Raw genomic sequence first — 144,179 nt, forward strand, 5'->3', positions numbered from 1 at the left:
ATCTTCCAAACTGCACATGGTTCACGAAGAAGCACTGAAAAGTCCTCATTACCGTGTAAGTGTTGGGTGGTGAAGGCCAAACAGCAGGTGCCATTAATTGAGGTCGTCCGACCTTGAAAGATTGGGGCCCTACTACATTTCTGAGTCAGGGGCAGACAACCCCTCTATACCTCAGATAACCAGTCGCTCCCAAAATGGCGTCCATCCAACCCTGGAGCCCGCCCTGCGGAAGAACGTCACGTCACCAGGACCTCGACGCTCTTGCGTGGGGGCGCGGCCCGGGTTAAAGTTCAGAGGTTGACCTCCAGCCCTCAAATCCCTAACGCAGACGTCCGGGTCCGGAGAGGGACCAGAGTACCAACGCCTCCCACGAGTCCGAACCTGGCATACTGGGGCCCAGGCCCGGACCGAAGGAATCGCGTCTCTTCCCTTCGGTACCTCGCTCAGCCCGCCTCGGAAGCGAGCTCAGGCTGAGGCGAGCCGGCCCCGCCCGTGAGCGCGCGAGTGCGCGCACGCGAACTGCTCCGCTCGGGTGGCGCCCGCCAGAGTTGATGTTAGCCATGGAAACCGGGAGCGGCTGCGGAGGCCTCTCTGGGATCTTGTTGTGGGACCGCTGCAGCTTCTCTGCCTCCGCCTTCCGGCCGCAGCCAGCTTCCAGGTGGGAGTGCTCACTCGGGTTTACCAGCAGAAATGCAGACTCCAGGCTGCCTTCGCGCCGCCTCTTCCCTCGAGTGATTCGAGGTACGTTTGATCCCTGATCCACCTGGCGACTTCGCTGCCTTAGTTTCCAAGCCTGTGCACGACCACTTTGTCTTCCAGATTTTATTACACAAGAAACAAGTTTTTGTCCTTTGTCATAAAAGCTTCAAGTACGATTACTGAACCTTTTAACGACATTATTTAACTGTTTGGGACATTTATTGTCTAGTTCTGAGTTTCGTAAATAGCTGCCTGTTAGTTATAACTGCTGTAAAAAATACAAAGTAGGGAACTATTTTTCCTTTGTAAGGACTTGAAATATAATTCACATCCCATACAATTCACCCTCTTAAATTGTACATTCTTTAATATACTTACAGAATTGTGCAACCATTACTACAGTCAATTTTAGAACATTTTCCTCAACCCGGAAAGAAGCCTCACATCTTTTATCAATCACCTACCTCCATTATCCTTACCCACATGAGCCCAAGGGAACCACGAATCTATTTTTCTGTCTCCAGATTTGCTTATTCTGAACATTTCACATAAATGGAATTTTACAGTATGTGGTCTTTTGTGACTGTCTTCTTTCAGTTAGCATGATGCTTTCAAAGTTCACCCATGTTGTAGCATGTATGAATACTTAATTCCTGTTTATAATCTAATAATATTTCATTGTGTAGCAGTACTTTGTTTTTTTATCCATTCACCTTTTGATGGACAGTTTTGTTTCCATTTTGGGGCTATTAAAAAATTTCTATTATGACTGTTCCCATGTAAATTTTTGTGTAGACATATGTTTTAATGTTTTCTTAAGTGTAATACCTGGAAGTGGAACAACTCACTTGCACTCACTGTTTCTCAATAGTCTTTCTGTAAAATTTATCTCTAGTAATTCATGTAGGTGGCCAATTTCACTTACAGGACTTTGAGAGAATAACTTGATTTTGAGAGAATGGCTTGTCAACTCAATTGAATTTATAGTGGGCAAGTTGTGTGAAGTGCAGGAAGGTTGTTTGGGATAGGAATAGTAGTGTTGCCTGGCCCTATTGTACATTTATAATGTTTTGATGTGGTTTTCAGCTATTTCCTATTTTAGATTTCCATGAGTAATGGAATTCTGTGAATTCATATCTTGGTATCCAACAGGAAAGGGAAAGCATAGAACCAACTAAAACTTTGTTCCACTTGTGAGGCATTTTTAATACCTGCAATCAACTATTGAACTATGTAGTCATCCTTCCTTTATAGTCATAGACCAATTCCTATGGACTAATAGAAAACTCTTAAATTCAAAGACCCTCCAAAGTTGTGAATTTTAACAAACCTCATAATCTACATCCCAAAAGACCTAATAAACTTATTCTTTCTTAAGACTTTCTTTTCAGGTGTTGTGGTATATTTTCCTTTCATTAATGGGTGAAGGAGAGTACTTACCACACAATTTGCAAACCAGAGCATAAAATATATTTTTCAGTTTTGAGCATCAAATGTTTTTAAAAGACTCTTCAAAAAATCTGTAAACTGGACATGGTAGTACATACCTATAATCCCAGCTACTTGGGAGGCTGAGGCAGGAGGATCACATGTTGAGGCCAGCCTAGTGAGTCAACTTAGTGAGATCCTGTCTCAAAAATAAAATTAAATTAAATTAAAAGGGCTGGGATGCAGCTCAGTGGTAGAAATTTTTTTAAAAAAAGAAAAAAAAATTTCATGACATGGCATTCAGTTAAGATCACATAGATTATTTTCAGAATTATAATGGTAGCTATCTTTCTATCTCTGTATTCTTCATAATATCCTCAACAGTTAGTACTTGACTATTAAAAAAACAAAAAACCTACATCTGCATACTTTTTAGAACTGCCCTGGTAACAAGTGATTTTTATTCAGAGCAACTGAGAATTAAGTTATTTCAAATGCTTTTTAGTACTGAGGTGTGGGTCATTTCATTTCTTCACACATGAAGTTTTCTGTTTTCAAAATTTTAGTAAATACAGTGATGCTTAGAACAGTAAAACTTCAGTAAATTTCCTTTCAATTTTTGTAAAATAAATTTTAGAAGCATGGATGCCTTCATTCTCTTCATAGAATAATGATAGATTTTTTTAAGTTAACTTTGCTAAAATCAGATAATTGTTGATACCATTTTTATCTCTTAAGCTTCTTTTTTACAGTTTTTATTTTCCATGTCTTGAGCCATTTTCACTTGAACACACTGGAAGTAGAAGCCATATAAGTGCATCAGTTCATCTAGGATTCATCAGTCTATCCAAATTCATCTTCCTATCTCATAGATCTTCCATAGGAAAATGATATCAAAATATTGACCCCCATCCACATAAGTGTGACCTCACTTACCCTATGACTTGAACAAGACAGTGTTATCAGAATAAAGTATAAGGAGCCTGGCATCACTGCAAGAGATAAGCTTATACAGTGGAAAGGGAGGCAGTCTTTTCATTTTCTGTGCTTGAACCTGGGACAGTGAAGGTTATATGTGGTCCTGTGGTTCTGTTATTTTGTGAATCGTTACAGGGCTGTCCTATGAGTGAAGGGTGTCATTTGTTCTGGACAGAACCAAAAAAACAGTGACTGGAAGTTGTAAGATAGATGCTTACAGTTTTAAAAAACTTTCTAATCGTATAATAAAGATGTGGTTTTAAGGTATTAATTCTTAAAGCTGACCCAAAGCCTTTAATGGTATCCTAAAGCTCTTTTCAGTCCCAATATTAGTTTGGTAGAACTAGTGGAAAGACTGTTTTAAACTGACTGAAAGAAAGCTAGTTTAAGATGACTTTATTTTTTTCTTTCTAGCTCTACATATGATTACTGAGGTAATACTTTTCTAGTTGATCTTGTGTCAAACAGCTGTTTTGTTTGTTTGTTTGTTTGTTTCTAGAATAAGCAGCTGAGGGCTAGGGTTGTGGCTCAGTGGTAGAGCGCTCACCTAGCACATGTGAGGCACTGGGTTCGATCCTCAGCACCACATAAAAATGAAATAAAGATATTGGGTGTCCACCTACAACTAACTAACTAAATAAATAAATAAAATAGAATAAGCAACTGAGTAAGTTAAATTGAAGAGAACCTGTGTTACTTAAAATTAGATTGTTCTGGCCCTTAATGAAAATAACCTACACTAAAGAATGTATGGGTCCTATTGTTATTCCATGCTTTCCAGTTCTGATAGATTCTGGAAACTGACAACAGAACAACTAAAAAAGGAAGCTCAGCTAATAAAAATAAGCATCCACTCTGATACTTAAAGCCTTTTAATTTCCAGTTAATTGTTCTTCCTACTACATATTGAACTGCCAATGACCATATGGAGTTTTATTGAAATACTAATAATTACTTCAACAGGATTTAATTTTTTATATTGTTGGATAGCGCTAACTTTACCATAATTGTTAGGTGATATGATTAACAGGTTTTCTATTTTCAACTTCTATTTCCATTTCAATTCAAAGGAATTGTGGAGAATCTGTATTTTACTCAGTAAGGGCTAGAAAACTGTGACCTTCAGGCTAACTCTGGCCCATACCTTATTTGGATAAATATGGTAAAGCTTTATTGCAACAATCAGTCTTTTTCATTTATATATAGTGTTGTATACAGCTACTTTTTTTGCTAGTGCAACAAAATAGAGTCATTGTAACAGAGATCTAATGGTCCTCAAAGCTTAAAATATTTACCATGTGACCATTGAGAGAAAAAAATTGAACTACCCTTGTAATAAAAGAAAAAATTAGAAACAACAAAAAACTCACAGTGAAGTGACCAAACTGCTGGCAGACTTTTTTAACTTTTCTTTGATCTCAGAATCTTAAAAATATGAGTTCAAATCTGATTTACATATTAAGTTCTTTATAAATTACTATAGAATATTGTTTTAAAAAGTTAAAAAATAACTTATTTATTTTGTTTTTTAAAAATCCAACAACTTTGTGCCAAGGATCAGGTAATAATAAGGAGCCTGAGAACTGAAGGTATAAATCCTGCTCTTAAAGGAATGAAGAATGTGAAATAGAAATATGGAGTGATTCCCACTGTAGGTTTTGAGTATGGCACTTTCAAATAGTGATTTTTTTCTTTTTTATAGAGACTTCTGGTTACAGAAAAGGATGTGATTTTCAGAATAATCCTGCATGAGAAGGATGAGTCCAGATGTGCCTCTGCTGAATGATTACAAACAGGACTTCTTTCTGAAGCGCTTTCCACAGACTGTTCTAGGAGGCCCTCGATTCAAATTAGGCTTTTGTGCACCTCCTTACGTATATGTTAATCAAATTATCCTTTTTCTGATGCCATGGGTTTTGGGTGGAATAGGAACACTTTTGTACCAGCTGGGCATCCTGAAAGACTATTATACGGCATCACTTTCAGGTGGACTAATGCTTTTCACTGCATTTATCATCCAGTTCACAAGTTTATATGCCCAAAACAAATCAGCAACAGTACAAAGAATGCTAACCACAGATATCTTAGCAGAGGAAGATGAGCATGAATTTACAAGCTGTGCTGGTGCTGAGACTGTCAAATTTCTAATTCCTGGAAAGAAATACATAGCCAATATAGTTTTTCATTCTGTTCTTGCTGGGATAGTATGTGCTCTTGGAACATGGTATCTGCTTCCAAATAGAATAACCTTGCTGTATGGCAGTATAGGAGGCACTGCTCCTCTATTTGTCTTTGGATGGATAACACTCTGTATAGGAGAATACTCATTAATTGTGAACACAGCTACCGAGACTGCAACTTTCCAACCTCAGGATACTTATGAAATCACTCCTCTTATGAGACCCATTTATATTTTTTTCTTTGTTTCTGTGGATCTTGCACACAGGTAAAAAACCTACCAAATATTTTATAACTTGCTTTGTTTTTATGCTTTTGCTAGTATTTAAAAAAAAATGAATCTGGATTAAAAATCATTGGGTGATGGGTTGTTTTTATGATTAAACTTAGAAGTAATCAATGTGAAACATTTATGCTAAAAGGTAATAATTAAATCATACTGAAAGGGGAAAATTCCTTTTTCAAGAAAAGTAAACTATTTTTCAATCATGTATTTCACTTTAAAGAAAGACCATTGAGAATCTATAAGGTAACTGGGCCAAAACCTATAAAAACAATGGAACTTTCTTGTGGAGAATGAGGAAAGAATAATTTAAAAGTTATATGTGTAAATATTACATACAGGTTGAGTGAATTCAAGATGACTAGAAAATTCTAATTTTGTCATATAGGAGGAATATTGATTTATAAATTAATTTGTTATAGAAGAAAAATAAAAACATTTAAAATATAATTATTTACAAAATGGTTTGATAATAACTTTTGCTTGCTTTCCTTTGCTAAACCTGACTTCTTTCTGTTTCTGTAGATTACAGATTTCTCTTTCCCAGGTTAGTGTACAGGCATAGTATGGACTTAATGTTTATATTCACTTAGAATTCACAAATTGAATCCTAAACCCCAGTATGATATTATTTGGTGATACAGCCTTTAAGAGATAATTAGGTCATGAAAGTGAGGCCCTGGCCTGATGGATGGGATTAGTACTCTTTTTAAGAGACATAGAAGAGTTTTATCTCTTTGTGTGAGAACAGCAAGAAGGGGGCTGACTATAAGCCAGAAAGCTCTCACCAGAATGCTCCATAAAACTCTAATCATGGACTTCCAGTATCCAGAACTATGAGAAAATAAGTTTCTTATGTTTAAACTACTCAAGTCTGGCAATTCATTGTGGCAGCCCACCCTAAGATTTGGGTACTAACAAGTGGCATACTATTATAATAAATACCTGAAAAATGTAGAAGTGGCTTTGTCATTGGGTAATGGGTAGAGGCTGTAAGAGTTTGGCATGCATGCTAGAAATAGACATGTTAGAAGTAACTCTGATAAGATTTCATATGGAAATAAGTAATATGTTATTTTAACTGGAAAAAAATGGTAATCCTTGCTTTTAAAGTGTCATAGAACTTGATTGCACAGTGTTGTAGCATTTGCAAGTGATGAAATGGGCTATTTAGGTAAGGAGATTTCCAAGCAAAGTATTGAAGGAGCAGCTTGATTGCCTCTGACTGCTTATAGTAAAATGCAAAAGAAGACAGAAGAATTGAAGAGGGAATTGTTAGGCAAAACAAGGAAACAGAACCTGAAAATTTGGGAAATTCTTAACCTGTTCATATATTGGAAAACATGAGAAAGCATAATCTGTGGTTAGATTATTACTTAATAAAGAGTTTTTGAGCTTGAGTTGTAGCTCAGTAGTAGAGCGCCCACCTGGCACGTATAAGGCACTGGTTTCAATCCTCAGCACCTCACAAATACATAAATACGTGCATAAATAAATGTATTTTTTTTTAAGATTTTTATGGGGGTTGGGGCTATAGCTTAGTGGCAGAGCACTTGCCTACTATATGTAAGGCACTGGGTTTGAACCTTAGCACCATAAATAAAATAAAGACATTCTGTCCATGTAAAACTACAAAATTTTTTTTTTTTTTTAAGAAGAGAGTTTATGGGATTATATGAGTAGAAACACTGCCAGTTTGAACTAAAGGAAATCAAGAAAGAATGAAATGAAGGAAGCCTGTTAAACTTCTTGGATCTTACAAGACAGTGATAGAACTATTCAACTGCAGTCTGGGAGCAGTGATACATGCCTGTAATTCCCAGAAGCAGAAGCAGAAAAATCATAAGTTTTAAGGCCAGCTTCAGCAATTTGCTGAAGTCCTCAGCAATGTAGTGAGAACCTGTCTAAAAATCAAAAAATATAAAGGGCTGGAGATATAGCTCAGTGGTAAAGCACCCTGAGTTTGATCTCCAGTATCAAAAAAAAAAAAAAATGTGCATTATTCTATAAGAAAAGGGAAAAATTATACCCAAAGTGATTCAGAGATCATTAAGGCCATACCTCAGTTCAACAGGCCATACTACCTCTGCCTAAAACCTTGGAGGGCAGAATCACCCTTCAGAGTCAGAGGAGAAGGACCCTTGTGTAGAGCTATGGGAGTGACACTTCAACTCCAAGGGCCTAGAGGACAGAGTATGGAACTAAAGAAAATCATTCTTAAGCCTTAAGGTCTAATGGAATTTCCTTTGTTAGGTTTTGGACTTTCTTGGAATCTATCACACTTTCCTTTTTTCTTATTTCTCCCTTTTGGAATGTAAGGAATGTTTTTCCTATTTCTGTCTTACCACTGAATTTTGGAAGTACAGTACTTGTGTAGATTTACAGGTGATTTAGATGATGTTTAGATGAGACTTTAGAGTTAATGCTGGGATAAGTTAAGACTTTGGGGGCCACTGGAACAGTATGAATGTATTTTGCATGTGAGGAGGTTATGAATTTGGGAGTGAGTACAAGGGACAGGGATAGAAAGATTTGGACCAAATTGTCTTCTCAAAATTCTTATGGTGAAGCTATCACCTTCAATGTAATGTTAATTGGACATGGGGCCTTTGGGAATTAATTAGATCATGAAGGTGGAGTCCTAGTCTCATGGTATTAATTCCCTTTATAAGCAAAGACTCAAGAGAACTTGATCGCTCAGGCACCAGGAAACGCACCCTCACCAGAATCTGACCCTGCTAACACTCTGATCTTAGACTTCCAGCCTCCAAAACTAAGAAAATTTATTTTCGTGATGTTTAAACCACCCTCTCTATGGTACTTGTTAATGCAACCTAAGCGAAGACAAGACTTAAAAATATTTCTTTTTTATACTAAAACTGACCTCCTGTAGAGTCCATTTGCTATTTCATAATTCTGAATGTCTTCTAATTGTGCTGTGTTTATGGATCACAGGACAATAGTAATTCTTCATCTAACCAAATATATAAGAGAAGAGTTAACCAATAGTAAATTTATCATTTACTCAATATGAGATAATTACAATTAAATGCTTAATTCTGAAGAGTTAGTAATATTGTTTTGTGTGTATGTGTGTGTATTTTTGTTTTATGTGTTTTTGTTTTTTGTTTTTGGTACTAAGGATTTAACCCAGGGGTACTTTACACTAAGCTATATCCTCATCCTTTTTATGTTTTATTTTAAGAGGATCTTGTTAAGTTGTTGAGGGTCACCTCAAACTTGTGATCCTCCTGCCTTAGCCTCCAGAATCACTGGGACTACAGACATTTGCCACTATACCCAGTTTAGCAAAAATATTGAGTATGTATATACATAGGACCTTCTGAGCAAGGGTACAGAATTTTTAAGTTTATAAGATTATGATGATGATCTTCAGAGTACAGATTATTGAGTTACTATCTCACTAAGCTATTTCTGAAATCATTAATTACACATTATTATAGTTAATCTAATTTTCTGTAAGAAATTACAGGCTGAATTTTTAATTAGGTTACCTTGACTTTCTGTGCTAATTTCTAAATCAAAGTGCATAAAAGGTTTTTATATACTGTTTTAATGTTTAAAGTTAGATAATTGAAAGGGGTTTTTGTTTTTTGGTTTTGTTTTGGTTTTTGTTTTTTGGGTTTTTTTTATTGTTTTTTTTACTATGACTTAAAGAAAAACAAAAACCAAGGGGAATCTCCATTACTATTTTTAAAGAAGGAAGTGGCTTATGCAAGGAAATTAACTCTCATTTCATTTTTAGAAAAATTTAACTTGTGATAACAAAATAATAAAAATTGATGATCTTTATACAGTATACAGTATGATGATAGAACTGGGGCATGAAATGCATGCACTCTTAAAATCTGGACAGTTGTCAGAAATCTTAATTCTTAGTTCTGTTTTAGAAGATGTGAAAGAAAGCTGAAGAGTTGCACTTCTGTAGTGTAATTTTTTTCTTTTCCCATTCTTTACCTAATACAGTTGTGTGATAATAATTTTAAATTACTGTGCATTTTTGTTTTATCAAATACAAACATTTAGGGCTGGAGTTGTGGCTCAGTGGTAGAGCGCTTATCTAGCATGCGTGGGGCTCTGGATTCAATCCTCAGCACCACATAAAAATAAGATAAGGATATCATGTCCTCCTAAAACTAAAAAATTGATATTTTTTAAAAAACCAAACATTTAATTTATACTGCTTTAGCTCAGACTCTCAGGAATTATTTGAAAGAATGACACACAATTTGCATCCTCCTAGCCACTATTACAGAACACGTTTGCATGGCATGTGGATCCTAGTGAATATTCAGAATTCAAAGTATTTTCATAGTTGTTAAGTTCAAAATAACAACTTTTTCTTAAGGGCTGAGTTTTTTTTTTTAACTCCAGAAAATTAATGTTAGTTAACATCATCAAAAGCATTAGATTCAAACATTTTTTTCTTGTAAAAGAACTAACTACGATTACCATTTTGAAGCTGAGTCTTATATAAAATAATATTTGGTTACTTCAATTATGTATCCTTGTTCATAATATTCTTGTATACAAGACTGTGTCATTGCACATTATTTAAGAATAAAAGATTTAAAGGTAGAATTTAATTTTGGTAAAAATATTTCCTGAGTGTACATTATTTATATATAAGTTATCCTTGAGTGTGTTTGCAAGAATATTATTATCTTGGGAAAAATGTGCTGTACAGATCTGCATTTTTTCTTGACTTTCCTGTGGCTTATCTGTGGTTTGTTTTTTGTTGGTTGATTGTTCTCAGAATGAAATGAATTTTATTTTAAAATTATACTACAGGAAGTATTGTCACATTGTTAACATAGTGTTCATTCTCTGCTTATAATAATTTGAAGGACATACATTGTGAGACAGTATATCAGATGGTGTAGGTCCTGGTATCTCTGTGAGCAAATATGTTATACTGTTATTATGTCCATAGTTGCTCTACATTTGTTTCTTGGCTGTTAACATATACTTAAATAGTTACCTTTTCTATATATTTTCTCTCTCCTTAACTAGCAGCTGAGATATTCAAGTACAATTATAAGTTTTGAACTATAGTTTTCTGTTTCTAAAGTCTTTAGTATTCCATAAATACCCTGACTTTGTTAGTATCCAGACACAGTGTTTAGTTAGCCTTATACCAGAAAATTAGCAATATATTGATATTGTTTATTTTTCTATGCTTTAAATTTTTATTAAATTATTTGAAACAATTTAATAATATTTTATTTTCACTGGAAGTGCTATACCAAGTATCAGTTTCTACTCTTAAGGTAGAGGCAGCCCATACTTTGTGACAAGCTTATGTTGTATGATTTTATGTTCCCAAAGCCATTTTTTGAAAATAGAACAGTATCATAAATGCTAGTTACATTCTCAGGTTAACTCACAGAGATAAAGTTGTGACCATGTTGCTGACTGTTGATGTTAACTATACTGCAAGCTAGTAATATATGAATGTTAGTAAGGTTTTCACTTTCCCAAAGTTACCTGCAATTTTATATTATAAAATATTAAACTCTGAAGAAATACTGATAAAATTTCAGCCAGAGTATGTTTAGATTTAGGAGAGGCAATTGTTTCTTCTGACCTCAGTTTTAACATATCCCTACATCAATTTTATTACTATTCAGTGATGACTTTTAATTTCTTCTTCCTTCCTTTGCTCATTTGAATCCGTATGTGTATTTCATTATATTTTTTAGCACTTCCTACATATGGTTTGTAACCAAAGGTTAATAGATTTTTGTCTTCCTACCAAGTGTTAGCAAGTCAATTTCTCTAACCTGCTGGAATAGCTGTAATATCATATTATATTCCCAGCACATACACAATTGAGTAGGGTAGTTGCTGGTTTAGAGAAGGAGCAGTGTGTTACAGGATGTATGGGTCATATGTTAATTTGAGACTGGGACCTCTCTCTAAGTGTTCTTTAAGTGCGCAAGGGTATGCGGTATTGTGTTTCTAGAAAGATCCTCTGCTCTATCTTATTTTGTATGATTTAAATGTTTTCTTTTTCTTGTAGATTTGTGGTAAATATGCCAGTTCTAGAACAAATGAATCAGATTTTACATATCTTGTTTATATTTTTACCCTTTCTGTGGGCACTTGGGACTCTGCCCCCACCTGATGCACTTTTCTTATGGGCAATGGAGCAGATTTTAGAGTTTGGCCTTGGAGGTTCATGCATGTCAACTCACCTACGGTAACTTTTTTTTTATATTGATGTTAAATGTAGCTTCATTAAGAACATTTTTCTTTTCAAGTAAATCTGTTCTCGTTTTTCCCTCTGCAGGTTATTAGTAATGTTCATCATTTCTGCTGGAACGGCTATAATACCATATTATATTCCCAGCACTATTGGTGTTCTTCTTTTCATGACTGGATTTGGGTTATTACTGAGTCTTAACCTAAGTGACATGAGTTTTGTTTTCAAACACAGTATGATGAAACACAAAGTAGGAAACAAATCTGAAGCTTTACCCAGTGGTTCAGAAAAACTGTTTATGTGGAAGGAATGTGTTTTGTACATCATTGTACTAGTCTTGGCTCTCCTGGAAACTAGTTTGCTACATCAATTTGCTGGTTTCTCACAGATTTCCAAAAGCAGTTCCCAGGATATTGTTGGCTGTATCTTGATGATGTTACTTATAATAGTGTGGATACTTAAAGAAATTCAAAGCATCTATATCTTTGGAATTTTCCGAAATCCTTTTTATCCAAAGGATGTGCAGACTGTGACTGTATTCTTAGAGAAGCAAACAAAGCTCCTGAAGATTGGTGTTGTCAGACGGATATTGCTAACTCTAGGTAAGAGAATTTATCTACTAACCTTGTGTTACAAACTATCTGTAGGAATTGTTCAAAAATATGATGGAATACCCATATTTGTGTATTACACTGTATGTGTTCTTTATGTTTTGTTTTTCGTTTGTTAGGGTTTTTAATTAATTTGCCAAAACAAAATTTGCCTTAATTATAAACTTCTCTTTTTCTTTGTTTTGTTTAAGTGTCACCTTTTGCTATGATAGCATTTCTTTCACTGGATAGTTCCTTACAAGAGCTCCACTCTTTCTCTGTCTCCATTGGATTCACAAGAGCTTTTAGAATGGTAATCCTAATATGCACTAAGTATTTTCCTTTTGCTAAATTCATGATTTTAGTTTAACAGTTTGCTTAAATTATCAGATTCTACCCAATAAAAGTAGATAATTTGTATACTACAGGTATGGCAGAATACAGAAAATGCTTTATTGGAGACAGCCATTGTGTCAGCAGTGCACTTGCTGATCTCTAGTTCAGATTTATGGTGGAATAGAAGCCTGAATACAGGAATCAGACTTTTATTGGTAAGTATATTTTTAACAGTTTTATTGAGATATATTTCACATATCATAAAATGTATCCATTTAAAGTTTACTGTTCAGTGGCATATATATATTTTTTTATTTTTAGTTGTTGATGGACCTTTGTTTTATTTATTTATGTGGTACTGAGAATTAAACCCAGAGCCTCACACATGCTAGGCAATCACTTTATCACTGAGCTACAACCCTAAATATTCAATTTTATACTCATTACCACAATCTAAATTTTAGAACATTTCAACATCTCAAAAAGAAACTTCATATACATTAATGATCATTATTCTCCATTACCATTCTCCATCCCACCACCTACACCCATTCCAGCCCCAGTGACCACTTACCTACCTTATGGTGCTAGAGAACAAACACAGGGCCTTTTACATGGTAGTTAAGTGCTCTACCACTGCAGTACATCTCCAGTTCTACTTATCTCTTTTTGTCTCTGTAGATTTGGCCCTTTGGGAATATTTCACCTGAATGAAATTTTGGAATATGTAGTCATTTGCATCTGTTTCCTTTCATTTATATGTTCTCAAGGTACATTGATGCTATAGCATATATCACTATATAATTCTTTTTTATTGCCAATTAATACTACATTATATAGAAAGACTATGCTGGTTCGATTCATTGATAGAGTGGTGGATATTTAGGTTTCCACTCTTGACTATTAATATTGCTACAAACATTTCTGTACATGTTTTAGTATGAACATATATTTTTATTTACTTGGTTATGTATATCTGAGACTAGAATTTCTGATGACATAGTAATTCCAAATTTAACACTTCAAGGTACTACAAAATGATTTCCAAAGTGGTTATACCATGTTATATTCCCTTTAGCAATGTATGAGGATTCTAGTTTCTCTATAGCCTTACTAGCACTTGTTATTATCTAACTTTTTCATTATAGCCACACTCATATGTGCAAACTACCATATTGTAATTTTGATTTGCATTTGTCTGATCACTAAAAATGCATCTTTTCAGGTATTCACTGGCCATTTGTACATGGTTTTTGGAGAATTATCTAAATCCTTTGTCAATTTTTATTTGGATTATCTTTTTATTGTTGAATTATAAGAGTTTTTCATGTATTCTAGATACAAGTCCCTTGAAAGGTATATAATATGCAAACATTTTCTCCTGTAGCTTTTGTTATTTTCTTGATAATTTCCTTTGAAGCACAAGTTTTTAATTTTAAAGGAAGTTTATTTATTTTTTCTTAAAGTTTTTAATTTTAATGAAGTTTATTTTCCCATGTACTCCAAGGTTATGAAGATTTACTGTTTTCTTCTAAGTGTTTATAGTTTTTAACTCTTACATGAGGATCTGTGATCTAGTTTTAAGTTACTTTTTGCATATGATGTGAAGTAGAGCTCCATATTTATTCTTTGGCATATGGATGTACATTTGTGCTAGCACCATTTATTGAAAAGACTGTTCTGCCACACTGACTTTTCTTGGCAGTATTGTCAAAAGTCAAATTAGGATGTATTTCTAGAATATTCTGATTTCCTATCCATTCATCTAGATGTCTAGCCTTATGCCAGTACCACACTGTCTTTGTTATAGTAGCTTTGGTAGTACATTAGGTTTTTAAATTGGGAAGTACGAGTCTACCAATTTTGTCTTTCTTTTTCAGGATTGTCTTTATTATTCTGAGACTGTTACATTGCCATATAAATATCAATTTCATTTTGTCAGTTTATGCAAAAAAAACTTTTCTGGAACTTTGATAAGAAATGCCTTAAATCTCCAGATCAATTTGAGGAGTACTCCCATCTTAGAAATATTAATTCTTCAACCCGTGAACATGAGATATTCATATTTTATGAGATGAAGATACATTTATTTAGAACTTAAATTTATTTTAATAATGTTTTATGATTTTCAGTATATGAATGGTAATACTTCTTTTATTCAGTTTATTCCTAAATGTTTTATTCTTTTTGATGACATTAGAAATGGAATTGTCTTAATTTCATTTTTTACTTATTTACTGTTAGACTATAGAATACAAAATTGATTTTTTTATGTTAATCTTCTATCCTAAAATTTCACTTAACTCCTTTATTCTAATAAAATTTTAGTGAATTCTTAGAATGTTCCACATATAAGATGAGGTCATCTGCAAATAAAGATAGTGTTACTTCTTTCTTTCTGACCTGGATGCCTTTTATTTCTTCATACTTGCAATAACTAGGACTCCAGTTTAAAGAGTGAGAGTGGACATTTCATTTCTTTCTCCATTAAATATGATATCATCATTTACCATTAAATGATAACTAAAGATTTTTACAGTTGTTCTTTATCTGGTTGAAGAAGTTCCTTTCAATTGCTAAGTATTTTTTTTGTCATGAAGGATATATTAGATTTTATCAGATGTTTTCTCTGTGTCTCATGTGGTTTGGTCATTTAATATATAAACATGGTATAGTATATTGATTGATTTTTGGTTGTTAAACCAGTCTTAAATTCCTGAGATAAATGCTTCTTGGTCATGCTGTATAATCCATTCCATATGTTGGAGAATTCAACTTGCTAGTATTTTGTCTGTCATTTCTATTCCTACAACATGGGTGTGTGTGATCTCTTTCCTTGTAATGATGTTGTCTAGTTTAGATATCAATTAAATAAGTTAGGAAGATTCCATACTCTTCTAATACTTTCTGGAAAAGTTGATGAAGTATTGATACTGATTATTCCTATATATTTTGTAGTATTCTTTATAGATCTTAAGTAAATTATAGTATGTAATATTTTATACTATTGAAGCCCTCTGAGCTTCAGCTTTTTTTTGTGGATTTTTTTTTTTTAAGAGAGAGAGAGAGAGAGATTTTTTAGTTTTCTGTGGACACAACATTTTTATTTTATTTTATTTTATTTTGTTTTAATGTGGTGCTAAGGATCGAACCCAGCTCCCCGCGCATGCCAGGCAAGCGTGCTTCCTCTTGAGCCACATCCCCAACCTGGATGGTTTTTAAATCACTACTTTAATCCTTTTTTTTTTTTACTTGTTTTCAATCTATTCCAATTTTTTAAAATTTCTTATTGAACCAATTTCATCTTAGTTATCTAATATGTTGGCATATAGTTGTTCAACTTTATAAAAGTATGGATAGTATCATGTCAATTTTCTTTAGTCTTTTTTTTTTTTTTTTAGTATTGGAGATTGAACTCAGGGATACTTTACCACTGGGCTACACTCCCAGCCCTTTTTACTTTTTAGTTTTGAGACAGGGTCTCACTAAGTTGCTTAGGATCTCGCTAATTTGCTGAAGCTGGACTCATACTTGAAATCTTCCAGCCTCAGCGTCCCAAGTTTTGGGGATTAAAGGTGTGCACCACTGCACCTGGCTTTTTTTTAAAGAAAGCTCAAACTTAAAAATGTAACCTCATTTGTTCATTTTTATTTTATAAAAAATTATAACAAAGAGGGGCTGGGGTTGTGGCTCAGCCCTAGAGTGCTCACCTAACACAGTCGAGGCCCTGGGTTCAATCCTCAGCACCACATAAAAATAAATTAATTAATTAAAGATATTATATCCAACTACAACTAAAAAAATAAATATTTTTTTTTTAAAAAAGAAAATTTTAACAAAGAATTACATATAAGGACTACTTCCTCAAAAATACTGGGACAATAATAAAATTATTATGTTGTTTTCCTTATGTGATTCTAAAAATTCATGAAAAGTCTTTACGAATAAATAAAAATCTTTTTTATGTCCCTATAGGTTGGTGTCATACGTGATCGTCTGATTCAGTTCGTCTCTAAATTGCAGTTCGCTACAACTGTACTTGTGACATCATGGACAGAAAAGAAGCAACGTCGAAAAACAACTACTATTTTATGTGTGCTCAATATTCTCTTCTCTCCATTCGTGATGGTCATCATAGTTATTTCTACACTACTCTCTTCTCCCTTGCTCCCCCTCTTTACCCTGCCTGTGTTCCTGGTGGGGTTCCCTCGACCTATTCAGGTTTGGCCAGGAGCAGTAGGCACCACAGCCTGTGTTTGTGCAGATACAGTGTACTACTACCAAATGGTCCCCAGCTTGACTGCTGCATTGCAGACTGCAATGGCATCTGGAAATTTAGGTAGGTAAATGGGTTGTGCTTAAGAAAACCTCGGTAATTTATTTAAAGTACAAATAAAAAAAGAAGAAGAGAAAGCCCAGGCAGACATACTAAATATGAAATAAGAAATATATATCTTGCTCCTTATTTGAAGGCATATAAGGTTATAAGACAAAATTTCTTAGGTAAATTTTCACTAAGGTAATTTTATAATTTTTTAAAAAAACTTTTCTTAAATAAATTCAGATTACAGGCCCAATATTGTAATGTGGAAACACATTTCCCCTCAGTATTTACATGAATTTATAATGAGTATATGTCAAATAAATACTCTAGCTTAGATCCATTAAGAGTGAATACTAGCTGGTTGTTTAGTCCCTCTCTGCCTAGTATGTTCTGATATCAATACTCTTGAAAACAAAAGTTTCTTGTTGCATAATTAGGCACAACAAGAAACTCTTATCAGATAGAATGGTTCCCAGATGCCAGCCAAGGCCCAACCTTCAAAGAATAGCAGTCAGTCCTGTACAGTATGTTGTACAAGTACTTGCACAAAGTTTATTTCCATGGCATTACTTGTGAAAAATTATAAATACCTGAAATGTTAATCAACAAGCAAAAGATTACTCAAATTCAATTATATTCATATGCTGAGTTTTGTTTTGTTTTTTTTTTTTTTTGGTACCAGGACCCAACCAATAAACCACATCCCCAGTCCTATTTTGTATTTTATTTAGAGACAGAGTCTCACTGAGTTGCTTAGTACCTGACTTTTGCTGAGGCTGGCTCTGAACTTGTGTTCTTTCTGCCTCAGCCTCCCAAGCTGCTGGGATTACAGGTGTGTGCCACCATGCCCAGCTCATATGCTGAACTATTAATAGCAGTTATAGTGAATTAATTTGGGAGCTGTTTGCATTTAACCTGAGAAAATCTCAGAGATACGATATTGAAAGAAAAATTAAGTTTTAAAAATATTTTTAGGCTGGGTATGTAGCTCATTGGTAGAACACTTGCCTAGCATGTGTGAGACCCTGGGTTCAATTCCCAGTATGGCAGACAAAACAAAAATAAAAATATCTGTATGTTGTAAATTGACTTTTATATAAATAAAATCATAAACATTGTTACATATTTTATGCATATAAACAAAATTGTTCAAAATCTTTTAAAGCAACGTGAAATTGACTTTTATATATTTGTACAATAGTTTCTAATCTGTTGTTTTTCTGAAAAATATATCCTTTAATTTTTATATATTACCATGTATACATTGTCTCTTCCAACTATTTGCAAAGAGCTCAGCTCAGTGACTCCTGATAAACAGTGAATAGTTATTTCTATTCTTGACCTAATGAGAAGGTAGAATTTTGAATCAATTCTAGGTGTGTTATTAATTTTGAAGATTCATATGGCAAAACGAAACAAACTTGAAAAATTCTTTTTTTTTTCTTTTTTCTTTCTAATTTGTTTTAGGTCTCCTCTTACCTGGGTCTCATTATTTGGGCCGTTTCCAGGATCGTTTAATATGGATAATGATTCTAGAACGTGGCTATACTTACTGCTGTATTAACATTAAGGTCAATGTGCATTGTTGAAACTTCTCTAATAGTTTTTATAGTACATGTGTAAAATTTTACCTGTTGTTCACACATCAAACAGTAACTCAAATTGAAAGAAGAATGTCCTTTTAATTACCAGTGAAAACACCTAGTGATTTTTTTAGACATCTTTTAATAAGCACATAATGATAGCTACCTGGTGTTGATTTTAGAATAGAACATGAAAGCAAAATATACTTGCTTCATGACCTTTTTTATCCATATCTAACTGATCATCTCAAAAATGTGATTCAGTAATAATTTTAAGTCATATATGATGTAAACATTCTCAGGTTAATAAAAACCATCTCCTGACCTGTGTCTACCTGCTATAGCCTTCTTCACTCTTTCCTTTAAGAACAAAATACTATATTAGATTTGCTTATTATCATATCTCCAATTTCATTTTTTTCATTCTAACTCTTATTTCATAAGTTAGTCCCAGTTAATCTCCTCTAATGGTTCTTTCTTTTTTTCCTTGACATCTTCACATCAGAGTGTCCCAGAGCCTAGCAGTCATTTGTAACAACTTTACCCTTCTAGTTACTCAAGCCAAAAGTAATGGAATCATGTTTTCCACTTCCATACCCCACATTCACTCTAACAAGTTCTGTTTGCTCCACCTTTAAACTTTTCACAACACTCTGGCTGCCTTCATCCCTTCCCAGATGATTACAATAGCCTCTTAATTGCTCTCCTTGCTTCTGTGTATGCCCCCTACAGTTTAGTCAGCCAAAAGGATCTTTAAACCTAAGTCAGATTATGTCATTTCTCCACTCAAAGCCCTCAGTAGATCTCTTCTTCCATTCAAAATAGAAGCCATGGCCCCAAATAGAGTCCCTAGTCCCTGTTTGTCATTATCTACTACTTTAATTCTCTCACTTTACTCCAGTACACTGGCTCTTCCTCCTGCCTAGAAGTCTCTTCCTCCAAATAATCCCTCACTACCTCCATGTCTGTCCTCAAATGTCATCTTAATCTCTTTCAGCCTTTTTTTTTTTTTTTTTTTTTTTGAGTACTGGGGTTTGAACTCAGGGGCACTTAACCACTGAGCCACATCCCCAGCCATATTTTGTATTTTATTTAGAGACAGGGTCTCACTCGCTTACCACCTCACTTTTGCTGAGGCTGGCTTTGAACTTGGGATCCTCCTGCCTCAGCCTCCCAAGCTGCTGGGATTACAGGCATGTGCCACAGCACCCAGCAACCTTCATATTTAAATTATATTCCCACTCCCATGCCAGCAACCTCAACCCTTGGCTTGCTTTACTTTTTCTTTATTTTTATAGTACTTATATTCTCTCAAAAGCTGATGCATTTACTTATTAGTTTTATTGTTGATTGCGCTTACTCTCAAATGTGAATGTTGCAGGTCAAGGATCTCTTACTCAGGAATATATCCTAAGCCCCTGGAACAGTGCCTGGCACAGAACAGGCTTTAATAAATATTTGTTAAATGAAGAGAGAATGAGTAAATTTTTAAAAACATATTTTTTCTTTTAGTTGTAGATGGACACAATACCTTTATTTTATTTATATGTTTTTATGTGGTGCTGAGGATCCAACACAGTTGCTTCACACGTGCGAGGCAAGTGCTCTTCCACTAAACCACAATCCCAGCCCAAAAATCAGTGAACTTTTTTGTCTTAGCACAGATTAGGTAAAATTTCTGGTGAGCAAAAAGCTGTCCCTTCAGACCCATGTTCTCAATTGTAGTCCCCAAACTAGTAGCATTAGAAATGGAAATTCTTGAACCCCACTCTGAACCTACGAAATCTGAAACTCAGGGTTGAGTCCAACAGTCCTTTTTTGTTGTTGTTGTTGTTGATGAACCTTTATTTTACTATTTATTCATATGCAGTGCTGAGAATCAAACCCAGTGCCTCACACATTCTAGGCAAGAGCTCTACCACTGAACCACAAACGTAGCCCCCACAGTCTTTTAAGAGTGCTCCATATGATTGACTCACCTAACATTTGAGAACCTGTGTTCTAATGTACATGTCCAACTTTAATAAGGAAATTACAAAACATATAAATTATCAAGGACATTTTGATTGTTTTATTTTTAAAATGTTATGATTTAATATTACCTGATATAATGGATCATTTCTTTTGGTCTTTGTGCTTTAAAAATATACTTTTTAGTGACAGTTGTTTTTTTTTTGTTTGTTTTTTAAACCAGTCTGACTTAGACTATGCCATCTTCTAACACTTATATTATACTTTCACATTTACAAAACTTAATTAATCTTCAAAAACCTATGTACTAGGATTCTTTTTCTTTGAAAAAAAAGGAAAAGAAACATGGTAGGTACTGGTTGTGTGCCAGCACCTGGTAGAGCCATGATTTGAAAATGGGTTCTGAAGGCACTGGTAGTTTTGAAAATATAAATTAACACTAATACTAATGATAATAGTAAACAGCAACCTGGTATGTCCTCTTTAAGTCATTCCTTCTAAGGAAGTAATCAAAATGTGTTTAAAATTTGTGTAAGAACATATTCTTTTTTTTTTTTTTAGTTATTGATGGACCTTTATTTATTTATTTGTTTATATGTGGTGCTGAGAATCGAACCCAGTGCCTCATACATGCTAAGCAAGTGCTCTACCACTGAGCCACAGCCACAGCCCAAGAAAATATTCTTAGTTTTCATTCATCAAGTCTTTATTTGTTGCATACTCACTGTGAATGGGTTTAGGCACTGGGGATATAGTTGTAACCAAAACAAAGCTATGAGTTCATCTTGTATTTGGAGGGGATAGACAATAATCAAATAAATCTGTTGTTACTATCCTATTGTCATTTTAAAAACTGGAACAAGAGTACAATTACATAAGTTGTGGCATATTAGTATAATAATTTTCTTACTCTCATAAAGTTTGGTGGAAAACATATTAAAACTACTATATATACTTTATAATTCTAGTTTTACTTTTTTCACCACAAAACATTCTAAGTTAAGTTTTTAATGTGTAACTTGCCTTTTACAGTGTATATAGGCTTTTAAAATTATGTTTGTATTCAATAAAGTTATTTAATTTCTAGTGGAGTTCTATAATTTATAATGGTGTAATTGTTTTTACTATCTCTATCCAGTTTGTATTAAGGTATAGGTCTTGAGTTAAATAACTTTTTTGTCTTTTTTCCATATTTTTATGATGAGAATATACAGGCATTTACAAAACTAGTTGCTATTCTCTATGTAATAAATGATCATAAACTCAAGTATTTTATATTTCCTCTTTAGGGGTTAGAATTGCAAGAAACATCCTGTCATACTGCTGAAGCCCAGAGAGTTGATGAAGTTTTTGATAGTGCTTTTGAGCAAGAAGAATACACAAAAATATGTTCCCTTAATGAACACTTTGGGAATGTCTTGACCCCCTGTACTGTTTTGCCTGTGAGACTATATTCTGATGCCAGGATTGTCCTATCTGGCATAATTGATTCCCATGAAAACTTAAAAGAATTTAAAGGTGACCTTGTTAAAGTGCTTGTGTGGATACTTATTCAGTACTGTGCCAAAAGGCCCACCTTGCAAGAGGATATTCATAAAAGTGAAAGTAAAAGGGAAACACCTCTAGTGATCCTGCCAGCTTCGAATACTTCCCCACGTTCAAAGTCCCCAGAAGACACAGATAGTTTAGATTCCAAAACTTTTGATGACTGGTCTGATGATAATATTTTTGATGATGAGCCAACTATCAAAAAAGGAAAAGAGGGAAAAAAGCAGTTGAAAGATTTTCCAGGAACAAATTTGCCTATTCCAGGATCAGTAGACTCACAGAGGGTTGGTGATCATTCTACAGGTACAGTTCCTGAAAACAGTCTTTACAAAGCCGTTATGTTGGGATACCCTGCTGTTGACAAAGGAAAACAAGAAGACAAGGCATATGTCCCTCTTATGGACTTTAGTTGTTCCCATTCTCATTTACTGAGCTTACCTGAAGAATGGAGGTCTAACTGTATGCCTAAAGCCATAATGAAAGAGCTGAGTTCATTATTTCCAGAAGACTGGTACCAATTTGTTTTAAGGCAGTTGGAATGTTTCTATTCAGAAGAAAAGGCCTCAACTCTACTGGAAGAAATTGCAAAGGATAAAGTTTTAAAAGACTTTTATGTTCATACAGTAATGACTTGTTATTTTGGTTTAATTGGAATAGACAATGTGACTCCTAGTCCTGGTCATATATTAAGAGTTTTCAATGGTGTTTTACCCTGGTCTGGTGCCTTGGATTGGCTCACAGAAAAACCAGAACTGTTACAACTTACTTTGAAAGCATTCAGGTAACTCATTTTGATTATAATGTGTGACATTGTCTGAAAAATGGTATTTTGTTTGTAATCACCTAGAAGACTACTTGATTTTTAATGTTTCTTAAAGCCAATTTCTTAAAAATGAAAAAAAATGCTTAGTATGCATTGTGATCATATTGACAATACACTTTAATTTCTACTTCCTTTGCTTTTTTTAATGTGAAGGACCTAGTTTTCAAATGACTTATTGGATTTCTTCACCTTAACTGCATCATTTCTCCTTTAATTTTTTGTCTGAAATATAGATAATTTCAGTTCAGAGTCTTAAAAATATTGATTGAACAAATCCATTTTCTCTATGGTTCATTTTAAAATATTCTAAAACTGTTTGATTCTCCCTTCTTTTTAGGTATACTCTGAAACTAATGGTTGATAAAGCAAGTTTAGGCTCAATAGAAGACTTTAAAGAGCTGGCCAGCTGCCTTCATGAATATGAAAGTGACTGGTACATTGGTTTAATATCAGATGAAAAATGGAAGGAATCAATTTTACAAGAAAAGCCATGCTTGTTTGCTCTGGGATATGATCCTAATATGGTAAGGTTAAAAATGTTCTTAAATCAGTTATGAAATATTCACACTAATAATTGTATTCTAGCCTTTTGATGTATACATGCACACAAAAATCATAGTTTCAAGACATTTTTAATTGTGACTTAATGATCACAATAGTCCAACCTTAGAATAGCTGTTTCAGAGACAAATAAAAATGTGTAGTGAACATATGAGATAGCAAGTATAAGTAAGTATAGCATATTTGACAAAATAGATCAGATTCCTATACCCAGTTCAAGAGTAAGAATTATCATTTTGGTTTTGACTCCTAGAAGAGAAATTAATTTATAAATGGAAAATTATTTCTTTTGCTGATATATATACTTTATTTGAAGCAAATCTAACCTATGAGAATTTAGAAATACTCGAAATAGGGATTTTTTTTAAAGATTTAATATCTGTACTGCATTTAAAATGTCATTGATTGTGCACAATACGAAAGATTCAGTATTGGGCTGGGGATGTGGCTCAAGTGGTAACGTGCTCGTCTGGCATGTGCGGGGCGCTGGGTTCGATTCTCAGCACCACATAAAAATAAATAAAGATGTTGTGTCCACCAAAAACTGAAAAATAAATATTTTAAAAAAAAAGAAAGATTCATTATTATGAACCTATTGTAGGTTCCAAGCCTGCCTTAGCATGTGAGGAACTCTCTAAGTTCTCTTCCCAGTAAAACTGATGAATAATAAGCTTTATTTAAAAAATTCATTTGAAGCCTGAGAAATAATTCTAAGGGCATAAAGCAAATAAAAGAACACCAATTCAGAAAACAATACTAAAACTCAGTAAGAACTGTGAGATACCAGTATTTGAACAGCGACTGCCTTCCCTCTTAGCAATACAGAAACTGTATTTAAACTGGTACAACCAAGAACACAGGGCCCTCTCTCCCCTCTGCTCCCACTTGGAGGATTGTTTTCTCAGGAAAATCAGGAGTTTAATATTTCTCATCCTGTTTCCTCCAGCCATCTGTTGCTGAGGTCAGACTCTATGTATTTATAGTTGAGGTAAGAATTACTTTCTGGCCAACTCCAGTTGTGGAAAGGAAGCTTTGTCATGTTATCACTGATAATGTTGGATCCCTGATGATCATTGCCTCCTCATAAGATAGAGGTTCTTCACTAAAAAAAAAAAAAACTGGAAAGACTGGGGCTTCTGTTTCCCCTCCACCAAGTGTCTATCTCCTTAAGCAGAAGTGTCACTCTGAACCATGTTACTGTTCCACTTCTTGTCCAGAACTCTGCTTCCCCCACAGATTTTTTTTTCCCCTCGGGGAGAAACAAATCATTAAAGCCTAGAACTCTGAAATTCATCCTGAAAGAACTGATTCGTTTGCAAGTGTGAACACATTAAAACCTAATATGTACTCCAAAGCAATGGAGGTTGTAACAATTACAAGGTATATTCATTAGAGATAAAAGCTAAACTGTAAACTGGCTAGATTATTAGATTAACTAGGGAAAGAAGTAAAGAAGAGCACTCCTGGGATCAGAACAAATGTCAGACACTGATATCAAAAACTTTTCCTTTGTAGGAACCCAAATTTAATGGATCAGAGCAAGTTATGTCCCAGGTTGTTGTTGCAAACAGAGTAACTACCTGGCAATCAGTGGAGTTTAACAGCTATGTATAACTATTTAATGAAGATAGCTCTCCCCAAACCATTGCCATTCCAGAGGAGCAATATCTGAGATGTTAAATGGTAGGGTTAGTAAGGGATGGGAAGGAATTTACTCACAAAAGTAATATAGCCATTCATTAAACAAAATAGTACATAAAAATAGCAAGTTCTGGGGTAGGGAGTAAGGAGTATCAGTTACTCAAGTCAGCTTTTCGCCATTGTGACTTAAAGACCTGACAAGAACAGTCATAGGAAAAACGTTTATTTCAGGCCTCACAATTTCATGGGTCTCAGTCCACAGATGGCTGACTCCATTCCTCAGTGCCTGAGGTAAGGCAGAATATCATGGTGGAAGGGTGCAATGGAGGAAAGCAGCTGGGGACATGGCTCTAGGAAGCAGAGAGAGAACTCTGCTCAATAAGGACAAAATATAAATCCCAAAGACATGCTCCTGGGGACCCACCTTCTCCAGCTACGCCCTCCCTGACTAGTTACCATGCAGTTAATTCCTGTTGTGGAGGATGTTAACATACTCCCATAACCCCATCATTTCACCTCTAAATTTTCTTACATTATCTCACACACGAGTTTTGGGGAGACATCTCATATTTGAACCATACAGAGTTTCCACAGTGTTATCTAAGCCATTCAGTTTTCAACAAAAAATTATAAATTAAATGCAGCATGTCAGTAGATACAGAAAATTTTAAAAAAGGAAAAGAAAAATTTACTAGAGAGGGCTCACTGGTAGATACGAACAGGCAGAAGAAAGAATTAATGAACTTAAAGATTTTAGGTTGATAGTTGTACTATCCAAAGAATGTTAAAAAGGAAGATAACTTCAGAGAAATGTGGAACATCATAAGTTGCACCAAAATGCACATAACGTACCAAAAGAAGGAAAAGAAATTATCCAAAGAAATAATGGCTGAACACTTGCCAAATTTATTAAAAACATTATGCCAGAAAGATAACAATTATGAACATATATGCAGCTAACAACAGAGCAGTATAATACATGAAGAAAATCTGACAGAAATGGAGAAATAGGCATCAACAATAATATTTAGAGATTTTAATACCCAACTTTTAACCATGAATAGAATTAGATAAAGAAATAGAAGATTTGAACAACACTGTAAGTCAGTGATACCTAACAGACCTATAGAGCACTCCACCCAACAACAGAATATGTATTCTTTTCAAGTGCACGTAGAACATTGTCCAGGATAAATCATACACTAGGATGTAAAACTGCTCAATAAATTTAAAAGGATTGTTATAATCCAAAGATGTCTTCTGAGCACAATAAAATGAAATTAGAAATCAGTAAAAGAAATTTAGAAAGTGCACAGATATTTAGAAATTAACACACTCCTAAGTCACCTCTGCATCAAAGAAGAAATCCAAAGAGCAATTAGAAAATATATTGAGATGAATGAAAATGAAGTCACACATGCCAGAACTTCAGGAAAAAAAGAAGCAGCATCTCAAATTAACCCAACCTCCTATAACATACTGGAGGGAAAAAAGAGCAAATTAAAAGCAAACAGAAGAAAAAAATAAAGATTAGAGGACTAGGTATGAAATAGAGAAGAGAAAAACATATAAACATTTCAGTGCAACCAACAACCGATTCTTAAAAGAGATCAGCAAAACTGAAAAATCTTTAGCTACTTTGGCCAAAAAAACAAAAGAGATAGACATTCCTAGAATAAGAAATAAAAGAGGGGACATTAGTACTAACCTAGTAGATATAAAAATGACTGACTTATTATTGCCATTAAATTATATATCTTAGATGAAGTGAAAAAAATTCACACAAACTACTAAAAATTAAGAGGAAATAAATAAGAGATTGAATTAATCAAAACTAATCACAGAAAGAAGCTAAGGCCCAAAAAGACTTCATTGTCTAATTCTACCAAGCATTTAAATGATTATTAATACCCAGTTCTTCACAGTTGCCTCCAAAACAAGGGAGGGGAGCATTTTTCCCACTCATTCTATGAAGCTACTATTACCCTGATTAAAAAAACTAGACAAAGATATTATAAGGAAAAAAGACTACACATCTCTAATCTCTCATCACTATGGGTGCAGAAATTACCAACAAAATACTAGCAAACTGAATCCAGTATCCTATAAAAGAATTATATACCATGATCAACTAGGTTACAAGATTGATTTAATATTAAGAAAAAACTATTAACATAATATACTACACAGAATAAAAAACAAAAACCACATAATCATAATTTCTGTGTAGACACAGAAAAATCATTTTAGCAAAATCCAATAATCTTTCATAATAAAATCACTTGAGTTAGGAATATAACTTGAGTATTCAACATACGAATTTGGAGGATGGGGACGTAAAGATTGTCTATAACATCTGGCTAGAACCCTTAATACAAGGTTTAACAAAAAACTGCAAGAGTGGACATCCTTGTTTCCTGATCTTAGAAGGGAAGCATCTTTTTTTTTTTTTTTTTTTTAACCATTAAGTATAATGTTAGAAGTGAGTTTTTCAATGTTAAATTTGCATGCATATCACAATATATCATATGAATGATTCATTCATGCATCCCAGTGTATACAAAATATATATTTATAGAACTAACAATTTATTAGTCTCTGTCATATCATGTATATTTATATGTTTTCATGCATATTTTCAAATGTATATTCTTATGAACACTGGTAAACCCTAATCTTGATCTTAATTTTCTAATTTTAACCCTAGATCCATACCAAATTTGATAATAAACTTTCCTTTTTTTAATTTGTTATATATGACAGCGGAATTTATTACAATTAATATTAGACATGTAGAGCACAATTTTTTATATCTCTGGTTGTACACCTTAGAAAGAAATTTAATGGGTAAGATTTATACCCTGAAAATTATAAAACATTGTTGGAAAAGGAAATTAAAAATCTAAATAAATAAAAAAATTGTCATGTTCCATTCAATGGAAAAGGGGGGTCATCTTGGTGCTGGGATAATTAGCCACATTAAAAAGAGTGGCATTGGGTTGTTAATACTAGTTTCTCAGGACTGCTAGAACAAATTATTACTGGAGACTGACTGAAAAACAAACTTAGTCTCTCACAGTTCTGAACTAGAAGTCTGAAACCAAGGTGTCAGTAGCCATGCTTCCTCTGAAGGCTCTAGAGGAGATCCTTCCTTACCTCTTCCTTCTGGTGGTTCCTAGCTTTGTTTGGCTTGTGTTAGTATAACATCCATCTGTCTCCATCTTTGCATGGCCTCCTTCCCTACATCTTGTGGCAATTCTTCTACTTCTTTAATAAGGACATCAGTCATTGACTGACTTAAGGTCCCACCTAAATGCAGGATGCTCTCATCCCAAGATCCTTAAATTATATCTGCAAAGTACCCATTGCAAATAAATTCACATTCATGGGTACTGTGGGCTAGGACTGGAATATATTTTCTTTGAAGGTGCTGTTCAACCCACTCCAGATCTTAATTTATACACCATATAAAAAAAATACATCAAAGAACTAAGTGGTAGAGCTAAAACCATATATATCTTAGGAGAAAACAGGAGTAAATTTTCACGACCTCAAACTTGACAGTGAATTCTTAGATGTGACATTGAAAGCATGAGAAATAAAAATAGATAAGGCTTCAATGGACATCGTCAAGTAAGTGAAAAGATAACCCAGAATGGGAAAAATAATTACACATATCTGAAAAAGGACTTGTTACTATGCAACGTTTCTTTAAAGAAATGGCCATAGCCAATAAACACATGAAAAAATGGTCTACCGCATTTACATCATTAGTCATCAGGGAAATGCAAATTAAAACTACAATAAAACCTCACTTCACATATACTAGGATGGCTGAAACAAAAAGATAATAACAACTACTGACAAGGAACTGTGAAGAAATCGGAAACTTCATACATTGCTGTTGGAATATAAAATGGTACAGTTGCTTTGAAAAATACACTGGCAGTTTCTCAAATGGTTATGCAGAGTTACTGTATGAACTAGCAATCCTAAATTTATACCTAAGAAAAACAAAAACAGATCAACCTAAGAACTTGTACACAGATGTACAGCAGCATTATTTATAGTTGCTAAAAGGTACAATCATATAATTAAATAGTACTCAGCATGTAAAGGAATTAAGTCCTAATTTATGCTACAACATACATGAATCTCAAAAATATGCTAAGTGTGAAAAGCAAGTTATGAAAAGTCACATATTTCAGTGACTCATTACATTATGATTGCTTAAGGCAAAGGGGTATGAAGAGACAAGAAAGTAAGAGCTAAACAATATGAGATTCCATTTTGTTCTAAAGTTAACTGGTGATTGTTGCACATATATGTGAACATACTAAAAACCATTGAATTATAGTTGTTAAATGAGTAAATCATATAGAATATAAATTATATCTCAATGAAGCTGTTTTTAATGTGGAGCCTATTGCATTATTGCCCACTGATGAGTATATGTGATGTATGTATTATTGAAGTTATGTGGCCTGAAACCAGAAAAGAAAAGAAAAGAAAAGTAGCTGAAATTTTGCTGTTCTGGAGATTAAATGAAATAGCTATCAGGAAAATTTTCTTCTCATACTTACTTAAAGAGCTAAGAAAGAAAATACAAGTGATTCTTAACTCTAAATATAAACAAATTGTGTGTGTACATTTTAAAACACCCGTTTGTTTTTAATCTTGGGAGAAAGTTTGCCTAACTGCAACAAGATTTTCTCTAATTTTGTAAGTAAAATATAAAAGTCCTGAATGTAATCTCTGTTTCTTTTCTTTTTCACTTTTCCCTCCCCTTTTATATTTTAAAGGGAGTTTATACTGGGAGAGTACTTACTCTTCAAGAATTGTTGATACAAGTTGGGAAGTTAAATGCAGAAGCTGTTAGAGGTCAGTGGGCCAATCTTTCATGGGAATTGCTTTATGCCACAAACGATGATGAGGAGCGTTATAGTATACAAGCACATCCTCTACTCCTAAGAAACCTTACAGTTCAAGCGGCTGATCCTCCTCTAGGATATCCAATTTATTCTTCAAAACCTGTCTGTATACGTTTGTTTTAGAGCCCATTTGACTTATAAATGTGATATCATCAATGGATGTGTTACTAGAAAAGTAACAATGTAAACTTCTTGTAACTTTAGTGGACTTTTTCCTGCCCCAAGGATGCCTTTAAAAAGTTAAGCTTCATAGAATGAATTCCTTTAATCATCTAATTGTTTAGAAAAACATCAACAACAGCATCTTTATGTCTAACATAAAGTTAGAAATTGGCCAATATTTGTGCCCTATGGATTTTGGTAGGCTTTGATAAATACAATAAAACATTTTTATATAATTAGAAATTAAATTTGTATTGCTTTCTTAAGTGTTTGATAGGTGACTGGCCTTAAAAAAAGTCAACAGTTATGTAATTTTTACATACATAAAAAATATACATACCAGTGTTTTTAAATCCATTTAAGGGTTAACTTAATGTATACCTATATTTATTTAAAATATAATTTTTATAGTATTTTTAAATGTTGTACTGTTTCAACATTTCATGATTTCATAATGATGTATTTTTGTCATGTACCTCAACTCAGAAATCTTAACAACTTTTAATAAAATCTTTCCAATAAAATCTTTTCCCTCTTTTCCAAATACCTTTTTTTAACATATGTGAAAGAAATAGTGCTCATCCCATGCATTGTGTGAATGTACAGGAAGAGCAATTTGAGGGTAATCTGAGTGTACCTGCTCATTGATCTGATTCCTTATGCATTTATTTTCAAATGAATTTCTTGATTCAAAAAAAAAAGACCTCCCCAAAAGGACTAACAATTATTAATGTCTTAAGGTATATTAACTAAAGTTAGAAGATGGAGAAAATTTTTTCATAATGTGATCAGAATTTTATTTTTATCCTCTTGCTACTTAGGAACATTTTACAAATACTTATAAAAGGGATGAACAATGAAATCTGCATCAGTTGAGACAATGAATTTCCTCTACTTCTTATTTAATTTCCAACTAGATCTATAGGAACCTGCTAGATTGGTAATGTAGTGATGTATTCTTTTTAGAAATAATTAAAATTATTTTAAATGTACCTGTTGGAGTTTCATTATTGTTATTATCAGTCCATTTATTTACTGTGTAGACCAGTTTACTCTTAAGATTAAAGGATAACTTTTGAACTAACTTTCAGTTAGATTTGTGGTTTTGTATTACACCCGAGTTCAAGTTTGGGTTTATGATTTACATGATTGAGATTTACTGGCTGTACAATTTATATATTATTTTTTAAGGAAAATTTCTTGTCATTAAAAATTAATTATGATGATCAGTTTTAATGCTGCATGACATTCTGTTGATTTATTTGACCACCTCCCATAATAGGAACTTTAATTTGTTTAAAGATTTTTATTATTATAGTGATGCCAAGCCATGTCTTCCCTTGACTTTGCTTCTCCTCATTCATGACTGAAGGTTCCTCATTCATTTTTCTATCTGCTCCAAACTGGAGACTATCTCTACTACTCACTCAAAGTTTAAAAAGTTATTATTGAGGTCATTATTGACCTACATATTTTCAAATCAGCAGGCCTCTTTGTCTTATCTTATATCCTCTGAGTAGCATTTGGTATATTTGAACACTCATTCCTGAATCACCTTTTGTGTTTTCTTCTGGGCTTTTGTGAAACATTTGTTTTCCTCCCGGCTTCCTGACTATTCCTCTCAATTACCTCTTCTACCAGAACTCTAAATTTTGGAATTTTTCAACAATTGGTTCTAGATTTTCTGTTGTTCTGTATTCACCAATTTCATTTACTCCCAAGACTTAAAATATTACCAACAAAATGATGATATTCAAATATATATATATCTCAACCTTTCTTCTTACACTGGACCTATATATCTAATATTTGATATTTCCACCTGATATATTAAAACTGCTCTTACTGAATTTTCTCTAGAACCCACTTTCATACTTGTAAGTAGTAATAGTGCCTAGATTAAATCATACCAGTCACTTCATGGAGAACTAGAAAAGCTAGGGGGGAAAAAAAGCAGTTGAAGTCATTAGAGAACCAAGAGACAGTGAATTGCATCCAAGAGCCAAGGCAGAATGATATTTAGAGGCCTGGCTCAACATTTGGGTTGTTTTCCTTCCTGAACACCCTATCAGTTGCTAGTAGAGTCTTCTTGAGCTGAGTTTAATCCTGAACTTAGCCCTTACTACCTTAATAACATTGGAAAGTTCTACCTATTTGATTTGTGCAGCTCTATCATCTATAAAAGTAGATAATATCTCCTACCTTATGACCACTAGGAGGACACTAAGCACCTCAGTATAGCAAGAGGCATATTACAGATGTTGAATAAATCATAGCTGTGAATCCTACTTACTGCTTCAAACCAGTTATTTGTATCTCTTCATGCTTCTGAAGAGTATAAGCATCTTGGAGGTAGGATCATTCAAAATACTTCTTTATATCTGCTCATTACCCAGCACTCTCTTTTGTTTGAAATATTCCATACAGTTATGTTACTATGCTTTGGATATTTTTGTTCTACTCAACTTTCATGTTGAAAGTTAATCCCCAAAGCAAGTAGTAAGAGCAGGACTTTAGATAAGGGAATCATGAAAGTGAATAGGCATCCAAATAAAAAGCCTTGATGAAAGGACCTGTTCCTCTTGCCTTTCTACCCTTCACCACATAAGGAAATGGTGTCCCTCCCCTCTGCAGGACACAGCAACTAGGTACCATCTTGGATGTAGATATCAGTCCTTTCTAGATAGAGAATAGTTCTATTGGTAATGATCTCAGATTTCCCAGCCTCCAGAACTGTGAGAAACAAATTTTTGTCATGTTTATAAATTATGTAGAATATAGTATGTTATAGAAGCACAAATGGACAAAGACATTCTGTTAAATAGGTGTTTATTCTTTGGTTAGATTTCTGTGATCCTAGATTTTAAGCTTATATGGCTGTTTTACTCAGCTCTTTGACTGCTATGACTAAAAGACCTGAAAAGAACAATTAGTGAAGGAAAAATTTATTTGGGGTCTCACAGTTTCAGAGGTCTCAGTTTATAGATGGCTGGCTCCATTCCTCAAAGCTCAAGGTGAGGCAGAGCATCATGGCAGAAGAGTATGGCAGAGGGATGTAGTTCACATGAGGATCAGGAAGCAGACTCCAAAAAGATACACCCCAAAGCCACGCCCCAAATAACCCACCTCCTTCAGCCACACCCTACCTGCCTTCAGTTACCACTCAGTTATTCCCTGTTGGGGGATTAATTCACTGATTGGGTTAACGCTCTCACAACCCAATCATTACTCGCCTAAATCTTACATTCTTATGCATGAGCCTTTTGGGGACACCTCACATCCAAACCATAACAATGCCTAAGTATTTTTAAAATATTCTTTTATTCAAGAATGTAGTATGTTAACACTGTTTTGCAAGATTTATGACAGTCTTATTTTTTATTTATTGTACACTAAAAGGAAAATTGTATCAAGAAGTAAAAAAATCACAAATTAGCCTTCAGTTATTCTTCTGGGCATAAGATTGCTGTTATGTTTTCCACTTCTCCCTTCAATGGCCAGAAAATTACAAGTGCTCCTTTCACTCATGTTTTGTCTTCCAAATTTTAAAATAAGAGGAATCTGCATCCTGTAAAAGAGTAACAGTAATATGTATCAGTCCTTCCTACTATTTACCCAAGTTTTTACAATTAAGTTGCTTTGAGGGATCTGTTCATTATCATTCATTGCTAAGAATCCTTACAAGCCTCAGACAAATGTTTAGACTGGACTGAAAAAAAAAAAAATCACAGCCAAATTTTAGATCTGTCCACAAATCTCTCTAAGTAGCTTCACATCATTATCTCCTTTATCTGGCATGAATAACATTGGTTATTATCTGTTCATATCATTTCCTAAATGCTGAATTCTCATTAATACTCAGATTAGCATATCATACCCACACTGATTTGTCCTAATAAATAAAAAGAACAGATCCAATTATTAAAATGGAAATATTTGAAATATAATTCAAATTATTTATGAGCTTTTAATATATTATTTAAAGGATGATTTTTTAAAAAGCAACTTGATAATCCCTCATATGTGATTTTCATTTGGGAAGTATGCATTTACCTCTTGAAAGAATTTGTACTAAAAAAGAATAATAATGATGATATTGATAACACAAAATTCAGTGTGGCTCTTGTTCTGAGGTTTTGTGTAGAGAATGAGGTATCATGCCTCAGAAATGGTAATGGGAAATTAGAGAATACCTAATTTATAATTTAAAAAGAGTGATAAGGCATTAAGACCATGAAATACACAATATATTAAAGGGGGTCATGGGGGGGGCTGCCATCTTTTAATAAAGGCTAATGTAATAAAATGTTATATTTTCTGAGTGATGTTTATATTTTACATTTAGATAGTATGTAAACAAAATGAAATAAGCTTCACAAGACATTTCTGAGAGAAGAATAACTTTCATATGACTAAAACTCTTCTAATCCCTGGTCCCTCTTTCCTCTCTGAAAAAAAACCACTTCTATAATATATGTCTACTTTGTTACTGAGATCTTTGAGAATATAAATTGGTATAGGGGTTATGAAAAACAATATGGATATTTCTCAAAAAATTAAAAAAGTTTGGGGGGATTTTTTTGTTCATTTGTTTGCTTTCCTAAGTTCACATTCTGGAAATTGTAAAAAGTCAAAGACTGGGTGACCTCATCTGTTCAGCCTCTGCTGAAAGTCCCCTTATCTGGGTCATTTTCTCATAAAGAAATGAAATCAGTTCTATGTAGAAGGAGCCTAGTACATGACAACTCATTCTCCTAAGAATTAACTCAAGTTCTGTGAGAAATATCTATTAATCCCTTCAGTGGTAACTGAAGGCAGGTAGGGTGTAGTGTTAATCCCTCATGGCCTAATTTCCTTGCGTAGGCCCATCGGTTAAGGTTCCACCATTTTCAACATTACCATACTGGGACCAAGCTTTGAGGAGGAACCATATCTAAACCATACCAGGGCATATATCCACAGAAAATGAAACCAGCATCTAGAAGAACATCTGTACTCCCATGCTCATTTTTCTATGAGCCAAGATATGGACACAACCTAAGTACCTTGTCAAAGAATGAATGCGTTAAAACAAAGGTGGTGTATATCTATGCAATGGAATACTGTTTGGCCATTAAAAAAGGGAAATCCTGTGTGGTACATTCTGAATAATGGTACATTCCTATAATTCCAGCTATTTGAGAAGTGAAATGAGAGAATTTTAAGTTCAAGCCCAGCCTGAGCAACTAGTGGGACTATGTCTCAAAACAAAATTAAAAGGGCTATGTAAGGGGCTCAATAGTAGAGTGCTTTCTTGGATGTGAGACCCTAGATTCAATACCCAATACCACAAAAATGAAGCTGAAGAGTGTTAAGTGAAATACGTAAGATACAAAAAGATACTATATGATCTCACTTGTATGTGCCATCTAAAAACTCACTTATAGAGGCACAGAATTGAATAATGGTTGCCAGGGGCTGGAAGGTGGGAGAAATGGGCAGATGTTGGTCAAAGGGCACAACCTTTCTGTTAAAAGATGAGTAACTTAGGTTATTATTAAGTCACAAATTCAAATTAATGTATAGCATGGTGATTGGTTAACACTATATCATATACCTCACATTGGATAGGAGAGTAGATCTTAAATGTTCTCATGACTCAGCAAAGGTAACTGTGGGAGATGTGTTAATCAGATTTACTGTAGTAATCATTTTACAATGTATGTATAATATCAAATCATCACATACACCTTCCAAATATACAGATTTGATTTTTTAGTTTTTGTATAAAAACACAAATCATTGACCTTTACTTTATGCTGAATATCCTGCTACTTATGAAAGTCAGGATGAGAAAGAAAATAAAAGCATAACAGCAAACATTTATAACACTACAGACTGTTTTAAAGCTTTTCATGTACTAACTCATTCAATCTCCATAACAATCCTGTGACTAGATACTATTCACTAATCTCCATTGCCCAGGTGGAGAGATTGAGCTATAGAGAAGTAACTTGCTAAAAGTCAAGGGGCAGAGATCGGGTAGAGCTGGGATTTGAACCCAGAAAGCCCAGCACTAGGCTTCGTGCTCTCAGCCAGGATGCTGTGGTTCCTTTCTAGATAGGTGGCCTTCCCCTCCCAACTCTTATCTATGGCTGGGCTCAATGCCATTAGATCGACTATGCTCCAAATTTAAATTTCAGATGTAATCTTTGATCAAGCTCATCTTTGGAACCATCCCATACTACCAGAGTCTCAGCACTGCCAAAACAATTGTAAATGATTTGGCTCAAAGTAAACTGCTCCACATTACAGATTAGTACAGGGAAAGACTCATTAATAATTTTGCAAGCTCTGGATGTTTTAGTGTATTATTAATCCATTTTATAATCTCTAAGCATTTTGTTATGTTCTGGTGTTTCGATCTTTTTCCCTAGTAATTCATTTGCACTTCCCTACAAAAAGTTGGAACAAATTAAATGTGTAACAAGTGGATTAGATGTTTCAGTGGGTTGTTTAAAATAGTGGTAGATTATATAGTGGACATGTAGAGTATGATCCTCTTTTATAATTCTTTTTTATGTCAATCTGCATTTTCTTAATTTCTTAATTCAAAATATGATAGTAACAGAGTATGAAAGAAATAACTCTTTAAATAAATAACTCAATAAAATTCTTCCATAGCACTAACCTTTTTTGTACAATCAATCTATAATTTTGAGATTAACTCATTACATTTGCTGTGTTATTTATGCATTAAACTCTACTGATGGTCACAATTTTATCAATCAGTTAATGATATACCCCACTAATTGCGATAACAATGAGGGCCAAAGGCAGTAATAATCTTTTTCCGTAAATGTGGCCACAGGCACATGTCAGATGTGCAGGATGGAGGCAACAGTAGTGTATCCTGCACAGTGTGCATACACCTGTCTTAGCAATACAGTCAGTGCTTTGACAGAAGAGGAGGGTATAGGGCCTGAGGTGCACCTAGTCCTGGGGAGGGGTGGGAGAGGAAGCCAGGGATCACTTCAGAGAGGTAACCCCTGCCCTGAGAGACTGGTAGGATGGGTAGATCTTGCTGGGGAAAGAGCACTTTGATACAGATCCTAGTCAAATGGTTAAGTGTAGGAAAAAAAAAAAAATGGCAACCTTTGGTTTGATTTTACCTTGTAGAAAACTCATTTCTCCCAGGACTAGTCAAAATTTACAGTAAGCCACCAGATATATATGGGGGTGGAATACTTGTTATAATTTCTGTATTTGACATGAAATTGTTGGAGGGTTAGCAAGAAAGCTTTTAAGCACTAAGATTTTTTTATTTTCCTACAAAATTGAAACATTATTAAGAAATGTATAAACTGCTCTTACCTTACCACTCTGAAAGTTATTAATCCTTTTCTTCCCTAATTTGTTTGTCATCCAAATGGCCAGGGTTGGCATATATTGCCACAAATATCCCACCAACAAGAAAGGATGCTCTGCAATCCAAACTTCTTTCAAATCATTAGCCATGGCAATTAACATCAGCCGCACACAACGGCTAGTTGCCATCTTGTACGACTGATCTCCAGCATGGACCACAGTCTAAGAAAAGTTTAGAATTAAGTGAATGCTGAGTAATTTTTCAAGCTATTTCACAGAACATTTAAGCGAAAAAAACTTAAAGGCCAACTAATTGTGTTATTCCTTCAGGAATCCCCACAAACCCTATAGGGGGTTATAAACTTCTATAGTATTTCAAATTTAATTTTTTGTTTTTCAGCACTAGGGATCACACACAGGGCCTTGCTCATGCTCCCAAGCATTCTACACCTGAACTATATTCCCAGTGCAATTTTTGTAATTCTTCAATTAGCCTAATAGGAATGATAAATATACAAGAGAATACTGTATGGGCTAACTAAAAGATGAAAGTTTGCTTCTAGCTAGAATTGCTAGAAGCAATTATCACCTTAGAGTGATAATTTAGTTATCACTTTAGTACTGAGACTCAAATTATTATGATATGCATTTAGCAAATGAAATCTCATCAAACAAGAGGATGAAATGGAAGAAGATAAAATGGGCTTCTAAATAAGAAAAAAAACTATCACATAATAGCACACCCGTAATGGCAGACATCTTATAAATATTATCTTAGCAACTTCTTTAGCCTTTATTTAAACATAAGGCCAATGCACTATCAGCAGCCAATGCACTATCAGCTGACTAAAAAATTTTCATAAGCTTTCTAACAAAAGTATGACATAATAACCCTGAAATACAGTTAAAAAAAAAAAAACACTACAATATAACAAGGAAAGCATTCAAATTATATGACAATTAGAAATTTTTACCTTTGTGACTTCTTCAGCTAGTGCATTCTTCACAATATTTGAGTAGACAGGTCCTGGGTAAATGTTAGAAATGATTATACCTGGATATTTGGTAAGTTCAGATCGAAGGCAATTAAAAAAACCCTAACAGACACAAAAGGAAAAAAAAAAAGGCAAATAAAGTTAAATGGAGACTCATGGCTCATGATTTATCAAAATATGCTCTGAAAAGCCTGAATAAAGATCAAGTAGTGTAGTCGGGCAAACAATGTTACGCATTTTTCACTGTGAGACCAGAGGCGATCCAGGAAAGACATCCTCACCTCTTGCCAGGTATAGGCAGTTTGCCACCTTAGTAATAATGGCTCTTGCTATCAGTGGTCTTTATGGTTGGCAAACCCTGAACCAACAAGAACTCCCAGAAGGTTCTGATACACCCTCCTCATAGCAATCCTCATCTCCCTGCTCTAAAACAAGTGCATGTTCTCCAGAAATCACTGGGATAGGCTTTCTCTTTATTCTCCAGAGTCATCTAAGTGCCAGTGTTTGGGGCAATAGGGAGTACAGAGGGATCAATGCTGCACAGAAATTCACCACAGAGAAAGAATCCAACCTTTTCAATTGATATTACTATGCAATATGTTACTAAACAGGATGATTTAGTTTGAGCAGATGAGTCTTGTGGGGGTGATAACTAGTACCTGGCCAGTTAAAATTATAATATGATCACATATTGAATGACATTTATAAAAACAAACTATAGACCTAGACTTAAACATACAGGCCATTTCCAAACCAACAAGGAATAAACAGAAATCTGCTTCCCTTCATCTCTGATCCTAAATTAGGAATTTTCCAAGATTACATTGTTATAAAGCTAGGTTAACTACTGAAACTAAACACCTAACCCCTGGTACATTCATATTTAATCCAACATCATTAATTAGTAACCAGCCCTTAAATAACTGACCCTTAACACACTACAAGGTGCTATTTCCTCATGATTAGTCCTGGGTCTCATGAGGGTGGTGAGAGTTTATGCTGCAAGTGAAGAGTGCTGTCAGAAATGGACCGAAAAATAATTGGTAAATGAATTGAGAACCCCTGACCTTTTTAACCTTCTGTCCCTCTGCCACAAAAGCAGAAAGAAAACATAAAGTAAGACATTTGTCAGACAATACTACCTCTCAAGATGGTTCAGACCTCTTGTTAGAAATCCCATCTACTAGCTGGGCATAGTCGTGCATGCTTATTATCCCAGTAGCTTGGGAGACTGAAGTAGAAGGATCATGAGTTCAAAGCCAGCCTCAGCAACTTAGCAAGGCCCTAAGCAACTCAGTCTCTAATAAAATATAAAAAAGAGATGGGGATGTGGCTCAGTGGTTAAGCACCCGTAGGTTCAATCACTGGTAGCCAAAGAAATGTTAACATGTAAGCTTTTCAACTAAACAAGTTCACTCCACAACTTGCTGGAGATCCTAGAAAAAACTGCATTCTTCACAAAAGCCTCCTGCTTAATGTTCTACTAACTAGAGTCTCAACCTACCACATCCTATCAGAAAATCAAATCCAATAATTAACAGAGAAGCTTGGAGGGAGGCCAGACAGCTCATCTGTGTTTTACTGAGAACATTCTGTCAGTCTTATGAAACTCTTGGGGCCAAAAGACAGGTGGTTGTCCTCCCACATCTGCCCGCCTGTGGTTTGTCCAGATGCTCTACAGTAAGACTGACAGCCCATTGTTGAAGAGGAAGAAATCAGTGCTGCATTCTATAGCCTCATCACTTCAAACTGTCCCCTGTTCAGAGAAGAAAGAAGATGTCCTAAAGAACCAAAGCTTCACATTCTCTGAAAAGTAAGACAACCACGCATCTATTGCATCTCATTTTCCCAAGAGTAAAATGCTGACTCAAACTAACCTTCAACAATATTAATTTTACACTTTGGATCTCCTTCCATCATTCTCCTTCTATTTGCCTTATATGTTCTTCCTATCCACACTTAAGCAAATATTAAAATTTCCTTCAGTAAGAGTATTTACACTTCATAAATTATAAAATTCAAAATCAAATTATTCTCCTGGCCTTTGCTCTGGCTGAGATTTCTTCTTCCAAAACCACTGAAATGTCACATGAGGCCCAATACTAATACTTCAGTTGTCAGTACCTCTTTTCACATTCATGAGACATGGCAAAATGTACAGTGAGTACAAAGGGGAAGGAAAAAAAAGTCACAGTAATGGGAGGAAGAAAATACATCCCAAAGTTTGTGTAGAGGGAGGGGAAGACTCACAGTTTACCATGAGGACGTGGTGGAAATAGGGATAAGGTGAACAAGACATGCTGACCAGACTATATATACTTCTTCTTCTTCTTTTTTTTTTTTTTTTTAGTTGTAGATGGACACAATTTTATTCTATTTATTGTTATGTGGTTCCAAGGATCGAACCCAATACCTCACGCATGCTAGGCAAGCACTTTACCACTGAGCCACAACCCTGGCCCCTACATACACTTCTAAAGAGCAAAATCATATTTTTATATTCCAGGATCTGCTGCAGTGTATGGCACAGGATAGATGCTCAATACATATATTTTGGACAAGTTTGAAGCATGTGTGGCTCAAATTGTTTTTATCATATACTGGGGGATATCTTCTATCAAAGTTCTATTTCTGTTTTCCCACACAATTGCCCAGTTCCAAGGATAATCATATTTCCCATTTGGGTCAGTTCTGTCAGAGTAGAGTTTCAGCAGCCTTACCCGAAGAGCATGCTTACTGGCACAATATCCACCGGATAGAGGTACAGATATAATGCCTGCAAGGCTATTCACAATAACTATCTTTCCTTGTTTCCTCTCGATCATGTGAGGTAGGACACACTTTGTCAAAGAGACTGTCCCTAAATAGTTAAGCTCAATTAGCTCCTTGAAGACATCGAAGTTGGTATCCATAATCAAAGAACGCTGGGATCTTCCACCATTATTGACCAGAATGTCAATCTAGTTAAATAAAATCAGAAAAGAGATGCTTAGAGGTTGTAAAGGAAATTCTAGGCACAACTGTTTATATTGTTAACTTGAAGATTCAATAGAACAATGATATATTTCTAGAATTTAGTAATAAAAAATCATGGTAAAGTAACCAGAATGTACCTATGGTACTCCCATTTTATAAAACTTTTTATGGAAAATGTCAGACTCAGTGATTAACAGGCCTAATACATAGGCCTGATTACACTGCACGGACGCCATGTACATACAAGTGTTAAAATGAGAGCACCATGGATGGGAATATCCTTTGTGACACTTCAAAGATGGACAAAGCAATGCAATAAATGCTATAGGAATATAAATTGCTACTTACTTTACCAAACTCCTGGAGAACAGCTTTAGTTGCCCCCTCATGGGAACTTCTGTCAGTCAGGTCAAGGGGCAAAATGAGTATATCTTTTCCTTTTAAATTGCCATTCTCTAAATAAAAATACTTTAAAATTAGTGAGAACATCATGACAAAGATCATTCATTCTCCTTGCTACTCTTCTTAAGTTTAACACACATCCTGCAATAGGAGTTGCCCACAGATTCACTTCTGGGTGGCCCTTTGAAAGTTTCTCTCAGTCACCAGGAGAACTAGAGGTAATATGGAAACATCTTAGACAAAAAAAGGTGGCCAGCTTCACCAGACATAGAATAGCATGCTTTATTCTGAATAAAGACAGCAGAACTTGAGAAAAGACTGGCGGAAATCAAGACTAACCTACAAGCTATACGAAACAAAAACTGTAGAGCAATTTCTTTAGAAGTACAGTTTTGTTCACTTTGCAGTAGGCTCACAAAGGTTAGTTGCTGCCTTGCAAACATTTTAAAAAAGAAAAAGAAAATGAAAGTTATGTTTTAATTCAGTAAGAAGCTCAAAGCCCACAGTCAAATGACATGTAGAAGCCACAGGCCAATGACATATAAGAAAACAACATGGTCCTTTCTACAAATCCCACCAAGAATCAACATGTGCTACAACTGCCATTTTCTATTTCTGTTCATTAAAGCAAATTTGCCTGAACTCTAACCTTGAAACAGAATAAATAATGCCAATAAGAAAAACAAAACAGAAAATACAGTAAGTACAAATTATTTATGGGCAAAAGAGACATAATGAAGCATCATCTGCGAACTAATAAATGTAAGGGCTTGCACTAATGATCTGAAAGATAAAAAAAAAAAGCATTCACGCTCACACAAATGAAGAAAGGCTGACAGGGTTCAGCTTCTCTGCTTGTGCAGGACTTGCAGGTCCCAGAAGTAGAGGGGTAACTACCATAAGAAATGACCTAGTGCTATAAGAGGCCTTTGGAAGCAATATCATCAAAGATGACCTGTGGCCTTGCAGACTGTTAATCAGGCAATGAACTCTTATTACAGAGTGTTTAGCTCAAAATCAGCAAAGTTAAAGAAAGACTGAAAAAAGGAATAACAGAGAGATGACCAAAAAACAATGAGCTGGAAAATTCAACATTCTCTCAGTTTAGATACCAAGTACCCTATGAGAAAAAACAGCTCTTCTACTTGAGGCTGCTTTCAATGTGAACATAACACCAAAACCCAAACCAACAAATAATTAACATAATCACCCTTTATAGGTTGCATTTTTTATACCTAATTTCACTCTGTTTCTTTTATTCTCTATAACAAAAATGTTATACCATTCCATTGACTACAATATCTCACATTTTAGCAAAATGAGTAAGGATCCATCCTACTTCAGTTTCAGTGGTTACATATATGAATGTTATAGATAAAAAAACAAACTGAACGGGGCTGAGGCTATAGCTCAGTGGTAAAGCACTCGCCTCTCACTAATGAGGCACTGGGTTCAATCCCCAGGACCACATAAAAATAAACAAAGATACTATGTGTTCATCTACAACTAAATAAATATTAAAAAAAGAAAACTATTCTTTCTCTAAGACAAAAATATAAGTCACCTGGTCACTAAAAAGTCAAAAAGGATTGGACAATCAGCAGTCTCTCCCTAATGCCAAGAATCAGTGCAAAAAAGAATAGAAAGCTGACAAAATGAGGCAGGAAAGGTGAAGGGAAGCCAACTAAGAGGCGACAAGAGAAAAGGGCCAGGGGCCAGGCACTTGGAGGGTTTGGAGCCAGGGTGCACTGGCAGGAGAAGCCCATCTCCCCTCTGCAATTCCAGGCTGCACTTGAGTTTGCAGTGTGCCTCATGTCTAGGAAGCACAGCTGCTGTTTTAGGTTCACTCACCTAGGCATTTTCTTTTCACCCTCTCCAGCTCATGCACTCTTCTGGCTGACAGCACAAGAGAAACTCCCAGTTTTGACAGCTGGTAAGCCAGCTCCTCGCCAATCCCACTGGATGCTCCAGTCACCCACACCACCATGTCCGTCAACTCCCATTCTATTGAGGAAAGAAATAGAGGTAGAAGGGAATGAATAAGTGAGAGATCACACCTGCACATCAAAGATTGGCAACAAACAAACATCAAAAACTTTAAACAATACCACTAAATATGAATACTAATGTGTGGAGCTTAAATTTTTTAAACTTTCTAAGAAAACTCCTCATACCTAATCTCTTAAAGCATGAATACAAACCATATTAGTAATAGTTATCTAAACAGTATTTTATGCATTGCAGAATTTTCCAGACTTTACTTCAAGGTTAGCCTTATCACTCCATGGTTCACTACGTGGCTCTATATATCTACTCGTGTGATAAGAAAAGTAAAGCTAAGGGACTGCTCAGTTGTTAGAGTGCTTGCCTCAGATGTACAAGGCCTTGGGTTCAATCCTCAGGGCCATCAATCAATCAATCAATCAATCAATCAATCAATCAATCTAAGTGAACAGAAAGTCATTACCCAGACTCACTTTTCTTCTCCGTATAATGATGAATTCAGACTACTTTTTTCAGTCAGTCCTTCCAACTTTTTGAAATCAAGCTTTCAATGAAGAGTGCCAATATTACAAGTGCTGCTCTATGATAAGATGTAATCATCTTGTATTTTAAAGGTAATATTTTCTCCATCTGGCAATCAAATTGGATGACTTAATGTCATTTTGTAATAGTGCCCCTGAAATGCCTGAGCTCTCATTTGAGGAGAATCTTAGTAGTTTACCCAAGATGAAATATATAATGACAGGAAGAAGACATGTTGTGTTCTTGCACAGTCATTTTCCTGTTGAAGACTCTGAAAATGCTGCAATACTAAAGCAATGGCAAGTGGTTTATTTGTGCTGCAGGAGATGATAGTCACTGGAGTCACTATTCTATCTGAACCTGTGATTCACCTCCTGTGTTTCTTCTTCATTAAGATATGTGTTATGGGGCTGGGGATGTGGCTCAAGCGGTAGTGCGCTCGTCTGGCATGCGCGGGGTGCTGGGTTCGATCCTCAGCACCTCATAAAGATAAAATAAAGATGTTGTGTCCACCGAAAACTAAAAAAATAAATAAATATTAAAAAATTCTCTCTCTCTCTCTCTCTCTCTCTCTCTCTTTAAAAAAAAGATATGTGTTATGGATTAAAACTAGCTAGCAAGTTACTACTTAACTTTGCATTTATGATTTTATATCAGGACACTTGAAATCAAGAACCTTGTGTACTATTTAAGTTAAGCATTTTAAATCCAATCTTTTTAACAATAGCATCTTTAGAGACTGCCAGGGTTCAAATTTCAGCTCCACCACACACAGCAATGAGCATGTCCCATATGCTCAGTGCCTTAATTTTCCAGATCAAGAAAAGTGATTAATATCAAATCCCTCACAGGATTGTTAAGAGTAATGAGTTAAAACATGGGAAACTCGGGCTGAGGCTGTAGCTCAGTGGTAGAGTGCTTGCTGAGCATGTGTGAGGCACTGAGTTCAATCCTCAGCACCACATAAAAATAAAGATACTGTGTGTTCATCTACAATAAAAAATAATAATAATAATCACACAAAAATATTTTAACAGGTGAACTTTACAGCAGCAAAACATAGAATATTAATAACTTTGTTCTGATTCTCCCACCAGGGCCAATAGGGTTAACAGTCCTAATGATTTCACTTTTCTTTATTACTTATATGCTTTGCTTTACTTAATAAAACCCTCACAAGAATCCTGTTATGATCTCACTTTTTTAGAAAAGAAAACTGAGGTTAATAAAGATTAATTTACCCAGAGTAGACTGTAAATACCATCAAGATTGAGACCCTGACTTCCTTGTTCCTGGATAGCCTCAGTGCCTGGGAGAGATTGAAACATAGAAAGGAATCCAAAACTAAATAACTATGAAACAACACCTAAAAACCCTGGCAAAGCTGGGATATGAACCTAGGTATAGCTAGCTCCAAACTCCACACAGTTGACTATCATATAGTGCACATATTTAAATAAGATCAGTTGTCTTTGCAGTGATGGGACTGGAACCCAAGGTCACTTTCCATGGGTGTTGCTGACTTTCCCACTGAGCTATATCCCCAGTCCTTTATAATTTTAATTTTGAGACAGGGTTTCTCTAAGTTGCTTAGGCCTCACTACGTTGCTAAAGATGGCCTCAAACTAGTAATCCTCTTGCCTCAGCCTCCAGAGTCACACCTCCAGAGTGCCTGATTTTACTCAATATTTTAAAACCCAACTGTTTCTTAGATATTCTAAACAATACAACTGCCCTTAGGAAAACAGTCTTCTATAAATATTTAAACTAAAAATGGAAATGTCCCTAAAATATGCCTGGGCTACAAAGCTTTCCTGCAAGGTAATTATACATTTTTGGAAAAGCACAATTGGACCAGAATGTTACAGGATTAAGAAATATGTATTCAGGTAATCCTTTATTTTCTCAATGTTATTCGCTTGACTTGGAATTGACTACTCATTAATCCAAATTTAAGTAAAGTGAATTCAGTTTGTTTTGGAATTCTTTACTCAGACACATAAAGTGAATCTACTTTGCTCTGAAACTGTTGACTAACTTGGCCTAGAGCTAATAAAGGTTTCTTCATTTTGTATCTGTAAGCAAGCAGCTATTACATAAAGCCAATAGTGAAAGTGTCCAGGCTCAAGTTCACCTTAGCACATTCAGTTCTGACACCCAACCTCCCATCCTGAAGAACGCTTTTTTGTTTAGCAGCCAGCCTTTGTTTAACATTCCACAGAATCTGACATATATAAATACTCCCTGAAAGAGCACCTGAAAGCAGACTCTTAGAGTTAGACAGAAACTTACAATCAATGCTAAACCCAGTTTGAAAATTCTCTCCTCAAACCATTGACTCGTCTCCACTTCCTTCCCTCCCAGGCTGTGGAAGCTCGTCATCTGGGACTTTCACACAAGTCTAATCATTCAAGGGCTCTTTCTTCCACTGACGGGATACAGCTTTAACTTCTACCCACTGGCAGCAGTGGGCAGCAGGCCTGCCTTCTGGCACCAGAAAGAGTAAATCAAGCCTCTTCCACATGGCCATCCTCATGTGCTTGAAGACAGCTGTTCTCTCCTCCCTGAGGGCTCCCATCTCTGGCTTCTCTAAGGCTAAATAAACATATTCAACTTCTGCTGCTTTCCTCATGTGTCCTCAGCACCAGGTCCTGAGTTCTGCTCAAACCCCCTGCACAAGCTCCCATTGCTTGTCCAATGCTCCTGCTGAAAGGAGCTGGCCACAGAAGGATGCAGGATTCCAGTGGGGTCGGGGCAATGCAGAGCAGGATGAGCTGACTCCATTACTTCCCTTGTCCTGCAGAAGGTTCATCTATGACCTGATTATGTCAGGTTCCTGCTGCATCCCCAGTGCCCAGCACAGAGGCATCATTGGCGGTTGTTTCTTTAGACACTAAATGTCTGCAGATGTAGCCCAGACCCGCCTCAGCTTTGCTGGAAGGCAATTCACAGCTGACTCACACTGAGGTTTCTGTCAACTAAAACCTGAGTTGTCCATACATGTTGTCCCTTTTCATACTTAGGAACTGTGCCATAGGATTTTCTAGATCAATGTCCAATATCCAAATTTAGTTTCCTTGGAAATTCATCTTGTGAGATAAATGCAAAGAATATGTCTCTCTAGAAGGACACAAAAGAGGCAGAAAATAGTGATTGCCTGAATACTGGGATTCTGGGGGACAAGGATGGGGTAAGCTTTGCTTTTTACCATATATGTTTTTATATTTGTAATTTTTTATTACATGAATGTGTTTTCTACTTTTTTAATTGATTTATTTATTTGTTCTAATTTGACAGCAGAATGCATTTCAGTTCATAGCACACAAATAGAGCACAGCTTTTCATTTCTCTGGTTGTACAGAGTCACATCATTCATGTTTTTATACATGTACCTAGGGTAATGATGTCCATCTCATTCCATTATCTTTCCTACCCTCATGCCCTATCCCTTCCCCTCTCTCCCCTTTGCCCTATCCAAAGTTCCTCCATGTGTTGTCTACTTTTTAAAGTAACAAAAAATAATAAATCTACAAAGTAATAAAAGAGCATAATTTTTTTCTTCATAGGGCCTGCCCATCTTTATGACTAAGTTGTTTAGGAAATCTCAGTGGATTTCCATGATCCTTTAATTTTTTTTCTTTATCCCTCTACACCAATGTCTTTTTAGACGTTTTTCCTTAACGTGCCCCCAAATGAAGTTACATTCAACAAATATGTTTCTATACACTGTACATATTTCTGTGTATGCTTTATAAATAGAGTTCTATAAAGCTTACTTTTTGTCAATGCAGATTAAGAATGACAAAATTTTAAAATTAAAAACTATTAAACTGTTAACTGAATTTGTTAAAGAAATTTTAATGTAACTTATTAAATAAGTGATAATATATGAAATTTAAAAAAATATTTATCCTTAAGCTTTAGTTGGACACAATATCTTTATTTTACATTTATGTGGTGCTGAGGATTGAACCTGGTGCCTTGTAAATGCTAGGTTGTGGCTACCACGGAGCCACAACCCCAGCCCTGATATATAAAATTAACATGCAAATTTTAAACTTATACAACCACATTATTGACTATCATCAAATTTAAAATCCTTCAAAATTCATTTTTCCAACAAAAGTAACACAACTGAAAAAAATCATTGAATTTCTTAAACACTATTATTAGTGACCTTATCTTTTAACTTTTATTTGATAATCAAGTAAAAGCTAAACTTACTTAGCAGTTAAGCTGCTAGATTTTTCCTTTTCCTCAACATAATTTGATGGATTGAATAACTTTTGTAGAATTTTGTGATAAAAGTAGAAAGTCCAACTTAACACAAAAGCACTTAGAATCAAACACAAACATCCACAAGGCAGCCAATGGCAGTGAATAGGCACATGCCTTTCACCTACAATCAGGAGAAAGTTCTGCAGTTAGTAAAATTGCAGTGTATATGGAATTCCTGATTAAAAAACAACAACCAAAAAAAAAAACAAAGTCCACCAATCACAGCCAACTATTTGCCATAGTTTTGTAGCCCTGACCTTGCATACATGCTGTGTATTAATTCAGCAACAGTACTGCTGCACATGTTTTACCCAAGAAAGCCCAACCAGAGAAATGAAATAAAATGAAATTTTATTTCATCAGGAAGGTTGAGCTTTGGAGAGACACAAAACACTGTGCCATCAGATTTTTTTCAGTCCCCAAGAACCAATTTTATCTCTACCCATCAGCCATTTAGAAAATATAGACTATCTTCTGAGCTAGTAACTATTTCACTTCCAAGCCAACTTCACATATTTCAGGTATTTTCATACAGGAAACTTATTCTAGGGAAACCTCACCTTTGGACAGGTCATTTCATTTCTCTGAACATCAATTTCCTTATGTAGAAAACAAGAGTAATGCCCAATTTGTACCAGTTTTGTAAGATCAAACGTTATGCTTGTAAAGTGCTGAGCACATTGCCTACCTAGTACACACTGTGTTCATGAATACACATACACCCCCCCACCACACACACACACACACACACACACACACACACTCATTATAGGACCATAAAATAGGAAGGCAGAGACAAAAGAAGGGTAGGCAGAATGCCCCCTTAGTGTGCCAAGAATTATCTCACCTCAGCACAATACCAATTCAGCTCTTTGTGGTGTTACACTTATATCCTAGTGAGAAGGCAGATGGAAGACACCATTACCTCAGATTTGATTCCAAAACTACAGAACAGCGAGAAGTCGAGGACAAACAACTTCAGGAAGACACACTGAGCCTCTGTACAAGGAGACTGTCTTACAATGCAGGGGGATGCTCCTTGTTTCTCAGAGTGTCTTCCCCTGACACTACACCAGAACTCCTGGGATCCTGGCTGAGAAGTCAAACCCCTGAGGGCGTCCCTCCAATTCTCGCGCTCTCGGGTAGTTTACAGGGATTGCCTGAGCTGGAAAGTGAGTCTGTGCCATTTTCCCATAAGGATAAAAAACAGGGTCTGGGGTTGTGGCTCAGCGGTAGAGCGCTCGCCTCGCACAGGTGGGACCTTGGGTTCGATCCTCAGCACCACATTAAAATAAATAAGTGAAATAAAGGTTTAAAAAAAATGATCTCTATTAAAAATAAATAAATAAATAAATAGGGGCAGAACTGCCTCCTTAAGCCCGGCCTCTTCCTTCCCCAGTGGCAGCCCTGGAAGGGCGCGGCCCCGCGACCCATAAACTCCACGCAAACGCGAGGGACCCGGACCACCGGGACCACCGGGAAGCTAGTGATCTAGACCCGCCTTGGCCGCTCTAAGCCCGATCTCCCACTTGTGTCTGGGAGTCACGGAGTCACGGAGGGCCCTCACCTGGGCGTCGCCCCTGCCACTCAGCCCACAACAGAGCGAGGTCGCCGTCGGCACGGAGGAAGCGCAGCAGCTGCACCAGGAGCAGGAGCAGCGCGCCCAGCGCCAGCAACCAGAGCACCAGCTCCCAGGTCATGGTGGCCTCAGGCCGGGCTCTAGCGGAAGACGACCAGCTCAAGCCCTCAATATCACACCGACACAGCCTCCCGGCTCCTCCCAACCCACAGGAAGGAGGAGTGGCCCGGCGGGTCCAGGTCCCGGGCTGCGGCCGAGAGTTGATTTGAGAAGTTGGAGCCCTGGTGGCCGAAGCTGCTCGTTTCGCTTGGATGTGCGCCCAATGAAGTGCTGAGAGAGGAACAAAAGGCACAGATGACTTCATTACTTGGCTATACCATTGTTGGGACAGTAAACAGGATTTGTATTAACAAGAACTATTATTCTCAACAATTGTCTTGCGGACTAGTATTTTTTAGGGCTCCAGTGTTTGGGGGAGAAACAAACATGCCCCCTTCCTTCCTTTCTTCCTTTTCCTTCTTCAGTTCTAGGCAAGCGCTTTTCCACTGAGCTACAGCCCTAGCCGCATCCCCCATCTGTTTTTTTGTCTGTTTGTTTTGTTTTGTTTCCTTCTTTCTTTCCTTTTTTTAACTTGGTGAAGCCAACAAAGCATAAACTGATACCACCACCGAATTAACCCAGCCGCTGAGTTGGGTTTGCCCCACATCAACTGACATTTGCAAATCACATTGCAAATGACCCTTGCTCCTAGCGGAGCTGGAAAGTGAGTTCTGAGGAGCTTGTTGGTTGGTGAGTTTTAGGCCTCCGGAGCCCAAGCTGGGGCGTGGCCTGCATAGTGTTTAAGTCCAATGGCTGTGTCCTCTGCGACCCCGTGTAAATGATTTCGTTATCTGAACCCCCAAAGTATACACGAGGAATTTGAAGTGAAAAAAATGCCTATGAAGGGCACAGCACCTTGTATACAATAATGTCATTCATTGTTTTGTAATTAATGATAAATTATCTTTATGAGTTATTTATTCTTTCATTTGTAATTATCATTTATTGGGCTCCAACCTGAAAGACCCGGAATCCTTTATTGTTAACGTCTGTATTCTGCACCTATAAAATTCCCCTTACCAGAGAAAGCAGTAAAAAAATGTTTAAACTGTGATGAATCAGAAATTACTGTGATCTAGTTCAGGGTGACCCTAGGAATGTATGAGCCCTCTAAATTCTTTTTTTTTTTTTAAGTTTTTTTTGTTTGTTTGTTTTAGTTGAACACAATACCTTTATTTTTATTTGTTTTATTTTTATGTGGTGCTAAGGATTGAACCCAACGCCTCACACAGGCGAGAGCTCTACCACTGAGCCACAGCCTCAGCCCTGAGCCTCCTAAATTCTTACCTTGCTTTATTGCTTAATTGCAACTGGCAATAATATTGGTCAAGAGTTGCTCTCATTGACCTGTTGCTTTCACAAGTGTGGTTTCTTCCTCCCCACCCCTCAGGAGTTTTATTTTCTATATGATACAGTACTTTTATGATAAGATGTTTTAAAATACCAAATGGAGTCTATTCAAAAGTTTCCTCTGAGCCTGTTTTCTCTGCTTTAAAATAAAAGGATTAATTAGATTTAGCATCCTAGGCCACATCATACCCTGAATGGAGAAACTAGATTCTCCATCACAAACTCCAGTTGTGGAGAAGAGGGAGTGGAGGACGGGGAAAGTGGGCTCAGGATTGGAAAAAGTGACAGGAACAATATAATCTCTACCCTCTCAAGCCCTAGAAATTAGAGGTCCCTGTGAGCTTTGTAAAAGTTCAAAAACGTGTCTTTTACTCTGAAGATTTTATCCAGTATGAATGTCTCATTCATACCACTGTGTTTTTGTAAACTTAAGTACACAGTGAAGTATCCCATTTATTGATTTGCAAACTGTGATGGTTAATTTTATGTATCCACTGACACAATTTTTAATGAGACAGTCTAGATATTGCTGTGAAGGTATTTTTAAGATGTGATTAAAACTTAAATCAGTAGATTTTCAGTAAGGCAGGTTATCTATCTATCTTGCATATTGGAAGCAGGCCACGTACAATCAGTTGAAGCTTTTAAGAGAAGGAGGCAGGCCCCTGGAAAAAGAGGAAATTCTGCCTTCAGACTGCCTTTAGGCTTCAGCTGCAACATTCTCTCTCCCTTGGGACACTATAGTCTTTCTTTCTGGACTTCACAATCACATGAGCCACTTCTTAAAAATAAATATCTCTCTCTCTGTCTCTCTCTCTGTCTCATATTTTTTTTTTTTTTAATGCTTCTGTTTCTCTGGAAAACCCTGACTAATTCACAAACTGCAATAAAACTACACAGTAGTTTTTATATTGGAAAAGAAAAGCAGAGTAAATTACAAATTTCTACTTCAAAATTTTCTTTCTACTTGAATAGAAGCATAATTCATTTTGGAGTTTAGTTATATACAAAGAATCAGTTACTATTATCAGAAACACAATAAGTACAACTAATCTATTTGTGCTGCAATTTGCCCTTCTTTGTTCTACTTAACAGTACGAAGAAAAAAAAAAAAAAACCCAGCCTTGGACTCTCATGCCTCTGGTAAAGACACTCAAAGTTCTTTTCACAAATAGCACCCACCAGGATTGCCGCTTCCCATTTGCACAGAATTTATCTCAGAACTTGGAAGCACAGATAAAGGACAGATGAAAAAATGAAGGGACTCTCGGGAGAACAGAGTAGGAACAATAGGCCCAGCAAAGGAATGCTGACTCTCCTGAATTAGCCATTCATAAGCTGACAGATCTTTAAACATTTAAATATAAAATGCCAAAAAATAACTTGGCTACTGGTGAATGCCTGTAGTCCCAGCTACTCAGGAAGCTGAGGTAGGAGGATTGCAAGTTCAAGGCCAACCTCAGCAACTTAGGGAGACCCAGACTCAAAATTTTAAAAAATAGAAAAGGGTTGGGGTGTTGCTCAACAGTTGAACACCCCAGGTTCAATACCCAGTACTGAAAAAAAATTCCAATAATTAAGTTAGATTTGATATTATAATTTTAGTGTTAATAATAATTGTAACTTTACTCTTATTATTTTCTTTCTCTCCTCCTTGATACATCACTTGTTTCTCTAACTAAAAAAGGCAAACAGTAGGACACTAATTTGATCTTAATTACAAGTGCAATTTTACTCTCATTATTTCCTGTCTCTATCATAAATATTTTATTTTCTCTGCATTTAAATCAGCGTGAAACTTTTATAATATGCTCCATCTTAAAAAAGAAATACTTCTTTGATCATAAAATCACTTCCAGCTCTTGGCCCATTTTTCACTGCTCTCTTTTAAATCAAAATTCAAGAGATGGGTGCATGCTGTGTCTCCACTCATCAATTTCAGTTTCTTTTCAATTTATGTCAGTCAGCATTTTACATCCACTGTTCCACATGTATAATATGCTCCATCTTTTTTTTTCCCCCAGTACTAAAGATTGAACCCAGGAGTGTTCTACCTCTCAGTTACATCTCCAGCCCTTTTCTAAAGATGTTATTTTGAGACAGGGACTATTGCCAGTATGGCCCTGAACTTGCACTCCTCCTTCCTCAGTCTCCTGAGGAGCTGGGATTACAGCATGTGCCACCATGTCTGAGCAAAATGCTCATCTAAAAAAAGAAACGACACTGCTTTGATACCCAATTCCTCTCCAGCTACCATTTCATTTGTCACTCCCTCCTTAAGAAAAATTCAAATGATGGCTGCATGCACTGTCTCTATCCATCACCTTCATTCTTCAGCCTATGTCAGCCAGGCTTTCCCCTCACTATTCCATTGAACACACGCACTCTTGTTGTTGTCACCAGTGATCCCCATCTTGATACACTGAAAGGTAATGATTAATCTATTTGCCTCAAGACAAAGTATTTCCTGGTTTCATTTTCCTTCTTAGGTGTTGACTCCATCTCCATCTCCATTACTGGCTCCTCCTCCTCTTCCTAAATTTTGAATGTTGAAGAACTCTCAGGACAGCCCTTGTCCCACTTTACTAGCCCTTCTATTTGTTCATATGTCCTAGTGAGTTCTTTGTATCATGAATCTGTATCCTAATGAGTCCCATGGATATGTTTCTGGCACTGACCTCCCCCTGGACTTCCAAACTCATAACTAGTACTAGTTGTCTAGTACTCATCTCAAACTTAAAATGTTCCAAACAGATCCTGTGGTTCCTACTTCTGAAACTTTTCTGCCTAGAATGTTCTCCCATCTCAGTAAATGACACCCCACTGTGAAGGGCCCAAACCTGAGAATCATCCCTTAAGGGATGTTGAATGGAAATTTTCCCCTGGCCTCAGAATTGGCATCTAGAATCCAGTTCTGAGGGAAAAATTATTACATAATCCATGTTCTAAAAAGGGCCAGACACTTTGTTAGGTTTATTTATAACCAAAGAACCTGTTTTGTCACTCTCAAATATGATCCTACAAAGCCCTTTTTATTTTCCTAATCTGTCCACAAAGAAATTGCGAGAGTGACTTTTTGTGTCCTCTGTGAAACAGAAGTGAGTGCCCCCTCCTCCAGACAAGTGAGGGAAACTCGTAGAGATGTGATGGTTGTAGGAAAAGAACATGTCCGTTCATCTGCTGTCGATTCCTTGCTTAGAGACTTGAGCAGGAAAAAGATAAAATGGGGTGAGACAGCAGAGTGGACAGAGGGACAACCCTGGAGCTGCAGAAAGGACCAGCACTAGGTATGATGACTCTAGAATTCCTGAAAGGGCCAAATGATGGGGGTATCAAGACTAAAATCACCAGAGAGGGTTGGTAGCAGAACCAAAGGGATCCCACAGTAAAAATGAGGGCTTAGAGCTGAGTGGTTAGAAGAAATCAGATTGGAATTATATGTCCCATGGCAAAGAACAAGGCAGAAAGGAGGGTCTCCAAATCCTTATGAGAGAAGGCACTGAGAGGGAGTGAGCGTTATGGGCAGATGAACATGAAGTTGAACTTGATATGAAGGGTTAAGTTGGGATACGATAAAGCTGGCACTAAAATGCCTGCACATGGTCAGGAAATTGTGCCAAAGCTCAGAAATATAGTAAAGGAACAGGAAAAAAATTCAACTGCATTGGAGGAAAATAAGTATGTCAACACCCACCCCATGGGGTGAATAATCCTGTTATTATAACTATCTCTAAATTTGCTTTTCCCCTATTTGATTATACTCCAAAGCTGCCACTTCTTACCCCATCCATTCTTGCTACCCTGGTCTGAGCTGACATCACCTCTCCAGTGAATCTCCACTGTGACCTCCTCCCTGGGCTCCCTGCTCCCACTCTCCTTCTCCATAGCCCATGTCTGCTTTTTACTTGACAACCAGAGTTACCTTTTAAAAGCCTAAGTCAGTTCCCTACTCAAAAGTCTTAGGATAAAACCTGAACTTTGCCAAAGGGAGCAAATAATATGTCATATTTTTGTAAATTAGATTCCTAATCAAGAGTAATGAATAATTAAGGAGAAATCTAATTAAAATTTTAAAAAATTCATTACCATTTGTTGGATGGATACAGAAAATTTTAGTACCATGTTGTAGAAAATATTCTCCTTTCTTCATCCCAGTTGACAAGACGAAAGATCATTATAACCCCTGTCTGCCATCTCACAGTCACACAAACAACTGGAGAGTTTCCATCTTCTTCCTCACCATCTACTGCCATATTTATTTATTTATTTATTTATTCATTCATTCATTCAAAAACTATTGATTCACTGAGTGACTACTAATTGGCAGGTGTTGCCTTAGGTACTGGAAATACATCAATGAATAAAACAAAATCCCTGGTCCTATGGAGCTTCCATTGTAGTGGTCAGAGGTTTTATATTAATGATTGGATTAAAAGAATGTAGTAAAGTAAGTTAGGAGAGGGCATTAAGATGTGGCTAGTTACACACTCATTTAACTAGTTATCCATTATATAATAAATTAAGAAAATGAAAATTTACATTCTGAAACTTTTTTTGAGAAATCATTTGCCAGTTCAATAAAACACTTGGTTTGCACTGATGAAATGAAAATAATATCTCAAACAATAAATAAACTATTCTCATTTTCATAAATTTATCATAATAATTTCCTAAAATTTATAAAAATAGAAAAAGGTCTTTGTAACAAACAAATCAATGATGCAAGAAACATAAGGGAGGCTGGGGTGGTGGCTCAGCAGTAGAGCACTCACTAGCACATGCGAGGCCCTGGGTTCAATCCCCAGCACCATAAATAAATAAATAAATAAAGTTATTGTGTAAAAAAAGAAAGAAAAGAAAAAAGAAACATAAGGAAAAGTAGCTGATATCCCCTGCATGAACTCTGATCCTACCCCAGCCTGGCAACCCTAGGCAGAGGCTGCAGTATGCCTCTACAACATTCCCTTCCTTGTATAAACATTCATAAATCTTGGGATGAAATATATGAACCTATGTTTTAAAATGGCCAAATATCAGCAAACCCTCCCCCCTTTTTTGTGGTTGAATTCATGAGGATAGGAATGTATTATATACATCATATAGAAACTTGTCTTTTAATTTACCAATATTATGGTCCTCCCTCAAAATAGATTCAGTAGATTTGACATCTTTTGGGACAGGAGACTACTAGGGATTGGATCCAGTGTGCTTTATTATGGAGCTACAATCCCATCCCTAATATTTATTAGAGACAGGGTCTAGTTCAGTTATTGAGGACCTCGATAAGTTGCTGAGGCCAGGTTTGAACTTGTGATTGCTGAAATTACAGGTAGGCACCACCTTGCCCACCTTGACATCTTCTTTAAAATAGATTTCCATTGAATACATATACCAAATTTATATTTTAATCATATCCTTGACACATGGGCATTAAAACTCCTTCCTGTTCCATTGAATAAATAAAGCAGTGCTTTACATTCATGTATATGTATTCCTCATATGCCACTACTATTATTCTGGAGATAGATTTCCAAGTGTAAAATTGGTTGATGTAAAAACATGTATCCTTTCAATTTTAACAGATATTGTTCAACATGAGATATACCTAGAAAAATTCAGGTGACCACACAGAAATGTTCAGAAGTGAAATAATTAGAGTATGTCAGTTGTAAACTCATCTGTGAATCAATCTACTCGGTGGATTTATAATTTAAATAGATTCTAGGTGGTAACTGTTAGCAGGTATGGCATGGCTGGAGAAAGTAGACCACTGGGGCCATGCCCTTGGGGAATACATTTTGTCATTTGCCTTCTCTGCTTCTCAGCTGTATGAGATGAGCAGCTTTCCTTCACCACACACTTCTACCATAATATTCTGCCTCATCTTAGTTCCAGGTAATGGAGTTGACTGACTATAATCACATAATTAAGCTTTTTTTATCCAAGTTATTCTTTTCAGGTATTTTGGTCACAGCAATGAAAAGCTGACTAAACAACATTCAAAAATTAGGAAAGTAACCCTCTCCTGACATCTTCTGCAGCACTGGGTATTATGAATCTGGTATGTAAGAAATAATTTTTCATTGTATTCTTAATTTCCATTTTATTGATCACTGATAAAGCTGAGCATTTGTCTGTGTATTTTTGACTACCCACAGATTTTTTTCTTCTATTAAATGCATATCATTTTCTTTCCTGACACCAATTTTTTAGTTTTTACTTTCTTTTCATTTTGATTCTCATTCAGGTTCACAGAGCTGGATTGGTTTTGGAGTCAGTTTTAAAATATGTCCATGGCCTCCCACTTTTTATTAGATTTATTCTTATGCACCTGAGAGTCTTTAAAGTTATTTCAAATTTGGTGTTTTCTTAAATAATTTAATAACTTGTTGCTGGTGTATAAATACATAATGGATTTTTATAAATTGTTCCTATCAAAAATCACTGAGCAGCCAGGTGAAATGGCACACACCTGTAATCCCAGAGACTCTGGAGGCTGAGACAGGAGGATCACAAGTTCGAAGCCAGCCTCAGCAACTTAGTGAGGCCCTATGCAACTTAGTGAGACCCTGTCTAAAAATAAAACATAAAAGGGGCTGGGGATGTATCTCAGTGGTAAAGTGCTCCTGGGTTAAATCCCCAGATGACAGGGTCTCAATAAGTTGCATAGGGCCTCACTAGAATTTGGTATAAATATACCATATATATATGCCTCTCTATATATGCTTTCCATATGTAAATAATTTTCTGTGATATAATGATAGTCTAATTTTTTCCACAAAACCATTTTTTTTTTTTTTGCTACTGAGGATTGAACTCAGGGGCACTCAAACACTGACCCACTGAGCCACATCCCCAGCCCTATTTTGTATTTTATTTAAGAGACACGATCTCATTGGTTTGCTTAGAGCCTTGCTTTATCTGAGGCTGGCTTTGAATTCACGATCCTCCTATCTCAGCCTCCCAAGCCCCTGAGATTACAGGCATGCACCACCTTGCCCAGAACAAAATCTTATCTTTATTTCTTGTTTCTTTTCCTTTTGCTGTGCTCAGAACTTCTCAAACAGTGTTGAATTGAAGTGGAAATAGTGGGAATCAGTTCATGTGTGTTGCTAAAAACAAAACAAGAACACAAAAAATAACCTACAACTGCATAATTTATAAAAAAAAAAAAAAACAGAAATGTATTTCTCACAGTTCTGGAGATTGGGATGGTCAAGGTCACATCTCTGCCATTTGATGAGGGCCCTTCTTGCTGTATTCTCACCTGGAAGGACAGAAGGGGAAAAGGCTTTTCCCATCCACTCTTGTCTGTTTGGACAGACAAGAGTGGATGGGAAAGGCCAGAGGAGGAGGTTCCTCCATAAAGGCTTTTTATTTGGGCACCTATTCACTTTTATGACTGTCACCTAAAGGCCATATTCTTACTACTGTCTCATGGGGGATTAACTTTCAGCATGAATGTTGAATAGAGCAAAAACTTCCACCGAATAGCAACATAACCGAATAGCAACATGGAATGTTTCACACAGAGCAGAGTGTGCTGGGTAATGAGCAGATACATTTCTCCCTCTACGTTATGATGGTCAGAAATTACATCCTTCTACATTCTGTGTCCATTAATATAGATTTATATTTTTATGCATTATAAAGTCATACAGAAATAAACAGAAAACTACCTAGCAAAAATACAATAATATTGGGTGTCTTGGTTCATTAACAATAACAACAAAATAAACCAAAACAAAAACCCCTAAGGCTTGGATTTAATAAAGAAAAGTGCTAAAAGTTCACCATTTTAGAGGCAGAAAGTTCAGAATCAAGTGGCCCTATGGATTGGGCCTCTAGTGAAGGACACCTTGACTGTGTCATATGATCCAGGTGCTATTATGGTAGGAGCACCTGCTATTATGTAAGAGGAAGACATCACATGGAGAGACAGGAGGCTAGTTAATGGGGAAGGACCAGTCATGCTCTTTTATAACAGCCAAATTTATGGGAATTAACTGGGGTTCCAGGAGAACTCTGTTAACTCCTTCTCAGAGCATGTCCCAATAACCTAATCACTTTTCCCTAGAACCCACTTCTTAAAGGTCCCTCTACCTCCAAACATTGCCACACTGAGCAAAAAGCTTCCAACACTACAGCTTTGGGGACACATTCAAACCAAAATCCCACCATACCAGCAGGTCTTCTATATACCTTTATATTGACAGGAATTCTTTTCTTCTTCATATGACTTTGAGTTGCTCCCCCACATACTTTCCTCTCTGCCTGAAAGACTTCCTTTGGCATTTCTCTCAGAGCATGTCACTAGGCACAAATTCCTTCATCTCTTGTTCATCTGGCAGATATAGAATTCTTGGTTTATAGTCTCTTTGTTTCATCATTTTAAAAATATATTAGTCTCCCCTTATCTGTAAGAGATAGATTCCAAGACTCCCAGCGAATGCCTGAAACCTCAGATAGTACTGAACTTTATATACACTATGTGTTTTTCTAACCATTCATACCCATGATAAACCTTCACCTTTTCACTGAAAGGAAGAATTTTGTGAGTGTTCTTTAACATATCCTAATTATCAGTATCAATACTCTTGCAGTTTGGGAACATTATTAAGTAAAATATGGGTTACTTGGATATAAACACCTCAATTCAGCAACATTCAATCTAACAGCTAGTAAGACAGCTAGTAAGTGCCTAATGGACAGGCAGCATATACAACATACATGCACTGGACAGAGGGGTGATTTACATCCCAGGTCAGAAAAAGCAGTATTGTGAATTTTCTTCACTTAAAGTGGCATGCAATCTGAAATGTATGAACTGTTTACTATTATTAATATTTAATATTCTTAGACCTCTGTTGACTGTGGGTAACTGAAGCCATCAAAGTAAAACCACAGGGTCAAAGGAGAATTATAACATCCCTGTCCCTCTGGATTCCATGATTTCTTTTATAAATATAGTTGTCAATGGTCATTTATTTTATTTACTTATATGCAGTGCTGAGACTTGAACCCAGTGCCACACACATGCTAGACAAGTGCTCTACCATTGAGTCACTACCCTAGCCCTCTTTAAAAAAAAAAAAAAAAAAATATATATATATATATATATATATATATATATATATATATATATATATTAGTTGTAGACAGACACAATACCTTTTCTTTTCTTTTCTTTTCTTTCTTTCTTTTTTTTTTAATGTAGAGCTGAAGATTGAACCTGATGCCTCACACATGCTAGGCGAGCACTCTACCAATGAGCCACAACTCCAGCGCTGGATTCCATGATTTCTAATGAAGATTTTGCTCTTAATCTCTTATTCATGAAGATTAGTCTCTCTTGCTTCTTCGAGATTTTCTCTTGTCTTTTGACAATTTGATTGTAACACGTCTTGACATGATTATTATTGCATTTATCTTTTTTTGAGTTCATTGAATTTCTTGAAAATTTTGGTTCATGGAGCTTTTTAATTTTTTTAATGAAATTCAAACCATTATTTCTTCCAATTTTTTTCTGACCCTTTTTCTCTCTCCTGTCTTCTTGAATTCCAATTTTGTATGTGTTGGGGTGCTTTATTACAAAATAAATTTGTGTTCAGTACAAGCACACCTTTATTTTATTTTTTTTTATTTTATTTATTTTATTTTTTTATTGTTGGTTGTTCAAAACATTACATAGTTCTTGACATATCATATTTCACACTTTGATTCAAGTGGGTTATGAACTCCCATTTTTACCCCGTATACAGATTGCAGAATCACATCGGTTACACTTCCATTGATTTACATATTGCCATATAGTGTCTGTTGTATTCTGCTGCCTTTCCTATCCTCTACTATCCCCCTCCCCTCCCCTCCCACACCTTTATTTTTTAAATATGTTTTTGATCCACTGCTGATTGAATCCACAGATAAAGAACCCACTGATATAGAAGGCTTATTGTGTTTACTATCTGGCTCCGTACAGAAAAAGTTCTCTGTGAGAATGAAAGCAAGGGGTATTCAGACATCCTCTTCCATGACCCAGGCAGAGCCAGCAACATAATCCTCACTAATGTCTATCACACTGGAAAGTAAACGTCATTGACATCTGAAGTACTGATGTACATCAAATCCATCTTAAACTCTGACTGATTCGTAATATAACTTCTTTTTTAGTGAATAAAGGTGGAAGTTGCAGGAGAGCCAGTGGTAGGTATGTTTTCCCTCTCCACTTACAGCCTGGCCCATTTTATTTCCAGGTAAACCCTGCAAGGGCTTTGGAGTGAGGTTAACTCAGTGATTCTGACCATCCGCGAGGCTTGGGAATTTCCACTTTAATTTATTCAGGAAATCTCTCAACAAAACAATTTATTTAACATATTCTTTCATAGAATAAATCTTCCTTAAAGCAAAAGAGAAGTTGGCCTTTTCAGGGGAGGAGGGATGTGTTATATTCTAGCGAAGAACAACGAGGCTGAGAAACTTCAAATGATTTTCTGGGGTTCCCGCTCCCGGGGGGGGCGACAATCGCCAAGGTGGCGGCCACTGCATCTTGTCCCACCTCCGCAGTCCTAGGTGCCATGGTGTCGAAGGGTCCCGAACCTACGACCTGCCAGGGGCCTTGGTTGCCGCGTGGCCGGCGTGGAGCACGGTACTGAGCCACATTCTGTATGAGAACTGGTGGCTGGTGTGAGTGGCGGGGTCTTTCGACCTCCTGAAGAGCCGCTTCTCGGAGACTGATGGATTGAACTGAGACCAAAGTATAAAAGAATTTTACGTTGATGGACTAGCATTTGGAAACTTGATGGACTGCGGGAAGTTTATCAAGGAGTAACTCCAAACGTATGGGGTGCTGGCTTATCCTGGGGACTCTACTTTTTCTTTTACAATGCCATTACATCACATAAAACAGAAGGAAGAGCTGGACGGTGAGAGGCAACAGAATACCTCATCTCAGCTGCTGAAGCCGAAGCCGTGACCTCTGCACTACAAACCCATCATGGGTTACAAAAACTCGCCTTATGTTACAGTATGAAGGTGTTGTTAACTCCTCACAGCGACAATATAAAGGAACATTTCATGCACTTGTGAAAATACACAAGTAAGAAGGTGTGCGTAGGTTGTATAAGGGATTTATTTGGAATATCACATGGTGCCCTTCAGTTTATGGCATATGAATTGCTAAAGCTGAAGTACAATCAGCACAATAATCAATAGATGACTGCAAGCCCAGTTGAGCACACTAGGATCCATATCTGTGGCAGCACTACCCAAAATATTTGATGTAGTAGCAACATACCCATATCAAGTTGTGAGAGCCCTTTTTCAGGATCAACACGTTTTGAAGTGGTGTAATGGATGTGATTTGGGAAGTCATGGAGGAAAGAAGGCAGTGGGGGATTTTACAAAGAAATTGCCCCCAGTTTCATTAGAGTCACTCCAGCCTGCTGTATTACCTTTGTGGTGTATGAAAATGTCTCATATTTTTTACTTGGCCTTAGAGACAAGAAAGTAAGTTAAAAAAAAATAAATGAATAAAAAGGGGGATAATTCTGGAATATTTGTCCAAGACAGCAACAAGCTCCTTTATGTTTGAGACATAAAACTTAGAAGAATGCTACACAGCAAAATGACTCATAAACATAATTTGTTTTTAATCTTTAGAAGTCCAAGACCTGCTAACTCTTCACAGTGTTTTCTGCTTTGGTCTTTTCCATATGTTTGAGACCTGGCTACCTCTGCCTGTCATGGCTGGCATCAACATGTTAAAACTGACCCCAAGTGTAGAGTTTCAGACATTTCTCCAGTTCATTGTTCAAGTAGAAACTAATTTGCAACATTTGCTAAATGGATTAGAGAAATGTGCTGTTTTTTTCTGAACTTGTTTGACTTAAAAATCCACCTTGTGCAATAGCAAGAAAACGGCTTTTAAAATATTGTTGTTTGTTAAGGGCAAGTTAAACTTTAAGAATTTACTGAATAAGTTACTAGCCAAATCCAGATCATTTTGAATGGGGATTTTACCAGGTTCTCATACCAGATATTTTAGTGAGAAAAGTCTCCCGCAATGCATTTTAGTTTTAATTCATTTGGAACACACTAACTGTAGAAATTTGAAGAACTGTGTAATTTTCTGAGAAATAGCTAACGTCTTTCATCACTTCTTTGCTCAATTTTCCCCCCAGTGGCACTTTCATAATTTAAAACATAATCTTGGACTCGGTTCTTGGTTTTGGGCATAAATACTTAATGTAGTTTAAACTTGTAAAATCTGAACTTCTAGGATCTGGCTATGACCGTCATTATTTAATACGTATATTTATGAATCACTTATGAGAGATGCTCAGTAAACTGCCTATTACAGATGCTGGAGTGTTTGGGATATATTTTTTAACAAACTCAATAGAAAAGAGAAATTTTAACTTTCTATTTTAATTTACAGATTTATAGATCCAGTTCACAAATAAATGATTATTCTACATTAGTTGCTCAAATTCACATTGAAATACAAATTACATTAATGGCTATTATTGATTTTACTTTTTAAAGTCATTGTAAGTATCTGTAAGTAAAAAGACCTGCCACAAAAGGTTGAAAGAATAATATAATATTTTATTTATCATAAACATCAATGTGTGCCATTGCACTACCATCTACTTGTTGTAAATAAAACATTATGTTTTTTTTAAAAAAATGATTTTCAGAAGACCACAAAGTCAAGAGGAAAGAAAAAAGATGAATGTTGACTTTCTTACTCTCAATTCAGGGTTTTTGTTTGTTTGGTTTTGGTTTGCTTATTTGATGTTTTTCCTGTTGTTTCATGAGTCCCTAGAAAATTATCACAAACTGTGATTCAATTAAATGTGAGTTAACATGTTTTTACTGCATTAAGAATTATCTGGTCATCATGTGTGTTGAACAATTTACATCAAGAATAAACCTTCTGTACCTTTGGTCCACCCGCCTGTTTTGGTACCAGTACCATGCTGTTTTTGTTACTATTGCTCTGTAGTACAGTTTGAAATCTGGTATCGCTATACCTCCTGATTCACACTTCCTGCTTAGAATTGCTTTTGCTATTCTGGGTTTTTTATTTTTCCATATAAATTTCATGATTGCTTTATCTATTTCTACAAGAAATGCCGTTAGGATTTTGATTGGCATTGCATTGAACCTATACAGAACTTTTGGTAATATCGCCATTTTGATGATGTTAGTTCTGCCTATCCATGAATAGGGTATATTTTTCCATCTTCTAAGATCTTCTTCTATTTCTCTCTTTAGGGTTCTGTAGTTTTCATTGTATAAATCTTTCACCTCTTTTGTTAGGTTGATTCCCAAGTATTTTATTAGAGACCAATCCACAAAATTATAATTATCTTATATTTGATAAAGGGGTTAAAAGCATGCAATGGAGGAAGGATAGCATCTTCAACAAATGGTGCTGGGAAAACTGGAAATACATATGCAACAAAATGAAACTAAATCCCTTTCTCTCACCATGCACAAAAGTTAACTCAAAATGGATCAAGGAGCTTGATATCAAATCAGAGACTCTGTGTCTGTTAGAAGAAAAAGTTGGCTCTGTTCTACATATTGTGGGGTCAGGCTCCAAATTCCTTAATAGGACACCCATAGCACAAGAGTTAAAAACAAGAATCAACAAGTGGGACTTACTCAAACTAAAAAAGTTTTTCTCAGTAAGAGAAACAATAAGAGAGATAAATAGGGAGTCTACATCCTGGGAACAAATCTTCACTCCTCACACTTCAGATAGAGCCCTAATATCCAGAGTATACAAAGAACTCAAAAAATTAGACAATAAGAAAACAAATAACCCAATCAACAAATGGGCCAAGGACCTGAACAGACACTTCTCAGAGGAGGACATACAATCAATCAATCAACAAGTACATGAAAAAATGCTCACCATCTCTAGCAGTCAGAGAAATGCAAATCAAAACCACCCTAAGATACCACCTCACTCCAGTAAGATTGGCAGCCATTATTAAGTCAAACAATGACAAGTGCTGGTGAGGATGTGGGGAAAAGGGTACACTTGTACATTGCTGGTGGGACTGCAAATTGGTGCAGCCAATTTGGAAAGCAGTATGGAGATTCCTGGGAAAGCTGGGAATGGAACCACCATTTGACCCACCTATTGCCCTTCTTGGACTACTCCCTGAAGACCTTAAAAGAGCATACTATAGGGATACTGCTACATTGATATTCATAGCAGCACAATTCACAATAGCTAGACTGTGGAACCAACCTAGATGCCCTTCAATAGATGAATGGATAAAAAAAATGTGGCATTTACACACAATGGAATATTACTCAGCACTAAAAAATGACAAAATCATGGCATTTGCAGGGAAATGGATGGCATTAGAGCAGATTATGCTAAGTGAAGCTAGCCAATCCCTAAAAAACAAATGCCAAACGTCTTCTTTGATATAAGGAGAGCAACTAAGAACAGAGCAGGGAGGAAGAGCATGAGAAGAAGATTAACATTAAACAGGGATGAGAGGTGGGAGGGAAAGGGAGAGAGAAGGGAAATTGCATGGAAATGGAAGGAGACCCCCATTGTTATACAAAATTACATATAAGAGGATGTGAGGGGAAAGGGAAAAAAATAAGGGGGAGAAATGAAGTACAGTAGATGGGGTAGAGAGAGAAGATGGGAGGGGAGGGGAGGGGGGATAGTAGAGGATAGGAAGGGCAGCAGAATACAACATACACTAGTATGGCAATATGTAAAAACGTGGATGTGTAACCGATGTGATTCTGCAATCTGTATTTGGGGTAAAAATGGGAGTTCATAACCCACTTGAATCAAATATATGAAATATGATATGTCAAGAGCTTTGTAATGTTTTGACAACCAATTAAAAAAAAAAAAACAAGAATGAACCTTCACGTGCCACGAGGTGGCACACGACTTTATTTTTATTTATTTATTTATTTTTATTTATTTATTTATTTATTTTTATTGGTTGTTCACAACATTACAAAGCTCTTGACATATCATATTTCATACATTAGATTGAAGTGGGTTATGAACTCCCAATTTTACCCCAAATGCAGATTGCAGAATCACGTCGGTTACACATCCACAGTTTTACATAATGCCCAATTAGTAACTGTTGTATTCTGCTACCTTTCCTATCCCCTACTATCCCCCCTCCCCTCCCCTCCCTTCTTCTCTCTCTACCCCATCTACTGTAATTCATTACTCTCCTTGTTTATTTTCCCATTCTCCTCACAACCTCTTATATGTAATTTTGTATAGCAATGAGGGTCTCCCTTCATTTCCATGCAATTTCCCTTTTCTCTCCCTTTCCCTCCCATCTCATGACTCTGTTAAATGTTCGTCTTTTCTTCCTGCTCTTCCTCCTTGCTCTGTTCATAGTTGCTCTCATTATATCAAAGAAGACATTTGGTATTTGTTTTTTAGGGATTGACTAGCTTCACTAAGCATAATCTGCTCTAGTGCCATCCATTTCCCTGCAAATTCTATGATTTTGTCATTTTTTATTGCTGGCACACGACTTTAAACCCAGAGGCTCCAGAGGCTGAGGCAGGAGGACATTGAACTTGTTTGCCCGGATTGACTTTGAAATTGACCTTTGTGCAATAGCATAGTTCAAAGCCAGCCTCAGCAAAAGCAAGGCACTAAGCAACTCAGCGAGACCCTGTCTCTAAATAAAACACAAAATAGGGCTGAGGAGTGCCTCCAAGAAGAAGAAGAAGATGAAGGAGGAGGAGGAGGAGGAGGAGGAGGGGAGGAAGAGGAGGAAGAAGAGAAAGAGGAGGAAGAGGAGGAAGAGGAGGAAGAAGAAGTCGTCTTCAACACTAAATTCATATATTCTGTTGAGGACATTAATGACTAAGTCTGCATTGCCCTCTACTGGATGACTTTTGTTTATGGCTCAATAGGTGTGGCCAAAATGGCTCAAATGGATTTTTGGATATTTGTTCTTAATTTCAACGAAGGATGAATGGAAACTAGGACATCTTCTCTGTCTTGATATTCACCCAGATCTATTCATCTTGTTGAGTAAAATGTTTCTATTCCAAGAGATGTCATGATTTTCTAGTTTGGAAAAATATAATTTGGAAAAGGAAATTCCACTGTCTTAAAAAAAAATGTGGTGTGAGACCTATGACATTAAAACATACCAAATAGTTTTGCCTTTACAAAATGTCAGAGTTTATTGAATAACCATAAATTCACAAGCTGCATTCTTTTCATTGGTTGTAATTCATTGAGTACTCAAGGGCCGCCTGGTAGTCACCTTTTAATCTTTTTCTTGGTAGAGGAGAGAAAAGTATGGCCTGGTGTCCCAAAGAATATTGCCTAACACCTTGGCTCCTGACACTATCAGTGGACTGTTATACAATTCTGTACAAAGGGCAAATGAAATAATAACAGGAAAGGAACCACTTGAGAAATATCCAATTGCTGACTTATTCATAAAAGTATTTAAAACCTTGATAAAATTACTTAGGTGAGTTTTCCTTTCTCATGTACATGGCCACTTATAGAGTAGAGAATTAGAGCTTGGGTTGTTTGTGGTCAAAAATTATAAAGTAATGAATCCTTCAGATGAAAGGCTAGACAACAAGAACAAATATTATTTCCCTTATCTGTTTCCTCAATTCACAATGGAAGTGGTAGGAAAGTGTCAAGATGAAGGCTGTCTATCTGGTTTTAAAACTATCATCTGAGACATTAGCATCAATTTCAGTCACATAGAGGCATACTACTCTTCTGCTTCCTAACATGACTATGTTCATGAAATGTGTACATAAATATATGTGATTTTTGGATTCATGGTTTCTTCTCTTTTTGGAATTTCTTGAAATTTTCTGGGCAAAGAACAAAGGAGATTGCTCAGTGCTCTTGCAGTTTATTATTAAGCTTAACTTTGTATTGACCAGGTCATTTTACAACTCTGTAGAGGTAGAGGTGTACTTATAGTTTCTTATCTGATATACATACCAATAGTTTCTATTTGGTGGAAGAGATAAATGTAATGTAGTAGGTTAGAGTTTTAACCCTATTCAACATTAATCACTTTTGAATAAACCCAGAAATTTTATGCTAACTAACACCTTCAAAAATAGTTTATTTTAAGTTCTTTCAACAGCTTTTGAAACAAACTAGATATCCACTGGTGGAAGAAGAAAAAAGTCTCCCTCTATGAAAGTCAGTGTGAAAACTATGGAGAGAATAAACAATCTACAGATCAGGAAAAAAAAAATATTTGCAAACTGTATATTCTCCAAATTAAAAATCAAATGAAATACTAAATAAAAATGCACATCCCAATTAGAAAATAGGCCATCGCTGTGGACAGGCTTCTCATAGAAAAAAAGAAATAAGCACCTGGAAAGATATTCAACATCATCAGCTATCAGGGAAATTAAATTAGAACCTCAAGAGATGTCACACTCAGGATGGTGAAATGAAAAATGACACCACCAAGTGCTGGGGAGGAACACAGGGAAACTCAGTAGTCACTGGAAGTTTCTTTGACAACTGAACATGAAAACACTAAGTGACCCAGAATTGCACTCTCTCGGTCATTTATCCTAGAGAAGTGAACTTGTGTCCAACCAAGTTGAATGTCAATGTTCATAACAGTTTCATGTGCAAACGAAGCAGCTCAGTACACGGGTGTGTGGCTGATTGGTATACAACTCAGTACTAAAAAGAAAAAAAACTATTGATACATGCAGCAACCTGGATGGGTCTCCAGGGAATTATGCTGTGTGTGGAAAAGAGCCAATCCTGCAAGGTTACCTACTGTCTACCTATTTAACATTTCAATGTTAACATTAGACATGCCAATATTTAACATATTTTTCCATTTTTATCCCTTTTATTTAATATTTTATATTTTCAATTACTTAATGTATTTAACATAAAGTTTCAGAAATGGAGACCAGTTAGTGGTTTCCATAGTTTGGGACCAGAATGGGAGTGTGGGACAAGGTGGGGAGAGAGATGAGTATATAAAGGAAATAGGGAGATCCTTATAATAGGAAAGGAACTACTGTGTACCTTGACAGGGAGGAGGATATGCAAACCTACAGATACAATGGGATTGCAAAGAATGAGACATACACACACAGAGAAATGAATACAAGTAAAACTGAAGAAATCTGAATATGATCTATGCTTCAATGGAAGCATAGTCTGGTTGTGACTTCATATGACAGTTTTGCAATATAGAACCACTGGGGGAAACAAAGTAGTAGATTTGCAGATCTCTTTTATTTGCAGATCTCAATGTAAATTTTTAGACATCTCAATTAAATTTTCAACTAAAATGATAACACATGTTCTCTGTAGGAAATATCTAAAAGATAAAGAGGAATATGAAGAAAACTAAAATGATTACCACTGCCATCACTTATAAATAAGCAACTGCTAGACTTTGAAGTATAGCCATATAAGATTTTGTATTGAAAAATATTGATATTGGACTGTTTAAATTCTTTTTCCCCTGATTGCAGAAAGAGTCAGCTGTGCTCCCCTTCTGCAAGGGTCTCCTTTACTCTAGTCCCCAGATACACACATATAATGATTCGGATATGAGTTGTCCCTGAAAACCTCCTGAGTTAATTCAGGGATGTTATGATTAGATTATGAGAACTGTAACTCAATCAGTGGTTTGATCCATTTATATGAATAATTTGAGTGGATTACTGGGTGGTAACTGTAAGGAAGGAAGGGTGTGGCTGGATGAAGTGGGTCACAGGGCAGTTCTTTGGGAATCATGTAATTTGTCCCTGGCTCATCCTACCCTCTCTATGCTTCCTGGCTGCCAATCTGTGAGCAGCTTTCCTCCAACACAACTCTCTGCCGTGATGCTCTGTCTCACTTGGGCCCACAGTAATGATGTCAGTCAATCATGAATAGAACCTCTGAAAACATGAGTTTTCAGAATAAACTTTTTTTCCTCTAAAATGACTTTGAGAAAAAGCTGCCTATTCTATTTTGGTCCACTGATGAAAGAGCCTAAGGAAGAAAGAGGGTATGCTTAGTATTTTTCAAAGGCATTTTTCTAGTTATTATGTTTATACTATTATTGTATAGTTGTATAATCATCACATTATTATTATTATTATTATTATTATTATTATTATTATTTCACGCCATAGAAAAATGCTACACAAATGAACTTTCAAATATACTTTAACTTATATGTGCCTCTTCTACGCTGCTTTGGTTGGAAAAGTTGAACAAATCAATCACATTACTTTTCCTTTCAGCTGCATCCTACTCACTCCTTGTTGTCATTCGTGACATACTGAAGGCAAGGAATGTTTACCTTACAAGCTCTCAAAAAAAACCCTAACCAGCAGCAGACATGATGCCAGGTACACACTGGGATTCGAGGATGCATAAAACAAAACCGATGCTATCTGAAGCTTCTCTTCAGCTGTCTTGCTTCCCTTCTTTCAAGGATCAGCTTTGAAAGAAACTCATGCCTTTCCCATGAAGGGCTTCCACATCATCCTCTCAATGTATCATGCCACATGACAAATACATTTTGTTGCATTCTGAAATTCTGTATTACCACTAAGTGTGGTGTACTCAATAAATCATAAACTCATTTTCATCACTGGTTATGCAAGACCTCTCTCTTGCTCATTATATTCTATTTCCATAGGGAATCCATAATAGCCTTCCATCCTAAGCAACTTTCATCATACCTTTATAATTCTTCTTGTGGGTATCTGTTTCACACTTTCATGCAAAATGAGCAGAGGGTTCCGTGAACATATATTCCAGTGCACGTGAACAGTTCATGCTAGAGTTTATGTGTTTGCATTTATTCCACTGTTTCTACCTGCTGTTTCTCATAGTGTACTCTTCCACATCTCACCTTCCCCCTTTCACAAGGATAGCACTGAGTTGACCACCACTGTGCCCAACAACTATTCTAGAGTTATTCTATGTACATTATTTTGGCACAAGCTCATATTTGAACTGCTGGTTAAAAAAAAAAAAAGGACCAATTATTTCTTCCATTACTCCTGTTGATTGCTACTATGGCCTATGCATGTTTTCTGCTGCAAGGATCTAAAGATTAAAAGTAAAATTGATTCTAATAGTAAGGAGTGGCCAATGAAGTCTTCTTGAGCCTAATCTAATCTTGATCTCAGCCTTTACTACCTTTGTAACCTTGGAAAGTTACAACTAGTTCCTTTGTGCATCTTGTCTATAAAGGTAAATAATACCATCTACCTTAGTGGTTGTTATGAGGAATAAATGAATTAACTAATACTGAGCACCCCACTATAGCAAACAGCATATTACAGGTGTTTAATGAATCATGGCTGCTCTGAGTCCTGTTTACTTCTTCAAATAAGTCATTTGTACCTGTCCACACTACTAAAAAAGGTAAAGCATTTTGGAGGTAGAATCATTCAAAATACTTCTTTATATCTGCCCATTACCCAGCACTTTGCTTCATGTGAATTAGTCCTTACAATTATTGCTATGCTTTGGATGTTTTTGTTTCACCCAGCATTCGTGTTGAAAGTTAATCGCCAATGCCATAGTAGTAAGAACATGGGTTTTAGATGACAGAGTCATGACAGTGAATAGGTGCCCACATAAAAAGCCTTGATGAAGGTACCTGCTTCTCTGGCCTTTCCCACACTTCTATGTCCCCTCTGCAGGATATAGTAACTAGGCACCATCTTGGATGGACATCAGCCCTCTCCAGACAACAATTCTGCTAGTAACTTGATCCTAGATTTCCCAGCCTCCAGAACTATGAGAAACAAGTTTTATTGTTTATAAATTATGTATTTATTACAGAAGCACAAATAGACTAAGATATTTGTTAAATTATATTAATTAAATTACTATAATTCTTCGGTTAGATTTCTGATAATCCAGATTTTAAGCATATATGCGTAAGTATTTTTAGATGTTCTTTTATTCAAGTATGTATTGTGTGTTAGTACTATTTTGCAAGATTCATGGAAGTCTTTTATTTTTTATTCATTGTATGATGAAAGAAAAGTTGCATCAAAAAGTAAAATCAAATATGATATATTAAGAACTGTGTAATGTTTTGAACTACCAACAATAAAAAAAAGTAAAATCAACATTTAGCCTTCAATTTTTATTCTTAGCATAAAATGCTGTTTTTTTGTATTCCACTTTGCTTTCTACTATCCTTCAAACTGCAAGCACTCCTTTCATTTATATTTTTTTCTTCAAGACATCCTGCAAAAAAATGACAATAATATGAATCAGTTGAATCAGTCCCTCTTCCGGGGTTTTGTGTGTGTGAATGTATGTTTTTTGTGTGCGTTTGTGTGTGGAGGTGTGTATGTTTTCTATTGAGTGTGTATGTTTTCTACTCCTGAGTTGGAGTCTGGGACCTTTTGTATACTAGGCAAATATTCTGCCACTGAGCTACCACCCAGCATTTGTCCCAGTTTTGACAATTAGTTCTTCTCTTTGCAGGTATCCAAAAGATCTAAAATCAGCATAATACAGGGATGCAGTCACATCAATGTTTATAGAAGCACAATTTACAATAGCCAAGCTGTGGAACCAAGCTAAGTGCCTGTCAACAGTTGAATGGATAGAGAAGAGAAATTTGGTGTTTTACACAATTGAGTATTATTCAGGCATAAATATGCGTGAAATATGGCATTTGCTGGTAAATGGATGGAACTGGAAGACTATAGTGAAATAAGTCAGACCAATAAAGTCAAAGGTCAAATGTTTCCTTGATATACAGAATCTAGTCCAAAATAAGGAGAAAAGATAGAAGAAAGATCAGTGGAGTAGAGGAAGATGGAGGAGCAACCAGATAAGGGAAGAATATGGAATGAATCTGACCTAACTGTCATATATACACATATGAATATAGCACAGTGAATCTCACAATTATGTATATCCACAAGATACTATTTAAAACTATAAGTAAATAGCAGAAAGATCAATACAGGGAAGGGAACAGGGGGATGGATGAGGGGAGCAAAAAGGGAGTACTAGGGACAGAATTAGAGCAAATTATTCTATACTTATATCAAAATGAATTCTAATGCTATATTTAACTAAAAAGAATTCATAAAAATTTTAAAAAGAATCTTTAGAAGCCTTGGGCAAGTGCTTTAATTTGAATTTAAAGTCATAGCCAAAATTTCATATCTACATATAAATCTCTCTAATATGCTTAACATCATTAGTTCCTCTACCTAGCATAAATGCCGTTGGCTAATATGTGCTCTTGCCATTTCTTAAAACCAAATTATCTTAATAATACTTTTCTAGATTGGCATATCATACCTACACTTACTTGCCCTAATAAATACAAAGAATAGGACAGAGTATTCACAATAAAAATGTTTCAGAGATAACTCTAAAATTATTTATGAACTTTTAATATATTGTTTAAAGAATTAAACAAGGCAACTTGATCATTCATAAGATGTGACTTACATACATCTATCTCTTCCACAAATTTGCACTAAGAACAAAAAAATAATGATTATGATAACACAAAATCAGTGTAGTTTTGTTCTGTGGTTTGGGGTAAAGAATGAGGTCTTTTGTCCAGGAAATGATGTTGGGAAATGAGAGAATGTCCAGTTTTCTATTTTGAAAAAATGATTAATGAATAAGACCCTGTGATAAGCAGTATAGTCAAGATGGATAAAGAAACAAAAATATATCTTTTAGAAAAGACTAGATGTGATCAGATGCTGGATTTATAGAGTGATATTTATATTTTGAAGGTCGCTATTCTGTAAACAAAAATTCACTTCTATAATATATTCTTCCTATGCCCTATTATTGAAAACATTAATAATGTAAGGTGGCACAGGGATTATGAAAAACAGAGTAAGCATTCCTCAAAAAATAAAAATAGATTTCAAAAATTCCACTTCTCAGTATGTATTAGTTCACTTTCTCATGTTATAAGAAAATAACTGAAGCTAGTTACAATAGAAAGAAAAATTAGTTTTCTAGCTCACAGTTTTTATCTCACTGAAAGTCCATGACTGGATAGCCTTATATGTTCAGCCTATAGTGAGGGAACCAAACAGATACAGTCACCCCCCAGTTGTGGACTTTCATTTTTGGAGTATATGTTCATATCCTTATACATATATACACATGTATGTGTACCTATATGCATATACAATATGTATACACAACATGCATACATACATATACAATGGAATTTTGTTCAGCCATTAAAAAGTAAATCCTCTCATTTCTGACAACAAAGATGAAGTGGAGGACATTATGCTAAGTGAATTAATCAAGATACAAAAAAAACACTGTATAATCTCATGTATATTTGGTATGAAAAAAGTCACAATTGAAGGCAGGGTGGTGAGGACAGGGGATTAAAACTGAGATCATCAGGGACTGCAAGATGAAGGTAACAGGAAGATAGTGATCAAAGTATGCAAACTCTCACTTAAAAGAGAATAACTTGTATAACTTGAAAATTTTAACCTGATATACAGCATAGCAACTACAGTTAACAATACTGTACTGTATATTTTATTTGTTTGTTTGTTTGTCTGTTTGTTTTGTGCTGGGGATTGAACCAAAAGACACTTTACCACTGACCTACATCCCCAGACCTTTTTATTTTTATTTCAAGAGAGGATCTCTCTAAGTAGCCCAAGCTGACCTTGAACTTATGATCCTCCTGTATCAGCCTCCCAATTTGCTGGGATAACAAGTGTGTGCCACTGCACCTGTAATATATGTGAAATGTGATTAAAAAAAAAAGTAGGTCTTAATTGTTCTCATTATGCTGATAAAAAACTATGGGAGGAGATAGATGTGTTAGCGTAATTGTGGTAGTTTTTTTACAGTATATACATATATCAAATCATCACATTATACATTTTCCATAAGTAAAATTTTAACTTTTCAGTTATAATTTTAAAAATTCATTGATACTTAGAGAGGAATATCTTATGGTAAAAAATCAGAATTGAAAAGAATAGAAAATCACAACAGCTAACATTTATAACAATCCAGACTATATTTGAGAGTGTTCTGTATAATAACTTGTTTAATCTCCATAACAATATTGTGACTAGGTACTAATCACTAATCTCCATTGCCCATATGGAGAGATTGAGCTATGGAGAAGTGACTTGCTGAGGTCAAGGGTCAAGGATGGGTAGAGCTGGGATTTGAATCCAGGTAGTCCAGCACTAGGCTCTGTGCTCTAGACAGGATGTTATGCTTCCTCTCTGGAAAGGTGGCCTTTCCCTCCCAACTCTTATCTATAGCTGGGCTCAATGTTGTTAGATCAACTGTGCTCCAAATTGAAATCTCAGGTATAATTTTGATCAAGCTCTACCAGGGAACCATCCTGTACTACTGAGCCCCAGCACTGCCAAAACAGTTTTAAGTTATTTGGCCCTGACCAAATTGCACCCTGTTACAAAGCAGTAGACAGTGAAAAACTCCTTTAATGACTTTTTAAACTCTAGAATTTTTGTGCATTATGAAACTATTTTATAACAATCCCTAAGCATTTTGTCAAATTTTGGTGTTTTCCCCAGTAATTCATTTTTATGGCCTGCAAAACGTTGGAACAAATTAAATGTGTAACAAGTGGATTAGGTGTTTCAGTGGATTGCTTGAAATAGTGGCAGATTATATAGTGACATATAGAGTATGATCCTACTTGATAATTCTGCTTTTTTATGTCAATCTGTATTCACTGAGTTCTAAATCAAGGTAATAACAAAATATCAAAAAGAAATAACAAACAATAAAATACATCTAAAACATTTACCTTTCTTTGCACAATTATAATCTTTAATTTTGAGATTGACTCCTTACATTTGCTGTTCAAATGATACATTAAACTCTTCTGATGGTCAAAATTGTATCAATCAGTTACTGAATCACTCCACAAATTGCTATAGCAAAGAGGTCTAAAGAGAGTAATCAGCTTTTTCCAACGATGTGGCCATAGGCACATGTTAGATGTGCAGAGTACTCCAGTAACTAGGTAAAAGGAGCATGGCCAACATAGTGTGCATGGACCTGTCTAGTGCAATCAGTGCTTTGACAGAAGAGAACACAGGGCCTAGGGTGCACCTAGTCCTGAAGAGAGGTGGGAGGGAAGGGCAAGGGATCACTTCAAGAAGGTGACCCCTGGGCTGGGGTTGTGGCTCAATGGTAGAGCACTCACCTAACACATGCAAGGCCCTGGGTTCGATCCTCAGCATCTCATAAAAATAAACAAATAAAAGGTATTGTGTCCAACTACAACTAAAAAAATATATATTTTTTTTTAAAAAAGAAGGTGACCCCTGACCTGAGAAACTGGTAGAATGGGTAGAACTTGCTGGGGAAAGTCAGTGGGGGAAAAAGCACTTGGCCACATATATTGATCAAACAGTAAGTGTAGAAGAAAAAATGGCAAACTTTGGTTTGATTTTACCAAATGGTACAAAAGTCATTTATCTAAGACTAGCCAAAATTTACAGTAAACATTCAGATATGTTTGGGGATAGAATACTTTTTAAATTTTTTTGTTTGTTCTTTTTAGTTATATATGAATGTAAAATGTATTTTGATGCATCATATATTTAAGGAGTATGTGGAGCTACTGGTCGTGTATTTATACATAAACAAGGGAAAGTTATGTCTGATTCATTCTACTATCTCCCATTCCCATTTCCCCTCCCCTCCACGCCCCACCCCTATTGTGAGTCAGCATCCGCCTATCAAAGAGAACATTTGGCCTTGGGGTTTGGGGAATTGGCTTACTTCACTTAATGCGATAGTCTCCAATTCAAGTACTTCTTTATACACTTCATGTTAATATCATGAAATAGGTGGAAAGGTAGCAAGAAAGTTTTATTCACTGTAGGATTTCATACTTTTCTATAAATTAGGTACATATTATTAAGAAATATTTAAGTTGCTCTTACCACATCACTCTTAAAGAGTTCAATCCTTTTCTCCCAGAACTTGCAGATTATCCACCAGGCCAACGTTGGCATATATTGCCACAAATATGGCACCGACAAGTAAGGTTGTTCTCCAATCCAAACTTCTTTCAAATTGTTAGCCATGGCAACTAACATCAGCCGTACACAACGACTAGTAGCCATTTCGCGATCCTGAGTCTTATTATAGTTGACAGTCTAAGAAAAAAATTAAAATTAAGTGAATGCTGGATAGTTTCCCAAGCTATTTCATAAAATATTTAAGTTAGAAAAAACAAGAGAACAACAAGTTTGTGTTTATCCTTTAGTGAGGTCTCATTTCCCTTAGAAGTCCCCATAGACTCTAATAGTAATTTTAAACTTTTGCAATACTTCATATTTAAGTTTTATTTGATGCTGGGCATCAAACTTGTGGTCTTTTGCATGCTAACTCATTCACTGAGCCACATCCTGTCCTATTTTTGTAATATTTCAAAAATATTAATAGGAATCATATGTTTTATCAGATAAGAGTATATGGGCTGGTTAAAAGATAAGTTTCTTCTCTTTTAATTAAAATTACTTAATCTTAGAGGGATGATATAATTATCACCTTAGTAATAAAAATAAACTTATTGTGATATATATATATATATATATATCAAATGAAATCACATAAAAATTTAGACCATGAGGGGAAATGCTAGGGATTAATACTAGTCAAATTACATTATTATATTGTGTGCATGTATGAACGGGTAACAAATCCCAAAATTATGTACAACTAATGTGGAAAAAAATTGATGCCATGTAGATGAAATTAAAGAAGATAAATGGTGTTTCTAAACAGGTTTTTAAAAATCCTATTACATAATAGCAAACAAACAATGGCAGCCTACTTATAAATGTTATCTTAGCAATTTCATTAGCCTTACTGAAACTGATACTAATGCTATCTTTAACAATTCCAGCTAACTAACAATTTTCATCATGCCAGTTAAGTTTGGGGCCATAAAAAAGTTTCTGATGAGCTGGGGATACAGCTCAGTTGGCAGAATGCTTGTCTTGCATCTACCAACTATACTAACCAGAGTCTCAAGGTCCTGGGTTCTAATCCCAGGAACCACCAAAGAAAAATGTTTCTGACATAAAAATACTAAAGAATAATAATATAACACCAGCATATAACTAGTAAATCATTAAAATTATTAAACTACTAGAAATTTTTACCTTTGTGACTTCTTCAGTTAGCAAATTATTTCTAATATTTGAATGGACAGGTCCTGGACAAATGTTAGAAACTATTATGCCTGGATGTTTGGTAAGTTCAATTTGGAGGCTATGTATGAAACCCTAATAGACACAAAGGGAAAAAGAAAAAAAGAAAAAAAATGACAAGATAATCAAAAAGCAAATAATATTAATTATAATCTTATATCTCATGATTTCTCAAAATATGCTTTGAAATGCCTGAGTAAAGGACAAGTAGTGTAATCATGCAAACTTGTTAGGCATTTTTCACTGTGAGTCCAGGGTTGATCCAGGAAAGACATTCTTAATTTTTGCTCGGTATTAGCAGTTTGCTACCCTGGTAATAGTGGCTCTTGCCATCAATGTTTTTTATAGTTAGCAAGAAACTAACCCAGTAGGTTCTGATACACCCTCCTCATAGTAATCCTCATCTCCCTGCTCCAAAACAAGTGCATGTTCTCCAGAGTGAGCTTTCTCTTTTTTTTTTTTTTTTGAACTTTAAAGATCAGATTTATTTGGAGAAAACAAAAAACCCACAACCCAAAGGATGGGATTTTACATCTCAACACATCTTCCAGGTAGCAAGTCTACAGATTACAAATCATTTTCATAGAAGATATTTTTGTACAAATTTTACATGTATTCAGGGTGGGACAAAAGTCAACCCCTGTTTCTATTTTAACAGGGGCTAGGTAGGGTAGGGGAGTGGGACAAAACAGCACTTTTTTGGATATAACTATCTGGGAGTAGACACGAAGAAGGCAAACTCTACCTTTCCATTATCTGCAACCAATGGTTTAAAAAACCTGTTTGATCTTGGTTCTCTCTAAAAGCCCACTTCTAGTTACTAGCTGACCCTGTCAATTACTTCAGGTTAATTCCCTGGACATGCCTTTTGCCCTCTGGGTAAATGGTTCCTTATGCCCACTGCTGCAGCACACAGACCAATATTCTGCAGGCTGGCCAGGCTTTAGACTAAGATTGAAGGCAGAAGGGCTTGCAAACAAGAGACCAAGGTGTCATCTGTCTGCATGTACCAACACTGCCCATGAGGGGGAAGAATCCATCTACCTAGTTGACCCCTACAAAGGTGCACATAAAAGCAGACAAATCAAGCTACTGTTAAGAGAGAAACCAGGACCTTGTTAAATAGTTCTTTCCATTATCATTTATTCTCTCTTAGGAAGATAAAAAAACAAACTCCGAAAAGCAAAATAACCACACATTGGTCTAGGCCACATTATAAATCCAAGCACTGGTGTGGAATTTCAGTGGAGAGAAGAAAACTTGTAAAAACTCCCCAAAGTCTTAAGAAAGTCTTCCAATTTAACTGTCTCTGTTTACCCATCCTTATTCACCACCCAAGACCATCAATTCTAGACTAGTCTGATCTGTAAGAGGGGTCAAAGCAGCAGGAGCAGGCATGGATGGAGGGAAGGAATGAGAATCAAGACATCAAGGAGCTGATTTGTTTGAGAAAAGCAGTGATTCCTCAGGTCACAGCTTCCAGTGGCTAAGATGTAAAATGCCTAAGAGAGCAGATCCGTGAATTAAATGGATTGCTTTTTGGGAGGTGAAAGTAGTATGAAGAACATGAGATGACAAGAGTCTGATTTTTTTTTTTTTTTTAAAGCTTCAAGGTTTCAACAGAATGTGGATGTATTTGAGCTTTAAAAAAGGATAGCGGTTTAGAAAGGGCAAAACCAGGACACACAAAAGACTGGGAATTCCCATGACCCTAAGTGCTTCCTGCTCCAGGAAATAAAGTGTTTACTGGAGGTCACACCTACTACCCAGTGCAAACTAATCCATCACCTCCCAAAAGCTTTTCAAACCACGATTTCCCCATTTATTTTGGTCCCCAAGCAGTCCTCTTCTTTAGTGGCCTGTAGACTCACTCCCAACTACCCCCCCTGGGGGGTAAAAAAATAAAGGAATTCCCCCTAGGCTGGCCCCAGTAACTCAGAATTAAATTAAGAAGAAGGGCTGGCAGCCTCCTGGAGACTAAAACAATTTGAGACTAAATCTACCTTTCCAAGGATGGAAAATTTATTCAGATAATGTTTGAGAATTCACATATGTCACAATAGAATAAGAATTAAAAGGTAGAAATCTCACTCTTCCTTATACCTCTACCTCCCCTACTGCCCAACCAATCCAGACATTTTACCACTGTCATTACCATTTCTCCTAAATGGAGGCCCCTAGGCACTAATCACACAGGCAACTGCATGGTATTGTAAGAACACACCACAACTTTTCCATTAAAAAGCTGTAGTCTCTGTCTCTCTGGCTACATTGGCGATTCTCCGGTAACTTCAATACTTTAAAGGCTGCAGCAGCATGCAAAAGAATTTCATTTCATTTTTTAAAAAAAAAGTTAAGAAAGGTCTCCAGGAGATGGTGAGTTTTATTTGTCTTATCTGGATAGAGGTTTGATTTGCTCTTGAATGTTCCAGGGTGGAGAGACTAGGAGAAAGCACAGCACGCAGAGGTCTACTCAGTGTAGTCTTCTCCCTCATTTTCATCTTCACCATCCACAGAGAGAGCGGCATACTTGCTTGCAGAATTGAAATTAGAGGCTGGATTTTCCTCAGGTTTCTTTGGCTCAGGTGCAGATCTGGAGTCTTGATCCTTTTTGCCCTCTTTCCTATCTGACTCCTTCCAGTGATCTTTGTTCCCTCCATCTCCTGGACCACGGCTGGAGTTCCCAGTTTGGCCTTTTGGGACACTCATTCCATTTATTTTATTATCATCTTTCCTTGTGGGTCCTTCCTCAGATGGCTGAGCTGGAGCTACTTTCCCCCCACCACTTGTGGGGGATTGTTGCTCTGTGTCTGAGCTCTGAGATCGAGCAAGAGGGTTAGAACTTCGCTTCACCCACGCATTCTCCTTTGGTGGAGGGGCTGGCATTACCTTTAGAGGCTGATCAGGTTTGGGAGGCTTAGAAGTTGGAGAGTGACAGTCTTCCTCCTTATTGAGTGTTTCATTTTCTAGAGACTTCTCACTCTCTCTCCTTCGTGCATTTCTGCCAGATGTGGCTGAGGTTCCAGTCTGTGATGACTCACTTTCTGTCCTTGACCGTTCCCATTCCTGAGTTTCTTCACTTCGCCAGCTTGGGTGTCTCTCCCTAGGCCGCCGTTCTAGTTTTGGCTTATCCAACTGGCGCTGCAATTTCTCCTGCTCCTTCTGTAGCCGTTCTTCTACTTCTCTTTCTCTAGCAGCTGTGTCAACAGGTTTTGCCCCTCCAAAGATGGAGGCTGCTCGACTGGACTGGGAGGTGCTAGCAGAGGAATCATCTTCCTTAGGAGTACTCTGAGGCTTTAGATTCAGTTTAGGTCTTTGTGGGGGGACCTCTATCATCACGCCTATAATCATCCCGAGAGTGATCATCTCTGGTTCTCCACGACCCATCGTCTCGTCGGTCATATCGGTCTTCATAACGGTCCCCACCTCCTCTGTGGTCATCATCCCTTCGGTACCCACGACCAAATGCTCTTCTGCCACTGCCTATCCTGGAATCATAGCCTCTGTCATAATCTCTACTGCCTCGGTCGTCATAGCGATCCCGGAGTGGGCCATCACGATAGCCATCTCGATACCCATCCCGATATCGGTCGGAATCATAGCGATCTCGATACTTGTCACCAAAGCGGTCATCACCTCTTCTAGGCGGAGAGTCGTCAAAGCTGTCTGTGGCAGGTCGGGCTCTCCAGTCGGTGTCTGTTTTGTCAGAATCCCGATTTCTGTCTCAGCCAGAAGAACGATCATCCCTATCTCTATCCTGTGCTTGATCAGCAACATCCACTCGAATTCTCCTGTTACCTAGAGACTCTTCATTGAGACTCAGGGCACTGAGCAGGGAATCCAGGTCCTCAAACTCAGCATAGCCAAAACCTTTCAACCTCTCTGGATTGCTGGGTTCACGTGGTAAACGCACTGCACTGATATTTAATCCTCTGAAGAATTCCTTAATGGAGTCTTCTGTCACATCATAGGGCAGGTTCCCTAGAAGAGCAGTGTAGGGTGGCGATTTGGGAAGACGGCTCCGGTCAATATTGGGTTCCCGAGCAGCCCGTGGAGCAGTGGGAAGGATGGAACGGTCAATTGGAGGTGCCCTGTACACATCATCATCATGACTGTGCCAAGTGGTTGAAACATCTCCTTCCAGGTCGTCTGTTTCATCAGCCCAGCTGACTGGTTTGGGGACATAGGTGCTTCCTCCACCAGTCCCCCCATCCTCAGCCAGAAAGTCTGTTAGGGAGATAGTCTTCCCCTTCTTCTTCTTCTTTTTTGCTGAGGCCGCCATGTTGGGAGAGGGAGAGAGAATGCAAAGGCGTGAGCTTTCTCTTTATTCCCTAGAGTCATCTAAAGTACCAGTGTTTGGGGCAATAGGGAGTACGGGGGGATCAATGCTGCACAGAAATTCATCATGGAGAAAGAATCCAATCTTCCAATTGATATTACTACCTTAACAGGATGATTTAGTTTCAGCAAACATGTACCTAGCCACTTAAAATTGTAATATGATCATCTACTGAATGACATTTGTAGAAACAAACTGGTCATTTCTAAACCAACAGGGAATCAACAGAAATCTGTTTCTCTTCATCTCTGTTGATAAATTAGGAGTTTTCAACGACTACATTGTTATAAAGCCAGGTTAACTATTGTTAACCATGGTACACTCACATATGATCCAATATCATTATTCAGTTACCAGTTCTTAAATGCTAACCCCTAACAAACTATGAGATGCATGATTAATCCTGGGCCTCATGAGCATTCAGAGGGTTCCTGCCATCTGAGACTGACACAGGGCCTGTGAGAAATGAATGCTTTGTAAATAAATAAAGAGCTCTCAAACCTTTAAATTCTGCCTCTCAATAGTAAAAGCAGAAACGACATCAAGCCAGCCACTCATCAAACACTGAGACGTGTCTCTTAAGATGGTACAAACCTCTTGTTGGAAATACCATCTACTATAACATGTAAACTTTTCAGTGAAACATGTTCACTTCATGACCTGCTGGAAATCTTAGAAGAAATTGAGCTCTTCACAAAGAAAGTAGTGTTCAACTAGTGGTAATACTAACCAGAGTCTCAATCTACCACATCATATCAGAAGATCAAATCTAGTAATTAACAGAGAGTCTTGGAGGCAGGCCGGACAGTTCATCTGTGATTTACTGGGAGCATCCTGCACATCTTATGAGACTACTGGCACTGGCCACATCTGCCCACCTGAGGTTTGCCCAAGTTTCTCTGTAAGAGATGATTGACGGCCCATTGCTGAACAGGAGAAAATCATAAGTACTGCATTCCATATCATCACTCACTGAAAATTTCTGATCTCTAATGAAAAGACAAATGTCCTAATGAACCAAAGTCTCATGTTCTCATGAGAGTGAGGTGACCATGCAGCTATTGCCTTTTATTATTCCAACAGTGAAACATTGGATTCAAACTGACCTTCAACAGTATTACTTTTATATTCTGGGTCTGCTTTAATCATTCTCCGATTTGCCTTCTATGTTCTTTAATATCCACACTTACACCTCATTAGTTAGGAAACTCAAGTCAAGCTCTTTTCCTGGCCTTGGCCTTTGTTAAGATTTCTTTTTTCAATAGAACCCATGTGGACAGAATCTGGATTTTTCCCAGTAGGGATATGAAGCCCAGGACTAAGCAACCAGCTGGCAGTATCTTTTTTCACTTTCATGAAAGCAAGTAAAAAGGGAAAGGAAAAGAAGTCACAGTAATGGGAGAAAAAAGCACATCCTGAAATCTGTGTAGAAGAATGGAGCAGAGGACTCACAGTCTACCATGAGGATGAGGTAGAAATAGGGATAAGGTGAAGGGTGACATGCTGACTAGATTATATATGCTTTATAAGAGCAAAATCATTTTAATATTCCCAGGATCTGCTTCAATGTATGGCACAGTATCAGTGTTCAATATATACTTGTTGGACAGTTTGTAGCACCTGTGATTCAAGTCTTTTATTTTTATTTTTTTTAATCATGTACTGGGGATATCTTTTACCAAAGTTCTCCTATTTCTGTTTCCCCACATTATTGCCTAAATCCATGGATAGTCATATTCCTCATTTGGGTCAGTTTTTATCAAAGTTGAGTTTTAGCAGGCTTACCAGAAGAGCTTGCTTGCTGGCACAATATCCACTGGCTATTGGTATAGGTACAAAGCTCACCAGGCTATTCACAATAACTATCTTTCCTTGTTTCCTCTCAATCATGTGAGGAAGAACACATTTTGTCAAAGACACTGTTCCTAAGTAGTTAAGCTCAATTAGCTCCTTGAAGAAATCCATCTTGGTATTAACAATCAAAGAAGAGTGTGCTTTTCCAGCATTGTTGACCAGAACATCAATCTAATAAGATAAAACCAGAAAAGAGATGCTTAAGGTTATCCTATGGATGGATTGAAAGAATTCCTTATCATGGTTGCTTATGTCATTAACATGAAAAACCAATGAAACAATTTTATATTTATAGAATTTAGTAGTAAAAACAAAACAAAATCATAATAAAATAATCACAATGCAACTATGGTACTCCCATTTTATGTAAATTTTTATAGAAAATAATAAATGTCAAAAAAATTATAATAGCACCTTCTTTCTGTCTACAGGGAGCAATTAGTAATTGGTATGATGTAAAAATTATTAATTACCTAAAGACATAGACTCAATGATTAATTAGCCCAACTCATAGGCCTGATCTCACCTCATGTGCCTAAAGTTCTTACAATGAAAGCACCATAGATGGAAATATCCTTCCTTTCTGGTTATTTCAAAGCCAGACAGAGCAATGTTGTTAATGCTTTGTGAATATAAATTGCTACTTACCCTACCAAACTCCTGGAGAACAGCTTTAGTTGCCACCTCATGGGAACTTATGTTAGCCAGGTCAAAGGGCAAAATGAATATATCTTTTTCTTTTAAATTTCCATTGTCTAAATAGAGACATTTAAAATTAGTGGGGACAGCATGACATAGATCCACTATGCTCCTTGCTACTCTCAGTTTAGCACACACCCTGGTGGCAAGAACCATCTGTGTGCTGCGTGTAGACCACATTGAAGATGGAAGCCTAATGAATAGGAGAATTTGGTGTCTGGGAATTTCCAGTAGACATTTCCTCTGGCTGACTGCCCAGACACATTGTGAGCCTTATTCAGCTCTGTCAAAGGTCCCATGCAGCACCAGAGATGGGGTGACGTGCTGTAGAAGCACAGCTCCTCTGATATGGGTGTGACCTGCCAAGATGTCAATCAGCCTGCTGACTTCAAGAAATCACAAAGCAATATTCCTCCCCCAAAACTTTATCCTTGCCTTTAATGTGCCCCCTTAAATAAACCACAGGGGCCATTTTCTAATTGTATAGCACTAGCTCCTGTGTGGAGTGGACCTATCAGGTGCTCCATCCCTTTAGAACTAACTCTGACATTGTCTTTTGTTCTTCACTAATTATTCTAGACTTTACTTTCTCAGGTGGCTTATGTTAAACCATGACACAAAGATCACCGACTCCAATTTTAAATCAAATTAAAGCAAGGTGTAATTCCAACTAGCTGGGACTGTCTCTCCCAAAATCCTTGGGTTAGAGGACAGTACCCCAACTCTCTTGAAGTATGGTTTTATAGCACAAAAAGTTGCAAAAGGGGGGTGTCTTGAAAACTTACAGATAACAGGATTTTGACAAGCATAATAAAAAGGCAGATAGGAGGTTAATGATCTAAATGGTTCAAAACTTCAAGTTAGGGAGTAATTTAGATCCCAACACCAGAATTTTTGAGGCTCCGCTAAGGTTTCAGAGAGGGTTGTTATCTAGTCAGGGAAATCCAGGCATGAATGAGTTCAAGGCATGAGTAGCCATTCCAAGCAAGTTTAGAAATCGCAGTAATTTATAATAAAGCCGAAATTAACTTTTCGTGCCTTTGTGATGAAATGGCTCTCAATCTTAAGAGGGAATTAGGCTGGGTTTATCAGAGGATGTGGGGAAAAAGGCACATTCATACATTGCTGGTGGAACTGCAAATTCATATAGTCAATCTGGAAAGCAGTGTGGAAATTGCTTGGAAAACTGGGAATGGAACTACCATTTGACCCAGCTATCCCATTCCTCAGTCTATACCCAAAGGACTTAAATAGAGCATACTACAGGGACACAGCCACATCAATGCTTATTGCAGCACAATTCACAATAGCTAAACTTCAAAACCAACCTAGGTGCCCTTCAGTAGATGAATGGATAAGAAACTTATATATATATATGTATATACAATATGCACACACACACTAGAATATTACATGCTTCCTTGTGGCAATAATATCTAATATTTTAGCAGAATGAGTAAGGATCCATCCTACCCACTTTCAGTGGTTACATACATGAATGTCATGGGTAAGAAACAAACTGTTATTACAAAAGAAAGAAAGAAAGAAAGAAAGAAAGAAAGAAAGAAAGGAAGGAAGGAAGGAAGGAAGGAAGGAAGGAAGGAAGGAAGGAAGGAAGGAAGGAAGGAAGGAAGGAAGGAAGGAAGGAAGGAAGGAAGGAAAGAAAGAAAGAAAGAAAGAAAGAAAGAAAGAAAGAAAGAAAGAAAGAAAGAAAGAAAGAAAGAAAGAAAGAAACTGTTCTTTCCGGAAGACAAAATATAAGTCACATTGTCACTAAAAAGTCACCAGCACTGGACAGAATAGACAGTCACTTCCTAAGTCAAGAGTCAGGGCAAAAAAGAGTAGAAAGCTGACAAAATGAGGCAGGAAAGGTGAAGGGAAGCCAACTAAGATGCGACAGGAGAAAAGGGCCAGGGGCCAGCACTTGGAGCATTGGAGCCAGGGTGCACTGGCAGGAGAAGCCCATCTCTGCAATTCCCAGGCTGCACTTGAGTTTGCAGTGTGCCTCATGTCTAGGAAGCACAGCTGCTGTTTTAGGTTCACTCACCTAGGCATTTTCTTTTCACCCTCTCCAGCTCATGCACTCTTCTGGCTGACAGCACAAGAGAAACTCCCAGTTTAGACAGCTGGTAAGCCAGCTCCTCGCCAATCCCACTGGATGCTCCAGTCACCCACACCACCAGTCCCGTCAGCTCCTGTTCTATTGAGGAAGGAACAGGGTTGGAAGGCAGAAAATAAGTGACGGATTATACCCAATATCAAAGACTGGAAAAAAAATAAACTTTAAACAATACCACTAAAATATTAAGACCTAATAAACATGGAGCTTAAATATTTAAATTTTCTAAGAAAATTCTTGATATCTAATATTTCAAAGGCATGAAAACACATCACATTAATAACTTATCTTAGTTTATGCATTTCAGTATCTTGGTGAATTTTTCCAACTTTACTTTCAGGTAAACATGTAATTCCATAATTTATTCCAAGGTTATATTATCCACATGTGTGATAAAGAATAGTAAAGCTAAATGAACAGAAAGTCATTGCCCAGACTCACTTTCAACATTCATGGTGGGCTCAGATGAGGTGATCCCTAAGGTTTCCAGTCTGTTTTCAGTTCAGCTCTTTCAATTTTTTGAAATTATGTTATTGATAAGGAATGCCAATATTCCAAGTGCAGTTCTATAAGATGTAATCATCCTGCATGTTTAAAGTAATATTTTCTGCATTTGCCAATCATATTGGATTTCTGCCAGCTAATGTCCTTTTGTAATAGTGGCAAAGCACAGTGAACATGAGCGGTGGGAACATAGAAAGTGAAGGGTTATTTCCATAGCCTGAGCCTATGCACTATCCCTCAATATGTATTTCAAAGGAGCAACTTACAGAAAGTCATCCTGGCACTCTTCTGACATAAGATAATAGCCCAAACAGCATATTATTCTCAGGGGAGAGAAGTTACTACCCAAGGCTCCTCCTTTGATATGTAAGGACAGATTTCCCTGGTCTAAAACTACCATAAAATCTCTAAAAACAATTTCCAGACAAAACCAATCCACACACACCAACATAAATAATTGTCTTTGGGTCCTTGTATATTATTTAGTCTTGTTGTAATTATAAGTTTTCATACTTGTTGCATCCACTTAGATACATGAATGAGATCTATGCAATAATACCTCTTAAAGCTGGGACACCAAGAAGCGAGCTGTCATTCCCCTCTAGAGATGACCCACTACATAGGCCTCTCTCTCCCCACCCCCTTTCTCTTATGCTTTTTACCTTCTTTCTCTTCTAATAAACTATCTTTTCCTATTCCAATAAACTTTGTTATATTTCTACTACATCTTGTCTTACTTGAAATCTTCCCTTGCAAAAACAGAATGAAATATCTGAGCAGAATCTAGTAGTTCACCCAAGATTGTTTTTTTTTTCTTCACAGTTACATTCTATTAAACACTGTGAAAATGGTACAGTAGTAAGCTGATGAATAGTTTATTTGTGCTACAGGGGATGATAGCCACTGTCTATCTGAACCTGTAGAGTCACTTTGGTTTACTTCCTTTGTGCTTTATTTATTGAAGTATGTATTATAGATTTAAAATAGCAAAAAAGTTGTTACTTAATTTTACATTTCTGATTTTACATCAGGATACTTGAAATCAAGAACCTAGTATACTGTTTAATTAAGCACTTTTTAAATTCAGTCTTGTTAAGTACCAGTTCTGGTGACTGCCAGGGTTCAAATTCCAGCTCCACCACATAGCTATGAGCATATCCCATGAGTTTAGTGCCCTAATTGTCCAGAACTAGAAAAGTGGTTAGTAATTAACTCTCTCACAGGATTATTGATATTGAGAAAGATATGTAAATCACTCACAGAAACATCTTGCATGTAACCAGTGCTAAATAAATGTTAATTATAGTTATCAAAAAAATTTTTAACAGGTGAACTTTAAAGCAGAAAATACAGACTACCCACCCAATAATTTCTTTAAATTTCTCCTGCCTAGGGCAAAAGAGTTATTAGTCTGAATTACTTAACATTTTTAATGACATCTATGTGCTTCACTTTACCTTATTAAAACCCTCACAAGAACCTTATGAAATAGTATTATTATCTCACTGTTTTGAAAAATAAAACTGAGGTTAACAAAGATTAATTTATCCCAACTAGATTATAAATTCCATCAAGGTTGGGACCCCATCTTGTTTCTTTATAAGCCCCGGTGCCTAACAATGAGACTGAAACATAGAAAGGACTCCAAAACTGAATAACTAATCAATACCAAAGAACCTTGGCAGCTGGGATATGAGCTTAGGTATTTTCAACTCTTCTTTATGGTACACAAATTGAAATATGATCAATTTTCTTTGCTGTGCTAGGGTTTAAACCCAGGCCTCACCCATGCTAGGTAAGCCCTTCCACTGAACTATACCACTAGCCCTAAGTTATAGTCAATATTTTAAAACTAATATGTTTCTTTCTTTTCCCTTCTTTCTTTTTCTTTTAGGGATCAGGAATTGGACTCAGGGGCACTTGACCACTGAGCAATATCCCCAGCCCTATTTTGTAATTTATTTGGACACAAGGTCTCACAGAGCACCTCACTTTTGCTGGGACTGGCTTCGAACTCACCATCCTCCTGCCTCAGCCTCCTGAGCCACCGGGATTACAGTTGTGTGCCACCATACTTGGATAAAACCAATATGTTTCTTAAACATTCCAGAAATACATGTCTTTAGGAAAAGAGTCTCCTTTAAACATCTAAACCTAGAGTGGAAATAGCCCTAGCATTGTGTCTGGGCTACAAATCTCTCCTTTTAGGTGATGTACATTTGCGGAAAGGCTCAACTGAGCCAGAAAGACTTGACAGGAATGACCGGTGTGTATTCAGACAAACGTTTATTAGCTATTGATTATTCATTTTTCCAAGTATTTTCAATACTCGGACTCTAAGGGGAATATGGTTTCTTTGGAATTGTTTACTAACTGACCTAGAACTAATAAAGATTTCTTCATCTTTACACAAGAAAACAACTATTGCATAAAGCCAATAGTCAAAGTGTCCAGGCTCAAGTTCACCGAAGTACACTCAGGTCTGACATCACCCTCCCACCCTGAAGAAGACTTTTTTTGTTTAGCACCAACTTTCATTTACATTTCACAGAATCTGGCATATATGAAGACCCCACCACCACCACCCCATAAAGAGCTCCTGAAAGTAGATTCTTAGACAGAAACTTACAATCAATGCTAAACCCAGTTTGAAAATCTGTCCTCAAACCATTGACTAGTCTCCACTTCCTTCCCTCCCAGGCTGTGGAAGCTCGTCATCTGGGACTTGCACACAAGTCTAATCATTCAAGGGCTCTTTCTTCCACTGACGGGATACAGCTTTAACTTCTACCCACTGGCAGCAGTGGGCAGCAGGCCTGCCTTCTGGCACCAGAAAGAGTAAATCAAGCCTCTTCCACAGGGCCATCCTCATGTGCTTGAAGACAGCTGTTCTCTCCTCCCTGAGGGCTCCCATCTCTGGCTTCTCTAAGGCTAAATAAACATATTCAACTTCTGCTGCTTTCCTCATGTGTCCTCAGCACCAGGTCCTGAGCTCTGCTCAAACCCCCTGCACAAGCTCCCATTGCTTGTCCAATGCTCCTGCTGAAGGGAGCTGGCCACAGAAGGATGCAGGATTCCAGTGGGGTCGGGGCAATGCAGAGCAGGGTGAGCTGACTCCATTACTTCCCTTGTCCTGCAGAAGGTTCTTCTATGACCTGATTATGTCAGGTTCCTGCTGCATCCCCAGTGCCCAGCACAGAGGCATCGTTGGCAGTTGTTTCTTTAGACACTAAATGTCTGCAGATGTAGCCCAGACCCGCCTCAGCTTTGCTGAAAGCCACTTCACAGCTGACTCACACTGAGGTTTTCTCTCAGCTAAAACCTGAGTTCTCTTTGTTCGTGCTGCTGTTGTCCCTTTTCATGCTCTGGATTTGTGCTGTAAAGTTTCCTGGATCAAACAGTATCCATGTTGTTGCCTTAAAATTTTACTTTTAACCTTCACATGCTTGGAAATGCAGCGAATTCTCTAGAAGGACACGAAAGAGGCAGAAATTATTGGTCGCCTCCAGAGAAGCATATTGGAAGGATGGGGCACAAGAGTAGATCAAAGTTTACTTATTTTTAGATACCCTTTCATAGTTTTAAATTTTATATTAGATGAGTGTGATGTCTAATTTTTAGATGAAAAATTTTATCTACAGAATAGCCAAGGAGATCTCTTCATCTTTATGGTCTTAGCTCTTTGGAGTATCTGAGTTGATTTCCATATTTTTAAAAAAATTTTTCTTTATTCTTCCACCCCTCCAGAATCTTCTTAGATATCTTTCCCCTCTAGTGTCCCCTAATGACATCATAATTTCATGAATATTCAATATTTTTATATACTGCATGTATTTTTGCATTTACTCTATACATTAAAGGGACACTAAAAAAAGAAGTCATATAAGCTTACTTTTTGTCAATGCAGAATAAGAATGGTTAAACTTTTAAATTAAAATTTTAAAACTATTAGGACTTTAACTATTTCTGTTAAAAATCCTTTTATTAAGTGGTAACTTACTATTAATATGTAAATTTGTAACATACAACTACATAATTGTAATTATATTTAAAATCCTTGGGGCTGGGGATGTGGCTCAAGCGGTAGCGTGCTCGCCTGGCATGCGTGCTGCCCGGGTTTGATCCTCAGCACCACATACCAACAAAGATGTTGTTGTCTGCTGAAAAATAAATATTTTTTTAAAAATTTTGTAAAACCTTTTTTCAAGGAAGAGTAAAACAGTTGAATTTTTTTAATATTTATTATTTTTTTTAGTTTTTCGTTGGACACAACATCTTTGTTTGTATGTGGTGCTGAGGATGGAACCCTGGCCGCACGCATGCCAGGCGAGCGTGCTACAGCTTGAGCCACATCCTCAGCCCACAATTGAATTTCTTAAACGTTAGTATTAGAGACCTTAACTTTTAATTTTTACTTAATATGAGAAAGTAACTGTTAGCTTCTGGGTATTCATTCAGATACTGTCAACATTTTAACTTTTCAGACATAGTTTGGTGAATTAAATGACTTGTAAAATTATGTAATAAAAAAGAAACTAATTTTATTTCTTTCTCCAAGTCCAAATGAACACAAAGCATTAAAGACCAAACATAAACATCCACAAGGCAGTTAATGACAATAAATGGGCAGGAATATTCCACCTGTTGAAATGAAGCCATCAATCAAGATAAAGTCCTACAGCTAATAAAACTGCATTGTATGGGGATTCCTGATTCCCTAAATAAATAAAGGTATTGTGTCCAACTACAAATAAAAACAAAGATGGACTGGAGGTGTAGTCCTTTCCTAGGCCATAAAACAAACAACTCACAGAGAGAACACCAACATAGCCATCTATTTACTATAGTCAGACCAGCTGCAGTAGCACCCTATGCATTTACTCAAGAAAATCAAACTAGAGAAATTAAACATCACAGAATAAGATTTCATCCGATAGGGTTGAGCTTTGGAGAGGCACAAAACACTGCACGGTCAGAATTTTTTTCCAGTGCCCAAGAACCAATTTTTACCTCCACACCTAAGCCTTTCAGAAAACATCTTATTCTGACTTACTATTTTATTTCCTCTGATATACTTCCAAGTATATCCTCTGCTATTTCAGTTCCAAGTCTATCTTCTGACCTACTATTTTACTTCCAAGCCAACTTCACCTCATGCTTCAGGTATTTACATACAGGAAACTTGGTCCAGGGAAACTCCAGCTTTGGGCAGATCGTTTCATTTGTCTGAACATCAATTATTCTATGTAGAAAACAAGAGTAACATCTACTTTGTGCCAGTTTTGTGAAGTCAAACGTTATGCTTGTAAAGTGCTGAGCACACTGCCTCTCTAGTACACACTGTGTTCATGAATACACACACACACACACACACACACACACACAATTAGAGAATCATCAAATTGGAAGCAAGGAAGAGACAAAAGAAAGGTAGGCAGAATGTCCCTTAGTGTGCCAAAAATTCTCTCCCCCCAGGCACAATGCCAATTCAGCTCTTTGTAGTGTTACACTTTTTTCCTGGTTGAGTAGGCAGGTGGAAGACTTCATTACCTCAAATTTGATTCTAAAACTACAGAAGAGCGAGAAATAGAAGATAAATGACTTGAGGAAGACACACAAAGACTCTTTACTAGGAGACTGATGTTCTTACAATGCAGGGGGATGCTCCTAGTTTCTGAAAGTATCCTCCCCTGACACTGCACTGGAATCCCTGGGATCCTAGCTGAGAAATAAGAGTCCTGAGGGCATCCTCCAATTCCAGTGTTCTGTGGTTTGGCAACCCTGGAGAGGTTTCTTAGGCTGGAAGCAAATCATTGACTTCTTGGACCAGGAGAGAGGACCAAAGAGTGGATTGCCTCCTTACCCTTGCTTCTTACTTCCCTCACCACGTTTCCTAGGAAAGGAACCACCCTGAGACTCAGAGGCTCCATGCAATCAGAAGTCACCCAGAAGGAATATGGAGCCAGTGGAGACCTGGATGGACTTCCACTGCTCACTAGCCCAGTCTCAGAGTTGGTGCCCTTGGAAGGTCCTCACCTGGTCGTCGCCCCAGCCACTCTGACCACATCAGAGTCAGGTCGCCATCAGCACACAGAAAGCACAGCAGCTTCACCACAAGCAGGAGCAGTACACACAGTGCCAGCAGCAAACTCCAGCTCATGGCCTTTCAGTGTAGTTCTGCTAGCAGAAGACTGCCCTGTCCCCAAGCAATGCTTCAACTCTAAAGAATCTGAGCCCTAAATGACCTTTTGCTTTTACCTCCTGGCTCCACCCAGAGAACAGGCAGGAAAGAGGAGTGGCCCTGGCCTGCCCTAGGGCACAGAGAGCTGAGGTGTTAGATGCTACCCTCAAACTGACCACTACCATTGATGCTGATGCTGTTCGGCTTGCTTGTGTACCTAATGAAGGTTCAAAGACAAAAGTCCCAAATGTCTTAATTAGTGATACTACTGCTGGTATAGTAGTCAACAGGATTTATGGATAATAAGAAAGAGTTTGGGTTTTGTTTTTGTTTTTTTAATTTTAATTCTACACATTTTTTTCTTGACTTTTATTTCAGAACTATCATTCATTCATTCTATTGTTACAATCAAGATAATCTTACATAACTTACATTCTATTCAAGGTAGCACCAAAAATTTTGGATTACCATCTTTGATTCATTGTATTTTTAGACAGTTTTTTTTTTTTTTTTTAATTTAGGGCCTGGGATTGTGGCTCAGTGGTAGAACACTTGCCTAGCACGTGAGAGGCCCTGAGTTCAACCTTCAGCACCATGTAAAAATAAATAAATAAAGGTATTGTGTCCAAATACAAATAAAAAAATAAATTAAAAAATTATTTTGGTTATGATACAACATCAAGATACACCTTGACATAATCACAAACACATGAGAGAAAAATAATAGTCTGTTTTTTAACAGGTGTTTTGAGGGCAAGTACTTTTCTTCAAGGCCCTCCAATTCCAGTGATTCTGATTCTGCCTTGGAAAGAAACAAGCATTCTAACCTTGAACCTGCCTAAACCCTGTGATGAAAAATTACAAGTCTGCTTTAAAGGACATAGAAATAGTTTATTCTGAGCTAAATACCAGTGACCATGGCCTAGGAACAGATTTAAGTTACCCAAATGATATGTTTCACTGTGAAAAAGGTTACATGAACTTTAATAGTCACAGGAGAAAGAAAGTCATAAATCAATATATTTATAAATTACATTAGTATTATGTAAGTACCCTCTTCCCAACTGGGCAAATCTCTTCTATAGGCTATAGATACTATAGCATTCTTAGTTTTAGGATTGTTGGAGGCTGTGACACTGGAAATGGTCCAAGGGAATTCCCTGAGGGTGAGGCACATGAACTCAAGACAAACATCAAAGAAATTAGTTTGAGAACTTGTGGGTAGAGGCACAGATTCATTTAGGATTTATTTAGGGAAGCAGATACAAATTCCAGGGAGAAATCTGGCTGTCTCAAAAATGAGACACCTTTTGGGGTGAAGCAAGGAAGATACATTCCAGGAAGAATGCAGGCCCTCTTCAGAGGGAGACACAGTCACCCCTTGGTTTGGCATGTTAGTGTTTATATGGGGACAGTAGATAGGGGACAGGCTAGAGGTGAAGTCAGGAAAAAGTTATGTGATTTCCTGTCTGTTTTGTCATCACTTTGGGGCATTGTCCTCTGTTACTCATTACATTTGCTGTGTAATCAGTATGTTAAATTTTAATCAGTATATTAAAATCTTCTGATGGTCACAATTGTATAACCAGTTAATGAGTCACGCTGCTAATCGCTATAGCAATGAGAGCTAAAAGGAGCAACCAGCTTTTTTCATAGATGTGTACACAGGCACATGTTACACATGCAGAGTAAGTCAGGAACAAGGTTACAGGAGCATGTCCTGCATAGTGTCCATGGACCTGTCATAGCAATGCAGTGGGTGCTTTGACAGAAGGAAGCACAGGCCCTCCTGTGTACCTAGTCCTGGGGAGAGGTGGGAGGGAAAGCCAGGGATCACTTCAAAGAGGTGACCCCTTACCCAAGAGACTCGTAGGAAGGGTAGGACTTACTGTGGAGAGACAGTCTGAAAAGAGCACTTGGACACATAAAATGGTCAAACAGTAAGTATAGAAAAAACATGGCAATCTTTGGTTTGATTTTACCTTATAGAAAACTCATTTCTCCAAGACCAGTCAAAATATACAGTAAACATTCAGATAAGTTTGAGGATGGAATACTTGTTATACTTTTCATTTTAATATCATGAAATAAGCGGAGAGGTAGCAAGAATGTTTTATTCACTATAGGATTTCATACTTTCCTGTAAGTTTGATACCTGATATTAAGAAATATTTAAATTGTTCTTACCATAATCTTTTCCTTCCATAATTTGCTGGTCATCTACCAGAAGAATGTTGGTATATATTGCCACAGACATGCCACCAACAAAATAAGTTGTTCTGCAATCCAAACTTCTTTTAAATCATTGCCCAAGGCAATTAACATCAGCCATACACAATGACTTGTGGCCGTGCTATGCCACCAAATTCCATCGTGGTCTGCAATCTAAGAAAAGTTTAAAATTACATGAATGCTGGGTATTTTCCCAAGCTCTTCCATGTAATGTTTAAACCAGAAAAACCCAAAGGCCAACTAGTCACATTCTTTTGGAAGGTCATATTCCCCTTAAAAATCCCCACAGCCTACCCGCCCATCCCATGCCACTGTGGCCCGGAGTTCCGGGGCAGAGCCACCCCTCACCCACACTGAGAACCACCTCGCACTGGGGTTCCTTATTCACCAAAGCACGGCTCCACAGCCCAACATCAGGAAACATACAGGCTTGAGGCTGCCACTGCCATGAAATTGGGATATCGCCGCTTCTATCAAGAGATAACAATAAGGACCTAGTAAGATGTCACCAAGGTCCCTGTATTCTGGCTTTACCAGAGGTTTCTCTACTAGAGGTGCGAATGGTTATCCTATTGCTGAGGTAACAGGGAGTCTTGCATAGGGTTGCCTATCTCTTGTTTCTCCTACTAACAGCCAACTTCCTATGATTATCCCTCTCACTAGTCATATAATCTAATACTTTCATATTCTCACATTCTACCTCATAAACATCTCAGCCAACCGTCCAGTCCACCTTTGACCATCAGAAACTGTTAATCATTACACAAACCTATTGATTGTATGATTGAAGATAACCAAACTCATCATTTCTGTTTATAGTAAAAAAAAATGTAGTGTAAATGTAAAAATGGAAGCTAACTGATATATGGCTGCACACTGAGTACATTGAGTGCTATAATATTGATCTCTCCCTTAAAAGTGAGGTCTTAGTAAACTGTAGGCACATTATAATACAAGGGCAGAAGCTGTAATACCTCAGATCTACACTACAAGAGAGGAAGACACATAGTCATCGTGAAAAAACAAGGGAGGAAAGTGCCTCAAACAAACCAACACACTACAACGATAGAATCCAGAAACAGTGAAGTAGGTGAAATGTCAGAGAAGGAGTTCAGAATATACATAATTAAAATGATTTGGGAATTAAAGAATGACCTAAGTGAGCAGATACTGGCAAAAATCAATCGCAACAACAAAGAAATAAAAGAGAAAATACAGGTTGCAAGAGATTACTTCAAGAAAGAGATAGAGACACGGAAAAGAAACCAAACAGAAATCCTCTAAATGAAAGAAACAATAAGCCAATTAAAAAACTAATAGATAGCATCACCAACAGACTAGACCACTTGGAAGACAGAACCTCAGATGTTGGGAGCCGGCGACCGCACCCTGAAAATGGCGCTGGCCTCCTGCTTCTGATGACTTAGCAGTTAAAGTTGTTAGAAGTAAACAACTCCTTGTAAGGCTGTGGGGCTGGGCTCTGGCCTGCTTCCACTGCGCTGTACCTATTAGACTTTTCCACGTGGTGCTAGTTCATTGGCGAGGCTGGGTACTTAAGCTAGGGCAGACCGACCGCTCGCGCTCTTTCCTTGCTTGTTCCTGTTTTCTCATCATGATTCAAAGGTCCTGAGTAAACTGCTGAAAGAAGAATCCTGCGTCGTGTTTCCTTTGCTGGCGAGGGGTCACGACACTCAGACAATAAAGACAAAATATACAATCATAGTTGACCTCACAGTGAAGATGGTAAGAAACCATGAACAGAACATCCAAGAATTGTGGGATACCACCAAAAGACCAAATTTAAAATTTACTGGAATAGAGGAAGTTTCAGAGATTCAAACCAAAGGAATGCACATTCTCTTCAATGAAATAATATCAGAAAATTTCCCAAGCATAAAGAATGAATTGGAAAACCAAATACCAGAAGCCTATAGAACACCAAATGTACAAAATTACAATAGATCTACACCAAGTCACATTATAATGAAAATGCCTAGCATACCAAATAAGGATAGAATTTTAAAGGCTGCAAGAGAGAAAAATCAGGTTACTTATAAGGGAAGACAAATTTGGATTTCACCAGATTTTTCAACCCTGACTCTCAAAGCCAAGCGATTCTGGAACAACACATACCAAGCTCTAAAAGATAATGGATGCCAACCAAGAAGCTTATATTCAGCAAAATTAGGCTTCAAATTTGACAATTAAATAAAAACCTTCTATGATAAACAAAAGCTAAAAAAGTTTATATCAAGAAAGCCTGCACTACAGAACATTCTTAGCAAGATATTCCACAAGGAGGAAATGAAAATCTACAAAGGGAAGACCTACAATAAAAGAAGAGTCAATTAAAGGAGAAACCAAGTCAAGCTAAATATCAAAAATAAATAAAAATGACTGGTAATACAAATCATATCTCAATAATAACCCTAAATATTAATGGCTTAAACTCACCAATCAAAAGACATAGGATGGTAGATTGGATTAAAAAAAAAAAAAAAGACCCAATAATATGCTGCCTCCAAGAGACTCATCTCTATAGGAAAAGATGTCCACAGACTGAAGGTAAAAGGTTGGGATAAAAATATACCATTCACATGGCTACGTAAGCAAGCAGAGGTTTCCATCCTCATATCAAATAAAGTAGACTTCAAGCCAAAGTTAGTCAAAAGGGATACAGGTGGACATTCCATACTGCTTAACAGAACCATACATCAACAATACATAACAGTTATAAATATATATGCACCAAATAATGGAACATCTATGTTCATCAATCTTCTCAAGTTCAAGAGTCAAATAGATCAAAACACAATAATTCTGGATGACTTTAACACACCTCTTTCACCAATAGATAGATCTACCAAACAAAAGCTAAACAAAGAAACTATAGAACTTAATAATACAACCAATAACTTAGACTTAACTGACATATATAGAGTATATTATCCATCAATGAGCAAATACACTTTCTTCTCAGCAGCACATGGATCTTTCTCTAAAATATACCATATAATATGCTGCAAAGCAGATCTTAGTAAATATAGAAAAGTAGAGATACTACCCTGTATTCTATCAGACCATAATGGAATGGATTTAGAAATCAATGATAAAATAAAAAATAAAAGCTACTCCAATACATGGAGACTGAATAATACAATATTAAATGAACAATGGGTTGCAAAAGATATCAAGGAGGTAATTAAGAAATTCTTAGAAGTAAATGAGAACACCAATACAACATATCAAAATTTCTGGGAGACTATGAAGGCAGTACTCAGAGGAAAGTTCATTGCATGGAGTTCATTCCTTAAAAGAAGAAAAGGTCAACAAATAAATGACTTAACATTACATCTCGAAGCCATAGAAAGAAAAAACAAATCAACCCCAAAAGCAGTAAGAGACAGGAAATAATTAAAATTAGAGCTGAAATCAATGAAATTGAAACAAAAGAAATAATTGAAAAAATTGACAAAAAAATTGGTTCTTTGAAAGAATAAATAAAATTGATAAACCATTAGCCGTGCTAGCGAAAAGAAGGGGAGAGAAAACTCAAATTACTAATATCTGTGATGAAAAAGGAAATATTACAATGGACACTAAAGAAATATAGAAACAATTTGAAATTATTTTGAAAATTTTTACTCCAGTAAAATAGAAAATATCAAAGACATCAACAAATTTCTAGAGGCATCTGATATGCCTAAACTAAATCAGAATGAAATACACAATTTAAACAGATCAATTTCAAGAAAGGAAATAGAGGACGTCATCAGAAGTCTACCAACCAAGAAAAGCCCAGGACTGGATGGATACACAACTGAGTTCTACAAGACATTTAAAGAAGAAATAGCACAATACTTCTCAAACTATTTCATGGAATGAAAAAAAGAGAGAACATTACCAAACTCATTCTATGAGGCCAATATCACCCTGATTCCAAAACCAGACAAAGACACATTAAAGAAAGAAAACTTCAGACCAATATCTCTAATGAACATAGATGCAAAAACTCTCAATAAAATTCTGGTAAATCAAATACAAAAACATATCAAAAAGATAGCATCATGATAAGTAGGATTCATCCCAGGAATGCAATGTTGGTTCAACATACGAAATCAATAAATGTAATTCATCACATCAAAAGACTCAAAGATCATATGATCATCTAGAAAGCATTTGATAAAATACAGTATCCCTTCTTGTTCAAAACGCTTGAAAAACTAGGGATCATAGGAACATACCCGAACATTGTAAAGGCTATCTATGCTAAGCCCCAGGCTAACATCATTCTAAATGGAGAAAATTTGAAAGGATTCCTTCTAAAAACTGGATACCCTCTCTCACCACTTCTATTTAACATAGTTCTTGAAACTCTAGCCAGAGCAATCAGACAGACCAAAGAAATTAAAAGGATTTGGATAGGAAAAGAAGAACTCAAATTAGCACTATTTGCAGATAATATGATTCTATACCTAGAAGACTCAAAATATTCCACCAGAAATCTCCTAGAACTAATAAATGAATTCAGCGGAGAATCTGGATATAAAATCAACACCTATAAATCAAAGGCATTTCTGTACATCAGTGCAAATCCACTCAAAGTGAAGTTAGGAAAACCACCTCATTTACAATAGCCTCAAAAATAAAATAAATTACTTGGGAATCAGCCTAACAAAAAAAGATGAAAGACCTCTACAATGAAAACTACAACACCCTAAAGAATGAAAGAAGATCTTAGAAGATGGAAAGATCTTCCTTGTTCTTAGATAGGCAGAATTAATATTGTCAAAATGACCATACTACCAAAGCACTATACAGATTCAATGTAATCCCAATCAAAATTCCAATGTCATTCCTTATATAAATAGAAAAAGCAATCATGAAATTCATCTGGAAAAATAAGAGACCCCGAATAGCCAAAGCAATCCTTAGCAAGAAGAATGAAGCTGGTGGAATTACTATTCCAGACTTAAAACTATACTACAGAGCAATAGTAAGTAAAACAGCATGATATTGACACCAAAATAAACCTGTAGACCAACGGTACACAATAGAGGACACAAAGTCTAACCCAGATAACTTCAGTTATCTTATATTAGACAAAGGCACCAACAACTTATATTGGAGAAAAGATAGCCTCTTCAACAAATGGTGCCGGGAAAACTGGAAATCCACATGTAACAAAATAAAATTAAACCTCTATCACTCACTGTGCACAAAACTCAACTCAAGGTGGATCAAGGACCTAAGAATTAGATCAGAGACCTTGCACCTAATGAAAGAAAAAGTAGGTCCAAATCTCCATCATGTTGGATTAGGCCCCAACTTTCTTAATAAAACTCCTGTAGGGCAAGAATTAAAATCAAGAATCAATAAATAGAATGGATTCAAACTAAAAAGCTTCTTCTCAGCAAAAGAAACAATCAGTGAGGTGAATTGAGAGCCTACATTTTGGGAACAAATAGAGCACATCAGATAGAGCACTAATCTCTAGGACATATAAAGAACTCAAAAAACTTGACACCAAAAAAATAAATAACCCAATTAATAAATGGGCCAAGGAACTGAACAGACACTTCTCACAAGAAGATATACAATCAATCAAGAAATATAAGAAAAAATGTTCCACATCTCTAGCAATTAGAAAAATATAAATCAAAACTACTCTAAGATTTCATCTCACTCCAGTCAGAATGGCAGCTATCAAGTATACAAACAACAATAAGTGTTGGCGAAGATATAGGGGAAAAGGAACACTCATGCATTGCTGGTGGGACTGTAAATTGGTACAACCAATCTGGAAAGCAGTATGGAGATTCCTTGGAAAACTGGGAATGGAACCACCATTTGACCCAGCTATCCCACTCCTTGGTTTATACCCAAAGGACTTAAAAACAGCATACCACAGGGACACAGCCACATCAATGTTTGTAGCAGCATAATTCACAATAGCTAAATTATGGAGCCAACTTAGATGTCTTTCAGTAGATGAATAGATAGGGAAACTGTGGTATATATTCACAATGGAACATTACTCAGTATTAAAAGAGAATAAAATCATGGCATTTGCAGGTAAATGGATGAAGTTGGAGATTATAATGCTAAGTGAAGCAAGCCAACCCCCAAAAAACAAAGGCTGAATGTTTTCTTTGATAAGAGGATACAGATGCAAAATGGCTATTGGTGGAGAACATGGGAGGAATGGAGGAACTTCAGATAGGGCAAAGGAGAGGGAGGGAAAGAAAGGGGGCAAGGGATTAGGAATGATAGTGTAATGAGTTTGACATCATTACCCTAAGTCCATGTATAAGGCACGAATTGTGTGAAAATACTTTGTATACAACCAGTATCTTAAAAAATTATGCTTTATATGTGTAATATGAAATGAATTGCATTCTGTCATCATTAATAAATCAGAATTTTAAAAACATTATTGTGACATATATTTGGCAAATGAAATTCAATGAATCATGGAAACATGGGGATAAAAGACAAAATACATTTATTAACAGGGAAAAAAAACCCTGTTACACAATAGTGGATACATAATGGCAGACTACTTATTAGTGGTATTTTGTTAATTTCATTAGCCTTAATTTAAATTGGATGCCAGGAAACAATCATCAAGGTGAATAGAATGCAATCCCAATCATAACAAATTATGAGGTGCCGTGAACTGCACTTTCAGCTAATTTTAGCAATTTTCATAATTCTATGAGTTAAATTTTCTGACATAAAAGCAGTTCTGACATTAAAAACCCTGAAATGAAGTAATACAGCACTAAGATATAACTAATAAAGCATTCTAATTATTTCCAAACTAGAAATTTTTACTTCTGTGACTTCTTCAGCTAGGGCATTCTTCATAATATTTGTCTGGACAGATCCTGGGCAAATGTTAGAAACTGTTATGCTTGCATATTTGGTAAGTTCAGGTCAAAGACTATTAAAAAAAAATCCCTAACAGATACAAAAGAAAAAAAGATGAGAAAAACAAAGGAAAAAAAGAAACAAAATAAAATACCCACTCATATCTTGTGATTTATCAAAATATGCTTTGAAATTCCTGAGCAAAGGACAGGTAGTATAGTCATGCAAACTTGTTAGGAATTTTCCACTATGAGTCCAGGGGTGATCCATGAAAGACATTCCCAGCTCTTGCCAGATATAAGCAGTTAGCCACCTTGTTTGTAGTGGCTCTTGCCATGAATAAATTTTATGGTTGGCAAACCGTGAACCAGCAAGAAACTATCACAGAAGGTTGTGATACACCCTCCTCATAGCAATCCTCATTTCCCTGCTCCAAAACAAGTGCATGTTCTCCAGAAATCACTAGGGTGGTCTTTCTCTGTATTCCCCAGAGTCATCTAAAATGCCAGTGTCTGGGGCTATAGGAAGTACGGAGGGATCAATGCTGCACAGAAATTCATCACAGAGAAAGAATCCAACCTTTTCAAATTACATTACTATATTAACAGGAAGATTTCGTTTCAGCAGACATGTACCTGGCCACTTAAAATTTTAATATGATCACCTACTGAATGACATTTGTAGAAACAAGCTAGACCTTCTAGACTTAAGCATACTGATCAACAGAGAGTCAACAGAAATCTACTTTTCTTCATCTCTGATCCTAAATTAGGAATTTTCCAAGACAACATTATTATGAAACCAGATTAACTATTAAAAAGTCTAAACACCTGCCGGGTGCAGTGATGCATGCCTATAATCCTAGCAGCTCCAGAGGCTGAGGCAGGAGGATCATGAGTTCAAAGCCAAACTCAGCAAAAATGATGAGCTTAGCAACTTAGTTAGGCCTTGTCTCTAAATAAAATACAAAATAGGAATAGGCATGTGGATCATGACCAAGTGCCCCTGAGTTTAATCCTCCGATACCAAAACAAAAGTAAAAACCTAAACACCTTACCCATGGTACACTCACATATGATACAACATCATAATTCAGTTACCAGCCCTCAAATGTTGACCCCCTAACAAATTATGAGGTGCCATAAGCTGCATGATTAATCCCAGGCCTCATGAGGGTTAGGAGGGTTCCTGTCATCTGAGACTGACAGAGTGCCTGTGAGAAATGGATGCTTTGTAAACAAATGAAGAGCTCTCAAATCTTTAAATTCTGCCTTTCAATAGCAAAAGCAGAAAAGACATCAAGCGAGCCACTCATCATACACTGAGACCTCTCTCTTAAGATGGTAAAAACAACTTATTGGAAATACCATCAACTACAACATGTAAACCTTTCAATGAAATAAGTTCATTCTGTGACTTGCTGGGAATCTGAGACGCAGTGTATTCTTCACAAAGAGCTTCCTCTCCTCAATGTTCAACAACCCTTATAACTAACTAGCATCATAACCTACCACGTCATATCAGAAGATCAAATCCAGTAAATAAACAGAGAGTCTTGGAGGCAAGCCAGATGTTTTATTGAGAGCATCCTGCAAATCTTATGAGACTCTTGGTGGCCACCCTCCCACATCTGCCCACCTGAGGTTTGCCCAGCTGCTCTACAGGAAGTGACTGACAGCCCATCTCTAAATAGTAGGAAATCAGTGCTGCATTCTTCATCTTCATCATTTCAACTGTCTGTTTTTCAGAGCAGAGATAAGATAATCCTAAAGAACCAAAGCTCATGAGAGTAAGACAACCATGCAACTATTGCATCCCACTATTCCAAAGGTGAAACATTGACTCAAACTGACCTTTAGAAGTATCAAGCATAAATTTTCATCTCATTTATTGATTCTCCTACTGGCCTAATGAGTTCATCTAATGAGTTCTATGCACTCTAAAGTCAACAGTAAAATTTAAATCAATTCCCATATTTATACCTCATAATTCTTGAAACTCAAAATCAAGCTCTTCTCCTGGCCTCTGCCTTAACTAGGTCGTCTTCCAATCAAACTAGAATCAACAGAATCAAGGTTTTTAAAGAGGGATATCAGGCCCAGGACTAATTATCCAGATGAGATATATAATGAGACCACGTAAAATAGACAGCAAGTAAAAAAGGGAAGGAAAAGAAGCCACAGAAAAGAGAGGAAGAAAACACATCCTGAAGTCTGTCTAGAATAAAGGAGAGGAGAATCCCCAGTTTTCTAGAGGATGGACAGGAATGGGGATAAGGTAAAGAGTGACATGCTGAGTAGACTTTTATACTTCTTGGACATAATACCTTTATTTTATTTATTTATTTTTATGTGGATCTGAGGATCGAACCCAGTGCCTCGCACATGCTAGGTGAATACTCTACCTCTGAGCCACAACCCCAGCCCCTAGACTTTTACACTTCTTAAAAACTGAAATCACGGGCTGGGGATGTGGCTCAAGCGGTAGCGTGCTCGCCTGGCATGCATTCGGCCCAGGTTCGATCCTCAGCACCACATACAAACAAAGATGTTGTGTCCGCCAACAACTAAAAAATAAAATAAAAAAAAAAACACAAATCCTATCTTTATAGGTTGCATTGGAAAGCACAGGCAGGTACTCAATATACATAACCTGGATAGGTTTGAAATATGTGTGGCTCAAGTCCTTTATATCAAGGCAAAACAAGTATGTCTTATATCATCAACTGGGGATATTCTATACTAAAGTTCTATTTCTATTTCCCCATGTTACTGTCCAGTTCTAACGATGGCCACATCCCCACATACACATTTGAGTTAGTTCTATTGGAGTTGATTTCAAGGAATGATACCCAGAGAGCATGCTTGCTGGCACAATATCCACTGCAGGCTGATGAAGGTATGATATCCAAAAGGCTATTTACAGTAACTATCTTTCCTTGTTTTCTCACAATCATGTGAGGTAGAACACACTTTGTCAAGGACACTGTTTCTAAGTAGTAAAGCTCAATTAGCTCCTTGAACACATCCAAGTTGCTATCTATAATCAAAGGGTGCTGTGATTTTTCAGCATTGTGGACCAGAACATCAATCTAGTAAAATAAAATCAGAAAAAAAAAGTGCTTTTGGGTTGCTCTATGGATGGAATTACTAGTCTTATTGTTTATATAATTAACTTGAAAAAAAAACTCAAGGAAGCAATGGTATAGTTTTAGAAGGTAATTATAGAAACATAATAAAATAACCAGAATTCAACTATGGTACTTCCATTTTATGTGACTTTTAATGGAAAATAATATATGTCATAAAAAAATAGCAGTGAATTTTTACCTTTAGTTTTATAGGGAACAATTAGTAATTGTTAAAGTGTGAAAAGTATTAATTACCTAAAGACAAAAAACTCAATGATTAGCTCAACTCCCATAGGCCTGACCTCAGATCATAGATCTCATGTCCCCAAGAACACCAAATAAACTCAAAATATCCTTTCTGGTTATTTCAAAGCCAGACACAGTGATGCTGTTAATGCTGTATGAATATAAATTGCTACTTACCCTACCAAACTCCTGGAGAACGGCTTTAGTTGCCACTCCTGGGAACTTCTGTCGGTCAGGTCAAAAGGTAAAACAAGTATATCTTTTCCTTTTAAATTGCCATTCTCTAGCTAAAACAATCCTTAGCAGAAAGAGTGAAGCAGGTGACATCACTATACCAGACCTTAAACTATACTACAGAGCAACAGTGACAAAAACAGCATGGTATTGGCACCAAAACAGATTAGTAGACAATGGTACAGACTAGAGGACTAACCCACAAAATTGCAATTATCTTATATTAGATTTAAAAAAAGCAACTCTTGTTGTTTTTTTTCTCCAAAAAACAAAGTATTGGAGAAAAGATATCCTATTCAACAAATGGTGCTGGGAAAACTGGAAATCCCTATGAAACAAAATGAAATTAAACCCCTATCTCTCACCATGCACAAAACTCAACTCAAAATGGATCAAGGATCCAGGAATAAAACCAGAGACCTTGCGTTTAATAGAAGAAAAAGTAGGCCCTAATCTGCACCAATTTGCAGCCCCACCAGCAGAGTATGAGTGTACCTTTTCCCCCCACATCCTTGCCAAAACTTATTGTTGTTTGTCTTCATAATAGCTGCCATTCTGACTGGAGTGAGATGAAATCTTAGAATAGTTTTGGTTTGCATTTCTCTAATTGCTAGCAATGATGAACATTTGTTGATTGATTGTATCTCATCTTCTCAGAAGTGTCTTTTCAGGTCTTGGTCCATTTATTGATTGGGTTATTTGTTTTTTTGGTGCTTAGCTTTTTGAGTTCTTTATATATCATAGAGATTAGTGCTCTATCTGATGATGTGCGAATGGTAAATATTTGCTCCCAAGATGTAGGCTCTCTCTTCACCTCACAGATTCTTTTGCTGAGAAGAAACTTTTTAGTTTGGGCCCATCTCATCTCGATTTTAATTCTTGTGCCAAGGAGTCTTACTAAGGAAGTTGGCTGATTCATGGTGGGGTAGGAAGGGAGAGCGTGAGCGGAATTGAGGAACTCTAGATAGGGAGAGGTGGGAGGGAAAAGGAGGGTGTATGGGGTTAGAAATGATGGTGGAATGTGATGGACATTATTATCCAAAGTGCTTCTATAAAGACATGAATTGGTGTGAATATACTTTGCATACAACCAGAGATATGAAAAATTGTGCTCTATAGTGGAATAAAAATTGTAATGCATTCTGTCATGTATAAATAAACAATTATTTAAAAAAATAAATAAATTGCCATTCTCTAAATAAAGACACTTAAAAAAATTAGTAGGGACAGCATGACATAGATCCACTATGCTCCTTGCTACTCTCAGTTTAACACCCTAGAACAGGAGTTGCAAACAGACTCACTTCTGGGTGGCTCTTTGAAATTTTCTCTCACGCAACTGGAAGAGAACCACTGGTCATATGGCAACATCTTAGACAAAAAGCTGGCTGGTTTCACCAGACATGGATGGGTTGCTTCAACTCGAATATAGACAGTTGTACTTTAGAACGGACTCTGGCAGAAATCAAGATTAATCTAGAAGCTATAAGGAACAAAAACTATAGAGCAATTTCTTTAGAAGTATAGTTTTATTTGTTCTGCAGTATTCTCACAAAGGTTAGCTGCTGCTTTACACACATTAGAAAATTGTAGTTTAAGCTTTGAATCAGGAAGAAGCTCAGCATCTATAGTAAATACCACATAGAAGCTGGAAGCCAATGATTGCAGTTGACATATGAGAAAACACCACGGCCCTTTCTACAAATCCCACCAAGAATCAACAATTGGGCCTTAACTGTTGCTTTCTATTTCTGTTCATCAAAAGAACAATCAAAACAAATTTACCTGAACTCTAACCTTGAAATACAACACATAATGTCAATAAGAAAAAAGAAATTTAAAAACATAAGTTAGATAAATGCCTTAAGGGCAAAATAGGACATAGTAAAGCATCCTCTGCATAATAATAAATGTAAGAGTTTCACTAATGATCTTACAGATAAAAGGAAAGCAATCCTGCTCACACCAACGAGGAGAGGCTGACAAGGTTTAACTTCTCTGCCAGTGCAGAATTTGCAGGTCCCAGAAGAAGAGAGGTAACTACCATAAGAAATGACCAGTACCCCCAGCTATCCCACTCCTGGGTATATACCCAAAGGATTTTAAAACAGCATACTACAGTGACACAGCTACATCAATGGTTATGGCAGCACAATTCACAGTAGCTAAACTGTAGAACCAACCTAGATGCTCTTCAGTAGATGAATGGATAAAGAAAATGTGGCATATATACAAATGGAATATTATTCAGCATTAAAGAGAACAAAATCATGGCATTTGCAGATGAAAGGATGGAGTTGGATAATATAATGCTAAATGAAGTTAGCCAATCCCAAGAAACTGGATGCTGAATGTTTTCTCTGATTTAAGGAGGTTGATTCATAATGGGGTTGGGGGTGGGAAGAATGGAAGGATTAGATGAACTCTAAATAGGGCAAAGGGAGGGAGGGGAAGGGAGGGGACAAAGGGATAGGAAAGATGATGGAATGAGATGGACATCATTATCCTAAGTACATGTATGAATACACAAATGGTATGACTCTACTTTGTGTACAACCAGATCTATGAAAAATTGTGTTCTATATGTGTAATATGAATTGTAATACATTCTGCTGTCATATATAACAATTTTTAAAAATATAAAAAAATATAAATCTTTTATATGCTGATTCATAAGATTATAGTTATTCTAAAGAACAATGGATTCTGAATTTCATCTCAAAAGGAAAATATATATACATTTTATTTATACACACACACACACACACATACACACACATATATGACTTCAGTAGTTACGATGCTAATTTTTACTGTCTTCTTTGTATGTTGAACATATTTATGTTCCCCATGCATGTAAGACTTCTAAAATGCCAAGCTTGGGGAAAGACTTCACCAAGCTGTTCTCAAAGAGCCTAAAACTGTTAGGCCATCTTTTTCAGCTTTTTATTTGTGGGTTACTAGTTATATCATGATATCATCTTTGAGAAAAGATAATTAGATATGTCCAAACATTGATATTTCAAATTGCGCATCTCTAATGATTAAGATTGGGCATTGGTTACCCAGGGACTACATATATAAATAAACAAATACAGTGAAAGTAACCTGTTATTGATAAGGTATATGTAGAATTATGCTATCCTTTACACTGAGGTGAGAATCTAAATGTATTTTTGGATAGATAACGAGAGACTGATCAATATGTAGGCGAAAAATATAAAACAAAAATATTTTGCCACTTCTTCCTCAGAGAAAGGAAATTAAGAGCCTTTCAGTTCGGTTCATATTTCAGATGTGATATTATTCTGTTAGCTGATCTTTCCAAGCCCAGGAAACGTAGGTTTCTTCAGGTTTCTACAGGAACTTTGTTTTCTCATACTTCCAAATAGAATGATATTTAGGAAGGGGACAAAGATTAGCTTCAAATATATGAAGTTCAAATATATGAATATTTTTCAAACGGTCTACCTCACCTAGGGTTTGGATTTTCTTGGGAATAAAGAATGTGGCACTGACATAGAATTCATATAAAACCTGTATGGAAGATCAGTACTCAAATTTATGGCTGTGGTTGGTGGATTTTCTGTTTTTCTTTTTCTTTTTTTGTTTGGTTGTGTTCGGATGGAACCCAAGGCCTGGAGCATTCTAAGAAAGTGCTCTACCACTGAGCTACACCCCAAGTTCTACACATTTCTTCTCAACCAGGGATATAGGTTCTTGTATGAGTTTTTTCAATGGCTATTGTGAAAAATCACCAGCCACCTGGTGTCCCAAAACAACACAGGGTTTCCTAACTTACAGTTCTGGAGGACAGAAGTCTGGCATGGATCTCTCTGGGTTAAGATTGAAGAGCTGACAGGGCCACATGCCCTTCTTGGGGTTCTCTGGGTCTGGGATGGTCCATTTCTGTGGCTGAGGCAGAGTGCCAAGTGTTTCACAAGCAATTGAGGACTGCGCAGCACATGCTTCTGAGGCTGGGAGTCCTTCCAAGGAGGGGCAGGTCTTGGGACTTCCTTGCTGAGAGAGACCCTCTCAGAGCCCAAAGGTAGTGTAGGGTGTCACATGGCAAAAGGGTCACATGATTCACAAGGTGAATTTTAAGGGAAACTCAATTGGCATATTGCATTGATCCAGAAAAATCTATAGCACAAGACAAGATTATGAAAAGGGAAATCAACCACACATATAAGGAAAACTTTCTGTCAACTTTCAGTTGACAGAAACCTCACCATGAATCAGCTGTGATGTGGCACTCAGCAGAGATGAGGCAAGTCTAGGCTGTGTCTGTAGATACTTAGTGTCTGAAGAAACAACTGGAATAAGTCTAGATGCTTATTCTGCCCCCAACACCCCATCTAGACCTGGCTGCAGCCAATAAACCTGCTTCCTGATAATTCTTTGGTGCCAGCCCCATGTGTCCTACAATACAACTACAATGATGCCTCTGTACTGGGCACTGGGGGCACAGCAGTGGCCTGCCACAGCCTGGGTCTTCATAGACCCTACTCTCCTCAGGACAAGGGATGTGATGGCGTCAGCTCACCCTGCTCTGCACTGCACCGATCCCACTGGAATCCTGCATCCTGTTCTGACTGGCTCCCTTCAACAGGAGCATTGACCAAGGAACCAGAGCTGGTACACAGATGTTATGAGAAGAGCCAACGACCTTGTGCTCATGAGGTGGGGTTAGCAGTAGAAGTTGAATATGGAGCCTTAGAGAAGCCAGAGATGGGAGCCCTCAGGGAGGAGAGAACAACTGTCTTCAAGCACATGAGGATGGCCATGTGGAAGAGGCTTGATTTACTCTCTCTGGTACCAGAAGGCAGGCCTGCTGCCCACTGCTGCCAGTGGGTAGAAGTTAAAGCTGTATCCCGTCAGTGGAAGAAAGAGCCCTTGAATGATTAGACTTGTGTGAAAGTCCCAGATGATGAGCTTCCACAGCCTGGGAGGGAAGGAAGTGGAGACGAGTCAATGGTTTGATGACAGATTTTCAAACTGGGTTTAGCATTGATTGTAAGTTTCTGTCTAAGAATCTACTTTCAGGAGCTCTTTATGGGTTGGTTGGGGGGTCTTCATATATGCCAGATTCTGTGAAATGTAAATGAAAGTTGGTGCTAAACAAATAAAGTCTTCTTCAGGGTGGGAGGGTGATGTCAGACCTGAATGTACTTCGGTGAACTTGAGCCGGGACACTTTGACTATTGGCTTTATGCGATAGTTGCTTACTTGTGTAAAGATGAAGAAATCTTTATTAGCTCTAGGTCAGTTAGTAAACGATTCCAAAGAAACTGTATTCCCCTTGGAGTCTGAGTATTGAAAATACATGGAAAAATGAGTAGCCTATAGCTATGTCTGAATACATACCTGTCGCTCCTGTAAAGTCCTTCTGGCTCAGTTGAGCCTTTCCACAAATGTGAATCACCTAAAAGGAGAGATTTGTAGCCCAGACACAATGCTAGGGCTATTTCCACTCCAGGTTTAGATATTTACAGAGATTCTTTTCCTAAGGACATTTGTATTTTTGTAATGTTTAAGAAACATATTGGTTTTAAAATATTGCCTGTACATAAGGCTCTGTCCTACAACACAACTACAATGATGCCTCTGTAATTCAGTGGAAGAGCACTTGCCTAGCATGGGTGAGGCCCGGGTTCAAACTCAAGCACAGCAAAGAAAATCGGTCAAGTTTCAATGTGTGTATCATATGACAGTGGACAGTGTGGACTTTGGAGCTACATATTTCTAGGCTCCTATCCCAGCTCTGCCAAGGTTCGTGGAAAATGATTAAATATTTATTGAGTTTTGAAGTATTTTCTGGGTTTTAGTCTCTTTGTTACGCACCAAGGCTTACCAAGAAACATTACAGACAGGGTCCCAGGCTTGATAGAATTTACAATTTAGTTAGGGTAAATTGACCTCTGTTAACCTTAGTTTTCCTTTTCTAAAACGGTGAGAGAATAATTCCTATTTCACAAGGTTCTCATGATGGCTTTAAGAAGTAGTTCAAAGCACATAGAAGTAATAAAGAAGTTAAGCCATTCGGACTATTAACCCCTTGTCCCAGGCAGGAGAAATTAGAACAAAGTTATTGAGCGAGCATTTTATGTAGTAAAAATAGAGCAAAGATTATTAAAAGAGAAAGAGAAAGTTTACTAGAAAAATAAAGAAGGTAGGAAGCATCCTCAAGGGACAAAGAGGAGAATGACAACTCACTTATTTGTGTCCCAGCTTTTATTTGTGTTAAGGGGTATTTCTCAGAGGGTCCTGACAGAGTACATCTCCTAGCTCTTGATGACAGGTGGATTGTATCAGATTTTTAAAGCCTTACTGCATATGTTTTACTTGTAAATGTCTAAATGAAACCCCTAGGTATGAAAATTTATAATTAAAACAAGGTTAAATAATATGACAAGGACCCCGAAGAAAATTTATTCATCTTGGTGTGTACTGACCAGGTTTATCTAGAACTTATGTTTCGTAGATTTTTTATGGTAATTTTAAGACAGGGCAAACTGTCCTCTTCTCAGAAGAAGAGTCTTAGGTAGACACTTCTCTCCCCTGAGAAACATATGCTGTTTGTTACGGGCTTAAGTCATCTTAAGTCAGCAGGGCCATGAAGATTTTGTATAAGTTGCTTCTTTAAAATACATGTTGAGGGGCTGGGATTGTGGCTCAGAGCAAGAGCGCTTGCCTTGCATGCGTGAGGCACTGGATTCGATCCTCAGCACAACATAAAGTAAAATAAAGACATTGTGTCCACCTACAACTAAAAAATAAATATTAAAAAAATAAATAAAATAAAATACATGTTGAGAATTAGCATAGAGGCTCAATCTACAGAATTAACATGTCATTTTCCATGTTCCCACATCTTATGTCTACCTGTTCCTTATCACTATTACAAAATCACATTAACTGGCAGAAATCTAGTGCAAGTGGCAATTGGAGAAAGTATTTAAAAAATAAACATAGGATGATTACTTCTTATCATAGAGTAGCACTTGGAATATTGGCATTCCTCATCAATAGCTCAGTTTCAGAAAGTTAGAAGAACTGATTGAAAACAGGCTGGGATCTTTAGGGATCATCTAATCTGAATTCACCATTATATGAAGAAGGAAAGTGAGTCTGGGAAATGAATTTCTGTTTACTTAGCTTTACTTTTCTTTTTGATACATGTAGATAAACTTTGGAGTGAACTATGAACTATGAAAGTGAAGCTGGAAAAGTTACCAACATTCTGAAATATACAAAATTACTGTTAATAATATAGCTTGTATTCATTTATTGAAAAATTAGAAATAAGGCAATTCCTTAGAAAATTTTAAATTTTAAGCTCCATTAAATTAGGTCTTAATATTTTAGTGGTATTGTTTGAAATTTGTTTATTCCAGTCTTTGATATTGGGTATAATCCGTCACTTATTTTCTGCCTTCCAACCCTGTTCCTTCCTCAATAGAACAGGAGCTGACGGGACTGGTGGTGTGGGAGACTGGAGCATCCAGTGGGATTGGCGAGGAGCTGGTTTACCAGCTGTCTAAACTGGGAGTTTCTCTTGTGCTGTCAGCCAGAAGAGTGCATGAGCTGGAGAGGGTGAAAAGAAAATGCCTAGGTGAGTGAACCTAAAACAGCAGCTGTGCTTCCTAGACGTCAGGCACATTGTAAACTCAAGTGCAGCCTGGAATTGCAGAGGGGAGATGGGCTTCTCCTGCCAGTGCACCCTGGCTCCAAATGCTCCAAGTGCTTTGCTTCTGGCCCTTTTCTCCTGTCGCATCTTAGTTGGTTTCCCTTCACCTTTCCTGCCTCATTTTGTCAGCTTTCTACTCTTTTTTGCCCTGACTCTTGGCATTAGGAAGTGACTGTCTATTCTGTCCAGTGCTGGTGACTTTTTAGTGACAATGTGACTTATATTTTTGCCTTCCAGAAAAAGCAACTTGTTCCTTATTCCATGACATTCATGTATGTAACCATTGAAACTGGGTAGGATGGATCCTTACTCATTTTGCTAAAATGTCAGATATTAATGAAATAAGGGAGCATATAACATTTTTATCATAAGATTTAAAAAAAATTGAAATTAGGTGTAAAAAAATGCAACCAGAACGAACAACTTTCACATTCTTATAAAGGGTGGCTGTGTTAATATTTTTTTAATATTTATTTTTTAGTTGTAGGTAGACACAATACCTTTATTTCATTTTTATGTGGTGTTGAGGATTGAAGCCAGTACCTCATGTGTGCTAGGTGAGCGCTCTACCACTGAGCCACAACTCCAGCCCCTTTGTTAATATCTTTGCTGGTTTGAATTTGATGTTAGGCTCACACTGAAATCAGCGTCAAGTAGAAGAGCTGTTCTTTCTCATAGGGTGTTTAGTACCTAAACTGAGACAATGTTGAATTTTCTACCACAAATTATTTTTTGGTCATCTCTCTTTTTATTCTTTTTTCAGTCTTTCTTTTACTTTGCTGATTGAGCTAAACCCGTGTAATGAGAATTAATTGCCTGATTAAACACTTTGCAAGCCACACAAGCCACAGGTCTCTTTGATGATGTTGCTTCCAAAGGCCTCTAGGGATACTGGGTCATTTTTTTTCCATTTATTTTTAAAATTTTAATTTGTTATATAGGACAGCAGAAAGCATTAAAATTCATATTACACATATAGAACACAATTTTTCATAGATCTGGTTGTACACAAAGTAGAGTCAAACCATTTGTGTCTTCTTACATATACTTAGAGTAATGATGTCCATCTCTTTCCACCATCTTTCCTACCCCCATGTCCCCTCTCTTCCCCTCCCTCCCCCTTGCCCTATGTAGAGTTCATCTAATCCTCCCATGCCCCACAACCCCCAACCTCATTATGAATCAGCCTCCTTAAATCAGAGAAAACATTCAGCATTTGGTTTCTTGGGATTGACTAACTTCATTTAGCATTATATTATCCAACTCCATCCTTTTACCTGCAAATGCCATGATTTTATTCTCTTTTAATGCTGAATAATATTCCATTGTGTATGTATACCACATTTTCTTTATCCATTCATCTATTGAAGGACATCTAAATTGGTTCCACAGTTTAGCTACTGTGAATTGTGCTGCTACAAACATTGATGTGGCTGTGTCCCTGTGAGTAGGCTGTTTTTAAGTCCTTTGGATATAAACCAAGGAGTGGGATAGCTGGGTCAAATGGTGGTTCCATTCCCAGTTTTCCAAGGAATCTCCATACTGCTTTCCAGATTGGTTGTACTAATTTACAGTCCCACCAGCAATGCATGAGTGTTCCTTTTTCCCTACATCCTCACCAACACTTATTGTTTGTATTCTTAATAGCTGCCATTCAGACTGGAGTGAGATGAAATCTTAGAGTAGTTTTGGTTTGCATTTCTCTAATTGCTAGAGATGTTGAACATTTTTTCATATATTTCTTGATTGATTTATGTCTTCTTGTGAAAAGTGTCTTTTCAGTTCTTTGACCCATTTATTGATTGGATATTTGAGGGTTTTTGTGTGTGTGTGTGTGTTTGGTGTTAAGTTTTTTGAGTTCTTTATGTATCTTAGAGATTAGTGCTCTATCTGATGTGCTCTATTTGTTCCCAAAATGTAGGCTCTCTATCCACCTCACTGATTGTTTCTTTTGCTGAGAAGAAGCTTTTTAGTTTGAATCCATGCCATTTATTATTGATTTTTTATTTTAATTCTTGCACTATAGGAATCTTATTAAGGAAGTAGGGGCCTAATCCAACATGATGGAACTTTGGGCCTACTTTTTATTCTATTATGTGCAGTGATTCTGGCTTAATTCCTAGGTCCTTGATCCACTTTTAGTTGAGTTTGGTGCATGGTGAGAGATAGGGGTGTAATTTCATTTTGTTGCAAATGGATTTCTAGTTTTCCCAGCACCATTTGTTGAAGAGGCTATCTTTTCTCCAATGTATATTTTTGGCATCTTTGTCTAATATAAGATAATTGTAATTATGTGAGTTAGTCTTTGTGTCCTCTATTCTGTACCATTGGGCTACCAGTCTATTTTGGTGCCAATACCATGTTGTTTTTGTTACTATTGCTCTGTAATATAGTTTAAGGTCTGGTATTGTGATGCCACTTACTTCACTCTTCTTGCTAAGGATTTCTTTAGCTATTCTGGGTCTCTTTTTTTTTTTTCCAGTTGAATTTCATAACTGCTTTTTCTATTTCTATGAGGAATGTCCTTGGGATTTTGATTGGAATTGCACTGAATCTTTATAGTGCTTTTAGTAGTATGGTCATTTTGACAATATTAACTTTGCCTATCCAAGAACAAGGTAGGTCTTTCCATTTCTAAAGTCTTCTTTAATTTCTTTCTTTAGCATTCTGTGGGTTTTGTTGCAGAGGTCTTTAACCTCTTTCGTTAAGTTGATTTCCAAGGTTTTTGTTTTGTTTTGTTTTGTTTTTGAGGCTACTATAAAGGAGGTAGTTTTCCTTGTTTCCCTTTCAGAGGATTTATCAGTGATGTGCAGAAATGCCTTTGATTTATGGGTCCTGATATTATATCCTTCTACTGTGCTGAATTCATTTACTACTTCTAGAAGTTTTCTGGTGGAAGTTTTGGTCTTCTAGGTATAGAATTGTATCATCAGCAAGTAGTGCTAATTTGAGTTCTTCTTTTCCTACCCTTTAATTTCTTTCATCTAATTGCTCTGGCCAGTGTTTTCAGAACTATGCTAAACAGAAGTAGTGAAAGAGGGCATCGCTGTCTTGTTTCTCTTTTAGAAAAAATGTTTTTACTTTTTGTCCATTTAGAATGATGTTGGCTGGAGCTTAGCATAGATAGCTTTTATGCTATTGAGATATGCTCCTGTTATCCCTAGTTTTTCTAGTGTTTAGATCATGTATGGGTGCTGTATTTTGTCGAATGCTTCTTCTGCATCAATATAGATGATTATATGGTTCTTATCCTTAAGTCTATTAATGTGATGTATTACATTTATTGATTCCCATAGGTTTAAATAGCCATGCATCCCTGGGATAAACCCCACTTGATTGTGGTGCACTATCTTTTTGATATGTTTTTTTATTTGATTTTGAATTGCAAGAATTTTATCGAGAATTTTTGCATCTATGTTCATTAGCAATATTGGTCTGAAATTTTCTTTCTTTGATGTGTCTTTGCTGGTTTTGCAATTAGGGTGATATTGGCCTCATAGAATGAGTTTAGAAGTGCTCCCTCTTTTTCTATTTTACAAAATAATTTGAAGATATTGATATTTGTTTTCCTTTAAAGGTCTTGTAGAACTCAGCTATGTATCCATCAGGCCCTGGGCTTTTCTTGGTTGGTAGACTTCTGATGGCATCTTCTATTTCCTTTCTTGAAATTGATCTTTTTAAGTTGTATATATCATCCTAATTCAATTTGGGCAAATCATATGACTCTAGAAATGTATCGATACCTTTGATATTTCTACTTTATTGTAGTACATATTGTCAAAATAATTTCTAATTATGTTCTGTATTTCTGTAGTGTCTGTTGTGATATTTCCTTTTTCATCACGTGTGTTACTAATTGAGTTTTCTCTCTCCTTCTCTTTGTTAGCATTGCTCAGGGTTTGTTAATTTTATTTATTTATTCAAAGAACCAACTTTTTGTTTTATCATTTTTTCAATTTTTTGTTTCAATTTCATTGATATCAGCTCTGATTTTAATTATTTCCTGTTTTCTACTGCTTTTGGTGTTGATTTATTCTTCTTTTTCTAGAGCTTTAAGATATAATGTTAGGTCATTTATTTGTTGATTTTTTTCTTCTTTCAAGGAATGAACTCCATGCAATGAACTTTCTTCTAAGTACTGCTTTCATAGGGTGCCAGAGATTTTGATATGTTGTATCTGTGTTCTCATTCACCTCTAAGAATTTTTTTATCTCCTTCTCAATGTTGTTTGCAACCCATTGTTCATTTAGTAGCATATTATTTAGTCTCCAGGTGTTGGAGTAGCTTTTATTTTTTATTTTATCATTGATTTCTAATTTCATTCCATTGTGATCTGATAGAATACAGGGTAGTATCTTTACTTTTTTATTTGCTATTTAATATAATATATGGTTTGTTTTAGAGAAGGATCCATGTACTGCTGACAAAAAAGTGAATTCACTGGTTGAAGGATGAAATATTCTATTTATGTCTGTAAGTCTAAATTATTGATTGTATTATACAGTTCCATAGTGTCTTTGTTCAGCTTTTGTTTGGAAGATCTATCTAGTGGTGAAAAAGGTGTGTTAAAGTCACCCAGAAGACCACCTCTCCTGGAGGAGGGGCCCAGCCGCCGATGGCCCGTGGCAGACCCAGAGGAAGGTCTGACATGGGGCACTGGGGTGCAGACCAGAGGAGGCACAGAATGCAGAGGCTTGACTTGCAGGTCACTGGACCAAGCTCTGGACAAACATAAGGTCTCCCCAACACCCCCCCCCCATCTCATCAAACACCTTACAAGAAAAAATTGATGGAACTCATCTTGGAAAATCCCACCAACCCTTAAAACCCATCAACCAGTGGGTGTGGCTACCAGCTCGGTTCTGCGGCGGATCAGGCACCTGGTTTCCATCACAGAGAATAAGAGTAGAGATGCTACAGGTGGAAGCTTAAGTCCTCTCACACTGGCTACCTCCATCACCCTGAACGCAGAGACTCAAGCTAGGAATAGACAATGCCACCTACTGGAGGAAAAGAAAACAGACTTCTGAGAGACTTTTTTTTTCTTTCTCTTCTCTCTCTCTTTTCATCCATTCATCCAGTCTCCTCTACCCTTCCCCCTCTGGTCCTCACAATCTCAACATATGTGAAACCAAGAATTATGCATGAAAACGTCTTTAACAACTGAATCACCAGAATAATATAATATACAGGAATTACATATGCCCTACCTCCCTCCCCCCCCTTTTATTTCTTTCCTTTTTTCTCTTATTTTCTTTTTCCCGCTCTCTTTTTTCTCTTTCTTTCCTTGTTATTTTTGTCACCTTCTTACTCCCTCTATCCCACTTGCAACCCCCTAAATTATACTATTTATAAGTAGGGTAATCTTATAAATACAGATAGGAGTTTGAATCTATACATTCTTCCATAAATTACCCATGTATTTATTAGTTAGAGCTTTCCAAAGTTACTAAGTTAGATTAACCCCATACCCTCACTCCTTTCCCCCTAAACATAACATCCTACACCTGAAATTCACTTTTCTTCATGCTACCAGAAATGGTATGCCTTTCATGAAACTAATGACTATATTTGTAAATGATAATTGAAACCAACATTTGTAGACATAGAGTCTAGCTATAAATGTAGTAATAAGAAAAACGCGTGCTTAGATGATGTACTATTGATGATACTGGGAACTGTTAACATTGTCTTTCTCCACAAAAGAGAGACTTTGGAACTATATAAGAGCAATATAAATATATAGGGGGAAAATCAATAACACAACAGTTTCACAAAGCTGGAAAGAAACGTGAGCAGTATGAAAAGACAAGGAAAGAAAGGACCACAAACAATTCAGGTCAATTCAACTTTAGAAGAGGTAATATCTGCAGCAGATAAAATGTCAGATAAAGAGTTCAGGATATACATGCTTCAGATGATCTGGAGTCTCAAGGAAGACATTATACAACAAAAATCAAACAATGAAAGATCACTTTGACAATGAATTACATAAACAAATCCAAGAAGCAAAAGATCAACTCTACAGAGAGATAGAGATTATTTAAAAAAAAAACAAAAACAGAAATCCTGGGAATGCAGGAAACAATAAACCAAATTAAAAACTCAAATGAGAGTATTACTTCAGACAATGAAGACAAAGTATTTCAACTTGAAAAGAACATATACAGCTCAGCGACACTATTAAGAAACCATGAGAAGAACATCCAAGAAATATGGGATAACATAAAGAGCCCAAACTTAAGAGTTATTGGGATACAGGAAGGTATAGAGGTCCAAACCAAAGGAATGAGCAATCTGTTCAATGAAATAATACTAGAAAACTTCCCAAACTTGAAGAATGAAACAGAATTCCAAATCCTAGAAGTCTACAGGATGCTGAATGTGCAAAATTACAAGAGATCCACACCAAGACACCTTATAATGAAGATACCCAACATACAAAATAAAGAGAGAATTTTAAAAGCTACAAGAAAAAAGAAACATGGGGCTGGGGATGTGGCTCAGGAGGTAGCGCGCTCGTCTGGCATGCGTGCGGCCCGGGTTCGATCCCCAGCACCACATACCAACAAAGATGTTGTGTCCGCCGAGAACTAAAAAATAAAATATTAAAATTTCTCTCTCTCTCTCTCTCTCCCCTCTCTCACTCTCTCTTTAAAAAAAAAAAAAAAGAAAAAAGAAACAGATTACATTTAGGGGTAAACCAATCAGGTTAACAGCTGATCTTTCAACACAGATTCTGAAAGCTAGAAGATCCTGGAACAACATATTTCAAACTCTGAAAGAAAATGGGTTCCAACCAAGAATCATGTAACCAGCAAAATTAAGCTTCAGGATGGAATATGAAATTAAAACCTTCCATGATAAACAAAAGTTAAAAGAATTTGCAGCTAGAAAACCAGTGCTTCAAAACACCCTTGGTAAAACATTACATGAAGAGGAAATGAAAAATAACAATGAAAACTAACAGTGGGAGGTAGTACAGTAAAGGAAAAACTAATCAAAGAGGAAAAACAAATCATGTTAAGTAACAAAAATAAACAAATATGGCTGGAAGTACAAACTATATCTCAATAGTAACCCTAAATGTTAATGGCTTAAACTCATCAATCAAGAGACATAGGCTAGTAGAATGGATCAAAAAAAAAAAAGAGATCCAACAATATGCTGCTTATAGGAGACACATCTGATAGGAAAAGACATACATAGACTGAAGGTAAAAGGTTGGGAAAAACCATATCACTCATATGGACCTCGGAAGCAAGCAGGAGTGTTCATACTCATATCAAATAAAATAGATTTCAAGCCAAAGTTAATCAAAAGGGATAAACACAGACACTACATACTGCTTAAGGGAACCATACACCAACAAGACATAACAATCATAAATATATATGCCCAAAATAATGGTGCAGCTATGTTCATCAAACAAACTCTTCTCAAGTTCAAGAGTCAAATAGACCACAATACAGTAATTATGGGAGACTTCAACACACCTCTCTCACCACTGGACAGATCTTCCAAACAAAAATTGAATAAAGAAACTATAGATCTCAATAATACAATTAATAACTTAGACTTAATTGACATATATAGAATATACCACCCAACATCAAGCAGTTACACTTTTTGCTCAGCAGCACATGGATCCTTCTCAAAAATAGACCATATATTATGTCACAGAGCAACTCTTAGAAATTATAAAGGAGTGGAGATAATACCATGCATCATCTGATTATAATGGAATGAAACTGGAAATCAATGATAAAAGAAGGAAGGAAAAATCCTATATCACTTGGAGAATGAACAATATGTTACTGAATAATCGATGGGTTACAGAAGACATCAAGGAGGAAATTAAAAAATTCTTAGAGATAAATGAAAACACAGATAACATATCGGAATCTATGGGACCCAATGAAAGCAGTTCTAAGAGGAAAATTCATTGCTTGGAGTTCATTCCTCAAAAAAAGAAAAAAAAAACAACAAATAAACGATCTCACACTTCATCTCCAAACCCTAGAAAAAGAAGAGCAAAACAACAGCAAAAGTAGTAGAAGGCAGGAAATAATTAAAATCAGAGCTAAAATCAATGAAATTGAAACAAAAGAAACAAATGAAAAAATAGACAAAACTAAAAGTTGATTCTTTGAAAAAATAAATAAGATTGACAGACCCTTAGCCATGCTAACGAAGAGAAGAAGACAGAGAACTCAAATTACTAGCAACAAATGGTGCTGGGAGAACTGGAAATCCATATGCAACAAAATGAAATTGAATCCCTTTCTCTTTCCATGCACAAAAGTTAACTCAAAATGGATCAAGGAGCTAGGAATCAAAACAAAAACTCTGTGTCTAATAGAAGAAAAAGTTGGCCCTAATATCCATCTCGTGGGGTCTGGCTCCAAATTCCTTAATAAGACACCTATAGCACAAGAGTTATAAGCAAGCATCAACAAATGGAATGTATTCAAACTAAAAAGTTTTTTCTCAGCAAGAGAACCAATAAGAGAGGTAAATAGGGAGCCTACATCCTGGGAGCAAATATTTACCCCTCACACTTCAGATAGAGCCCTAATATCCAGAGTATACAAAGAACTCAAAAAAATTAAACAATAAGAAAACAAATAACCCAATCAACAAATGGGCCAAGGATCTGAACAGACACTTCTCAGAGGAGGATATACAATCAATCAACAAACACATGATAAAATGCTCACCATCTCTAGCAATCAGAGAAATGCAAATTAAAACCACTCTAAGATACCATCTCACTCCAGTAAGAATGGCAGCCATTATGAAGTCAAACAATAACAAGTGCTGGCGAGGATGTGGTGAAAAGGATACACTTGTACATTGCTGGTGGGACTGCAAATTGTTTCAGCCAATTTGGAAAGCAGTTTGGAGATTCCTTGGAAAGCTGGGAATGGAACCACCATTTGACCCAGCTATTCCCCTTCTCGAACTATACACAAAAGACCTTAAAAGAGCATACAGCAGGGACGCAGCTACATCAATATTCATCTCAGCACAATTCACAATAGCTAGACTGTGGAACCAACACAGATGCCCTTCAATAGATGAATGGATAAAAAAATGTGGCATTTATACACGATGGAATATTACTCAGCACTAAAAAACAACAAAATCATGGCATTTGCAGGGAAATGGATGGCATTAAAGCAGATTATGCTAAGTGAAGCTAACCAATCCCTAAAAATCAAATGCAGAATGTCTTCTTTGATATAAGGGGGGTGACTCAAAACAGAGCAGGGAGGAAGAGCATGAGAAGATTACCATTAAATAGGGACAAGAGGTGTGTGGGAATGGGAGAGAGAGAAGGGGAATTGCAAGGAAGATGATAGGAGACCCTCATTGTTATGCAATTACATATAAGATGGTGTGAGGGGGAAGAAAAAAGAGAGAGAAAAAAGTGTCACAGTAGATTGGGTAGAAAGAGGTGATGGGAAGGGAGGGGAGGGGAGAGGAGAGGGGATAGGAAGGATAGCAGAATACAATAGACACTAGTATGGCCCTTTGTATAAATGTAGCTGTATAACCAATGTGATCCTGCAATCTGTACATGTGGAAAAATAAGATTATGTACCCCATTTGAATCAAATGTATGATATGTCAAGATCATTATAATGTTTTGAGCAACTAATAAAAATTTGTTTTAAAAAGCCACCCAGAATTATTGTGTTGTGGTCTATTTTCCTCTTGAACTTGAGAAGAGTTTGTTTGATGAACAGGGATGCTCTATTGCTTGGGGGCACATATATTTATGTCTTGTTGATAAATGGTTCCCTTGAGCAGTATGTAGTGTCCTTCTTTATCCTTTTTGATTGTCTTTAGTTTGAAGTCTACTTTATTTGATATGAGGATGTAAACCCTTACTTGCTTCCACAGTCCATGTGAGTGGCACGATTTTTCCCAACCTTTCGCCTTTAGTCTGTGGATGTCTTTTCCTATGAGATGAGTCTCTCGGAGGCAGCATATAGTTGGATCTTTTTTTTTTTTTTTAATCCAATCTTCCAGTCTGTGTCTTTGGATTGGTGGGTTTAGGCCATTAACATTCAGGGTTATTATTGAGACATGATTTGTATTCCCAGCCATTTTTGTTTATTTTTGGTATTTAACGTGACTTGGCTTCTCCTCTGATTAGATTTTCATTTAGTGTAATGCCTCCTTCTTCTGATTTTCATTGTTGTTTTTCATTCTCTTCATAGAATATTTTGCCAAGGATGTTCTGTAATGCAGGCTTTCTAGTTGTAAATTCTTTTAATTTTTGTTTATCGTGGAAGGTTTTTATTTTATCATCAAATCTAAAGCTTAATTTTGATGGATTAAAGATTCTTGGTTGGCATCCATTTTCTTTCAGAGCTTGGTATATGTTGTTCCACCATCTCCTGGCTTTGAGGGTCTGGATTGAAAAATCTGCTGAGGTACGAATTGTTCTCCCCCCTATATGTGATCTGATTCTTCTCTCTTGCAGCCTTTAAGATTCTATTCTTATTCTGTATGCTAGGCATTTTCATTATAATGTGCCTTGGTGTAGATCTGTTGTAATTTTATACATTTGGTGTCCTATAAGCCTCTTGTATTTGATTTTCCAATTCATTCTTCATGTTTGGGAAATTTTTCTGGTATTATCTCATTGAAGAGATCGTACATTCCTCTGGTTTGAAATTGTGTGCCTTCCTCTGTCCCAATGACTCTTAGATTTGGTCTTTTGATGCTATCTCATAACTCTCAAATGTTCTGCTCATGGTTTCTTACTATCTTCACTGTGTGGTGAGCTTTGTTTTCCAGATTGTACACTTTGTCTTCATTACTGATGTTCTGTCTTCCAAGTGATCTAGTCTGTTGGTGATGCTTTCTATTGAGTTTTTTATTTGGTTTATTGTTTCCTTGATTTCAAGGATTTCTAATTGGTTTTTCTTTTTCTTTTTTTTCCCCAGAATCTCTCTCTCTCTCTTTCTGTAAGTAATCTTTGCTACCTGTATTTGCTCCCTTTTCTCTTTGGGTGTACAATGGATGCCTGTATTTGCTTCCTTATCTGTTTATTGGTGTCACCAATGGTTGCCTATATATGCTTTCTTATCTCTGTTGGAGTGATCAACTGTTGCCTGTGTATTCTCACTTAGGTCATTCTTTAATTCACAGATCATTTTAATTATGAACCTTCTGAACTCCTTCTCTGACATTTCATCAACTGCACTGTCCATGGGTTCTGTTATCCTGGTTTATTTGGGGCACTTTCCTCCATTGTCTATGTGACTTTCTTTCTTGCAGTTTGGATCTGAGGCATTACAGTTTCTAGCCTATAATCTTGTAGTATCTGTGCAGACTATCTGTACCTCAATTTTGTGTTGAACTTCATACATACACAAATAAGGACATATTCTTTATGTGTGGGATCATAAGAAAGCAAATTGAAACCAATAAAAAATATCATCTGCAAATAATAAATAATATCTCTCCTGAAAATGGTGACATCTGCTTGTCTGCCTTCTTTCCTCTCTTCTTGGAGGGAAGATAACCTGTCAATTGCCAGGTCCTTCCCATGGGAAGCACCAGACAAGGGTGTGGGCTTGAGTCACATGAGGAGGGCATCTTAAAGGGGATGGCCCAGCAGGACTGGAAACTCACATTAAACAATAGAATTGACCAGTAAGAAAATGTATTGAGAAGGCTGAGAATGTAGCTCAAACGGTAGCACGCTCACCTGTCATACGTGGGGCTCTGGGTTCGATCCTCAGCACCATATAAAAATAAAATAAAGAGGCCTCTCAGCGCCACCAGTTGCTGTGTGTGCGCGCGGAGGACCAAGCTAGCTCGCAATAAACACCTCTTTGCTGCTTACATCGATCTTGGGTCTCTGGTGGTCTTTGGGGGTCCCAAATTCCATCATAACATATGGGGGCTCGCCCGGGATCCCCCTAATAAGCCTACCCAGACTCCTTGATTGAGAGGTGATAAAAACCCGGCCAGTAAGTAAAGGCATTGCTGATGTGTAAGAAAATGTACTCTGGATGCATGCAGTTATGGTTTTGTGTTGTGAGGTTGGCAAAAGGTCCAGGTGGACGCACCGAAGGGCAGCTGATGGGGTTTGTGGGAGATGTCCCCAGCCCCTTTCTGGGTTCTGAGTGGATTGCCTGTAGTAAAGTATTTTGTGAAGTATTTGGTTAAGTATTTTGTACCTGACGGATCTGCGGTCCACCTGAGCCTTTAGTTTCTGGGTAGCAATCCACGATGCTCTTCGAATTCTGTGTTATGTGTTTTTGTTTCTATTGTCCTGTCTGTCTCCACCCCAGCACCCTGGCAAGAGAACTAATCTTCCAATCTGGGGTTGTCAGACCCAATCTGAAGGGGATGCTCCCTCAATCCGTTTGTCTGAAGAGAAGGCCCAAGTTGGCTTGGGGCCAGCACCCAGTCTCATTTTTTTGACAATCTGAAGAGGGAATCTATGTCTTTGTGTGTCTTTTTGTCTGTGTCTCTGTTAAGTGTAATGGCATTGTTTTACTTTGGACAGATGCAGAGTCCCAAATTCCAATCTTCCTTAGATGTGTGTAGGTAACTTTAGCTAAATTTTAACCTAAATTGTTCCTAGTATGCTTCTCCCGTAAGGGACCAAAAGTCAATAGAACTGCCAGCTTTCCTGTTCTCACCTTTTACACCCCTTTTAGCTGTGTTTTAAAGAACTTTGATATCTCGCTTTAACTTTTCTCAAAACCCTGTCCTCATTATTAAATTGGCATTAATTGGCTTTGGGGATGGCAGCTGAACTCTCAGTCATAAATTCTGTCCCAGACCGAGATTCTACATCGAGGTAAGTGCACGCACCCCATGTCTGTTCGAGGTGCATCTTTCTTTCTCTTTCTTTCTGGAGGTAAGATGGGCACCCAACGGCTACTTAAACGCAATTAGTGCAGCCGCCACTCTTCAAGTCTCGGGTGAGAGGTTTCCCGCCACTCTTCAAGACTAGGCAGCTCTCAATCACCTGTTCTACATAGAGCAGGCATGTTGGGTTCTGCCAAAGATGCTTCCAACTTTTCTGTCTGGGCCCAGAGAGCAATTGGCGTGAGTACACAGTGTCCTGAATCACTATCTGCCTTGGATGCATGGAGGTGGATGAAAGAGTTTGGAACAACTGCGGAATTCCGGTCTGGGCTACCCTCAGACGTATTCCTAAGGTCCTTTCTCTTGAGCCCCCTCCCAACAGCCCTCAGGGGTATCTAGGGTGATCGGTAGATGAATGGCACTGAGGGAAAGACCCAATCACATTTGCCTCCGTATGGGCTACGCAACACTCCCAACCCCGCATCCATTCCTCCTGGATGCTCCCCTTCCTTCTCAGGTTAGAAATGTTAGCAATTCAGGTTGTAGGACTGAGAAAGACATATCTGCCCAGGTTCTCTAAGGTGCATAGATAACTTTCAATAGTCTGTTTTACCGCCCCAATGTTTAAAATGTGCTGTGTTCCTTAAGCTGCTAAGAGAGACATTTTTAGAGGAAAAAAGAATCAAGAGAAAAATTTGGGCCAATCAAAGTACATACCCCCTTCCCCCTTCAAGACCTAAGGCAGATAAAAATTGATTCTACTGGAAAGTTAGGAGATACGCCAGATCGCCTGGGATTAGATCTATCCAAGGGAGCTAATCCTGTAAGTAAAAGGTAAGACTGAGGAATTCCCAGCAGCTGCCAAAGCCATTTTGCTTTGGGGAACTCCCTCTTCCTTACCTGCACTTTAAGGATTACTCCACCTCTGTCTACTTAAAAAAAGGGGACAATGAATGCAGTAATGTGTTGATATTGTAGATTGTTTCTTGGGGATGATCTTGGCTAAATGTGCATCTAAAAGATGATTTTTTATTTTAACAATCTGGTATCTGAATGGGTTTCTAAAGCATTGCACAATCTTGCAGTTAAAAGTTGGGTTTAAGTAATTGTTTAGTTTGAGATTTCAGATAGCTCATGCTAGAAAACTTAAATACTTAGGACAGAAAATTAAAGAACTCTACTTCCAAGTTGGCAAGTAACTCCCAATCATTTAGTTTTATTTTTCATCAATTTTGAACTGGGTAGCCTGAAAAGATTTCACTAGGTGTACCAGTGCATTAGCTAGGATAAAAATAGTAAATTATGATATGGTATCTGTTCCTCTCAATGTATAAAATTTTAAAAAAATGTTAAATAAAAACGTTGGTCTGGTTTATTAAAATGACATTAAATAGCAACAGTCTTGGAAATTTTTAAAAGCTTCCTTTTAGATATACATGGTAGTGTGTAGTTCTCTTTCAGGCAATTTAATGTAACTTAATACTACTTTAGGAACTTCAGAACAAAAAAAGTAGCTTAATGATCCTAAAGAAATTTCTTCTGATGGTAGAGATCCTATTTTCAGTTTTGTGCGAGCAAGTTTTTAATTGCATCTTAAACTTGTATCATAATTTTCAACATCCAAACCTGAAAATTGTGACTTATGGTTAAAATGCCTTAGGCATGAGGTTTCTGCTAAGAATTCCAGTTTTCCCAGTTCCTTCCAGACCTCAGCCAGGACTTAAGTTGATATGCAAATATAAGAAGCCTGGAGCACTCAGTAGGAGACAGATCTGAGCCCTCCCCCCAAAAAAAGAGTAAAAGTGTCTTTTTATGGGAACTCAAACTAGATTAAACCAAAGAGTAAATTGTATGACATTTACTAATTACTGGCCAGTCAATTTTTTCTAGGACTTTTGGCTTTTCTTAGATTCTGTATTTTTTTTTTTGAGCTCATGATTTTGATCCTACAGACAAGTTAATGTTTTTCTGATAAGTTCTATTTTTGATCAACTGGAGTTTTTTTTTTAAAACATTGCAATGAGATTTCACCTGAGAAAGCTACAAGGTCTTTATTATTGTGTTATGTGTTACACTTGCGTTACGTGTTGTATGTTGGTATGTCTGTATGTGTGTATGTCCATATGTCATGCAGTTATATGACAATTGGCAGATATATCAGGAGCGCTCATGAAAAATTTTTTAAAAAATGGATCCAAATATCTTTGATTCACGTGATTCAAATGGCTCAATTTAAATTTGGTAAATAGATTAAAAAAGAGGTCTTAAATTAAGCTTATAAGTTTTTCTAGGTGTTCAAAAAAGGCCCTAATAAAATGTTAAATCTGCTTAAATTCAAAAATTTACAAGTATTGTTTCAAAATGTGAACAGAAGGAGGTTAACAGATAAAAAAGAGAAACTAGAAGGTTCTAGGTATGGATTTAATAGAGGGAAAATGTGTTTCTGGATAAGAGTCTATATGATTAAGTAATTAAGAGGGTTTAAGTAAATGATATAAAGAAGGTCTGTGTAAGTTGCTTATAAGTGTAAGTTTTTGAGCAAGTAATCTTAAAGAAATTAAACAGCTGGTTAAACAAAATAAACAAATAAATAAATAAATAAAATAAAGATGTTGTGTCCACCGAAAACTAAAATAAATAAATAAATATTTAAAAAAGAAAATGTATTGAGGACAATCATACATGAGAGCCTCAGGAGCTCATCAGAACTAAAGGGCTCTAGAGAGACACAACCACCAGAAAGACATAATGGGGTATTGGATTATTTTGCTGTGAAACACATTGTGACAATTGGTGAAACTTGATTGGAGTTTTTCGAGCAAAGATTTTTATTTATTTATTTACTTATTTACTAATTGTCAATGAATCTTTATTTTATTTATTTACATGTGGTGCTGAAAATTGAACCCAGTGCCTCACACATGCTAGGTAAGCGCTCTGCCACTGAGCCACAACACCAACCCCTGGGCAAAGATTTTTTAGGAGTTCTTTGTATTGCCTCTTTAATTCACTATGACTTCAAAATTGTCTAATATTAAAATATTTAAAATATAAAGACATTTTTTTCACATAACCACAATATAATTTTCACACTAATGAAAATAAGCTACATGTGAATAATATTACATATCTAGCCCAACTTTAGTTTCCTCAGTTATCCCTAAAATATCTTCTCTAACTGCTATTTTTGAAGCATAATCTCAGTCTACTCTGTCCAGTATTAGTATAGTCTCCTCAGCTCTCTTTTGATTAGAATTTGCATGGAATAACTATAATAGTTTTTTGATTTGCATTTCTCTAATTGCTAGAGATGTTGAATATTATTTCATATGTTTGTTGATCGATTGATTTTCTTATTCTGTGAAGTTATCTGTTCAGTTCCTTAGCCTATGTATTTATTGGGTTATTTGGTTTTTTTGGTGTTAGTTTTTTGCATGTTTTATAAGGACTCACTTCTTGATGATCATATCAGTATGGGTTGTCTATCTGACTGCTATATCAGATGTACTGTTCATGATCAGGGAATGGAGGCAGGAAATCCATGTCATATTGTCTATGAACCAGCAAGTCTGCAGGAAGGAATAGCAGGAAGAGGTGGACAGTTTTCATAGAGAGTGAGTCAGGCTAGGATGGTATCAGAGGACATTTGTCCACTTCATTCCACCACTCATTCTGAGTCCCTCTGCTGAAGCCATTCTTCTGCCCATTTTTTTTATGGTGGTAAACTATACAAAACATAAAATGTACCATTTTAACTATTACTTCAGTATGTAATTCAATGAATTTGGGCATAACCATATTGTTCTGAAAAATGTAATACAAAAGTGTACAACAGTTAGGTGTGGTGGTGCACACCTGTAATCCCAGCAGCTTGGGAGGCTGAGACAGGAGAATCTCGAGTTCAAAGCCAATCTCAGCAACTGTGAGGTCCTAAGCAACTCAGTGAGATCCTGTCTCTAAATAAAATACAAAATAGGATTGGGGATGTGACTCAGGGGTTGAATACCCCTGAGTTTAATCCCCAGTACCAAAAAAAAGAGTGTACAACATTTTTATTATTTCATACTGAAACCCTACCCACTAAAGAATAATTCTCCATCGTGTTCCACAGAATCTTGCAACCACCATTTCCATTTCTGTCCTATTAATGAGTATTGTTGATACTTCATATAAATGGAATTGTATAATGTTCAACATTTTGTTTTTAGCTGATTTCACTTAGCATAATGTCCTTGAGGTTCACACATGTTGTAGCATATCTCAGAACTTCATTCGGGGTTGAATAATGTCTCATTGATGTATAAACCACCTTCTTCATCCATTCACTTGTCAGTATACATGTGGGTTATGTCCATTTCAGGTAAACAATGCTGCTATAAACATTGGTATACAAATATTTGGGTCCCTGCCTTCAATTCTTCATGGTGTATTCCCAGAAGTGAAATTGCTAGATTATTTGGTAATTCTATGCCTAATTTATGAGAGACAACCAATGCTGTTTACTTTAGTGGCTGCACCATTTTACATTCCTATCCACAACACACAACTCACATCCTCATCAATACTTGTTATTTCTCATTTTGTTTTGTTTTGTTTTGTTTTGTTTTGAGAGAGAGAGAGAAAGAGAATTTTTTAATATTAATTTTTTAGTTCTCGGCAGACACAACATCTTTGTTTGTATGTGGTGCTGAGGATCGAACCCAGGCCGCACACATGCCAGGCGAGCGTGCTAACACTTGGGCCACCTCCCCAGCCCATTTCTGTTTTTTTGATAGTAATTATCCTAATGAATATAAGGTTATATTTCATAGAGGGTTTAATTTGCATTTCCCTCATGATTAGTGATATTGAGCATGTTTCCATGTGATTTTTGACCACTTGTTTATCTTCTTGGGAAAAATGTCTATTTAAGTTCTTTGCCCACTTTTGAATAGGATCATTTGGTTTTGGGTTATGATGTTATGGTTAAGTTATAGATGTTCTTTATAAGTTCTGAATATCAATCAAGTATCATATATATGATTTGAAACCCTATTTGTGGCTTGTCTTTTCACTGTCTTGATGGCCTACCATTCTAAGTTCCCTTTTTCTTTATTCAATCTTCACTTTTTTTTTTTGCTGTAAACTTTTGTCTTCTTGACAGAATTCTAACACTGGATAGTAAGAGTTTTTGCTTGACTTTTGGAGGTTCTGGTTGACAGATGCTCTTGGAGCTATGGAGCCCACTGTTTTTGCTGACATCACTCCACCTGTCTGTTCTTGAACATAAAGTTTCCTTGGAACACATCTATGCCCATTCCTCTGTATATTGTCTATGGCTGTTTTGGTAGACTTCTTATGACAAAGAGGCCTGTCTCCTAATGTTCACATCCTTTTGCAGTCCTCAGTGAATGTGGCCAGTTCTAGAGCTTTCCTTCTAAAAGCACAGTAGAGTAAATGTGAAGGTATTGCTTCTATATTTGGATTTTGGAAGACTGTGACTCCCTCTTGCTGTTATCCTCTCCCTTTGCCTTCTCAGCTTGCATGCATTAATATGAAAGGCCCCCATGTGAGAATGAATGCAAGGGGGGATGCAGATATAATTTTCCATGACCCAGGCAGAACCAGAACTGAAGATGGCCTCTGGTCAACAAGCAATCAAGGAATTGAGGCTCTCAGTCAACCACTGCAAAATGCAATACAAATAACCACCTTGTCAATGAGTTTGAAAGCATAACCTTTCCCAGTTGAGCCTTCAGATGGATCATACCAGTGGCTGACATTGTGATGGTGGCCTTGTAAGTGGGAGAATGCAATTCAGCCATGTCAATATCCCAAAAACTATAAGATAATAAATGTTTGCTGTTTTAAGCCACTGAATTTAGGGTAACTTGAAACATATATTAGACAACTCCTACAGCTATTTTTGCATTACTACATTAGAATTGCTTGTTGAGACAGAGGCCACATGACATCAAAGAGTAACATAGAGTTGTTCCTCAGTTTCCATTCATTCTAATTCCCCTGAGGATACCAAAATCCTGTGATGCTCAAGTCCACTGTATAAAATGACAAATACTGGCTTATATAACGTGTACACATCTTCCATATGTTTTAAAGCATCACTAAATCACTTATAATACCTAATATAATATAAATGTTATGTAACTAATTGTTGTATTGCATTGTTTAGGGACTAATGACAAGAAGAAAAGTCTGTACATGTTCATACAGACACAGGATTATTTTTTAATACTAAAAGTACATTTTTTAAATTTTTAAATTAATTTTTAAAAAATAAATGACAGCAGAATGCATTACAATTCTTATTACACTTATAGAGCACAATTTTTTGTATCTCTGGTTGTATATAAAGTATGTTCATACCAATTCATGTCTTCATACATAATCTTTGAATAATGATGTTCATCACATTCTACCATCCTTGCTAACCCCCTTCCCCTCCCACCCCTCTGCCCTATCTAGAGTTCCAGACACAGATTTTTTTAAGGATATTTTCAATTCACTGTTGGTTATATACACAGCTATAGAACCCAGAGATGCAGAGGACCAGCTGTACTTTACTCTATAGCTCTTTACAGGAAGAGTTCTATGTGAGAATGAATGCAAGGGGGGATGCAGATATAATTTTCCATGACCCAGGCAGAACCAGCAATTTTCCAGTCTATCACACTGGAAAGTAAACTTCATTGACCTCTGAAGTAGTGATGTATATCAAGTCCATCTTAAACTCAGACTGATTTCCTAGCATAACTTCCTCTTCAGTGAATAAAGGTGGAGGTCGAAAGAGTGCCCCTGTGTTTCCCCACACCACTCAAACCCAGGCCACTTTTACTTCCTGGAAAGCATTAAAGGACATTGAAGTGATACTAACTTAGCAATTCTGATGACAAGGGAGGCTTAGAAATTTCCACTTTAAACAGGAAATATCTTTTACAGAATAATTTTATTTAACATACCCTTTCAAAGAATAAATGTTCCTTAAAGCAAAAGGGATGTTATCTTTTATCTGTGCCAAATGTGTCATTTTCTAGAAGGGGAAAATGAGACTGATCTAGTTAGAGATTTTCTGAGAGCCACAAAGCCAAGGGAGAAAAAGAAACATGAAAGCAGATTCCCTAATTTAGTTCCTAGGAAAATTATATCACAAAATCTGATTCCATTAAATGTGAATTAATGTGGTTTTTACTGCACTAAGAATCATCTGATTTGCATGTTTGTTGAACTATTTACATCAAGAAAAAGCCTTCAGGCTGGTTATACTGCTTGCTTCACTTGTGCAAGACTCTGAGTTCAATGCCAGCACAGGAGAGAGAGAGAGAGAGAGAGAGAGAGAGAGAGAGAGAGAGAGAGAGAGAGAGAGAGAGAAGGAATGAGAAAGAAAAGGATTTTGTTACTAAATTTACATTTTCTATTGAGGGCATTAATGAATAGGTCCACACTGCCCTCTACTGGCTGATTTCTATTTATCTGTCAATAGTGTGATCAAGATGATTAGAATGAATTTGGGGTATTTATTCCTAATTTCAATGAAAGATGAATGGAAACCAGTACATCTACTCTCTATTGATATTTCCCCATGCCTATTAATCTGATTGGATAAAATGGTTCTCCTCCCAAAAAAGCCTTTATTTTCTAGTTTTAAGAATTGTAAGTTGAGGGCTGGGGATATAGCTCAATCAATAGAGTGCTTGCTTTGCATGCACAAGGCCTTGGGTTCAATCCTCAGCACCACAAAAAAAAAAAAAAAAAAGGATTGGAAGTTGAAAAAGTGAATTTCAATGTGTGTTACCCCAAAAGAGAAGGACAGAGAGACAGAAAGTTAAAAGATTGAGATCAGAAAAAGGGAGAAAACAATTGGAAGAGAGAGCCAATTCTCATCAGAGTAAATGGAGTCCTTTTTCTACTTTGGCAACATCAAAATCAATAATTCAAGGAAAGCTTGAAACATCAAAAATAATTCAAGGAAAGCTATCTTTGTGAAATTACCAACGGTTGTCCTTGTCTATAAATTAGTTATAACTCTTGGAATAAACTTTTAACTTCTGGAGACAAAATTTAAGTTCTCAGCTTGGTTGAATATAGTGATCACTTCTCCTTCATGCAAATGTTGTGCTTCTATGGAAGCAGACTAAATTATGGTTGGGAGTCAGTCAGCTATTTAACCAGACTTAATAACAGCATTAAAACTGTCTCAACTTTGCCTCAAATCTTAAATTACAAGAAATACAAACAATAATAAAACCATACTGCTACATTGAATAGCTCTTAACCTAGCCAAGGGGGAAAAAAAGAAAGAAAGAATAGCTAGTATAAATAAAAGTATGTGCCAAAAATTACTGTGACAGGGACACCCAGATCCAATTTTATAAAAGAAATGCAGCCAGGTGCAGTGTCGCACGCCTGTAATCCCTGAGGCTCTGGAGGCTGAGGCAGTAGGATCACCAGTTCAAAGCCAGCCTCAGCAAAAGCAAGGTGCTAAGCAAGTCAGTGAGACCCTGTCTCTAAATAAAATATAAAATAGGGGTGGGGATGGGGCTCAGTAGTCGAGTACCACTTAGTTCAATCTCTGGAACCCTCCCCCCCCCCAAAAAAAAGAAAGAAATGCAAATGCAGGATGAGTCATCCTTTTTGGTTTGAATATTCCCAAACAGACTCTCCAACCTTCCCATCTCTCATCTCTCCCTGAAGCAGCCTCAGATCCTAGAAAGAACATGGGCATGAAGACAGATCTGAATTCAAATTCCAATTGTGCTGAGTAGCCTTGAAAAAGCCCTGGTTTCCTGAGGGGCAGTATGAAAGATAATAGAAAGCAACTTTCACACTTTGGGGGAAATTAAATAAGATAGAGTATTTAAATCACTTAATATAGTATCTGGCTACTGAGATTCTCAAAAAAATTAAAAAACAAAAATTCTCCTTCCTTCCAAACTCTTTTATTCACCTGAGTACTAACTAGTCTATTCCAGGCAATTCACACAGGCCATCATTTCCAAGCAACGCAACTAAGACTCTCTCCCCCTATGTCTTCTTTCTTTACTACTGCCATCATTGTTCACCTAATTGTCCAAGTAAGAAACTAGAGCATCTTCCTATATTCCATTTTCCTGCTCACTTCCCTGTGTGCTTGTGAAACTCCTACTCAGCTTCAAAACTTGATTCAGGTATTACCTCTTCTGGGAAGAGCCTGGATTTCTCTGCTCCCCTCAGACTAAGTTAAGTTCTTCTTCTGCTCCAATGTTCCCAAAGCACCCAAGTGCACCTCTATTAGAGTATGAATTACTCCGTGCTATTGTGACTTGTTTCTCACCCGATCAGGCTGTGAGTACTTGTACCTTACTTAAAGTTAAAAAAAAAAAAAAAGAAGAAATGGGGCTTAAAAGGCAAGCAATGTAAAATGAAGGACCTACATAAAATGTTCTACAAATAGTTTGGTTTCAAAGAGATCAATTTCAGCACTTGTTATGGTTTGGATGTGAGGTGTCCCCTAAAAGTTCATATGTGAGACAATGCAAGTTTAGAGGAGAAATGTCTTGAGTTATGAGAGTCTTTACCCAATCCATGAATTAATCCCCTGTGGGATTAACTGAATGATAACTGAAGGTGGGTAGGGTATGGGTGGAGGAGGTGGGTTATTGGGGTATATATTATTGTCCTTTGGGGGCATATATTATTGTATTTAGTGAATCAATCTCTCTCTCTCTCTCTCTCTCTCTCTCTCTCTCTCTCTCTCTCCTTCCTGATCATGATGTGAGATGATTCCCTCCACCATGAACTTTTGCTTCACTCTTCCACCATGCACTTTTGCTTCACCTCGAACCTGAAGAATAAAGCCAGCTGTGTATGAATTGAGATCTCTGAAACCATCAGCCTCCAGATAAACTTTTCCTCCCCTAAAGTTGTTCAGGTTGGTCTTTAAATCAGGCAGCAAAAAAGTTAACTAAACAGCAATAGTAACATTTTGAGCCAAATAATACTTTGTAATAAGAGGCTGTCTAGTCAGTCCACAAGATGCCAGTGGCAACATTTCACCATCACCAGTCCCAATAACCAAAACTATCTCTAGGCATTGACAGAAGTACCCTAGGAACCATCATTTCTCTCACTGAGTCTTCGGAATGCTGTGGTCTCTGAACAACACTTTCCAACTATTTGTCTTCTGAAACTCTCAAAGACATAAAAACCAGGGTTCTATTAAATGTAGAAGTCTACAAAAACACAAAAACATTTTTTAAAAGTACAGCCCAAACAGGACATAGTAGCACACACACTTCCAAAAATCAGGAAGGATAAAGGATATAAAATTAACACCCATAAATCAAATGCATTTCTATACATCAGTGGCAAGTCCTCTTAAAAAGAAATTTGGAAATCTATCCCATTCAAAATAGCCTCAAAAAAAGCCAAATAATTGGGAACAACAAAAATTGTGAAAGATTTCTACAAAGAAAACTACAGAATGCTAAAGAAAGAGATTAAAGAAGATCTTATAAGACAGAAAGATGTCCCTTGTTCTTGGATAGGCAGAATTAATTTTGTCAAAACAACCATACTACCAAAAGCACTATACAGATTTAATTCAATTCCAATCAAAATCCCAATGACATTCCTCATAGAAATAGAAAAAGCAATCATGAAATTAATTTGGAAAAACAAGAGACTCTTAGTAAAAAGAGTAAAGCAGGTGGCATCACAATATCAGATCTTAAACTACACTGCAGGGCAATGGTAACAAAAACAGCATGGTATTGGCACCAAAATAAACTTGTAGATCAATGGTACAAAATAGAGGACACAGAGACAATCCCATGTAAATACAGGTATCTCATACTAAACAAAGGTGCCAAAATCATATATTGGAAAAACGATAGCTTCTTCAACAAATGATGCTAGGAAAACTGGAAATCCATATGCAACAAAATGAAATGAAACCCCTATCTCTCACCATGCACAAAACTCAACTCAAAGTAGATCAAGCTTGTAGGAATTAGACCAGAGACCCTGAGCCTAATAGAAGGAAAAGTAGGCCCAAATCTTCATCATGTCAGATTAGGTCCTGACTTCCTTAACCAGACTCCTAAAGCACAAGAAATAAAATCAAGAATTAATAAATGGGCTAGGCACAGTGGTGCAAGCCTGTAATCCTAGCAGCTCAGGATGCTGAGGCAGGAGGATCGTGAGTTCAAAGCCAGACTCAGCAAAAATGAGGTGCTGAACAACTCAGTGAGATCCTATCTCTAAATAAAATACAAAATAGGGTTGGGGATAGGGTTCAGTAGTCTAGTGCCCTGAGTTCAATCCCTGATTCCTCCCCCATGCAAAAAAAATAATAATAATAATAAATGGGATGGATTCAAACAAAAAACTTCTCAGCAAAAGAAACAATCAGTGAGGTGAATAGAGAGCCTACAGAATGGGAGCAAATTTTTACTACACATACATCAGATAGAGCACTAATCTCTAGTATATATAAAGAACTCAAAAAACCTAACACCAAAAGAACAAATAACCCAATCAATAAACAGGCTAAGGAACTGACAGACACTTCTCAGAAGATGATATACAATCAATCAACAAATATATGAAAAAATGTTCAACATCTCTAGCAATTATAGAAATGAAAACCAAAACTACTCTAAGATTTCATCTCACTCCAGTCAGAATGGCAGCTATTAAGAATACAAATAGCAATAAGTGTTGGTGAGGATGTGGGGGGAAAGGCACATTTTTACATTGCTGGTGAGACTAACTGCAAATTGGTGCAACTGCTCTGGAAAGCAGTATGGAGATTCCTTGCAAAATTTGGAATGGAAACATCGTTTGACCCAGCTATCCCTATCCTCAGTTTACACCCCAAAGACAGCATAATACAGTGGCACAGCCACATCAATGTTTATAGCACCACAATTCATAATAGCTAAAACTGTGAAGCCAATCTAGATGCCCTTCAGTAGATAAATGGATAAAGAAACTTTGGTATATATACACACAATGAAATGTTACTCAGCATTAAAAGACAATAAAATCATGGCATTTGCAGGTAAAATGATGGAGTTGGAGAATATCATGCCAAGTGAAGTAAGACAATCCCCCAAAACCAAAGGCCAAATATTTTCTCTGACATGAAGATGCTGATTCATAATGGGGTGTCAGGGGGAGCATGGGAAGAATGGAGGAACTTTGGATAAGGCAAAGGGGAGGGAGGGAAGGGAGGAGACATGGGGGTAGGAAAGATGGTGGAATGAGATGGACATCATTACCCTAAGTACATGTATAAAGACATGAATGGTGTGACTCTACTTTGATACAACCAAAGAAATGAAACATTGTGGTCCATTTGTGTACTATGAACTGAATGCATTCTGCTGTCATGTATAACAAATTAATTAATTAATTAATTAATTTTTTAAATTAGGGAGGCTGAGGCAGGAGAATAGAAATTTTGAGGCCAACTTTAAAAATTTAGTGAGACTCTGAACAACTTAGCCAAATGCAGTCTCAAAATAAATATCAAAAAATTATAAAAGGACTGGTGATGTAGCTCAGTGGTAGAACATCTCTGGGTTCAGTGCCCTATCCCACAAAAAAAAAAAAATCAGAACACAAATTTTAAGGGCTGAAAAGGAATGTTCATATTTTTAACGACTTAATATATTTGTTTTCCTCAGTACTGAGGAGTCACCACTGAGATACATCCACAGCCCTTTTTATTTTTTTATTTTGAAACAGGGTCTCCTTAAATTGCGAAGGCTGACCTCCAACCTGAAATCTTCGCCTCCGAGTCTCTGGGAATGCTGGTAGGCACCACCATGCTCAGCTAACATTTTCTTATATAAAAGATGTGTGAAAATTGCTTTTCAAACTCAAATAAAATATGCTATTCTCTAGAACAAACTGACATTTTAAGGGAAGTATGATACTCTTGTTTTCAGGTAATGATTTAGTATCAACAGTGGGCCTTTTCTTTGGCCTAGACATAAAATGCGGGTGTGGAATAATGAAGCAATTGTACAGTTGGAAATAGTGAACTCACATCCCTCATAGAGAAAGGGTCATGCTACCTTCCCAACACAGGCCAAGAAAATTCCCATGATTCTAAGCCACATAGAAGACTTTCAGATGCCACAAAATATTTTCAGTCTCCTCCTTTATTCTCCCATCCCACTTCTCTATTTTCAAATGACCAAAGAGTGAAGTTTCCTTTATAGGTCACCAAGCTAATAATGTCTAGTTTCTCCCTGGGGAAATTCCACCTCCCTTCCCATTGAAAATTAAAATTCTTTTTTGATCAACATCAAAATCTCCATTTAAAGATGAATGCAGAGATAATAAGTTACTGGAGTTCTCCAAATGCTACCCAAAGCGGGCAAAAGAATGGCATTGCAGAACTCTGTTTTCCAAGTCCTCCCACAGAGAGTAGTATAAAGTCTCTGAAAGCTGAATTCCAAGGCCAGGGGTTACCACAAAACTGACCTCTCTGCTCATGTGCCCAGAGCTTTCAAAGACAACTGAAAACACATACATCTTACATATAAACACAATGAAGAGGTGGAAAGACGGGATTCTGGTGCCCAATGACTTAAATCCAGAATCCCAGCTCTGCTGTTCAGCAGCTGGTGACATTGGGACCCTCCACATCAACCTCTGTGTGCCTGTATCCTCATCTAACCAATGGAGACAGCAGCTGGGCCTACTTCTTAAGGCTGTTATGGAGAAAAAAATGAGTGAATATTTATGATGCTTAATAATTAATTAATACTTGTAGAGGGGTATCTGACACTTACTAGTATAGTTTTATATATATATATATATATATATATATAAAACTATAAGCCCTTCCTTCTGCAGTCCCTTCTGTCTTTTTCTGTGCTTTCCAGGTTCCTATCAAGGTACTAGAAGGAAGAGCCCATGATGTTCAAGGTGTCAGTCTTAAATTCTTTCTCTGAGCAGTCTTTGAATTTCTGCTGGAGACCTCAAAAGGCAGATAAGTCACTAGGGCTTAAAGAAATGAGAAGAGTTGTATTCTCAGTTAGGGAAGCCCTCCTTTGCCTTGTCTGCACATTAATTCTGAGGCTGGCCCTAGGGAGAACAGTAATGCAATACGGTTTTAATTTTTATTTTATTTTTTTATGTTTTGGTGGTGCTGGGGATAGAACCCAGCTCCCTGTACATGTGAAGCAAGCACTCTACCAACTGAGCTATATCCCCAGCCCTGCAAATTTATACCTTTGAGTTCACAAATTAAGACAAAAAAAAAAACTAAGCAGCCTCAAATGTCTGCATTCTACCTATGGCAATTGTGACACTGCCTTGAAATGAGTCATCTTAAGCCTAAGTTAGAAGCAGGCATAATTTCCAGATGTCAAAAATATATTTTTCACTAAATAGAAAATCAAGCAAGATGGAGTGTGGGTTTTTAATACTGCTTATTTTACTAGCTGTTAATGTCTACTCACTTCTGATTTTCTTCAGATTATCCCCTTGTAAACTGTGGCCTAAATGCATTTAAATTGCCTTTGAGTATCCTAAGCAATCCTTACTGCCATGGAAACCAAACCAAGGATATGCAAGATGACCCCTCTAGGGCATAATCTGGTGCTCTGGATACTTTTGATTGGTTGCTCCCTGCTCTGCCAACCCCTTTCTGAAATGAAATCCTGTTGAAATTATTTTTATTATCCACAGGAGCACACAATTCACCAAGCAGTGGAAAGTACCATTCACCTGTCAAAGTCCTTCCACAGACATGGGCAGCATCAGAGGCAGCAAATCCAGAAGTATCAGAAAGCATGAGCAGACTCCTCCAGAAAGATGTAAGCATTTGCTCAGTTGCTCGGTTCATGGGGTAACCTGCACATTTTAAATTTTTATTGGTGAAGGAGAAAAGATTGTGGCCTGCTGTCCCAACGAATGCTGCCTAACACCTGGCTCTTACAATGTCAGGGGATCCTTGTACAATTCTGTATAAAAGGCATTTGAAATAGTAACAACAAGGGACCAAATGTACAAATTATCCAATTCTTGACTTTATTGTTAAAGTATTCATAACCTTGATAAAAATTCTTGTAGAATAGGTTCTTTTTGAGATTAATGTTTGCAAACTAATAAATCCTTTGGATGAAAGATTAGACAAGAACAAATATCATTTCTCTTGCCTGTTTCATCAATCCACAATGAAGATGAAAGGAAAATGTCAAGGTCAAGGCTGTCTATCTTTCTTGAAAAAATACCATATGAGACATTAGCATCTGTCTCAGCCAGGTAAAACCACACCGTTCTTCTGCTTCCTAAAATAACTAGGTTCATGAAATGTGTACACAATTATTTGTGATTTTTGGATTCATCCCTTCTTCTATTTTCTGAGTTTCTTGAAATTCTCTGGCATGTGTCAATGTGTAGGAACAGAGACCAGCTGCTTCTCAAAATAAGTAATATCACAACAAAGGAAAGACACAAGGGCCAGAGTTAGATGAGATGAACCTACCTAAACTTCACTCTGCACACAAATGACCATGGCATTTAGATGTTGAAAGATTAAAACATTGACAACTAAGATTAATCTTTATAATTAGAAAAATTCCTGTATAACCATTAAAAATTTGTTAACAAATATTTTCACAGACATTTCTAATAGGAGAATTGACAAGAAAAATGGACTGACCGTTTATGTCAGTGGATAGAAAATTCTTTCATAAAAACTTGAAAGGAGCCAGGCATGGTGGTGCACACTTGTAATCCCACCAACTCTGGAGGCTGAGGCAGTAGGATCTCGAATTCAAAGCCAGCCTCAACAAAAGCAAGGTGCTAAGCAATTCAGCAAAACCTTCTCTCTAAATATAATACAAAATAGGGCTGAGGATGTGGTTCAGTGATCTAATGCTCCTGAGTTCAATCCCTAGTACAAAAAAAAAAAAAAAAGAAAAGAAAAAAAATTCAGATCTTTGACTCACCATGCCTTCTTAGAAGAATATATGCTAATGAAATAATCCAAAGAAGGAAACTGTAATATGGATGAATATGATTAAAATTCAGTGGATTGGAAACAACCTGAAGGTTCAGCAATGGGAGAAGAGTTAAGTCAGTGATGATATACCCTTGATAGTCAGGAGGATGCCAGCATTGCTACATGGTAGGAGTATGGAATGGACTATAATAGGAGGGAGGCCAGGGGGTGTATAGCTGCATTTAGG

At 36.7% G+C, this 144,179-nt stretch overlaps 3 protein-coding genes and 3 pseudogenes across 10 annotated transcripts; 2 read left to right on the plus strand and 4 right to left on the minus strand.

Annotated features, from left to right (window-relative positions):
* The first annotated feature begins 278 nt into the window (after positions 1 to 278).
* Pcnx4 (pecanex 4) lies at positions 279 to 47,126 on the plus strand. Of its 5 annotated transcripts, XM_078050001.1 has the most exons (12): positions 281 to 741; positions 4,808 to 5,551; positions 6,092 to 6,113; positions 11,743 to 11,789; positions 11,880 to 12,394; positions 12,595 to 12,695; positions 12,811 to 12,933; positions 16,694 to 17,057; positions 18,510 to 18,613; positions 21,886 to 22,925; positions 23,305 to 23,491; positions 29,972 to 31,498. In XM_078050001.1, the coding sequence occupies exons 2-12, from the start codon at positions 4,854 to 4,856 to the stop codon at positions 30,221 to 30,223; spliced, it is 3,453 nt and encodes a 1,150-aa protein (XP_077906127.1). In that variant the 5' UTR covers positions 281 to 741; positions 4,808 to 4,853; the 3' UTR covers positions 30,224 to 31,498. The 5 variants fall into 5 exon arrangements, with proteins under 5 accessions (XP_077906128.1, XP_077906127.1, XP_005322813.1 ...); XM_078050002.1 differs by lacking the exons at positions 6,092 to 6,113; positions 29,972 to 31,498 and adding an exon at positions 46,873 to 47,126 and having other exon boundaries at positions 279 to 741; positions 11,610 to 11,789; XM_005322756.5 differs by lacking the exon at positions 6,092 to 6,113 and having other exon boundaries at positions 11,610 to 11,789.
* LOC101966596 (dehydrogenase/reductase SDR family member 7) lies at positions 33,565 to 50,586 on the minus strand. Its single transcript, XM_005322757.5, has 7 exons — positions 50,354 to 50,586; positions 43,834 to 43,986; positions 41,929 to 42,035; positions 41,325 to 41,564; positions 38,584 to 38,706; positions 37,616 to 37,831; positions 33,565 to 33,830 (listed from the first exon to the last, which is right to left on the minus strand). Exons 1-7 carry the CDS (start codon positions 50,484 to 50,486, stop codon positions 33,783 to 33,785), a joined length of 1,020 nt encoding a protein of 339 aa, XP_005322814.1. The 5' UTR covers positions 50,487 to 50,586; the 3' UTR covers positions 33,565 to 33,782.
* Positions 50,485 to 63,328, plus strand: LOC101957132 (solute carrier family 25 member 32-like; annotated as a pseudogene).
* A 9,617-nt stretch (positions 63,329 to 72,945) lies between these two features.
* Positions 72,946 to 94,808, minus strand: LOC101967171 (dehydrogenase/reductase SDR family member 7). Of its 3 annotated transcripts, XM_078050004.1 has the most exons (8): positions 94,597 to 94,806; positions 87,985 to 88,137; positions 85,887 to 85,993; positions 85,170 to 85,409; positions 78,998 to 79,120; positions 77,771 to 77,986; positions 75,499 to 75,565; positions 72,946 to 73,064 (listed from the first exon to the last, which is right to left on the minus strand). In XM_078050004.1, the coding sequence occupies exons 1-7, from the start codon at positions 94,718 to 94,720 to the stop codon at positions 75,506 to 75,508; spliced, it is 1,023 nt and encodes a 340-aa protein (XP_077906130.1). In that variant the 5' UTR covers positions 94,721 to 94,806; the 3' UTR covers positions 72,946 to 73,064; positions 75,499 to 75,505. The 3 variants fall into 3 exon arrangements, with proteins under 3 accessions (XP_077906130.1, XP_077906131.1, XP_021580409.3); XM_078050005.1 differs by lacking the exon at positions 85,170 to 85,409 and having other exon boundaries at positions 94,597 to 94,808; XM_021724734.3 differs by lacking the exon at positions 75,499 to 75,565 and having other exon boundaries at positions 94,597 to 94,804.
* Positions 77,953 to 83,540, minus strand: LOC101966884 (eukaryotic translation initiation factor 4B pseudogene; annotated as a pseudogene). Its single transcript, XR_013438969.1, has 3 exons — positions 81,201 to 83,540; positions 78,998 to 79,120; positions 77,953 to 77,986 (listed from the first exon to the last, which is right to left on the minus strand). The product of XR_013438969.1 is annotated as a eukaryotic translation initiation factor 4B pseudogene (transcript).
* Positions 94,809 to 94,919: 111 nt separating the features above from the next.
* Positions 94,920 to 112,074, minus strand: LOC101957423 (dehydrogenase/reductase SDR family member 7-like; annotated as a pseudogene).
* Between the last annotated feature and the right edge of the window lie 32,105 nt (positions 112,075 to 144,179).

This window comes from Ictidomys tridecemlineatus, chromosome 5, assembly GCF_052094955.1.
Source record: "Ictidomys tridecemlineatus isolate mIctTri1 chromosome 5, mIctTri1.hap1, whole genome shotgun sequence".
In the NCBI taxonomy this organism is placed as follows: domain Eukaryota; kingdom Metazoa; phylum Chordata; class Mammalia; order Rodentia; family Sciuridae; genus Ictidomys; species Ictidomys tridecemlineatus.

Coding starts and splice junctions, on each gene's coding strand:
- LOC101966596 (XM_005322757.5), bottom strand. CDS start 50,486: ATGACCTGGGAGCTGGTGCTCTGGTTGCTGGCGCTGGGCGCGCTGCTC. Junction 42,036..43,833: donor GGTGAAAAGAAAATGCCTAG/GTGAGTGAACCT, acceptor ATTTTTATTTAG/AGAATGGCAATTTAAAAGGA. Junction 38,707..41,324: donor CCAGTAAGCATGCTCTTCGG/GTAAGGCTGCTG, acceptor TGTGTCTGTTAG/GGTTTTTTTAATTGCCTTCG.
- LOC101967171 (XM_078050004.1), bottom strand. CDS start 94,720: ATGAGCTGGAGTTTGCTGCTGGCACTGTGTGTACTGCTCCTGCTTGTG. Junction 85,994..87,984: donor GGTGAAAAGAAAATGCCTAG/GTGAGTGAACCT, acceptor GTCTCTATTTAG/ACAATGGAAATTTAAAAGAA. Junction 85,410..85,886: donor TTCTCCAGGAGTTTGGTAGG/GTAAGTAGCAAT, acceptor TTATCTTATTAG/ATTGATGTTCTGGTCAACAA.
- Pcnx4 (XM_005322756.5), top strand. CDS start 4,854: ATGAGAAGGATGAGTCCAGATGTGCCTCTGCTGAATGATTACAAACAG. Junction 17,058..18,509: donor AATGGCATCTGGAAATTTAG/GTAGGTAAATGG, acceptor AATTTGTTTTAG/GTCTCCTCTTACCTGGGTCT. Junction 22,926..23,304: donor CTTACTTTGAAAGCATTCAG/GTAACTCATTTT, acceptor CCTTCTTTTTAG/GTATACTCTGAAACTAATGG.